At 49.6% G+C, this 121,834-nt stretch overlaps 3 protein-coding genes across 5 annotated transcripts; 2 read left to right on the plus strand and 1 right to left on the minus strand.

Annotated features, from left to right (window-relative positions):
* Positions 1-714: 714 nt before the first annotated feature.
* On the plus strand, positions 715-8,162 carry znf622 (zinc finger protein 622). Of its 3 annotated transcripts, XM_023815676.2 has the most exons (8): positions 768-818; positions 892-935; positions 1,979-2,551; positions 3,312-3,587; positions 5,887-6,049; positions 6,660-6,775; positions 6,928-7,071; positions 7,664-8,162. In XM_023815676.2, the coding sequence occupies exons 3-8, from the start codon at positions 1,981-1,983 to the stop codon at positions 7,795-7,797; spliced, it is 1,404 nt and encodes a 467-aa protein (XP_023671444.2). In that variant the 5' UTR covers positions 768-818; positions 892-935; positions 1,979-1,980; the 3' UTR covers positions 7,798-8,162. The 3 variants fall into 3 exon arrangements, with proteins under 3 accessions (XP_023671442.2, XP_023671444.2, XP_023671443.2); XM_023815674.2 differs by lacking the exon at positions 892-935 and having other exon boundaries at positions 715-818; XM_023815675.2 differs by having other exon boundaries at positions 781-935.
* A 2,469-nt stretch (positions 8,163-10,631) lies between these two features.
* Positions 10,632-22,596, plus strand: marchf11 (membrane-associated ring finger (C3HC4) 11). Its single transcript, XM_072711160.1, has 4 exons — positions 10,632-12,002; positions 17,242-17,397; positions 20,154-20,346; positions 20,885-22,596. Exons 1-4 carry the CDS (start codon positions 11,652-11,654, stop codon positions 21,214-21,216), a joined length of 1,032 nt encoding a protein of 343 aa, XP_072567261.1. The 5' UTR covers positions 10,632-11,651; the 3' UTR covers positions 21,217-22,596.
* A 1,234-nt stretch (positions 22,597-23,830) lies between these two features.
* On the minus strand, positions 23,831-113,474 carry myo10 (myosin X). Its single transcript, XM_023815616.2, has 41 exons — positions 112,987-113,474; positions 95,255-95,353; positions 84,876-85,034; positions 75,056-75,243; positions 66,939-67,073; positions 66,482-66,606; positions 65,931-65,944; positions 65,734-65,818; positions 64,845-64,948; positions 63,753-63,882; positions 63,257-63,375; positions 61,979-62,125; positions 61,648-61,748; positions 60,570-60,636; positions 60,380-60,472; positions 59,300-59,368; positions 58,987-59,069; positions 57,991-58,099; positions 57,183-57,263; positions 46,325-46,449; positions 44,707-44,821; positions 42,991-43,097; positions 41,370-41,585; positions 40,683-40,722; positions 39,721-40,509; positions 38,794-38,914; positions 37,724-37,967; positions 36,672-36,767; positions 35,570-35,663; positions 35,382-35,437; positions 34,793-34,935; positions 33,389-33,580; positions 33,007-33,164; positions 32,627-32,750; positions 31,803-32,100; positions 30,332-30,539; positions 29,173-29,309; positions 28,799-28,919; positions 26,686-27,144; positions 25,407-25,598; positions 23,831-24,921 (listed from the first exon to the last, which is right to left on the minus strand). The coding sequence occupies exons 1-41, from the start codon at positions 113,005-113,007 to the stop codon at positions 24,811-24,813; spliced, it is 6,075 nt and encodes a 2,024-aa protein (XP_023671384.2). The 5' UTR covers positions 113,008-113,474; the 3' UTR covers positions 23,831-24,810.
* Positions 113,475-121,834: the final 8,360 nt, after the last annotated feature.

Genomic DNA, 121,834 nt, shown 5'->3' on the forward strand with positions numbered 1-121,834 from the left:
CCCATGGTATACAAACAGGTCTTGCTACGGACACCTTTTTCAGTGTTAGGACAGGTTGACACTCTAAAAGACATACTGTCTGGCATCTACACATTTCCTGTAGCTTCTGAGTTCATGTATACGTGAGATTGGGGGAACTCCATTCCATTACTAAGGAGCATGAAATGCATTGTTAATTTGCTTTCTAGCGAGCATGGAACTGACCCCATTCAGCACTGTTATAGGCTAACTCACCCGATACAGATAATCATGCCCTTCAGTAGCAGCTCAGTATTAGAGCCAGCAATGTTAACACAGGACCTGAAGAATCTGATTACCTACATTAGATGTGTTTAATTAGGACTGTACCTAAGCTATGCAGGGTAGTAGCTCTCCGGGAGTAGAAAAGAGCGCCTCTTCCGTACATGACTGATATTGTTAAATTTATTTAATGACACAATTTGGCCAGTAGATGGCAGCATTAAACTTCAAACAGTGGATGTTGAACCGATATCGTCTCCAAAAGAGTTCAGAAAATATTTGAGATAGTACCGTAATTTACGGAAAAGGAACTAACGTTGAACAACACAGCGTTGAATATTACGTGCTGATATACCTGCAATTTTAGTCTGTGCAAAAGGCATGGGTTGTTGTGAACCATCCAAGTCGCCAGGGGGCAGTGCAACAAGAGCGACGAAAGTTCAACATGCAACCGGAAGACGGTGTACTGTGGTGGGTAGCGCTGTCACTATAAACTGATCCTGAATCAGTTTGTTATTTACAGTCGTTACACGCATTTGGGGTGTTTATTTTAACATACCACACTTTAAAATTGAAAGGTAAGGGGGCTTTCTAGTGCTTATTTTGCTGGATGTGAGTCGACTTAGAGTGATAATATATTGGTTTTCCTAGTTTAGATAAATTCTAAAAGAAGAGTAGATACTGGGATTATTTCGGTAAGTGTGGCATACTTGATAGTCATTTAGTTTGAACTCGTTTTATATGCATTTCGCTGGCTGCGCCGGTCAGTGTGACATGACAGATGGTTGTCTTGTTAAATCGTTGATTAATTAGTTTTTGAAAGTGGAATATCTGTTTTGGTGTTCTGTGTATTTTTATTTTGAATATTTAGTTAGCGCCCTGTAGCTAATGTGCTAATCAGTAGTGCTGGCTTTATGGTTTGTCACGTGTTGAAATTCTGAAAAAAACGTGAGGCTGAAACATAGATTAAGATGCCTTTAATTAAAAAGGATTTTTACATTACTTCATTGTTGTGTCAAACCACGTCAACTTGTTAGTTAGCTTGATTGAGTGATATTTAACATTTAACTAAGAGTTTAGATACAGTATAAAAATGGCCCGCAATCGTCACCCGCCTAAACACTGTAAGGTATAGCTTTGCTTAAATACACCTACTCCGCAGCAACATGGAGTCCATTTAGGCGTAGGTCGAAACTTAACTTTCGCCGTTAGCCAAGCAAACTTTGTGTGCGTATCAGAACATTTTTACTGTAATTTTTGAAACTAATTACCAGCAGGGTTGCAAAATCTTTGGGAATCAATGGGAATAAACTGGAAATTTGCAAAACTGCAGCTTAGCCTATAACAGGGAATTTAATTGTACTTGGGGGAGGGGGGGGTACATTTTGAACTCGCTGGTAGTCATATCATTGTGTAACCAAATGCTTGTGACTAATTACTTGTATGTAAAAACATCCCAGGATAAGGATCTGCATCAAAATGCACTCCTTATAAGTCATATTCTATGTTGCATTATTCATATGGTTTGCTTTCTTTGCTTTCTTTTGCAGTTCCATGGAGTTCAATATTTCCAAAATTCCCCAGCTTAACTTCCCATGGAAAGTTTCCATGGGAATTTACTAGAAATTCTCTGCCCCTTTGCTACCCTAATTATCAATACTTCACACTGAATGGCTGTGACAAGAGTGGCTTGTATCATAGTGGCTTATACCAGTGTTGCCTGTTTCTCTATCCTCAGACATGTCATCGTACACCTGCATCAGCTGCAGGGTGGCCTTTGCAGATGGTGAGGTGCAGCGGGCACACTACAAGACAGACTGGCACCGCTACAACCTGAAGCGGAAGGTGGCCGACATGCCCCCCGTGACGGCAGAAAACTTCCAGGAGAGGGTGCTGGCACAGCGGGCGGTGGCTGAGGAACAGGCGCAGGGTGGCGATGTGGCCTGTGCCACCTGCGGCAAGAAATTCTCCAGCGAAAATGCCTTCCAGAATCACCTTCAGTCCCGCAAGCACCAGGAGGCGGAGAAACGGGCCCTGGCGGCTGCCCAGAAGAAGGTGGAGATGATGAACGAGAAGAACTTGGAGAAGGGCTTGGAGGCAGAGCTGCTGGACAACAATGCCCGCAACGAGGCCCTCCAGCAGGCCCTGCGGGAGCAGCAGAAGGCTTCGCCGGCCAAGGCTGCCAAAGTCCAGGCCTCGGGGCAGGAGGGCCAGACCAGACAGCGACCAGAGAAGCCGCCCAGGTTGCAGTGGTTTGAGGAGCAGGCCAGGAAGATAAGTGCTGAGGAGGATGGTGCAGCTGCAGAAGAAGGTATGCTCGACGTGTGGAACTGTGGATGGTATTTGGACAGTTTTGAAATTGGCATCAGCATGGTGAGCCTTGGTCAAGAAGACTGATCCCTTTGGTCCGTAAAGAGACCAGCCGAACACCTGCGTACCTGATGATAGAAGTTCTGGTGGGGTGGGGAAACCAGCTAACCTTGGACTTCTGGAGCGATGTTTCTCAGCCCAGTCCTCCGGAGAACCCTCCCCAGACAGTCCACGTTTTTGCTTCCTCCCCGCTTTCAGCCAATCAGGAACACAAGAGTACCAGGAGTTGGGTGGGAGCAAAAATGTGGGGTCCCTGTGCTCTGGGCTGGGAGACACTGCTATAGAGGGTTTTATCCTGTATTTACCCGCCTAAGGGCATTATTATTCTCATGTTTTCTGATTTTTTTCTGCTTCACTGTGCTGTGTTTGTATAAGTGAAGAGCTTTAGGGCAACTATGTTGGGAAGGATGCCTTACAAAGTAAGACTGAGTATCAAATTTCTCTGTTATAATTGTTCGAAGGACTTTCCCCCCACATGCCTTTTCACACTTTTTAAGCTTTAGTTCTGGGTTGTTTCAGGCAACACTTGAACACTTGAAGAAGACTTAATAAATAATTTGTGACGATGGATCCCTGTTTCCAATTGTTTGGATGCCTTTAGCATACCTGCTAGGAGTAGCGTTGTTGGTATTATCTGTTATTAGAATCGGTTATGTTTATTGGTTTAAGGCTGGGACTCAAGGTTTTGTTGATCCCTGCAGAGAACTGGGAGGATATGGATGATGATGATGATGATGACGACGATGACATGGAGTGGGGTGAGGGTGAGGAAGAGGTGACAGACGAGGCCGGGTCGACGGCGTCGGGGGTCTCCTCCGAGCTGCCGCCTGGGGTCATCCCCGCCACGGACTGCCTCTTCTGCGCGCACCACTCGCGCACCCTCCTGAAGAACGTGGATCACATGACCAAAGTGCACAGTTTCTTCATCCCCGATGTGGAGTACCTGGCGGACCTGAGGGGGCTGATTCGGTACCTGGGTGAGTATCGCCTCTCACTCCATCACGATGGCCGCCGCTGTTGCTTGGCTGTTTCGAAGCCCTGCTCACTTTTCCTTCTCTGTATTGACCAGTATGTCTTAAGGACGCGTGATGCAGGGACTTACCAATGAATGTTACTGTTGTTTTGGAGGCAAAGATAAGTTTGTGTCGTCTTTTTCTGCGCGTTGACGTTTTGCTTTCTTGGAATCTTCCATATCTGTATTCTGAGCTGAGTGACTTGCAAATTATGTCAATCCTTCAGCTGTCTATTTCTTCCCTGTAACATGGTATTGCATTTTCGCTTCCCTGTCATTGCCTCGGGGGATGGTAAATATAATAATTATTTTTTTTGGGTGGTGCATATAGTCTGGTCAACGTCTGACCAATTGAAACTCGGTCATCTCCGAATGCACTTTAAGGGATCCTACATCTGCCGGTGGTTCTGGGGGCGCGGCTTTTGAGCGGAGGTGACGGGCAAACACTAAACACGGCATTTATTACCTAAATGTGTGCAGATGGTGACTGGGAAGGATTTCGCTGTGATTTCTGGGAAGGATCCAAGCAGAACCTCAGACATTTTATATAGTATTTGCTGTGTTGTGATTTTCCCTATGGAATAAAGATCTGTCGTTCTATGAATCATTGTTAGGAAATGTTAGTAATATGAAATATGTATGTTCATAAATACATATGTATTCATGGTGGTGTTGAGGGTCCCATCTGGGCATTAAACTACATGGCATGCTGCGCCCCCCCCCCTTAATGCCCTGTGTTCCTACTGCATCATTAATCATATACCCTCTGGGGAGGGTCCCGTCTCCCCCCCCCCCCCCCCCCCCCTGGTTATGACCGGTGTCCCCGTGTGCCTCTAACCTTTGTCGTCCGCATTTAAAATTTTCTCTCTCCCGTGTCTGAAGGAACTTCTAACATTATGTCTGTCACAGATGCATGTAATGGCCAGTCAGTAGAGCGGAACTATTAAAATTAAAACCTTAGGGGCTTCCGTGGAAAAAATGAATCTGAGGAGCATCAAAGATAATGAGATTCTTTACAATTCAAGGGCATTTAAATCCAGCCAGGAAATGCACTGACCTTACAATTAACACTAAAACAGAGCTCTGTCATACCACAGGATGATGAGTCACCCGCTCCGCGCAGGAAGGAAACCTAAAGCTCACGTTATTTATAGGAGAATATGGTTAGAAGATAGCCCTCTTTCGCTGACAGACGCTGGCATTTTATGAATTCGTCAATATCCATTCTGTTTACTTCCATAATGTTCAATAATTTATTTTTATGTTGTCCCTCTTGCCATTGTGGTTTCCCCAGAACGTTTAACAAAGACAATAGGCATTACACTGTCAAGCATAGATCATAAACATATGGGGGGGGGGGAAACCGATTTGCAGGTGTTATTCAATGTTAGAAGTGTGTCCAGAATGGGACTGGCACACCGCTGCGAGGAAACAGCCTTCTGCGGTAGGTCTACGAAGGAGTGGAACCTTCTGGAGGCTCAAGACCAACCGTCTGCCTGCTTGGTTGCAGGCCTTTATAAACTGCTAAAAATAGCATGTAAGACAAAAGCTTTATCTGCGAATGTTTTTGGCGTTTGACGGGTTTGGCCGAGCCGTCCGCGCCGTCAAGCCGTGGTGCTCTGCCAGGCCTGCCTTAGCCAGCTAGCGCCCGCGTCTGGCGGGGATCCGCCTTCTCGCAGCAGATGGCGCCGTTGCGGCTCCTCCGCTGCCGCTGTGATCCCCCTCGGAATGTGGCGGCTTTGGCCTTCTTAAAGTGACGGCGCGTCTTTATTTATGAAGTTGTTCTTGTGACCGTTACAACAACGCCCGTCGCCTAATCTGGGTTGCCGATGAGTGCCATGATATTAATATATGAGGAATTTCTTTGGGTTCCTGAGCACTGCTCCCTCACACCTGCAATGGGTTGGCGCCCCATACTGGGTTATTCCCTGTCTTGCGCCCCTAGCTTCTGGGATAGGCTCCGAACCTCCCCGCAACCCTGGGTAGGACAAGCAGCATGCAAGTGGGTGGATGGATGCAATCTGCTACTTTGAGAGCTGTCCACTGTGAACTGGCAGTGTCACCCCAGTGTCTGTCATTGACTGTTAGGCCTTCTCATTTCAGCGCATTGACTGTTAGGCCTTCTCATTTCAGCGCATTGACTGTTAGGCCTTCTCATTTCAGCGCATTGACTGGACCCTAGAGTTGGATTTCCAGTCGGTGGGGGCATGACAACTAGCTGACTCCTCCCCGCTGCCCCTAAGCCCTTCGATTTGTGTCCACAGGGGAGAAGGTTGGTGTGGGGAATGTCTGCCTGTGGTGCAATGAGAAAGGCCGCTCCTTCTACTCGACGGAAGCCGTGCGCAGTCACATGACCGACAAGAGCCACTGCAAGCTGTACACGGAGGGCGACGCCGCCCTCGAATTCGCCGACTTCTACGACTTCAGGTGGCCTGTCTGCTCCCCCCCCCCATTCTCACCCGCCCTGGCTGTCCAATCGTCATCTTCCTGGGCTAAACTACCATCACAAACTCTCATTACAGAGAGACAATAGGAAGTTCTTGTGCGCATTTTGGAAACGTGACGCATTGGCACCAACGCCCAGATATTTATTTAATTGGGTGCGAATTCTAACACTGCATTTTGCATCCAGGCTGGTGGGGGGTGGGGGGGGGTGTGTTTGCTGGGCTTATGGTGAGACAATAGAGCGTCCTCCCCTCCCTCCCCAGCCGACGTTGGCGAGTGTTTGGATGGAGGGAGCGCTCACCTCCTGCTGACCTGCTCTCACCATCACCATTGGATTTAATCATTAAAGGGGTGCCTGTTATTAATTAGCTTATTTTTATTTGATGGATTACTGTAGCTCAGTGCCTATTGTCTGATGTTACATTCTCAGAGTGTGTCTGTGAGAGAGAGAGAGAGAGATGTGTACACAGTGATGTGGATTTTCAGTTGCTGGTGAAACAGCCCAGCAGGAAAGTGAATGGCGTCTTTGGATAAGTGGGGTAGATGGTTTGTGTCTGTCGTCCTGAACGCACCCGCGGCTGCCGTCTTGCAGGAGCAGCTACCCGAACCACAGTGACGGCGAGGAGGTGGACATGGGGGAGGCGGAGCTGCCGGACGAGAAGAACCTGGAGTACGACGACGAGACCATGGAGCTCACCCTGCCCTCTGGTAGGCTGGGCTGCCCGTGTCAATGCCGCTCCCCCGCCTTCATACTGTGGGGGGTGTCACGCACCTGCTGTCCCACCCCCATTCCTTCGCAGCCACGCCCGTCCCCCCCCCCCCGATCCCCACACACACTGTGACAGCTGCCCCTGTTTCAGGAGCCAAGATTGGCCACCGGTCCCTCATGCGCTACTACAAGCAGCGATTCGGCGCGACCAGGACCGTGGCGGTGGCCCGTGACAGGAATGCTGTGGGCCGGGTCCTGCGGCAGTACCGGGCCCTGGGCTGGGGGGAAGATGCAGGTGAGGCTCCACCCCCCCCCCCCCTCCTCGAGGAAAGACGACCCACTTCTTTATTACCAGATCAGTCAACATTTAACAAAAATAGGATCCGCTGGCAGAGCTTCACGAGCAATAAGCTTTTATTTGATTAGTGCGTTTGTTTCGGAAAGAAGAGCGAAAGCCGCTCTGCGTTTGATTTTACGGTTAGATGCCACTTCTGTAGTTGGGAATCTTCAGAACATACTGCTCTGTCTTGTTTTTCTCCTTAATCTAAAAACCAGCTTCAGTTAAGCGTAACCTGCGATAGTATCGCAGATGAGAAGGTCTTAAGTAGTAAACTTTATCTTGGACACGACAAGATTACAGCCATTGTTCATTTTATTATCAGAGCGGCACGGTACAGAGCAGAGAACCACTGACGCCTGTACTGTGAAGTAAACACGGCAATCGCGCCCAATCGCGCCCGCCCTGGGCGATGCCCGTGGTGCCATTGAGCTGAAAGATGTTTTCCTCAGATCCTAAATGCACCACAAAACACCCCACTAGTGTTTCTGAGACACTGTGGATGGAAAGCACGCCTAAGGAATGTTATCTGGTGTGTCCCGGCCCACAGGCAGAGACGCCACCGCCCGCAGCCGCAAGGACATGCAGTACGTGCAGAGGATGAAGGCCAGGTGGATGCTCCGGACCGGGATGCAAAATAATGCCACCAAACAGACTCACTTCAGAGCCCAAGTCATGTTCTGAAGTCCTGGCAGAGCGCCCCCTGCTGTCCCCGCGGCTGGGTGACTCCAGCTGTGCCCCCGCCCCCCTGCCCCCCTGCTGATTACAGGAGATTATCACCCATGCGTCCTTTCCCAACCGGAGGAGATTATCGGAGTTTCCAGAATCATTCTTCGCGGAGTAAATTACAGAGTGCAGCCAAACCCGAATCTGTGGTGCTTTGAAAGCCTGGGTTGTGGCGCCTGGGTTTTATTGTGTTGGGGAGACGGCTGTGATCATTTATTATAGCCGGTAATTAAATGGACACGTTTTCAGAAAATGCTACCCTGAAAATATAATTATTGCTTAAAATTATAATGAATTACCATAAAGAACAGTGTTTTAATGAGCATCATGTTTCTTGGTTTCCCCCCCCCCCCCTTTCCTCTCCTTTGTGAAAGGTGTCCTGGTTGAATTTATAACCCACCCCCCATGGATCTCTGACTCCCCATTACAGTTGTCATGTGTGGCTTTGGGGTGTCCTGGGATTTGGTCATTGGGTCCCCCTGCTCCTCTCTGTCCCCTCGCCCCTCTGTCCAAGCATCCTCCCTCCTGTCGTCCCTCCCCCTTCGCCACTTGCAAGGAGAATAAGGTCATTTGGCGTGTAGGTGCGGCAGACTCTGCCAGTTCAGCTCATGCCAATTACGCCCCCCCCCCACCACCCCACCAGCACTACTGGTTGTGAATCAGCCTCTTCTGCGTTTATAATGGACTATACTGGAATCACTTTTTGATACATGCTGCTTCTGTGTGGAAACAATGCACTCGTTTTAGCCCCGCACAGAAACTCTGAGGTTAGTAATAGCTGAGTAATGAGGTAAGAATAGGCAGGCTGATGTGACAGTAATATTAAGAGTATTAAAGCCCAGTTGAGGCAGCCTCTGTAATCAGATGAATGAGCTGGAGTTCGGATCCACCCGATCCAGGCTCAGAAGTCGAAAGCCAGGTGGCAGACGTGTCTAACCTTGATCGAAGATTATTCTGAACGTGGATCAACCTGAGCCGCGATACTGGGGTCATTCTATCCATCCGCCGTCGGGGCGGGCATGTCCGTCGGGCGGCGCGTGAAGGGGGCTGGTGATCGGTTGTGCCCTGCAGTCATGGGCCACAGCGACACTCCCCTCAGCTGATCGATTTGTGTTCCAGGTTGGCCCAAGCTCTCTGCCGGCGGGGCAGCAGCACGACGTGGGCAGAGGAAGCGATGCGGACGCTGGGGGCGGGGGGGGAACCTGGCTGATCCAGGAAGGCAAAACGAGACTGGTGCCATCAGATCGCACCGGGGGCAGCCGGACTAACCCTGAGCTAACTGAGTCTGTGGGTCACATGCTAAACTCTTCCGTTCTGATCTCCTTTCTAATACCCGTGATAAAAGGAGGCTTTTGTATCTCAAATGCGCCCAGTATTTTAGTTCCTGAAATACATAGTCTGGATGTATTGATTCATATTGATCATTAGAAGTACCGCTAATGCAGCGACTCGGGCGGGGTATGCTTTCGGCAACCACCTGTTGGACGGCTATATATGCTATACATTTCTCTAAGAATAAATCATTTCGCATTGCCATTTCATAATCCCGTCTAAAAGTGCATTGGATGCTTTAACATTAAGCGTTCTTGCTGTGAAAATAGGCCAGGGACATAGGTCTGTAACGAGGTAGCCTATACATCTCATTAGGTTTAAATATAGTTCTATGGGCATACCTGAAGCGTGATATGTAACAGCATTAGGGGTTAATATTTTTTTTTGCAGACCCGCTGATGGGTATAGTAATGTTCTTGCAATTACACAGTTCCTCGAGTCTGAAGATGCTTCTGCTTATTAGAGGTGCGAACGGCGCGCCGAAGCACCAAAAAAAAGGCGTATTATTAGCGAGTCGGGCTGCCCTGCGTTAATTACCGGGCGCCATCAGAAGCCTCGTTACGCGCATCATTTCATGCCGTCTCAAACGACTGCAAAAGCCAGCGTAATCCCCCCCCGTAATAACACGGGACTGGCCAGGTATCGATTGCTCTTGTAGGTAATGATTGGACGTGAGTTGTAATTTACTTTGTTGCATTAGCGGACATTACTACTGCTGAGCCGTACAGGTAGTGCACTTCCTCTGAATGGGAGCAAGAGGAACCGCCTATCTCATCCAGACGAGCAGCACTTTGTGGCTTATCAAAAGGAGACCTAGTTACCCTAAATACATCAGACGAAGAATGTGACAATATATGCGTTTCCTCTTCCACATGATCAAGGGTAATCAAGTGGAAACTTCAGTAGGGCCACGATATTATATTTAGAAAAACTATAAAATGTGAAGTAATCGCACGTTGTATACTTGAAGAAAATGGTGTGCAGAACAATGGCTTTGTGTTTTAAACCCATTTCATCATGCAGGGCCGTGTAGGATAACCTGAGAGGCACGACCCCGCCCCCTTTTCGGTCTCACCCCTTTATGTCAGGACGACCAATCACAGTTTAACGATCGGTTTAGGGAATTACACCTGCTCCGGGACCACTGTCTCCTGGTTTATGGGGACAGATTGAGCCTCTACGCCTGGTTTTACCGACTGAGATGATGGCGTGCAATGGGAAACAGAAAGGGAAAGCAGTAGGAGCGGCTACGAGGGAGGTCTGGAGTAATAAGGCAGGAACAATATGATGTCATCTGACAGTTGGTAAGTGTTCCATCCTGATTATGGCAGGAAATGGCAGCGTTCCACCGAGGACTTAAGAGGCCCTTGTGGTGCCCAGTGCCTGTGGCTTTTTTCTCTGCGCCCCCCGCCCCCCCCCCCCCCCCTCCCAGCTATGGCTCACTATGAGGAGATGTGGAGTTCTGCTGAGAATTTAATCAAGAAAAAGACCAATCCATCATGTTGGAGGGCAATGATGAAAGGTTTCTCCGCGGACCAGGAATTTTTGTATTAATGCGAACGAAGCAAGACACAATAAAAGAGCAAAAAAAAAAAAAAAGCTTTGTAGCTCTGGGTATTGTTTAATGGAATTAATAAATATTACGCATAATTTAAATCGGCTTTATTAGTTTCTCATGTCAAGATATTGAACGCGTTTTAGTCTTAACAAGTGGACGTTTTGAGATTTATTTAGACTATAATTACACAAAGTTTCGAATGACGATTTTTATACGTCATCTTGTCGTATGAAGTGCAATAAGATGCATCGTTTACAGCGCACCGTCCCCGCTGAGCCAGACTTACCGAAACCACTTATGTGTTAGTAGGTCAGCAGCAAGACCGCCGAAGCACCGCAAGGCGAGCGAGAAGAGGAGCGCCCGGATCGCCGCGCCGCACCGCGCTCGTCCCCTCTCCGCCGGACTCCCGGATGGCCTGTGCGGCATTCACTGACGGCGAGGCCGGCGTGCGATCGTCCCGGCTCGCAAAGCTGTCACCCCCCAGGCTCGCGCCAACGCGCCTCGGCGCATCTCCCCGCGTGACAGCCTCGCGCGCCCGCGCCGCCAAAGTTTATCTTGCGTTTATTAAATTCTCTGTTTCCAAGGAAACGCGACCCAGGTGAGGAGACTCTCGCTCGGAGCGGCGTCGGCTTCCCCTGCTCAGTCCGCCGTCGCTGGCGGTCTGCTCGGATATGAGCCGGTCGAGACCGCTGCCTTCAAACCGCAAAACCGACTACACATGGGAGAGACGCTTTTCCTCCAACTTTGCCAAACTGTAGCGTCATTTGTTATATTTGAGCGCATTTGCTCCATCCGTTTCCACGTCGTCGACTGTTTTGGGAATACATCCATGCCTTCTTTCTAGATCGGGCACGTTGTCTGTTCTTTTTTTGCATTTTCTTTTTATTTATTTATTTTTTTTCTTGCGTTTTATTCATTTAATATGAGCCGAGAGGCTGAGGTGGGTCCGGTTTGCAGGGGCACGGAGGGCGAACCACAGGGAGGCGCTGCAATAATCCACTCCGGCGCAGAGCGCGATCCAAGCGATTTGGAAGGACATCTCGACACGGGGATAAGCCATGGGGATGGGGAGGACGGCGAGCGTGTGGATGTTAACCCTGAGGAAGGACACAGTGGATGCCTCACCGACCCAGATGGCGAAGCATGCTGTCTGCCCAGCGAGGAGCTTTCGGGACAGAGTCCCGACAAGGCTGGGACGTTGCAATCGGACTGCAGCAGCGAAACCTGCATACCGACTCCCAGCTGTCGGATTTGCTTCCAGGGAGCCGAGCAGGTAGCGTAAGGGATCTCAGTTTGTCGCAACTGGCGGCGACACGCGGCAATTCAGGCGGGATGCATGTGTGCGATCGGCATGTTTCAGCACCGGGGTCAGCGCCTAGCAGCCGGGGTGCGAAGATCAGTATTAAACAGTAATAAAATGTAATACCAGCCGCTCATATATTTCGCAGGGCGGTAAGATCTTTACCCAGCCAGCCACCCGCATTTCATTTTCGTTAGAATGTGCGAAACAGTGTAGTTTACATATAAACACCACAGTCATCTGACTTTACAAGGTTTATTACAAGATCTGCCTAGTTTATTCACAGAAATAATGTATAATCGGTACACGGTGTTCTGGCTTTGCTTGTATTATTGTAGGTTGTCTGTATCATACCACGCAATGAAATGACAAAAGTGAATTTAACTTTTTAAACTTTTCCCCTCTGTGTTGCCCACAGCAGTTTTGAGGATTTTGCCTCAGACATACAAAACGCATCCTATTGAATATTTTAAGAGAAGTATGGCTGCGATCAGTATTGCAGTTTTAAGTAACATTTTAATTTGAGCAGTGTACTGTTACACACAAACACAGGGACTCCGTGTGAAATGCGTAACATCGGGTTGTTTATAAGAGGGAAATGGAGTGTTTTTAAATGGCATGTTTGACTTGCACAAAATTAGCAACTGATTGCTGCCACATCATAAAAAAAAGAGTCAGTTTACACGACACCAGATACTTGTTCAGCACAATTTCCAGCCAGACCTTGCCATTTATCTGTCTGTCCATCCATCATCTAACTGCTGATGTAGCTGAGGGTTACGGGGTAGGCCTGGACCACATCCCAAGCCGCACAAGGCTGAGGTACCTCCTGATCAGGATGCCAGTCCGTCGCAGGATACCTCAACCGTTTTTGCACCTGGATATTTGTAGTATATCAAATACTTCAGGTTAATTTGCAAAGGTCCCTTTAACATAGTTCTGCAAGAGCACTTAGTGAATATTTAGTATGAAGAGTAGCATGACAGACAGGCAATACTGAAGCTAATGTCATGTAGTATTAAAAGTTTGACTGTAGAAATCCTCTGGAGGTAATTAGATGTTTCTCCTGTTAGTGTGATAATTGTTCACAGGTCAAGTGTTGGGTCTGAACTTTGGAGAGGAGGAGTGAGCTTCTCTAGGCTAGTCTTGGCCATCTGTTGGGGCAGCAAGTCAGCCTGTGTTGCTGCAGGTTGTACGTTGTGGGTCAAGGCTGCAGGCCTGTTGACGTATGACGCGAATGTAGAGGTGCCTGGGCTTGGGTGAGAGTGGGACGAGGGGGCAGACGGGGACTGCGCTGCAGGGTGACGGGCTTTGTCCGAGGAGAGTGACACCAGCACCAAGTTTTAAGGTGGACCTTAAACAGGAGGGGAGTTTCTCAAACCAAGGACACAAAGATCGTACTTGTTGTCTTGGCAAGACCGGTCTTGCAAACTTGCCTCCCAAGAATGAACTCGGGGCACGATGAATCATGGGATTGGTCACGTTTGGCGAGGATGCAATCGATGTATCCTTGATATTTGGGGTGGAGCAAGAACGACATCCGGGGATTTTTACTGTCCTCTGTACTTCTGTGCTTAGTATTGGAACTGGTCTTTGGCAATGGAAGATGATGTAAAACGGGTTCATGAGAACACAAGTACGGTCAAGTACGCATATTGAGAAACACTCAAGGTCTAGATTAGATACAGAGAGGGGGGGTTGGCGGGGGGGGGGTGCATCGCTTAGGCTGGCTGGCAGATGGTTTCGGAGCAGGATTCCTGCAGATTCAGCCCTCGCCGCCAGCAGATTCTTCACTTATTCTGGGAATTACAAGCAGATCTGCATCCTGCCATCTGACGGCAGGCTATGGATGCGCCTGCATTAATCGGCTCAGGCTCATAATCGGGAACTGGACCTTTTTAACGTCCAATAAGCGGGGAGGAGAGGCGTCTGTGCCGAGGGCACTGGAAGCTGGTGGGGGGGGGGGGGAGTGATGGCGTGTGATGTGTTGGTCTCTGCTGTGCCTGGCTCCAACTCGTGCTGTAATGTTTGCCACTCTGGAGAGCAGAGATCATGCAGAGCTCACTGTCTGTAAGACCTGTGGTTGCATCCTCCGTCCATACAAAATGCCAGATTTCAATAACATACGTAAAAGAGATAATTATCCAGGATGCTCTGCTCTGCTCTGCGCTCCATGTTTTCTTGGATAAGATACAGGTTCACCATGACCCTTTACTGGATAGATGGGTTATAGAATATGGATGGATGGATAGAGGGATGGATGGAGGAATGATTGAACGATGAGACGCAAAGCCAGGTGAAGGAAGCTGAAGGAAGTGTGACAGTTTGTCCCCCATTCAGCTCATGTGATAAATACACTGCAGAGTAACTGGTATATTCCCAGAACACCCCCCCCCCCCCTCTGCACACCTCCAGGCCCTCAGCACTCATTGCTCATTCTGCTTGAAGAGATGTCCCATAAACCCCTGCTGCACGCGGCACGCTCCCTGAATTACCTGATATTTCAGCTCCCGCGAGCAGCCGGCGCACTCTCCGCGGGTTGGCCGCCCTGCGTGGCGAGGAAGGGGATGTAGCTTAGCGCACTGACGGGCAACGCGAACGGGATGCAGATTCGACCCCCCTTCCCCCCCCCTCCCGGGTTTAAATGTCAACCGAACCCATGTGGCTCAGGGGCTGCAGGGGGTGGGGCTTGTTTTAAAAAGAAGACATTTCGCATTTCTGAGTGCTCAACTGGGAGTAATGGATGCTGGGTCATTAACAGGCCTGTTGCTCATCAATTCCAGTTACGCTCTCTCTCTGTTTCCTGCTGCTAATGTCTGGCGGCGTTTTTCTGAGTCCTTGGTGCAATCTGATACACTCCCTCTACATCCTGTGACATTAGGCTGCCAGGTTCGAGCTCCCCGGCTTGACTTGGGTCTGACGTCGACATCCTGAACACACATTCTCTGGAGACGGGTTAAGCGCCGATTTTGGGCCGGAACAGAGACTCTCTGAGAGACACGTGACACAGAGTATGTACGTAACTTGGGCTTAAGGACATCTTGAAGCTGGGACTTTTCACTCTGCTTCTTTTACACTGGGACGTATCTGTTATGCATCTAATTTCCATGCGTCTCCTTTTAACGTAGGAAGTCGCCGCTGTTTTTTCCAGTGGCAGGCGAGGGATTCGCTGTTATTAGTCGACTGTTTGCCTTGTCATTTCCCTCCGAAATAGGCCTGAATTATTAATGCCTGGAAACACTGAAACACCGTGTAAACTCCCCGGAACATCTTAAAGCCGTGCTGCTCTCTGTAAGTCAGCGAGATTAACAGTTTGCTCCATCAGACGAGTTTACTAATGGAACCGGGGGTGTCTGACTGCCCCCACTATTATTTTGCCTTTCACTGGGGGCCTTCTGTGGCTTGCATTTATTCCATTATCCTTCATTCATCACGGGGGGAGTATTTTATGCGGAATGCCACAATACCTGAACCTGCTTCCTAAATTATCGGGTTTTATTCACCTCTCATTTGCCCGGTTTCTGTACTCATCTCCGCGCATTTTAGCTCATATAAACTTATCTGCTGCATCTGCCCATTACTGCCATCTGATTGCAGATAAACATTTGGACGGACAGCCTTTCCTGTTACTGCTGTATTGTTCCCATGCGCCAAATGGCCGGACCATTTTCATGTACAGTTTCTCTAGCATCCCATAAAAATGAAATGTGGGAGGTTTTTAAATTAATTTTGCGTTTGTATATTTATTAGACACAGATTCAATGATGGCTATAAAGTTTTCTGTTATACACTATTTACATTATATATATATATATAATTTTTTTTGTTATATGTGGTGCATTATTGTAGAAAACGGGACAAAAATTTGACTTGGGTATTTCACTTATTGAGGAATGAAATGCAGAATATTCAATCATACAAAGATGCAGCGCTTCTGGATCTGACTGGTATTTTGAACAGAGCAAACCTTTGAGTACCGTGTTTGCGATGATGTATGGTGAGTCACCCCCCCCCCCGCCCCGATGACAAGAAGCTGCTGATTTATTAGCCCCCCAGTCTCATTAGCGGCAGGGCAGGGGGACTGCGGCGAACCCGTGAGGGATCGTGACACGTTGAGGAATGGGGCCACCCGGATACCGCGGGTAATTTGGTAATGCTGGGTGAGCCGCGGCGCATCGCGCGGGCGGAAAGCCTATCCGTCGCTGTCGGAGACGCTGTGCATAAAGCAAAAAAAAAAAAAAAAAAGAACAGATCAGCCTGCCGATGGATTACTGTACGCCCCAGTCTGCTACAGAGAGCTCAGCGTTTGCGGGATTGTTGCTGCTCTGAAGAGTTTATTACAGAAAAAAAAAATGGCGCTTACGAAAAATGTGGCAGGTCTGTTTTGACAGGGAAAAGTGCTGTGCTATATTTATGAACCCTGGGCATAATATTCTCTTCAAGGTCGTGTGACGATCCAGTGGCTTGTCTCTTTAATTTGGCTCCCCCCAGCTCGTTACCTGGAACGAGGGCCTCACCTGGGTCAGCCTCTCAGAATCTGTCAGGCTTGGGGGGAGGCAGCGAGGCTGCTGTATTTCTCTGCGCTTGTCGCATGTTTAAATTGCACCACACCTTATTTCTCGCTCATCCAAACACGCATCTCATACTACTGATCTTGCTGGGTAGTTCCTGCTGGCAGATTGGCATTAGTCACGGTTTTTGACCGCGTCTTTAGTTTTGCTTCAGTTAAGTTTCTTTAATAAACCATTGAGCTTCCTAAGTCAAATGTGCATCCTCCTCTTTTGTTACTGCCTTAAGCCGGGATGTAGCAGTCGATAAAAAATGATACGTGTGTCCTTGGGCCTAAACACTGTTCCTGAGTGTCTTATTAGCGATGACTGTGCAAAGTGGGATATGCATAACGGAAATGAACAGGAAGCTGTCCTTTGTGGCTTTTACTGCACGTTAAAAGCCCCTCTTTTACAGGGAATGATGCTGTTTGGTCCGTATTGCCTCTGCTTTGGCTGGGCGGCTATCTCCTGCTGTTAGGGAGATTATTTGGACTGTAAGCACAGATTTAGAAGATCGCCATCTTCCATAAAGCCGGCGAGGTTCAAGGTGTTAGCGACCGCGTCGGTTTCGGTTCAAACCGAGGGCAGTCATTCGGTGTGGGGGCCGACCTTGTGAGCGGTGGCCTCCTGATCACCGGTGTTGCCCTCCCCCGCCCCAACAGGGGCAGCTGCTGAACCCGTGTCGATGTGACGGGTCCGTCCGCCACACCCACCAGCAGTGCCTCCTGAAATGGATCAGCGAACGCGGCTCCTGGACCTGCGAGCTCTGCTGCTACCGGTTCCATGTCGTCGCCATCAAGATGAAGAAGCCTTGGCAGGTGAGACCACGCCCACTCCAAGGTCATGCCCACTCTCGGATCATGCACACTCTAATGCCACGCCCACTCCCTAGGCACACCCACTAATAGGTCACACCCACTCACAGGCCACACCCTCCATGACCTTAAGCAAGAGTTTTACAGGCAGTCGGATAGATAAACCGGGTTAAAGCTGGCTGAGGGAGTTCATGTGAGTGAGGCTGTACACCTCCCAGTCCATCGCTACCATCCCGCAAAGCGAGACACACTGTCACCCCCAGTTAACATCTTGAAAAGCGTGACGGCAACTCGTGGAACTCTCGGGAAAGAGGGGGAAAAAAACACAGCCGCGTCTCCCTGACGTGCCTTTCAAACTGAGAGGCCGGTCAGACTCTTCCGAGAGGGTCCAGGGGATGCTGGCTGGCATTTAAAGCCGTATCATGATGACGGAGTTAATTGAGTAAGTGGGGGAGAGAGGATTGGAGGATCATCTGACTCACTGTTGCCCTCCAGGAAGACATCAGACTGATACAAACACAGCTATCGCATCTCTGCTATCAGCATCATGCGATTGAAATCAAATGGGCAGTTTGCGCTGCACTTGCTAGCAACACAACTGGAAACATACAGCAGCGGGGCAACCATGGTTCTGTGTCTGTTACGGATTTCCCATGTGTGCTTCCGACAAGAAATGAAAGTGTGACAAAAGAAAGGAGGAAAAGCTTAGGGCTGAAGGAACGGAGAGAAGACCTGCCTCTCGTCAATTAAAAATGATTTTCAGACAGGTACCTTCTCAGACGGCCTCGGTCCCCCCCAGGAAGAGCTGGGCTGTTTTCACCGATGGCCCGCGGCATTTGCTCGTGCCGCCCATTCGTCTTCCTGATCCCACGCTCAGAGACAAAGACGAAGTCTCCCCGGGCTGAGTCATTCTGAAACACACCGAGCTTGGGAAGGGATTCGGATAAATCCGGTGTTTGTGCTCTGTTTCTTGTGGGTGAATAGGGAGGGAGGGGGGGATGGTGGGGGCGGTCGAGCAGTTTGACTGTAGGGATGGTTTCACAGACACGCCAGTGAGACTCTCCTTCACTCGTGATCCAAAGAGGGGTTTATCTCAGCGTGAGAGTTTCAGTCAAAGCTGATATGATCCCTGCGCTTTAATACACAAAGAACTGCTGTCTGTATAGACCCACAGGATTACAGCCAGACGGAAACGAATTACACACTACCCAAATGTTGTCTGAATGTTGCCTGAATGTTTTCCAGCTACCAGCTAGTACTTCTGCATGCCTTTCCTTTGTGTTACTTGTAACTTTCCAGGTTACCTGTGCCTTTCCTCTGTTACCTGTGTTACTGGAACACTTCCTGTGTACTATATTTGTATTTCCTGTGTGTTACCTGTATACTTCCTGTTTGCATTCTTTGTGTTTCCTTTGTATTACCTGTACACTTCCTGTTTGCTGTCTTTGTGTTCCCTCTGTATTACCTGTACACTTCCTGTTTGCTGTCTTTGTGTTCCCTCTGTATTACCTGTACACTTCCTGTTTGCTGTCTTTGTCTTCCCTCTGTATTACCTGTACACTTCCTGTTTGCTGTCTTTGTCTTCCCTCTGTATTACCTGTACACTTCCTGTTTGCTGTCTTTGTCTTCCCTCTGTATTACCTGTACACTTCCTGTTTGCTGTCTTTGTGTTTCCTCTGTATTACCTGTACACTTCCTGTTTGCTGTCTTTGTCTTCCCTCTGTATTACCTGTACACTTCCTGTTTGCTGTCTTTGTCTTCCCTCTGTATTACCTGTACACTTCCTGTTTGCTGTCTTTGTCTTCCCTCTGTATTACCTGTACACTTCCTGTTTGCTGTCTTTGTCTTCCCTCTGTATTACCTGTACACTTCCTGTTTGCTGTCTTTGTGTTCCCTCTGTATTACCTGTACACTTCCTGTTTGCTGTCTTTGTGTTCCCTCTGTATTACCTGTACACTTCCTGTTTGCTGTCTTTGTGTTCCCTCTGTATTACCTGTACACTTCCTGTTTGCTGTCTTTGTCTTCCCTCTGTATTACCTGTACACTTCCTGTTTGCTGTCTTTGTGTTCCCTCTGTATTACCTGTACACTTCCTGTTTGCTGTCTTTGTGTTCCCTCTGTATTACCTGTACACTTCCTGTTGGCTGTCTTTGTGTTCCCTCTGTATTACCTGTACACTTCCTGTTTGCTGTCTTTGTGTTCCCTCTGTATTACCTGTACACTTCCTGTTTGCTGTCTTTGTGTTCCCTCTGTATTACCTGTACACTTCCTGTTTGCTGTCTTTGCTGTTCCCTCTGTATTACCTGTACACTTCCTGTTTGCTGTCTTTGTGTTCCCTCTGTATTACCTGTACACTTCCTGTTGGCTGTCTTTGTGTTCCCTCTGTATTACCTGTACACTTCCTGTTTGCTGTCTTTGTCTTCCCTCTGTATTACCTGTACACTTCCTGTTTGCTGTCTTTGTGTTCCCTCTGTATTACCTGTACACTTCCTGTTTGCTGTCTTTGTCTTCCCTCTGTATTACCTGTACACTTCCTGTTTGCTGTCTTTGTGTTCCCTCTGTATTACCTGTACACTTCCTGTTTGCTGTCTTTGTGTTCCCTCTGTATTACCTGTACACTTCCTGTTTGCTGTCTTTGTGTTCCCTCTGTATTACCTGTACACTTCCTGTTTGCTGTCTTTGTGCTTACTCTGTGTTTCCCATATACTTCTTGTTTTCCGTGCATTTCCGCACTGACCATTACCTCTGCCTTTTCCCCAGTGGCAGGCTATCACCATCACCTTGGTGGAGAAGGTACAGATCATCGCCGTCTTCCTCGGCTCCCTCTTCCTGGTGTCCAGTGTCACCTGGTTGCTGTGGTCAGCCTTCAGCCCCAACGCCGTGTGGCAGCGCCGGGATGTGCTCTTCCAGATCTGCTACGGCATGTACGGATTCATGGACCTCGTTTGCATTGGTGAGCAGCCCATTTGGGGGGACCAATGTGCCCAAAGTTGAGCATGAATGGTCTGGTTACCTCGACACACACCTACTGATGGGAGACCCTGTGGTAGGTGGGGTTATCAGGGACTTTCAATCACTGATTGGTTTAACCCCCTTCCTTTTGCTTTTGATTGGCTACACTGGTAATTGACAGCACACGGTAATCCCACCCATGGTCTCCCATCACAGTTTAAACCCATTTTACTACAAACAGATATTGAGATGGCAGCAAAATGAGACATGATGAATATATGTGAGACATCACTGCAACATTTACATAGTAATTAGTCATTTGGAGGGAGGAAAAAAAACAGCATTTGAAGGAGCTGAGGGGTAAGACTACTCCTGTCTTTTTGGAATTAAGTTTGAGTCCCCTTGTCTGCAGGGATCTCCAACACCCCCCCACCCCCCCGCCTCTGACTGACTTGAGTAGGGAGCTTCATTTGTCAGGAGGCAACATGCTAGATTCTGTATGAAGCGAGTTGAATCATTGCATCACTATCGTACTGCAGGCCTGATTGTCCATGAGGGGGCAGCGGTGCACAAGGTGTTCAAGCGTTGGCGGGCGGTGAACCTTCACTGGGACGTGCAGAACTACGATAAGGAGGCGGACGTGGAGGAGAGCAGCGGCGGTGCCAGCGGCGGCGTGGACCCGGGTTCTGGCAGGACCCTCTGGCTCCCCCTGGCTGCCTTGCAGCCCGGCTCTGCTCTGCACCCCACCCAGCTGGTCGCCCGACCCTCCCGCTGTTCACGCGCCGTCCTGTGGCTCTGCGCGGGACTGGCAGGCCCGCAGGACTCCGAGGCGGACGCCGGCGAGGTGGTCATCCGCGTGACGTCTGTGTAGCCCCATCCGCAGGGACGGGCCGCTTCTTTTTCACTGTGATGGGGGCCCTCCCTTCCCCGGGGCCCCAACCCCTGACCCCTCAGCGTAGAGGAAGTACGATCCAGGCGATGTCCAATCAAAACAATGGGTGCCCAGCAGCGAGGAGAATGGGGTTTTATGGTGATGCTCTTTGGTCTTGAAGGCAAACGTACGGTAAAAGATTTTGTCCGGGTTGAAACCCTTCCCAGCGGTGATTGAATGGGAATTGATGTAAGCAGCAGCTCGACTCGTGCCGGAGTTGGGTGGTCTGTGATTGAGCGGCGTGTCGATGATGTACAGACCCCCCCTCCTGTCTGCCGGTGCAGTAGGTACCAGTATCCTCCCCTGCGGTTTGCCATGGAAACCATTCCAGCCCCATTCAGCCATGGCTAAGTCAGCAGTACCTTTCAGCCCTTATTTATAACCCCCCCCCAGGAGACGGCATGGGGGGGCGTCTCTTTTCTTCCCCTGAAGTTAGGAAATAGCCTGATATGTCTGTTCTGTTCACATACCGGCCATTTAGGTGCCCAAGCTTCAGGGTTGCCGGCTGCAGCGTATAACAGCCCTAATTGGATTCTTTGTGACGGGGGGGGGGGGGCTAATTCTATTCCCTCCGAATCGCTGCTTCCTTGGAAATGAGCGCCACGGGCTACACGCCCACACGCCGACCGGCTCGGGAATCGAGGGGGTGGGTTTTAATAGGTCCTACCCACGAGTCGGCAAGTGGTTAATCATTCATCGAGATTAAACGCGTCATTCGGAGGCCGCAAACGCGGCGGCAGCGGCCAGGATCCCACTCCTCTGTCCGGCGCTGAAAAGGCGCCGCGATTTTAGTGTTAATGAAGCGAGGCCCTTGGGGGCCGGAGGCCAGCGACTCGAGGGGAAACCGGAGACTGACGTCGCCATGGCGCCTGTAACCGGGTGACGTCCTCCGCGTTGCCGGCGTGGCATGTGGTCTCGCCCCCCGAAACCATCGACGGTGGCTCCCCTGCGGCAGGTTCAGGTCCCCGCGACTCTGTGCAGGTACTGCTTACGGGTGATCCTCTAGACAGGAAAAGGCCTGGAAGGGGCAGGTATTGAGCTGAGACCCAATGAAGCTCACTTCTTTTTTCGTAATTCACATTTTCGGCAAAGTCATTTCCGTACAGTTTGAGCTTTGGTGGGGGTTAATTTACACGTCCCTGGGGAGTGTGCCATAATTGATGTCGGTAATTAGTTGAGGTGGGGTGATCGGATTTAACAGAACAGGGACCGGCCAGCCAGATCCCAACATCACTCTGCTCCAGATATGGGATGACAACGGCCATTACAAAGAGTGAGTGACAGCTGGGGGTGACTCGTGCACCGTGTGCGTGCGGCTGGACTTGGGGGGGGGGATGGGGGGGGGGGTGTGAGCAGGGTTTGTATTTTCTGTATGTCTGCCTTTGTCAGAATAAAAAAAGAAAATGAACACCTTCTCTCTGCTGACTTCCGGCGACGGGCTAACGATAAATTTGAAAGTCATGTTTTTTTTCCTTCCCCAAGACAAACACCTGTCCTGCTGATCTGCTGACCTGAATCTCCCTGACAGCTGCATTTCCAATCCCCCCCCCCCCCCCCCCCCATTAAAGTGAAGTGCTTCTGATGCTGGTGTTTCTCATATGGGCGTTTTTGGCAGTCTATTCCTTTGATTCATACGTTTTGTGATGCCATTAATAATAAACGGGGGGGGGGGGGCGAGCAGCATTAGCGTTAGCATAGAGGGCCTGCAGAGGGATTCTGGGAGTATGGGTGTATGGGGGGGGGGGCATTCTGTGGAGAGCAAGGCTGTAAAAGGTTCCCCTCTGAAATTTAAGTGTCAGGCTTTATTCTTCTGGAAAATTCCTCCCCCACGTCTGTGCGTCTTTTGATTCATATTATGAAAGGAGGGGGAAAAAAAACTCATATGTTTGCTGTACATCACTGCTGGAGTGTGAATACAGATTGGGGGGGGGGGGGCGTAGGCTCAGTGCCCGGTCTGACGGCAAATCCGGCGCCACAGGTGGGTCCGCAGACGGGTGCCGGGAGGGCAGATGCAGGTCAAGGGGCGGCAGTGCCCGCATCTGACGGCAAACGGAGTGAAAAAGACTGAGGACAACCGGTAATGTGGAAGCAAGCCATGCGGCGACTTCCACGAAAGCGAAGCCATGACATTTTTTCATAGAGCTGTTTATAATGGCACTAAGAATAGCCTGGGTAAGATGAATGACGTTTCGATAAAAAAAAAGAGCTGTATTAGTATATTAGCGGAGATTTCTTGGTGAAACCCTTGATTTGATGAGTGGTGGGATAGATCAACAACAACAGACCCCTCAGGGAACTGAAACGTATATTAAAACTGTACCTTAAATCACTGTGACCTTGCTGGAGAGGTTGTGTAAGATGCGGATGGATGTATTTTGAGTCAAATGATAAATTGAAGGTGTCTGACTTGGCAGAGAAAAGGGATTCGGTTCTGCAAAGAACAGCGACCTGAATGGGGAGTGATCCTGCTTTAACAAAGAGTCCACATGGTAGCTCGCTCACGCAGCGTGTGTTCGCTAACAAATTGGCCTGTCAAGAAAGGATCGAACACGCCTTGCAGATAAATATATCTTTAATGGCTTGTTAGAGTAACAAGGGCATAACACATCTAATACAAATGGCAAAGAAACAGAAATATACATCTCAGGGCCTCCACCTCTGCAAGCTTTTACATCGACCAAGAGATTTTATTTTTTAAAAAAAGCATTTGAGAGTTCTGCAAAATATTTTTGTTTGTGTGTAATAATCCAGCAAGAGAAGCTTATAATCTCCTGTCCAAAAAATGTACAGCCCTGTGGTTATATAAAACATTGCACATTATCATACTTGAAAACAAGTCCAAGTGTGACTATCTTACAGAAAGGCACGAGTTCGTTTGGTGGTTCGGTTGGGTTTGATTTGGTCCGATTCCGGGTGGGGATGTGAAAGGCCGCCAGCGGCCCTTTGGGACACCCTACTGGCCCGTAGCAGGGGATTGGAGAGGGGCAGCCTTGGCTTAGCATCCTCAGGTCCTGGAGCTGAATAAAGGCAGCTTGGTTCTGCTTCTTAAGTAAGGCACTACTGTAACGTAACAGTGACCTTGGTGCCCTGTTTCTGCTCACCAGCCAAATAAGTCAAGTTTTCCGGTAATACGTTATAATTTTGTGTTTTCACGCAGCAAGGCAGGGATTGGGAGATCGCCTCGTTACACGGCTTTTTTTCTTTCAGAACTACTTCGCTGACCTTAGCTTTCCGCTCCCCGCGTCCACGCTCTGAATACGCCGGCGGCAGCAGCTGAATAAATACTGAAGGCTTTAGCGAAGGCTTTGCCGTGGTCTTCCTCCGCTCGGCGTGGTCTGTAGCCAGCTGGCAGAGCCGGCTTCGGTCAAACCGGACCGGCGGATCGACGGGAGCGTTCGGGGCAGCGGGGTCGGCGAAGGCACCGGAGAAGACTGATGAGGTGGAGCTGCTCTGACTCTGCAGCTCGCCCGTGGCGTCGCCGACGCGTGTCGGTGGGGGGGTCGGCGGTTGTGGGGGGGGGGAGGCGGGCGCCCTTCAGCGGCTGCTGCACTGGCTCCCACGGCTGCTGGCCGAGCGCGAGGTGCTGTAGCGCTTCTTCACGATCATGCTGATGTAGGCCTTCATGAGTTTGGCGATGTCCACCACCTGAAACGGGCGAGAGTGACGTCACAGGCCTCCTGGCCGCCGTTTCTAAAACTGCAGTAAATTCACCTCTGGGTGTCTGCAACTCTCTGCTACGTGGAGAAGGTGCAAAAACCAGGGGCAAAAGCCCACGATGCATGAACAAACCCAACAGCCATTTAATATATTAACGACTGGAGGATGAACGTTAAAGGCTCCGAACAACACAATACAGTTTTATTCTGCTGAGATGCAGCGATTCATTTTTGTCCTCTGTAGAGGACATTATGTTTTCACTCATACCTCTGATTCTATACATGCCTTCCTATTAAGTTCCTTTGTCCCTTAAGTTCCTATTAAGTTCCTATGGCCCTAAGCGTCCACTTAAAGAGGACGCTTAGGGCTTTATCACTTATGGGTGCATGACCTTGCCAACATCTTCCTGTCAAATCAAAATATTTCTCAATATATATATTAAAAAAAACCTTTTGGCTGGGTGGGGCACGTACCAGGCTGGTGTCGAACAGCAACTCCCGGCCCACCACCGTGATCTTGTAGGTGTTGGATTGGGGGGCGCCGAAGGAGAGGACCTGCTCGTAGGGGAAGACCTCCAACGGCCGCGGCTCGCCGCGCTTGTACACGGACACGGCTTCGGCGCTGACGCCCAGCCACAGCTCCTGGGGGAAGGTGGCGTCCCGCGACTGCGGTCGGGGGGGGGGGGCGGGGCGGAGTCATTATGACACCACGCAATCATCGTGCGCCACGCTCCTCCACACGTTTAAATTTAAACACGCTGTCTGGCGGAGGGTTCATCCGGCGGTGATTAAAGTCATGCACTGATGACAGGGCAGAAGGAAGAAAGGGCCCAGCTGTCTGAGACAGGCTACAGATGCGTTTGGCAAAATGTAAAACACGCTTCGGGTGTGATGTTCCCTGAACGAGGGGACGGCGTGTACCGGAATGTTCCTTCTTCAGTGCAGATACTGCACAAGAATTGCTAATCGTCAATCCGGTTTTAACTGGTTCATTAGCAGTTTTGAAGAAAAAAGAAAAATATGCTATTTCTCCAAATTCCAGCAATGCAAAACAAATCTGGTCATTACAATTCTGGGTTAGGTCACATTCAACCTGTCTTGTTGTTTCACTGATTTTATACTTTTTAGGGAAAACAATAGCTAGCTAGCAAACTGCTACAACAAAAGATTCAAGTAAAAGGTCATTTCATATTAACTGCTCTGCTGTCGTGTTGCGATTTCAGCGGCAAACCCGACAGTTCAGCAGCACTGAGCCCGTTTTAACAGAAGGAGCAGACACTACCCCATAAAGGCTTTTTCGTTCCTTGTTCCCCGATCTTACGCAAATGACGAGTCCCTCTAAGTGAAAAGGGGTCTACATTCAAGAGATTCATTCCATTTAAGTGGCATCAATTTGGCAGAGCTCTTCAGCTCATTCAGAATGCAGATTAAGAATTTAGAGCATTTAGAACTTAGAGAATGTAGAATTTTGAACAGAGTTTTGATCCCCAAGGGTGGGGAACCTGATCCATGTGGGTCTGGGTTTTTGGGATGACCTTTCAATCCAGGGGACCCACTGTTATTGGCTGATTGAGAGGCCATCTTAAAAACCTGCACCCACACCGGCCCTCCATGGATCATGTTACAGTAGGGGAGGGGAAGCTAACTGTGATCATTTTCTGGTAAATACAGCTGAATCACATTGAGGAGTTCACAGGTCAAACAGCCGGCACTTCATTTAGAAAGATGAGATGGAATGAGAAGCTCTCCTCACCTCCACGCTGAAGAGGGTGGAGCCGTAGCCGGGCCACTCCCTGACCAGCGCCATGTACTTCACCATGGCCTGCTCCTGTGTCATGGAGCGCAGCCTCTTCCACTTGTCCAGCAGGCTGGTGCGGGCGGCGCCGATCTCCTCCCTCACCCAGGCCTCCAGGACGCTCTCCTCCTCCAACCTCTGCCGGCTGACGGAAGGCCCGCGGAAGCTGCGGCGGAGGGTGCCCTCCAGGAAGCTGGACCGCTTCTTCTCGGCCCGCTCGGCGCCTGTGGGGCCGAAGGCACGGGCCGACTGCTGGATCCGGGCCCGGAGCCGGTCCATGGGGTACAGCTGGCCCATCTCAGGCACCGACGGTTGGGCACTGAAGTCTCCCAGGAGGTACTGGAGGCGCAGGGCGGCCAGGAACTGCAGGGTCTCTTCGGGGGCCGGGTACTGGCCTCGGATCACCGCCTCGTGGGCCTGATGGGGCAGCAACATCCATTAAGCAGGGGGCTAGTTTTCCCCGAGGGCCAAATGATGACTTTACCTAAAGGTAAAATTAGCTTGGGATGGAATTGATCATTCAATTGAATCTGCTAATTGGTGACCAGCGGGCATGTGTCAAAGTGGGGCTGGGGGTGCCTGAGCAGCCGGCCCTTTAGCCCAAACGACTGAAAGTACCCCCCCCTTTTGAGGTTCTGAATGCCCCAGTCTTGATAACTGATGATCTGACAGGCAGGCAAAATGACAGCCAGGGTCAAATTTACCAATTAACCCCTAAGCCACAGGCACCTGTCCCTTGGAAACGGGTGACCTCGGCATTTTGAGATGCCGTAAGAGTTAGCACCCAGAATGCACTGGGGCTAAAACACATTTGCAGTCACTTTAGCTTCAGCCCAGCAAAAAATCAACACACCATTATCAATGCTCTGAAACTACTGCCACGGCAACGGCGCAGGTGAGGGCGGCAGCTCTGTGGGATAATACCTATGGTTTATCACTGCCTCGCTCAGGCTCTCGGTGCGATAAAATTCCCAGCTAATTCCAGAAGTTCACCATCACCCCATCTGAAAACTAATCTGAAGTTTTCAAGATCACTTCAGAGAAATTCCTGTAATCAACACTCTGGCAAGGTGCCGTCTCACCCCACAGGAAGTGTAAGGGGCCCCGTGCAAGGCATGACAGGGATGGTGCGGCGTCGTTAGCACGCCGCGGTGCCCTGGGACCGACCGCATCCGCCAATCAGGGCTGCTATTTATATTCCCCGCGGGGCGCCCGGCAAACCGCGGGACGATGTGTTCTTGGCGAAAAGCACGAGGTCACGGTGTGGCTTCAGAGAGGCAGCGTGACCATCTTCCAGCAGAAGCCGCGGCCGTACGAGGAGCCGCTATTCCGCCGCTTCAAAGCGCCGAGTTTCCATAACCCATCTGCTAACCGTTCCGTGTTTTAGGTCCATTATGGGGTTCCCACTGGGTTAGGGTTGACCTTCATTACTGCTTTGGCGTTTCCTGGAGCTCTCCTAATGAGCTGTGTTACGAGTCGTCCTGAACATGTTTTATGGGGTCGGGGATGGGACTTTGTGCCGGCTGCCGCAATGCTCCAGTGATCATTTATGCTAATCAAGACACTTACACATATTGTGGCCACGCCCATTTTTAGAATATAGAGTAGAATACAATAGAAATCCATCTAACTATCTTACAGAAAGGCATGAGTTCAAAGCAAGCCAGCGTAGAGAGTTCTGGGAGGCGGAGGGTTAAGGGAATTGCATGAGGGCCCAACTACAGAATCAGTGTGCCGGCCTTGGGATTCGAACTGGCGATCTTCTGATCACGGGAAGCCGGGGTTAAGGGAATTGTGTGAGGGCCCAACTACAGAATCAGTGTGCCAGCCTTGGGATTCGAACTGGCGATCTTCTGATCACGGGAAGCCGGGCTTAAGGGAATTGTGTGAGGGCCCAACTACAGAATCAGTCTGCTGCCCATGGGATTCGAACTGGCGACCTTCTGATTACAGGCACTAACCCGCTGAGCAGCACCCCTCAGCTTTTCTGCAGCAGCGCCTTCCTGTAACTCTTGTCAGGTTGCGGCGTCGGGTTTGACAGCACACATGCGCCTGCCCTGAGCATATTCACCTGCTCGAACATGAACGCGAACTCCACGCTGTCCTTCGGCACGCTGTGGGTGTCCAGGAAGCAGTAGAGCTTGAAGTAGAACTTCCAGCCCGTGTTGTGTTCCTCGGGGCTGGCGGAGAGTCTGCAAGGGGCGGAGGGGCTTTGTGAAGAGACACGTGTGCGAACACACACAGGCCCGTGGGAACACACTCATCAACAAATACGAATAAGAAAACTATAGTGTGATTAGTGTAATATATGGTATGGTGTGATCTCACATGGTATAATTTCCAGCTAATTCCTGAAGTAAAAAGAAGATGTAGGTATAATTATAAAAATTGGTGCAGCTGTAAATTGTCCTTGTGTTCTGAGGTGCACAGCCAGTGAAAACTCACTTCTCAAACTTGGCCAGGATGTCAGCTACGACAGAACGGCTCTCGATGGCCTTGTCCACCGTGTCGTTGTGCTCGAACAGGGCGAACATGTTGCGGCTGTCCTCCATGGCCAGCCCACGCATCAGCTTCTCCACCACCTGTAGGGCGGCGCCGTAGAGTCACACGCGTGAACATTGTGGATACATTCAAACGGACGTAAAAAGTGCATCATTGTTCTGTACCCCTTTCAAATTACATAATTGATCATTTTATCCAAAGGAATTTCTGCTTGTTAAGAAGGATGGGCATTTTTACTCTAGGAATTTCGGCTATCAAAGGCAGATTCAGGCGGTCCAGCACTTTACAGGAGCCCTAAAATGAATAAAATTATATGTAAAATTGGGTGGGGGGCCAAAGGTGAATTTCTGGCTACGCCCCACTGCCTCCTAGCTACAATGGCAGACACGCTATGGGATTGTATAAAATGTGGAATCGATTTGAATCCCAGGACAGAATATCGAAATCCCCTCCCTGCGATACCGCTTCATTTCTCCTATATCTATGCGAGTAAAAACAAGCTCCTCGCGCTGCGTCTCCTGTCACCGCGCATGCAGGGGCCCGCCGGCTGCCAGCAGTCACCCCGCCACTAGCAGCGAGACGAACACCGCCGCCTCCGCTCCCGAAACGGATGGCAGAGTTAATCACGCCTGACCGTGTGGCGGTTCACGCGTGAGGCGCCCCGCGAAGCCCTCTCTCCATCTGTCACGCGTGCGGCGAGACCGTTCCGCTGACAATCTGATTAGGGTGCGACGCGCTTGTGTGAGATAGCAGGGAAGTAGCCAGAAGCTGAACAGAACGAGGCTAAAGCGTGATCTTAATCACAGCCGGGCCACAGAATTTCTGTAATGAAATGTTAAAGACTTGGGTACACAGCCTGACCACTCGACCCCGGATTCCTCCCCCTGATGCTCACCCAGAGATGATTCTAGAATTTTTTCAAGGGAGGGGCACATAAGAGGGACAAAAATTCATTCAAAAGGGCCAACCATACCATTAGCCAATAATGTGTTTTGAATTGGCAATTGGCAATAGGTCTGCAGAGAGCCAATCAGAATTTAGCCCCGCCCCTTCATCTCAATTTTTACTTTTTCTTCCACTTCATATAGGCCTCTAGGCTCACCTCTCCTGCAGTGGTGTGCGAGGTGATGGTGATCTTGCATGAGCCCCCGCCATGGCAGTACACCGTGGTGGTCATCTCCTGCCGGCCGATGATGGCGCGGATCTCTTCTTGGGACGGCACAAACTCCCGGCTCCTGGTCTTCTTCAGGGACTCGTGGGCGAAGGAGGCATATTTTTCCATCTCTGTGCCTGGGAAGAGATCTCGGGTCCTGGGCGGGGGGTCGAAAGAAGCAGCGGTCAGATGAGTCTGTAGGCGATAGCCACACCCATGCTTTTTTGGACCCGCCCTTAAATGAAAACCATTTTCATTCACCAGCTGTTTCTGGCTGATCCCATTCATTAAGTAACCCTTGTTCTCGCAGCCTAACTGCTCAGAAGCACCAGAAAAAGGCTGCAATGTTTAGCTGACTAACCTTCTCGCTGGATCCATCAGAAAATTCCTCACCCTTAAGCCAAACGAAAGCAAATGACAGCGAAGACCTCTCACCCGCCTTTAGCGAGACCCCTCCAATCCTGAACAAATAGCTTCTTTTATTGACTGACCCTCCGGCCTCTCAGTTCCCTTTTTTTTCCTCTCTAAAGTAAACAGTTTCAAAGGTTTGGCTTTGAAAAGGGGAACATTTGATGTGAGTTAATCCCAGGGGAGTGGGTCACTAAAGGCTGCAAGGGTGACCCCAGGACTGGGGGGGGGGGGGGGGTCAGAGACCCACAGCACCACCACTTAGCCAACGGGAGGAGTCACGCTCTGTTTATCCAACTGCCATGGCGAGGAGGCAGCTGGGGGGGGGGGGGGGGATGGGGGTGCCGCGCTTCTTATTATCAAGCTGTCAGTACAGAATAGACACGTGAGCCATATGCTGCTGGCAAATCAACACCTCATCTCAGAACACAGCCGTCACCCCCCCCACCCACCCACAAGGGGCCCGGCGGACCGAAAATGGAGGAAAACCAGATGTGCCGGTCGACATTTTAAAAAGCGAATGTTGAAGAAAGATGGGGCAGAGGGGGGCGGGGCTACATCGGGGGGCGGGGCTACACCTGGGGGCGGGGTCTGTTAAAAGCAAGTCCAGCCGCCAAAGGCCCCGGCGGCGCCAATCACACCTGTTCATCAAAGCTGCCGCGCCAGATGCCCGGGAGCTGGACTTGAGACCCAGACGCTGGGAACAAATCGCTCCCCTTCCCGCGTGCAAATGGGTCGGACCTGTGGTCCCGCGTGCGGCCGTGCCCTTGGCCACGCCCACTCGCCTTTGCAGATGTACAGCAAACGGCGCCAGCGCTTCTACGGTCCCTTGGCCACCATATCGGTCACGGCACGGATGGGACCGGAGCCCGACTCTCTGTGTTCCCATTAAGCCATATGGCGAGGGGCTGAGGACAGACCGCGGCCATTTCTGAACACGCCTCGTCCAATCGGACGCCCCCGTTCAGACCGAGGGTGGGGTGTTTCCAGGAGGGTTTCTGAGGGCCCTCACCTCTTCAGGTGGAACTTGAGGTACTTGAGGATGCTGCGGGAAGGCGTGAAGGTGCAGCTCATGCAGGCCAGGATCTGCCAACAGCGCAGGTCACTGACGGAGCCGGGCTGGGGGGGCCGCGTGGTCTGCTTCACCAGCTGGCAGTACAGCTCGTCCCGCAGCGGGCGCAGGTCCTGGCCCGTCTGCAGGACGCCCTGGATGATGGGCACCGGGTCGGCCACGCCCTCCAAGTGCTGCAGCGAGTTGAAGACCTTGAGGGCCTCATCCTGCAGACCCGTGTAGCCCTTGTCCTTTAGCACTGGGGGTGGGGGAATGGGAGGGGGGGTTCAAGATCAGAGAAAATGCCCAGCATGCTGTCAGGTGGGCTTATTTACACAGGAACCCAGTTCGAAACACACACACAAATACGGCCCGTAAGGGGCATCACTGGGGCTGTTTAGGGGGCATCTGCCCTCTACCCCCAAATACATGTAGTATCAAGAGTGTGTTCTCGTTCATTTTCATTTAATCAGACCCCCCTAGTAAAGGCTTACCCCCCCTTCATAAATCTGCAGTGATGCACTAGACCACCATAACAGAAAAAAGACTCAAATTAATTTATACAGTTTTTCCTCGATTAACAGAACTCAGTAACCCAGAATGGCTGCTTCTATACGGTCCCACGAGCAGAACCGTCGGTTCCATTGTGGTTCTGTGGCACCTGCAGTCACATGCTACACTCCTCACACGGCTACATCACACCTCTGGGGATAGTTTATGATTCTGCCCTTAATTTGCCGCTCTGCATAGCCCCACCCCCGAACGGATCGGAGGGCTTCACTCACCACTGAGGTGGATGTCGCCGTAGGGCAGGGGCAGCAGGGGGGAGTGCAGGGGGTGGGGGCTGTAGCGCAGAATGGGGTTCCTCTTATGGATCTGCGCCACCACTTCCGTGTTTAAGCAGTTCTCCTGCGGGGAGAAAAAAAACAGAGAAACACGAGGGTGACTTCAGAGCCGAGGATGAGAATGTTCCCGGGAAAAGGGGGTACAGGTGCATTATGGGATAATCCTTTGGCTGGAAAAATAGCCTCAAACAGAAGCCAGAGCGGTGGGGCTCATGATACACACGGCGCACCAGAGAATTATGGGTAATTCAGACCCATAATTCGCGGTACAGAAGGAGGGTTAGAGCAGCGAGGAATAGGAAGGATGCCCCCCCCCACACCTTGATGTCCTGGATTAGCTGCTGCGTGGGCGTATCGATGGGGGCCTTGGTGTCGATGACGTTCTGGATGGACCCGGCCCACCGCGTGGCCTCGTTCAGCAGCTTGGTGTAGAGCCGGTAGCAGTGTTTGCGACCGTACACGATCACGTTCCAGTAGCCTGGCGGGGGCAGGGAACACGTCACCCTTCTGGCACCCGTCAACCATCCCGAAAAGTCGACTTGACAAGCATTACGAAACAGATCCCTGAAGAGGGCAGAACCTCATAAAAGACCCCATAAAAGAGGTGGGGTCTCGCAGACCCCAAAGAGAGGGGTGGAGCCTTATGGACCCCATGAAGGGTTAGGGTTAGGGTTAGGGTTTGCTGAACGCCCCCTCGCTTACCCGTCTCCTTGAAGACCTTCTCGTCAGGGGGCACCACGGAGCACAGGCTGTTGAGCACCAGCGTGCCCAGCTTGAGGGCGCTGCGCTCCGAGCTCTTGTAGTAGTCCAGGGAGTTGTGGGTGAGCAGGAACCAGCGTTTCTTCAGCTTCAGGGCTGCCTTGCTGCTGTTCTTCATCTCTTTGTGAAGCCATCCTGCGGGTGGGGGGGTGAGGGGGGGGGGGGTCATTGAGGGCAGGGATGACTGGCAGCAGAGCGGCAGATGCCAGGACCCAGAACCGCGGCGTCAGGGTTTCTCCGAAAAACAGAGGAGCACTGCCAATCCGTTACCGTGGATACGGGACAGGAGCTCGCCATCACATCTGATAAATAATTGATGAAATGTCTTTTGGGCAACAAATACAGGGTTTGACGATGTACAGAAACTCAGGCGGTCTCTGCTTTGATGGGAAACCGCCCCAGAGTAGGGCCTATTCTCTGGTTCTATTTTTAAGGTGGGGGCATAAGAGGGGCCGCAATTCATACAATCATTAGCCAATGATAGGTTTTGATTCAGTGAGTGATGGGGAGGGGGCACTCAGGGTGCCAATCCGCTTATTACCCTAACCCTAACCCTAACCCTAAGAGTATCCCCATAACCATAACCCTATCATAAACCCCATAACCCTAACCCTAAGAGTATCCCCATAACCCTAAGAGAAACCCCATAACCCTAAGAGTATCCCCATAACCCTAAGAGTATCCCCATAAACCTAAGAGTATCCCCATAACCCTAAGAGAAACCCCATAACCCTAAGAGTATCCCCATAACCCTAAGAGTATCCCCATAAACCTAAGAGTATCCCCATAACCCTAAGAGTATCCCCATAACCATAACCCTATCATAAACCCCATAACCCTAACCCTAAGAGTATCCCCATAACCCTAAGAGAAACCCCATAACCCTAAGAGTATCCCCATAACCCTAAGAGTATCCCCATAAACCTAAGAGTATCCCCATAACCCTAAGAGAAACCCCATAACCCTAAGAGTATCCCCATAACCCTAAGAGTATCCCCATAAACCTAAGAGTATCCCCATAACCCTAAGAGTATCCCCATAAACCTAAGAGTATCCCCATAACCCTAAGAGAAACCCCATAACCCTAAGAGTATCCCCATAACCCTAAGAGTATCCCCATAAACCTAAGAGTATCCCCATAACCCTAAGAGAAACCCCATAACCCTAAGAGTATCCCCATAAACCTAAGAGTATCCCCATAACCCTAAGAGTATCCCCATAACCCTAAGAGAAACCCCTTAAATGTCCCTGCCGCGCAGGTCCGCCACTTGGTGAAGTTGCTTCAGCATCTCCTTCAGAGTTGTGTACCTTACCTTGGTCCTGGTGTGTGGGGGCGGCGGGTCTCACCTCGGACGATGAACTCCTGGCCCTCGACGCGCGTGTCCCCCTTGGAGCGCTGCAGCAGGGCGATCCAGTGGTGCATCTCCTCGGGGGTGTCGGCGTTGCAGTGCAGCACGCGGTTCGCCGTGATGATCACAAACGAGTTGGGCCTGTTCCCCGGGGCGAGAGGAACACGGAGACTCAGGGTCCCGCACGTGGTGTGGTGGTGCACGTGACGAACTCTCCGGAATATTCCACTGGTGGTAGCCTACAGACTGGAGACCATCTAAAGCAAGATGGATTCCTCTTTTCTGCAGCAGCCACTCTTTTATACTGAGCATGGGGGGGGGGGGGGGGGGCGGGCACCTGGCACCAGGAGGCGGAACCCAGAGGGGCTGCTCTCACATAAGGGGTTTCCTATGTGCAAGAGCAGAGCCTAACCTTTCCTGCACCAAACATTTTTGTCTTCAAAGTGACAGATTACAACGAAGGCATTTAAAAATCCTTGAATAACAAGCTTGACATATTACATACGCGTCTGTGTCAAAATCGAAGCGTTTATGTGGGAGTATTAATGAAGTTTATAAGTGGATTTCATGGCCCGACTCGTTCCTACCTCTCAGGACTGTCGGAGGCGCACACAGAGTCAATCATGCCGACATCCAGGGTCCCCTAGGAACAGAGAAATTAAACTATTTACAGAGGACAGAGGTGCCTTCAAACAAGCACCGGCGGGTTGCCGGTTAAGCGGATGATGTCATGACGATGGCGGGAGTTGCCATGGCAATCGGCCGTCGCACTCACCACGGCGTTCTGGGGGTTGGCCTGCTCATCATGCATCTCGCGGATCTCCTGCTCGGTGGAGCTGTGGACCTGGCTGAGGATGCTGAACCACTGACTGCAGGCCGGCAAGGGGGGGGGAGGGGGGGGAATTGTTAGTGTTCAGAAAAGCTGCGTCTCCAGCCCTGTGTCCCGACGCCCCCGTGGTGATGCAGATTCGGTCCGTGTGCAGCGAAACCCGAAGCAAACATGCTACGTGGGATGGCGGCTGCATCAGCCAGGGGTCTGGAGCTCAGAACGCTGGCGGAAACCCTCGGATGGGTCTGATTAAATGCTACGGTGGGTTTATGGAGCGAAAATAATGACAAAAATACCAGAGCGTCCCCCTCTGTGGTCTGTGAAATGAAAACCGAGAGAAAGAGAAGCAGGGCTCTGAAAAAATACCACGGTAAACACCTGCATTTTACCATGCTTCCTAATACAAGTGTGTGGCTCCAGATCGGATGGTTGTCGGTTCAAATCTCATGGCAGCAGGGTGGTGTCAGCACTGGGCCCTGACAAAGGCTGTAAACCCGGTCTGATCCGGCTCTCTGATCCGTGCGCGTCATGCCATGTCGGACAAAAGCGTCAGCTAAATAAATATGAACGGCATACAAAAGCATCCTGAATGACCCACCTGGACATCTCTGAACAATGGGTCTGCAGTGACCCCCCCCCCCCCTCAAAAAGTCACGCCCCTCCCAGCGACGGCACCCAGGAGCACGCCCGGTTCCCGTGTGCCCCGCCCTCTCAGCCCCTGCTTTCGCGAGGGGGTGTCAAGGCGGACCCCTTAACTGAATTCCCAGTTGGAGCCTGTGCTTCCGGCCACGGGTAAACAGACAGGGAGGTGTCATTTGGGGGGTGGTGGATCCATTGCACCCAGACAGAATCAGAACGCAGCACAGCTTCGGCCCCCCTGGTGACAGACTCGTCCCACACGCTATTACCGCGACTCCGATTTGGTTCGGCTGATCCGCCTCCGTACCGTCAAATTAAAATTTAGAGCATTATATAAACGCTAGAAACAAAAAACAAAAGCTATATTTTTCCTCTCACAGAAATGCAGAGAAGCTCAAATACAACTTGCCTGGCATCCTCAGCCGACTCTGCGATCAGGTGGTACGTGCGTTCTGGCATCACGATATCGATGCCATTCTCCTTCCCCGTGTTGTCCACGATCTCCCTGTAGGGACGGGCACACACACACACGGGCACACACACACACGGGCACACACACACACGGGCACACACACACACAAAGGCATTAGCCCCAGCAGGTCACAAAGCCTCCATCCGGTCAGACTAATCTTACCATATTTTTCCTCTCCCCCCCCCCCCCTTGATTACAGTTTGCTTGCTAATTCCCTCGAAGCCCAGCGTGATTTCTAACAAAAGCCAGCGGAATGCACACACGCTGAGCAAATCCAGCCCATCTCACAGTCGCTCGACACACCCCCCGGCATGAAGGAGCATTCGAAGCCCCCCCCCCACACACCCCTAGCTCCAAACACGGGCCGCCATCGACAGCCCCTCCCTGCACGCGCTCCGTCTTCCTGACGGAAGGAGCGTATCGATCCGGGGTTTGGATGGGCGCAACCCACGATCCTCGGAGTCCGACCAAGCTGATGAAATATTCACACACCTTCGCTTAAAGGACTGTTTCTCTCCAAACGCTACATCTGGTGGTCTGCGATCCGAAATTAAACGCAGGGCCGGGACAGAAAGATCCGGCCTGAGGGACAGGGGCCGGATCTTTGGACTGGTACCGACAGGGTGTGGTCGAGTTTACTGATCCGATTCACGGGGGCAAGAAGTGGTGGTAATAATATGTGCCCTACTTCATCTGACAGAGTGCCAGCTGTCGGGGAGACACCCTCCCTGCTCCCATGGCCCCGTGTCAGGGGCTATAATTCATACAGAGGGGGGCTAAGCCGTTACCTGGGGGCTCTGATTTTAATGAAAATTAAGAACACACTATGTAACCCAATGGGTGACATTTATTTGGGGGTGGGGCTAAAGAACAGTCCTAGAGATGCCCAGGTCATCCATTAGCCAATGGTATGTTCAGAATTGGTGAGTGACAGGGAAGGGGGCCAATCAGCTGTCAGCTGGGGCCTGCACTGCCGCACGGGCCCTTACTTGGCGTCGTGCATGTCCAGCGTGCCCTTCAGCTTCTCCTCGCCGTCGTTCTCGAAGTACATGAGGCGGCTGCGCCGCAGCACGAACCAGCGGCGCTTCCAGTTGCGCCGCGACAGCGTCGACGAGCCGCCGCCCTTCTTGTGCAGCCAGCCCTGCTTCAGGGCCTCCTGCTTGGCGCGGAACCACAGGAAGGTCTCGTCCTTCAGCACGCACCAGCGGCGCTTCCATGTGTTCATCAAGCCGCCTGGGCCGGGGGGCGGGGGGACCGGGGGGCAGGGGAGAAAGGCAACAAAGACTTTTAGAAGGGTAAGCTAAGATATAAAGAAGAACTGAGCCCTGGCCCGCCTCTGAAGAACCTCTGAAGAATCTACATCTAGCCACGTCTAGCTTGAGCAGGGCCATAATTCATACAGAGGGGCCAACCTTATCATTAGCCAATGACATGTTTTGAATCGGTGAGTGACAGGGAAAAGGGCCAGTCAGCTTTCAGTGTCCTTGTGGCCCTGCCTCTGCATGCACCCCTACCTAAAAAGCCCTCAGATTAGAGGATAACAGATCACAGATGGACATAACAGCAGTTAACTGCCCTGTGTGGATCAAATTCCCCAAGCCTGGATGTCCGTTACGTGTAAGTTAATCACTTTGCTCATGGCCGGAATGACACATTTATACCTGAGCTTCAAACCCAAGCCCTTCTGGTGATAATCCGGAGCAGATCCTCCCTGTGCTGACCTGCTGCCAAGCTGCCTCGGCTCGTATATAATTCTGGCCCTTATAACATAATTCTGCAGTGTACCCCAGCCTCTGCAGTGGCTGTAGTGACACCTAGTGGCCGAATCTCTGGATCATGAGCGATTCCTGTCGCTGACGTGCTCTGCAGCTTTGACACGCAGACTCAGAACTTGACTTCAAGCCAACGTGTCATAAAAAAATCTAAGCACATTTCAATAAAAGTGACTGAAAACAAATTGGGCTCTAATATGGGGACGTAGATGGGTAAGTGTGCTCCGCCCCGTTCCTACGGACGCAACAGCACCCCCTGCAGGCAGTAAGGTGGCAACAGCGCTCACCTCTGATGTACAGGAAGCTGTGGAAGTAGGGCATGGTGACGCAGCTGTACACCGAATCACGCCGGTAGGACAGCTCGTCATCCGTGTCAAACCTGTCGAGGTCTTCCTCGCTGTCCTCGTACTGGGGGGGAATAAATAAAATCACTGCATTTTCAGACAACCCTCTGAAAATTTACAGCTTTTCATGCACAAAGCATCTAAAGGCAGATGGAGTGAAAACAGACAACGCTATCCGTATCCTCCTGAGATGTAGGGGGGGGGGGGAATTCATTGTGATTTCTTTTGTTACTTTACATAAATTAATCATAGGGCATGGGAAATGGAGGAAGCACGCGCCCACACATGTGATGTCACCTTAAAGCCCTTGCTGTCCTCTTTAAGGAACAACAGGACTTAAGAGAGCACCTTGCATAGCGTGAGGGACATGAGCAAAGACATTATGTTCTCTATGGAGAAGAAAAACAATTCGCTGGAACTCAGGAAGGTTTTTCTATAGAAGATGGGAGTGCAGTAGGGAGGCATGGTGACCCTGGCAGATTGGGGGGGCTCAGCATTTTACAGGGGTCCTTGAATACATTAAATTATAAGTAAAATTGGGTGGGGCCCCAAGGTGACATTGTGTCAGGGGCCCCGGAATTTCTAAGTATGCACCTATGGTGTACTAGAGCAGTGTTTCTCAATCCGATCCTTAGGGGCCCACAGATGGTCCATGTTTTTGCTCCTACCCTGCTCCCTGCCAGACAGTCCACATTTTTGCTCCCTTTCAATCTCGCTACCAGTCGCAGGGAGGGAAGAAAATGGTGACTATCTGCGGGGTCCCCGAAGACCGGATTTTGGAAACACTGTACTCAAGGAATAACAGTTTAAGTAATGAGTAGGAGGAGCCAAAGCAGGTATGATGAAGGGCAGAAGTGGCCCTAGGCTTACAGAGGACTGGGCTCCCTCTGAGCTGAAGCGGTACGCCCCAGAGCTGTTGTAGGTGTCCAGGGAGCAGCGGTAATCGAGGGACCACTGTCCGCTGCGCGGGTTCGAGAACGCCATGCTGCCACTGGACAGGATGGCGCCCTCATCGTAGTCGTCCCGCTCATAATCAGAGTCCTCGTCGGGCGGGATGAGCTCTTCTGAGTCCTCCCTGTAGGGGGCGGTGTGGCAGGCCTGGGAGCCGGGCGGTGGCAGCTGAGGGGGCACCACTGAGTCGTTGGCATAGGGATCCTCCTCGGAGGAGTCGTCACTGGTGCGGATGCCGCTGGTGCGCTGGCCGTCCGAGTGGCCGTGCTCGCTGGGGTTGGGCGACTCCTTGAAGGGGTCGTCGTCGGCGCCGAAGCCCTCATCCACCTCGTCCTCCTCGTCCTCCTGCTGCCCCCCCTGACGCCGGAGGCCCGGCTTGCTGTCGCCCAGCGAGCTCTCGATGTTGCGCACGCACTCGTCGATCTCGTCGAAGTTGAGCGACTGCAGGAACTCCTGCGCGGCGCGACAGGCCTCGTCCTCCAGCCGCCGCAGCTCCTCGTCGCGCAGCCGCTGCAGCCGCTGCAGCGACGCCTCCGTCAGCGACAGCTCATGCCGCTCTTTGCGCCGCTGCAACTCCTGGATCTCCCGCTCCAGACGCAGGATCTCCTCCACCTGCGACGTGTCCTGGGGCCGGGCCTCCCACTCTGCCTCCTGTGCCCGGGAGGCGCAGCGGGAGGCCAGCTCTGCCACCCGCTGCGCCTCCTCCACCTAGGGGAGGGCATAACACAGCTGTTATTAAAGTGCTAATAACCCAGCAAATTTAGTTACTGCAAAAAAAAAACACTACAGAGACTAAAACAATTCAGAAATGATTAATTACAAACAAGCTTTCCTTGTGATATATCAGGAACAAGTTACTCAAGGTTTGCTTGAATTCTCACCTCTCGAGCGAGTTGCTCGGCCTCCAACCTTTGCTTCTCCCTAGAATTAAAAAAAAATGGGGGGGAGGGGCATTAGAAGGGCCATAACTCTATCATTAGCCAATCATATGTTATGAATGTTTGAGTGATAGGTATGGGGACACTCCGGGGCCAATCAGCTTTGAGATGAGGCCAATGCCCCCTGTGGCCCTGCCCTTATATACACCCTTGGAATTCCTGCCTGTTCAAAAGACGATTTCTGGCTACTGGGCATCTTTGCGATGCCGACTGTCGCAGCCACCGTTTCGAAATCCACAGAGGAAACCTTTCGACGCGGCGGGAGTGGAATATTTAACGGCACTTTAAATTTGAAAAGAACACCCACGGCACCCAAACGATAACCTCTGTGGGATTCTCCCAGAAAAGGACTGGGAATGTTCACCGTTAGCGGTATGGAGCAAAGCCTCCGGAAAGACACCTGATCTTTCAATTATGGAGCGCTGAAAAAAATAGCTCACAGAAATCCCCACTTGTGTATAAAAGGATTTAGTGTACATTAAATGTTAACAAAGACTTTCTGGCCATAAAATTCAATTTCAAGAGTCATACATTATCAGTTATGCTTTAGCTATCTCGAGATAATAATTCAGGAATACTTTACTTATTTAAAGAAGAGCGGACGACGGGGAAGGGGGGGGCGGTCCCTACCTCTCGGCCTCTTCGATCCTGCACCGCCGCTCCTCCTCCTCCCTCCTCTTCCTCTCCTGCAGCTGGCAGTAGGTTCGCCGGGCCAGACGGCCCCTCTGCCGCTTCTGGAAGGTGAGGGCCGCCCAGCGGAGGAGCAGAAACCGCCTCCTCCAATAAAAAGCCCGGTAGTTCTTCTGGATGACCACGATGCAGCGCAGCAGCCGCCGGTACTGCTTCCTGTGGCGGGGTGGCCCATGGCGTCAGGGTGAGGAATGGCGACCGACCGGCGGCGGGCGTTAGCGCTAAGGCTAAAGCTAACTACTGGGCATTTAACTTTCAACCGTGGCTCCAACGCTAACCCCGCGAGAGGGCCCCCAGGGCTGGAGAGACCCCACATTGGTCTAGTGCAGGGTTCAAATCTGGACCTCGATTCCAAATCCAGGCCTTGTTTTCAGTTCTCCCAGGTAGTTAGTTTAATAATTACTGATTCTGATTGGTCAGAGGCTTCACACCTGACTGACAGGTAAAAGAAGGCTGGAACACCAGCAGTGGACCTCGAGGACCGTGATTTGAATAACCCTGTTCTAGCGGGTGTGGCAGGACAGCACCAAGATACCGTAGCATTCAGCGGTGCCTGTGTGCGTAACCATGATGGGAAAAAATGGGCGGGTTCACCCTGGACCTGAATGAACTCTGCCCCTTTGATCATGGCGGGGCAAAGGTCTTATCACAGACAGTGGTGCCTAAAAGTCAAATGGGGAGGAGGACAGGAAGTGACCTACCCCAGGGGCTGGATATTAAAGACAGACATCCAATCAGAATAAAGGTAACAGGCTGATGACATGATGGCAGCGTTAACTGCAAGTTTGGGATGATTTGCCTCATGGATCTTATTTATTTGATGATATTAAGTCGTTGACAGGCTAGAATGAAGTCTGCTATTGATGTGTATGGGTCACAATCCTGATTTATATGATATGCGATACAGGATTATGAAAAAATGATTTATATGTTGATCGTTTATTGTGATGGGATTGGAATTCGGTGAGAATATCGCAGAGGATAGAAGGTGTCAATAAATCACCCACAGAGCCAGGGCTGTGATTACAAGTCCGGCAGTGACTCCCACCCCCCCCTCCCCGTTTCCTCGTCCTCCGCCCTGTCTGGGCCAAAAAGGACCCCAAGCGTCACTGCAGGTTTGCGTCGAGGCTTAGATCGTTCTAAGGGAAACAGAGTGCTTTATGTTTCTCAAATATTTTCAAAGTTCAAAGTGGTTTTATCTCTCTGAATATCTAACAAAATGCCCTCAAGCCAGAGAGTCAATAATGCAAGACGTGGCCTCACTCAAGTCCTCCTTTAAAAAGGGAAAAAAACACTCTTTTATGTAAATATAACCTTTTTTTTTGCCGCAGATTATTCTTGGAATGTAGGCAAACCATCCGCAGCTTCTGCTGGTAATGACAGGTGCAGTGACCTCTCGCGACCTGAGGGGGCACTGTGCGGGCCATTACTCAGAAGGCCCTGAGTGGAAGGTAAATGCAGGCGTTAAAAGGCGATTGGGCCAGATGGCTGGGGAAGGGGCCTGATACCCAGCCTCCCAGCAGGGTAGCAGACCTCTTGGGGGGGGACGGGGAGGACATACCGTGCCACGTAGCCCATGACGTGCGCCTGGATGACCATGGCGGCCCGAAGCACCTCCACCTCCCTCTGCTTCTCCAGCTTGTTTTCCAGCGACTCCCGGAGGAACACCTGCGGGATTGGGGCGCGGCCCAAAGCAGGGGAGGAGTTCAGCTACCAAAGACCAAGCTAGGTGGGTGGGAGGGGGCTGGCAGAGCCGGCCAATGGGGTCGCGGTTCAGTCACACTCACACGAAGGATCTCAGCCTCATCTCACCACCAGCGACCCAAACCTGGAAAGCTTCCGGAAGCTTCTGCCTCTACCGTTCAAACAGTGCTAATAGCCATTAGTATGCTGCGGTTCTCAATCAGCACGTTTTACTGTCAAGGAACCCTGCTGTGTCTCACTGATGGCGTCGCTGATGCAGTCCTTTGCACAGGCTGGGCTAAGCGGATTTGGGCTTCTCTGTAAAGATATGCGGGATTATCTCCTGTATGGGCTTAGCTAAGGATGTAAATGTTAGGGGGGGGGGCATTTGCGGATTTTCCTTCCCGTTTTGAACAGGCAGGGAGATGCCCGCAGGCTTGAATGGGCAAACGAGTGCCCATTATGCCCCTTTAGCTAATGAAAATAACAATGATACCTATTTTATTATGCAGAGATTGTCTTCAATCCTCAGGAATCGATACCCATTTCCCATGCCGAAATGGTTTTTAAGTGTTTAATGGTCTTTGACCGTAAATCCGGAGAAGAGACAAAAAAAACACCGTGAATGTGATATTCATTCTGTGAAGCGCTGGGAGTGTGCCATTGTACTGCCACTCGGGGGGGGTGCTTTTCATCATTGCCCCATAACTTTGGGGAAATTAAGTTTGCCCATAAAATCCTACAGACAAAGCATGCAACATGCGAGCCCGTGGATCCACACTGGTAATGCGGCATAAATCTCATCCTGCGCGACTAGGCGGTGGGGGGCCCTTAGGAGAAAGGGCGGCGATTGATTTAAAACCACGGGGGGGTTTCTGAAGCTGCTGTCACCTCCAGCTGCGGTGCACAGCCACTGTGGGCCTGTTGGGGGGGGGGGGGACATCTGTCAATTTTCATTAGGGGTCACTGAGACGGAAACTCTCTGGAAGAAAAGGCGGATCACAGAGGGACCATAAAGGCGACAGAAGTGAAATGGTGGAGAACAGATCAATGGGAGACAATGGGGGCCACAAGAGAGGAAGCCTATTTGCCAGGCTAACGTCACCCACGACACCGACAGGGCACTGCTGGGGGCTGTGACGGACCGCTGCCGCGGGCTGTGACCCACCAGGGGCTGTGAAGGAGCGCTACCGTGGGCTGTGACCCACCAGGGGCTGTGAAGGACCGCTATCGCGGGCTGTGACCCACCACGGGCAGTGAAGGACCGCTACCGCGGGCTGTGAAGGACCGCTACCGCGGGCTGTGACCCACCGCCGGCTGTGACGGCCCGCTATCGCCTGCCAAATCGCCCCCTAAGCCGTTCACGTTAATTTAGTGCATCGCCGTGATTGTTTACTACGGACAGTTAATAAACCAGCTGCCACACATCATGCGACCGCAGTCAGCTTCCTATCAGGTTATCCTACCTTCTAATCCATTCATTTGAAATATTTTGACATAGTTGTCTTCGAGGCCCTTTTGGAACCCGGATCACGCAAGCCTGCCGGGGAGGGGGCGTGGCTTGGCTGCCGGCTCCCGTTGCCATGGCGCTCACCTTAGTCTTGCCCAGCTGCCACTCTGCGCCGCCGCCATCGTAGGTGTGGAGCAGCGCGGCACACCTCCCTCTGGGCTCCTCCGGCAGGGACATGTGCCTCATTAGCACCCCGTATCTGTTTGGGGAGGGAGGGAGAGGCGAAGCTCTTTGTTAAACTCACAGCAGGAACGGCACATGGTGTCCCCGGGCGGGACTGACGTGTTTAACATGGAGGGACAGAGGCACTAAGTGACCTGATTGGTCCTTGACCACGAATGGGTGCATGTGTAATATCACTAATACACCAAACAGGCTAAACCAAAGCTCCTTCCTATACTAGGGCCCTGTGCCAGTGACCAGAAGGTTGCTGGTTCAGATCCCATGCTTAGCAGAATAGTCACATGTCCATTTCACCCTTGAGCAAAGCCACCCCCCCAAAAAAAATATGCTGGGGTGCCAGATAAATGACTGGCCCTGCGTCAAGACCCCACCTTTCACACATGTGTGTGTTTGTATGTCACAAAGGAGAGCATCATGGGATATGTGAAACGAACATTTGCAGTGTACCTGCCTTTGCGAATTGCAAATAAAGCTTCATTCAAGGTTTAACTTCACCTACCGGTCCTGTAATTGATTTGACCTTCTTCTAGGATGCCCTAAACCCTTATCTGTAGGACATCCCATAATTATGTGCTTACTGTTCCAGATCAGGGAAATGAAATGTGTTTGTTTATTGTCTACTGGGTCAGGTGGGGGTGGACACATTAGGATTCCCAGCGGTCTGACTGCCTTCCTGGGAACGATTTTTTTTCATCCTGTGCCTAATTGCACCAGCAATCTCATCTGCCAACACAGTTTGTCCTGAATAAACATCACAGCTCTGTGTATATTGATCGAGTTCAGCAACTGTGAGGAGGGCTTTATAAAAACTTTACTGAATGGAAAATTACAAATAATATTGCAAACAATCAGGAGCTTTTATGCGGCATCACCAGCATCTGTTGATGTTTGCTCTCTCCACAGTCCTACTGCTTTCTGTAACTACACGCCTGCTCACCATGACCACACTTCCTCCCACTGGGCCATGTTCCTGCTTCATGTGACCATGTTCCTGCTCCATGTGACCACACTACTCCTCCATGTGACCATGTTCCTGCTCCATGTGACCACACTACTCCTCCATGTGACCATGTTCCTGCTCCATGTGACCACACTATTCCTCCATGTGACCATGTTCCTGCTCCATGTGCCCACACTACTCCTCCATGTGACCATGTTCTTGCTCCATGTGACCACACTACTCCTCCATGTGACCATGTTCTTGCTCCATGTGACCACACTACTCCTCCATGTGACCATGTTCCTGCTCCATGTGACCACACTATTCCTCCATGTGACCATGTTCCTGCTCCATGTGCCCACACTACTCCTCCATGTGACCATGTTCTTGCTCCATGTGACCACACTACTCCTCCATGTGACCATGTTCTTGCTTCATGTAACCACACTACTCCTCCATGTGACCATGTTCCTGCTCCATGTGACCACACTACTCCTCCATATAACCATGTTTCTGCTCCATGTGACCACACTACTCCTCCATGTGACCATGTTCCCGCTCCATGTGACCACTGCTCACCTGGCACAGAAATCCTGGAAGGGCCTCCTGACGGGAAAACCAGCCCGGCGGATCCGAACCGTCTCCAGCATGCCGGAGTACCTGAGCTGGTTCAGCACCACCGTCTGGTCAAACTGATCAGGCATCTGGAAACAAGACAGGCTGCAGTTCAGATTAAGCAGGAAGAAAAACCCAGATCCCACTGCTGAAGCTTCTTCTACACGCAAAATTGATTTCTGATACTTTAAGACCACAGAATCTTCTATAAAATAGCTCACTTTCTGCCCACAAATGAAATGATCCTTTATGTGCCATTTGCACAAGTATAGGTACAATGAAATGCTTCTCTTCACCGATGCCTTCTTACTCTCCATGAGACACGTGCAGCTTACTAATCCATCACAGCCCAGGGTCAGCCAGAGTCTATAGCCTCTGAGGTTGGGGGTTGAACGGCTTCACTCAAGGACCCAACAGACATGTGACTAATCTGCCAAGGCTGGGATGCGAACTGGCAACCTTGCGGTCACAGGCAGAGCAGCTTAGCCCCCTGAGCCACTCAGCGCCCCCTGAATGTGTTTGGGCGTCCAGTTCTTAGGCCTCATATTGAGCAAATCTGTCATGTAAGTTCAGGGCCGATGGCTTCATGGCTCTTAAACATGCAAATGAGTGACGCAACAATGTGACGCAACGGGGGCTCTTGTGATGCCACAGGCCCATACAGAGACAGTGCAACCCCGGAGGGGGTGGGGAGGGTCGCGTAATTAAGAGCGGGCCAAGTTTGGCAACCCAAAAGGTCCCTTCGACAGAGACCTTTGGCATGGGGCCAGCTGACGTAAGTATCGCCCGCGGCTCTGAAGGTCCATTCAGTCCACAGGGCCAAAGACACCAAGAGAGCCGAATTCCTCTGCTGCCAAGGCCAACGGTAACGAAGCCCCCCACGGCCGGGGGCACAAAGACAAGGCGCTGGAGCCCCGAAGGTGGCCGTCTCAAAGGAGCTCATTCTTCTGCTTGTTGGGGTGCCCTCAGTCTGTGACCCTGGTGGGCGTCTCTCTAGAAGTAAGACCCCTTCTTTGCCGCTTAATCCCCCAACCCCCCCCCCCCCCACCACCACTTAAAGTCGAGATTTCTGAAGTCCATTCAACGTGAAGAGCGCTTGATGGCCACACTGCAAAGCCCAAGCAGCGGGATAATATTTCCATGTTTGTAATCTGCATAAGGAAGGGAATCCACAAGACTGTGTGGGAGTCGGTCATCCGGTAGGAAATCGGAGGGGCTTTGGCTGTGGGATGAGAAGCCCTTAAGGACAGAGCGTCAAACTGCCCTCTGTTATGACCACCGCATAAGATAAGATGAGATGAACTTTATTAATCCCACAAAGCAAATTTTTGGTGTTATACAGTAGCAGGAGTTATAGACAGGATCATACAGTACACACAACATAAGAGCAGAGTGACATAAATATATACATACAAACAATGTACTGTGTACAAACAACCGAATGGCAGCCATAGTGTAAGACCTGGGATTGTTCTGCATAAAGTAAGGACTGTGTGTGAGACATGCATAACAACACGGCGCGCAACAGTAATAACAACAGCAGGGCGCGCAACAGTAATAACAACAGCAGGGCGCGCAACAGTAATAACAACAGCACAGCGCACGACAGTAATAACAACAGCAGGGCGCGCAACAGTAATAACAACAGCAGGGCGTGCAACAGTAATAACAACAGCAGGGCGTGCAACAGTAATAACAACAGCAGGGCGCGCAACAGTAATAACAACAGCACGGCGCACGACAGTAATAACAACAGCAGGGCGCGCAACAGTAATAACAACAGCAGGGCGCGCAACAGTAATAACAACAGCACAGCGCACGACAGTAATAACAACAGCAGGGCGCGCAACAGTAATAACAACAGCAGGGCGCGCAACAGTAATAACAACAGCAGGGCGCGCAACAGTAATAACAACAGCAGGGCGCGCAACAGTAATAACAACAGCAGGGCGCGCAACAGTAATAACAACAGCAGGGCGTGCAACAGTAATAACAACGACACACGGCGCGCAACAGTAATAACAACAGCACAGCGCACGACAGTAATAACAACAGCACGGCGCGCAACAGTAATAACAACAGCACGGCGCGCAACAGTAATAACAACAGCAGGGCGCGCAACAGTAATAACAACATCACAGCGCGCAACAGTAATAACAACAGCAGGGCGCGCAACAGTAATAACAACAGCAGGGCGTGCAACAGTAATAACAACGACACGGCGCGCAACAGTAATAACAACAGCAGGGCGCGCAACAGTAATAACAACAGCAGGGCGCGCAACAGTAATAACAACAGCAGGGCGCGCAACAGTAATAACAACAGCACAGCGCACGACAGTAATAACAACAGCAGGGCGCGCAACAGTAATAACAACAGCACAGCGCACGACAGTAATAACAACAGCAGGGCGCGCAACAGTAATAACAACAGCAGGGCGCGCAACAGTAATAACAACAGCAGGGCGTGCAACAGTAATAACAACGACACACGGCGCACAACAGTAATAACAACAGCACAGCGCACGACAGTAATAACAACAGCACGGCGCGCAACAGTAATAACAACAGCACGGCGCGCAACAGTAATAACAACAGCAGGGCGTGCAACAGTAATAACAACGCCACACGGCGCGCAACAGTAATAACAACAGCACAGCGCACGACAGTAATAACAACAGCACGGCGCGCAACAGTAATAACAACAGCACGGCGCGCAACAGTAATAACAACAGCAGGGCGCGCAACAGTAATAACAACATCACAGCGCGCAACAGTAATAACAACAGCAGGGCGCGCAACAGTAATAACAACAGCAGGGCGCGCAACAGTAATAACAACAGCAGGGCGCACAACAGTAATAACAACAGCACAGCGCACAACAGTAATAACAACAGCAGGGCGCACAACAGTAATAACAACGACAATAACAATGGGGAAGTAGTTGTAGTAGTAATAATAATAATAATAGTAAAACAATACTGTGCGCGAGTGTCCGCAGAGAGCAGGAAGTGCTGGTGGGTGTGACGAACACGTACGTCAGATGGACCGGTTTGAACGCAGGGTTATTTTTTTTTCCCATTGAAGAGAGAAAGTTAATTACTGATCATTCCATAAAACTTTCAGCTGCCTTAATGATGGTAATCAGCCTATGACACATAAGACAGGCTTTGACTTGTAGTAAACAAGTAACCTTGTGTTGCTAACTAATCATTTCTAGGCAGCTAAGTCAGCGCAGGGAAGGAAAACGCAGGTGGCTGTGACCCAAAACACTCCCACAAAGACACTGAAATGGTAGTTAGTCACCGTGTAGATTAACCTCTAAAGGCACCTCAGGTTATCACTGTAACCAATCAGCAAATCAACACAAGGACCAACAACGTGACGCCACGCAGAAACTTGGCAGCAAAGCGTCATCGATTAGCCAGAGAATCAGTCAGACCTGAGAGTCCAGTCAGCAGCCCTTTCACAAGTAACTAAACAGCACTGAGTAACGGGTTACGAGCGGCAGTGAGGGGCCGGACGCCCCCCAGCTTACCGTGCGGCGGGGGAGCCTGTATCCCTCTGACTCAGCCCACACGCTGGGGGTCCATGAGGAGCCGGGGGAGTCGGGGAGCAGCTAGAGCCAGTCAAAGACACTCTGAGTGAACAATGCCCCCGGTCGGCCTGCTTTATGCAGGCGCCGTTGCCATGGCGTCCGCGTCCCATGCCGCGGCTAATTTGTGTGGCTCGCTCGTGGGCCTGCCGGGGGGGGCGGTGCCGGGGATGGCTGTTATTTTTTAAACACTAGATCAAAAACGTGGTGCAAGGGACAAGCAAGATCTAACGGTATAACCTGCGATTATGAGGCTTTTACTTTAGTCCCCACTTTTGTGTTCCATCTGAAGCCAGATGCTCCCAGGTAAATCTGATTAAAGAGCTCAGAACCAGCTCTGCCAACACACAAGTCATGTTATAGAATTTAGTTCCGCAACTGCTTTGGACATAGAATCGTCCCCAGTCGAAACTCTGAAATAATCCTGTGTGTATTTCCGTTTAACGCAAGCTGACAGACACATCGTTTGATGGCGAGCAGGTCTGGTTAGCTTTAAACTGCCGAGTGAAGCTATGAAAATATGTATGGGAAAGATTCTTTAATCAGAAAGCAGGTTGGCAACACAAAAAACGGCAAGAGTGACCTCCTTCTATTCCACGTATACATGCCACGGCGTTTCAGACCCTGGGCGACTATCGATCGCCATGCCATGGGACGCTGTTGCCATGGGATACTGTTGTCATGCCATCAATGAGGGTTGCCCAGGGTGGTCAGTGCCTCATTTCAACTTATACCGTTGAGTTCAATCCATATAACCTTTGGCCAGTTTAAGCATCATGGCTAAAGCTAGCAAGCACCAATAATCTCAACAGGCAGCACACTCCCGAGTATAAATATTTACAAATTAGTATGCAGCGGCTACAAGAGTCACATGCAAATTGTCCCCCGTGTTTGCATAGCCCTCTGTCACCTCTCGTCACTGTGGCAGCAGTGTCTTTAAAAGCACTAGACATTCGGTCACATGTGGCTCACCACCTGGGACCTTTAAAAGCATTTTGATAAATCTGTCAGCGGGAGGGGACACAAAGAGCGGCGTTAAATACGCCACGGCCTCGGAGGCCTGTAGCTGGTGGCCTTGATTAGTCGAGACTCGAGCCGCAGGCTGCGTTAAAAGCAATGCAGATGAGGTCGCGGGTCCGCCGTGGAGTACGTCGGCGATATGATTTATTCTCAGCTGCACACTTATTCTCAGAGAATGAAACAAGCTCGACCGGAGAGTTTAAAGAGCCCATCATCAGAGCGAGAGCTGATATTCACGCCGAGGATAAATTCACAGAAATAATGAAAAAAACATATATAGCAGGACACGGGGGGAGGAGGTACGATAAATCAAACGGAGATCAAGCAGCAGAAGAGTCCCCGGCTGGGTTTCACAAGAGCGAACACATTCAGAGATTAAAATCAAACTCTCTCGGCTGCGGAGGATGAATACAAGCATGACGTTGGACTACCTGTCAGCTATCTTCGCTCCTCAGGAACACAACTGGTCTAGCCTGTACGCCTCCTTGGAGACGGCAACGAACAAACAAATGCAACATTCGCCAAGACCGAGCGAGAGCTCGCTGTTTGACTTCTGCTTGTCAACGAACGACAGATTACCATTAATTGGGCTACTTCCTATTCGACGGAGACGTGACCTGGTTGACACGCCACGGTCGGATCGAATCCCAGACGGACATGCTGCGCTGGGGCAGCTTCCAGAAAATTCTCTGAGACCTGCATGAGAGGTATCCACTGTCACGGTACGCCAAGCAGAAGATAAGAGGGTCTAATCCGGGCTCCCGCGGGACAGCTGGATGAGCTGTCTTCTTGCGACTCGAGCGGCAGAAATGAATTATTATTCATGAATTTAACCCAAAAATCTAGTCATTTCGGCTACAATTTTCTCTGCTCTGTCACGCACAGGAAGCTCAGCCAATACGACCATGGCCGCTACCCTTCGGCTGTCTCAGAGGTGCTGAGAGACACGGAGGGACACCCAGAGCAGGGCCTGAACATCCTAGAGGCTCCCACCCCCCGCAAGCGAAGAGCATCACCACCCCTCAGTTCAACATAGTTAATTTAAAGTCTTCTTCAGACCATTTAGACCCATCCGGGAGGTCAACTCCCCCCCCCCCCCACCCCAATTAGGAGTCTGTGGGGTATCAATAAAAGCAATGTCCTGAAGGCCAGCTGTCACCCCCGTGAGCCGTATGGCCCGGGGGGGGGGTCGGGGGCCCAATTGTGTGCAGCACGTGCCTGGCCGAGCAGCTAAATAGCCAGCACCTGCAGCTCTGCACCCCCACCCACCCTAGAAGGGCCCCCTCCCCGAACATCACTGATCTGAGACACTGGACAAAGGGGGAAAAGGCTCCTACGTCTGCCGGGGTCACGACCCCCATGTCCCGATTAAAACACCCCCAGCAGACATGGCCCCAGTACAGAGGAGCTCCCTTAAAAGATCATTCCTCATAAAAAAAATCATCATCGCTGTTTCATCTCTGCGATTCGCTGGGGTTTATGGGCTGGAATCCGAAACCGGGGCGATATTCAGGATGATATATATATATATCATGCTTTTATATATATAAAACCGTCTAAAACATCTCACCCCGGGAGATCATGCCAGAACATTATGGCTGGCTGCCCTTTCACTGTGTCATATACCTGCTGTCTGCTACAAAGATTAATATGTACATAAATGGACAGGAGTGATTTATTCCAGACTTTAGGTGAAAACATCATAAAAAAAAACTTTTATATACACTGCTTGATATATCATAGTCTCATTTTTTGTAATTCAGTCCTGCCCTTCAGCCAAGAACAACACGCTGACCAGTCAGGCTTCTAGAGAGCAGACCATAGTCAACCCTACCTCACATCTGAGAGAAAGATGCAACTACTCAGTGATCACGCGCCTATTCCAGTTCCCTAGAAGTTCATTCTGTATTAATTAGATGATGAAATATCTTCCACCGATGGCCTAGAGTTTAATGCAACTCTGGCTTTTACCTCCATGACACACCTTTTCGTTTTGGTTGAACTTCATTATGGAGACTTACTCTCCCTTCTTTATGATTTACAAGATGGGTTCTGTGTCATGGGCTCTTCCATCTCCCCTCTCCAGGGGATGGGATTTTCATACCCTCCCCCCCCCCCAAGATGGCTTCTTTCTCCCCCTACATGGAGATGGGCTCTTCCGCACATTATATTGTGCTGGACATGATCTCCAAATGTCTCCATGAGAATCCAGCCCTGTTTTACTCAACGCCAGGATTTGCTACCACGTAAAGGGGTGCAAGGCCGAGCATTCTGCCCCGCAGCGATGTGTTGCTAGGCAACCGGAGGTCAGGCCGCATCCAAAGGCCACACTATTCCCATTCCGGGCTGAGGGAGCCCACAGCATTTGGGTGTGTGATTTCAGCAGCGTCTCTTAAATTAAGACAGACAGGAGAATTAATTGACCTGCCTTTTGAAATGGGAATTCTCACTGTTTGCTTAACCTATTGACCAGAACACCATCATGAATAACAAAGCAGGGAGAAAATGACACGTGAGCAGAGACAGAACAGAATGCCAGGGTGCATTTATGAGCGACGCATCTTAACGCGTCAAAAGAGGGACGAGACATCTCTATAGCCAGCCGCACTATGAATAACACATAAGCGGCTTATAAAACAAACATTTTGCTCTTTGACTCGGAAGAGCCGGAGCATCGCTCCCGTTCGGTCTCTCAAAAACACAGCAGACTTACTTCATGCTCCAAATAAACGCCCCTGGAACATCCTTCCATCGCTAGGTTTTAGTGCTTCGCCAAAAGAATCAGAGTAACACCTGCCACGTTGTCATTTACCCACAATCCTTTTCAGGAAGGAGCCCTAGAGGCTCTGGGGACTAGCAAAGCATACGGGGGGCTGAGGGTGTTTGATCCGATACAACTGGGCTTTGACCCACACACCCGCCAAGCCACGCTTCTACCTCACTACCACCAGCCCCCATCGTGTGCCACAAATAGTGAGGCAGGTCGGCAAAAATGCAAGGGGTTTAAGATGACTGTGACAGAGGAGACTGACGAGTAGCATCCAGCATGGACATCGTGAATGTGAGCTACGCCTCTCGGCCTGAAAGATGCCCCTGACAGCGTACCCACCACATTCAGCGGCCGATCTAGCTCCAGACTCACCCCCGGGCCGTAAAACCACTGGGCTGGATTATTGAACAGATTCTTGCGCAATTAGTCTTGCTTTTGGATCTGAAAGGGTAGCATTGTATGATACATTATAAGGACTGTATGGTATAAAGGAATCGTTGTATGATTTCTTGTCAGGATGATATGGTTTAAAGGAAGCATTGTCAGCAGCATTGTAAGGACTGCATGGCGTAAAGACTGGGCTCAGGGCTTTTCAAACAGATAGGCCACTTGTGTCGCTATCAAAGTGCGTAGTGACAGTCATTCATGAGCTGGGTGTAACGCTATCATGCCGGTCTGGCTGGCATCTTAACGTGGTTTTAAAACAACAGGACCACAGAGCCCCGGTGACCATTGATGACATAAAACCAAGGCCCATTCCTTGCTAACGAGCATGGGAGCACGCTTTCGCAGTTTGTCAGCGGTAGGGAGAGATGGAAAACAAAAGACACGTCAACCACAGGACCACCCCCCGCTGCCTGTCGCCGAGCCAGGCTACACGTTCCAGCAAGCCCCCTTACACCCCCCCCCCCCCCCCGCCCCCCAGCAGGGCACGACTCCAGGGGGGGACTTGTGCTGAAAGGGGAGCAGTTTGGCTGGAGAAGTAGTGCAGTTTCCAAAAACAACAGGACAAAACGAAACAAGACGAAAGAGCAACAGACCTGGCAGAAAGCAGCTGCCTGGAATCACTTAGGTTTTTATGTGAGACACCAAATAGCCTCCAAACGATACTGTTTTCAGCTCCCATCATGCAAAGCAAGGTCACCAACAGAAAGAGACAAAATAATGTTTAGAAACCATTAAATGATTGTTTAACTCATGGCAAATGTCAATAACAACTTAACAAAGTAACAGCCGATGACCCCAAGATGGAACGAGACACATCACTGTCACGTCTGACATTCCAACACAGAAACTGAACACCTGGACTGGCTACTTATACATTTCTTTCTGGTTTATTCCACTGGAAACACGAGAGTGGGGATCCTACCATTCTGGGGCCGCTTCCAGCGCTGCCTCTGTGACTGCTCTGTGACTGCTGTCTCCAATCTCACACCGCGATCTCGTTTTTCAGGTCTTTCGTGAGACGTGCAGTGGGGCTCTCCAGGCTGACTGGAAATCACGCCCGGCCCCGGGATCTCAGCAGAGGGCGTCAGTGCAGGTGTGGGCGTGTACTGGTTCACGTTCGCGTACGCGCACGTGTGTGTGTGCGTGTGTATGTGTGCACGCGTGTGGCTGATGGAGCTGGCCGAGTTTCAGAGGATTATAGCAAGGGGGGGGGGGGGAATTCCTCGATGACAGCAACCTCAGATATCAACATCAACCCCCGCAAGAAAATTCAGATAAAAAAGGGCTCTGATTAAGGCAAGTGTTTTTTTGGCAGGACAAGAGGTGTAAATGGTATCCCAGGCTCAGCCGACGCTCACGGATGCAACGGTGCATTTTCAAAGGCCCTGAATGACTTCGGCAAAACATCAAGATGTATTAATGAGTGACTTTTTTTGTGGAATATAATTAGCAATTTATTTGAATCATGGGATCCATAATGTACCTCTGCTCTGGATCACAATTATATTTAATGTAAAAATGTATTTTTGTTTCCTTTACCAGACAAATGAGAGTAGAAAAATGCCTGACTGGAACTGAGGGCGATTTGCCACCTTCGAATGAGGAAACGCCTATCCCACAATTTCCCCTCTTTGGTTCGGAAATGGGTCTCACTACCCTCTAAATCAAAACCAAAGACCCCCACGCCCCAGCCCACCTCCCCCCGTGCCTCACACTGCCCCCCCGGTGCCAGGCTCAAATATCACGTTTCCTTGTGACGCCGGATTATGTGTCTGACTCACAAACGCGCTTGTCCCCTTAGGTGCCAGAACACATGTAGGGACAAATCTGAGCATTGCTGTCGCGCGACTCAACTCCTGTCACACAGGAACGTGACGCAGGCTCGACGCGATTCGCCGGCCCGGCGGTGATTGGATACTCTGGTGCCGGAAGGGTGAGCTTTGGGTGAGGCTGCCGGCTGCCGGGCCACTGAACGACTCACAGCCCCTGAAAGATCCAACGACACGAGGAACCGTGCAACACAATGGGGGCGGCTGGGGGAGCAGCTGAACAGATAAACATTAAAATGAGTAGCCCACACCAGAAATAATTACACTCTACCTATCACACTGACAAGCTTAAATAAATGCAATAAATGAAAGCAGCCCAGCAGGGGCATATACAGGGGCGGGGCCATAAGGGGAATGGTCCCAAGCTGAAAGCTGATTGGCCGGCAGAGAGTCCCCTTCCCTGTCACTCACCAATTCAAATCATATCATTGGCTAATGATCAGGTTGGCTTCTCTGTATGAATTATGGCCCCTCTTATGCCCACCACCTTAGAAAAAAATCCCAGAATCACCCCTGCAGCCCAGAGCCCAGGGGAGATTTCCCACAATGGTCCCGCAGGTTTGCCTCCATGTGATAATTCAACTGACGCATTTACCAACGAGAGCCAGAGAGATTCCCACTGCTGGCTCTCTGTACAGCGCTGACTAACAGATTCACCCCCGGAGCGGCGTGTCCAGGCAGGCCGCGTGCGAAGATGACAGCAGCCTGAAGCCGTTTGCGCAATCGAGTGCCAGCTCACGAGCGGAAAGCCTGCGCATCGCTGAAGTATTTGGGGCATGGCCTTTAAGCTGTGTCAGGTTAACGGATGTGGAAACTCAAAACCAAAACCTGGGAAGACAGAATAGCTGGTGACGTTTATTACATAATAAATTGAATTTTCCTGCTAGCTTCCGATTCCTGTTGAGGCCATATCCACAATCGTATCCCCTTTTATTGCTATGGAGAACCAGACTTTCTGTCAGGGAGGAAGAGACCTCCCCTTTATCCGCATAATACGAGAACGGACAGGAAAAGCCATAGGTTATGTGGCCATGGCTGGAATGGGGGCCAGGATCGAGTACGGGTGGGATAAGTGTAAGGGGCGGGGCCAATTGTAAGGGGCGGGGTCAACTGTAAGGGGCGTGTCCATAGAGAGGGGCTTGACTAAAGTGGCACTTCTTACCTTGTGATTGTTTGGCTTGATGCAGCGAACGAAGAAGGGGTTGGACGAGCTGAGAGTGGCCATTAGGGAGTGCAGGGAATTCTGGGTAGAGAGGAGAAATGAGACAGCAAGATGTTACAGATCAGGTAAAAAAGGGAGTACAGGTAGCAGGGTGATAGACAGCCATCTTTAGGGCGGGCTGGTCAGAGCAGAGCACCATGGTAATGGGTCTGCCAGGGATTTCCCGACTCTCGTTACCAGTGTGACTCTGGCCCCTTTTAGCTAATTACCTCGGCAGCCCATTCCCTAGCCCACGTCACCGTTTCATCTGCCATCTCCATTTATCCAGTAGGGGGTGCTGGTGAGCCTTCGTTTAAATGAAGTATTATTATGCAGCATTCTCATGGTCACTTTTCCAGGGCATGTTGCGTTGCCGGGGGCGACTCCCTCCTGCAGGACAGCTGGTCACATTGGCCAACCGGAGGTTAAGTACCTCGTTTAAGGGTACAACAGTTGGGGCCCCCTGGGACCTTGGACCAGCGCATGAAATTGACCCTCAAGCTGGTGTTTGCCTACTCGGCTGCCCTGGCCGTAACCCACGGTGTCGTAAACCGAGAGGTTGGCTCCGTTTTGAGGAGAGGACCGGGAATGAACCCTTCTGGGTCTGGTGCCATTTGGTACCGCTGGTCCAACCCGTTTTGAGGCTCTCAGCATAATTTGATTGACGTAGTTGTCATTTGTAATCCTCCATCCCATTTTGACAGGCAGATCAGATGGGGGAGGAGGGGGCCCTAAGCAGCCACCCGGGCCAAACCTTCCGCCCGCTCACCTTGAACTGGGAGCTGACGGTGGGTCTCCTGTGCTTTGAGCCGCACTTGAGGGTGTCCTGGTTGTTGCGGCTGCAGACATGCTCGAACAGGTCATAGACAAAATCCAACCTGCACAGCGGAGGGGTCAGAAGCACTCAGCAGGATCCGACCAGCGCTGTCAGAGGGGAGACGAGCCCTCTGCGCAGACACACGCAGACACACGCAGACACACGCAGACATGGACTCGCACGTGAATGCCAGACACGGGAGCATGCACACGCTTGCACATTCAGACGGCAGCACAGGAAAGTAAAAGCATGCAGAAGCGTACACACACACAGACACACACACACACACACAGACACACACACACGCACGCGACCAAATGCAATACACAAACCGACATGGACACTCTCATGCAAGAAGAGCTCTTATATCCCGCATTCAAGTAACTGGCACAAATCTAATCAGTAAAAAAATTAGAAATTCATAACAATAAGTAATAACAATATTCAACTAAAAAAATCACACTTAACTAAACTAAAAATTAACATTTGCCCAATACATACGTGAGTATGTGTGCATGGAGTGGCAGGCTTTAGGAGTCACACTGCTGGTCCCCCTAGTGTTTACCTCTCAGATTCTTGTGTTGTGTGATGTAGCACAACAATCATTACTGTGTGCAGGGATCATCAGCCTATCTGTGACAGAATGTTTTGACTGAGTAAAAAACTATGTAGGCTATGGTTTTAAATACCAAGTCCAAGGTAAAAATTGCATTTTAATCAAAATGTCTGTCAGAACCCACAGTGGTGTTGACCCCTGATTATGTGTGTATATAAAAGGATTAAAGTATAAGAAATGTGTTACAATTCAATGCAAGAATGTCATTCATCTCTCCACCAGTGCAGAAGTTGCCGTATGCATGAGATTTTACCGTGCTTTGTAGTTTTGGCGTGTTTATGTGGCTGAATGGCGCACACACTGATCGGCCTGCTCAGCGAGGGCGTACAGACCTGCTCTCTCTCAGCAGATTGAGGATGTCATCTCGGAAGGTGTCCCGATTCTTCTCCAGTGTGCCCCGTACGTCATACACCACCTGTGCACAGAAGAGCCACCAGGGGGCAATGAAGAGCTCCACATCCCCAGACAAGAGGGACAACAAGGTTTCAAACTAAGCATGACGTCGTGTGTGTGCGAGGAGAGGAGCGTGTGAACTCAGCAACTATGCGGAAAGGCTTGATTTAATAAGTAAGAGGTAACAGAACTCCAAATCAAATTAGGCGGGGATGTGGTCTTTAAAAAGAATCAGACCGAACACTTGCATACCTCGCCAGCGTAGTGTTTCACTCCAAAGAAGTGGATCGCCACACGTGGCTTCACATAAAAGGGATTTTTCTGTAACCAAAGACCAACGATACACAGATATTAGTAAAGAGTCCAGGTCCATCACTCAACTCACACCCTCTCGGAACGTCTAAGTCACTGCAAAGTCTCGGCGCAGCTGCCTGTCACTGGCTCCTCCTGTCAGTAACATCTGCACATTCCTGAAAAAAAACAGGTTTAAAGTAACACGAGCTTGTATAACAATGTGATCCCCAACTCCTGCCAGGGCCTGAAATATACGCACCTACTTCTGAAGTGCAGACATTTTTAAACGCCTTGGGGCTGAAAGTGAGAGATCTGCGTATGCTTATACTCAAGACAGGCCAATATCAACAGGCTCTCCTGTTTACTTTATACCGAATCCCCTTAAATGTAGTGCTGACCCCAAAGTCGAGATGGAGACGGATCGTTTCGCTGCCGCTTCAATCCCCGCACAGCTAAGCGGCCTTAAGCGAGCTTAAGCAGCAGGTCCGGACCTTCAGCACAAGCCCACTGCAGTGGGGGCCCCTCGTCGAGCTCCAAGGTGGGAAAGACACGACCCACTCCGTGTGCGGGGCTATAAAACACAGCATGCTGTGGCTCTAAGATACTCTCTGCATCCCTCACCGCACTCACCTCACGCTTTGTGTGAGCTGTTTACGGCCGGCACGGCTGGGGGGGGGGGGAGGGTGGGCAGTCAGCCAGCTTTGAACCCCCCAGAAGTTTTTATTCCCATATTCTCATCGCTGAATTCCACCCCCATCCCCCAGCGCTAACATTTGATATAGTAGCTGCCAGCCGGCTGTTCTGACTGTGTGGTATGTTGTATGCAATCGGCTTCAATCGACTAGCGATTCTATGGCTTTATCTTGTGCTGTGGGGCATGCTGGGAACTCCATCTTCTAAAAATGAATTGAATTGAGCGGAATGGAATAGCGGCTGGCTAACAAGGCTAAGTGAGCCCATGGAGCCAATGGGGCTCTTTCTCATGGGCGTCCAGGTGCACAAGGGCGATGATGTCATGGGGTATGTCACGTGACCCACCGAGTGCTGGATATGCAGCTTCCCCAGCAGAGTGTCATCGGTGGCTTTCGGAAAATGGCTCTCCTCGTTGATCAGAGCGAGGAGCCCCAGTTTCTGTGAAGGACAGGGGCAAGGAGCGACCGTTACCGGGCAAATGAGCGCCAATACGTGGGTGGTGGTGGGGGGGTTGGTGCGATCACAGATGGTTTACCTTCTCAATGAGGTCCAGGCACTCGCCATTGTCCATCCAGTCGATGTCCTCCCAAACCAGGCCCTCCCTTGAAGACCACACACAGTTACCACTGACGGATGAAACCTAAACCACAACAGCGCCCCCTACCTGCAGCATCTAAAAGTGCCTGATACGTCAATCAGTAACACTGAGGAGCGCCAGTGAAGAGATGGCTGGATCTGGTGTATACAGTGCGGAGTGTAGAAAAAGGCCTAATGAACCCGTACAGATGCCTTCACCGTCACCGCTGCCATGTTGACGTGGAGGAGCTGTCAGGTACGAGACAGGCGGAGCTTCGCCGTGGAAAGCGAGACTGACATTCGCGTTATTTAAGTCGTAGTGCTAATGCTGGGCACGTTCGCTGGGCACGTTCGCTAGGGCACGTTCGCCCTTCATTGCGGGGTACACCTCATTCACCACATGACAGATCGGCAGCTCGGGGGTAAAATGGGCTTCCTGCAGGTAGGGAGGCTGGAATAAACCATGTTCTCCACGGGGGGGGGGGGGACTGGCAGTTGCCCATGACACCTCAGGCAGCCGGGATTTAAATGTCATGTCACCCCCCACCCCCAACAGAAAATTTGACAGTGGGAATGACTCCTCCTACCCCCTCACACATTATCGCATAAAAAATGCGATACATCAAGTCCCAGGAGCACACCCCTGCAGCTAGACTAATTTGTTCTGAAAAATGACGTGCCAAGATAACGTAACATTGTTTTCTCTTTTATTTCACCTAATTACAATAAATCCTTCAATTATAATCTGAAGCTGCATTCTTTAAAGAAAAAAAAAAAGGCTCCGGAATGAGATTAACGCAGGGCAGCTTATTTGCATGCGGGGGGTTCCATGTCAGCCTGTCATTCTGAACAGGGGAGTCACTGTAACTAATGAGATAAGAGCGAGTCTCTCCCAGATCCCTCATTTTTAATTTATCCATCTCTCCCTGCCTTCCTGCTTTTTTTCCCTCCAGCTAAGCTGCTATTCACGTACGGAGGACCGTGCAAAGAACGTGGCTCCCCCCCACTCCCCCCCCCCACCCCGCGATTAAGCTCACTTGTTGTATTCCAGTTGTTCCAAGGAGAAAATGTGCTTGTTGAAATATTCCTGAAGCTTCTCATTTGCATAGTTGATGTTGAACTGCTCGAAGCGGTTGACCTGCAGGAAGGGATCCATTATTTTTTGTTCAACAGGAAGAAAAACAATTATGCTTACTTTGCCTATCAGTCAGGATCTGGCATTAATAACCCGGCAAGTGATTTAATTTGCAAAGAGGGATAGAAAATAGAGGCATTCGTATTTAATGAATGGTGTTAATCACTGGTAGTGGGACTCCGATTATCAAGCACAGAAGACTGGTGGAGGAGAAAGCAGGTGGCCATTGTCACCTCGAAGTTCTCGAAGCCGAAGATGTCGAGGATGCCGATGGACTTGAAGTCGTCCTTCCCCTGTATCCGGCTGTTGAGTTTCCGGATGATCCAGGTGAAGCACTGGGAGTACAGAGCCATGGCCATGGAGTCCCTGGAATCCACAGCCTGAGGGGGGGGGACAGTGATTTTGAGCAGTGAATCAGCCACGGACACCCCTGCTGGACCACAGAATCACCTGCTAGGGTTCTTTAAACTAGATCCTGTCAACGGCCTCCTCATTCCTCCCACCATCTAATCTCTACTCCTCCCACATCCCCTAAACACCCCCCCCCCCCCCCCCGACACACACACACACACTCTCCAAAAATCTTTATTATAAAGCCCGACTTTGAATGGCTTGTCTCAGTTCAGTCAGGTTCACCACATCTGCGCCAGAGGCTGGTCTTCCCTTTGCTACGAATAAGCTTTGCTAAGTTTTTCTGTAAACCATCTCAAAATTTGAGCAGTTCCAAATATTCGTCCAATGTGTCTGTAAAGTTTGAAATAGATCCATCAAATACTTTTTGAGTTACTGCACTAAATATGCAAATATCGTTGACTGCAGTGGACCAGTCCCCAAACCATATGCATTCCTGATCCAGGGAATGCAATAATCAGTATCTGTTGAACCATACGTTAAGTAGGCTGCAGTGATACAGTGCATTTGCATGCAGTAACTAGAAACCAGCAGAGGTTGTGGCACACTAGGACCAGTTAGTCACTATTGGTTATCCCCAACAACTGCTTTAATTACATGCTACGTAACATGAAAAGTGTGGTTCCTGATCCTCCTTACATAGAGGGGTATCCAGTTCAGCAAAATTATATATGTTGTTCTGACATCTGACTCCGTGGAATGTGTTTGTGTTGGATTAGAGGTTGGACCTCCTTATTCAGCAACAGACAATTCAATCACCACCACCAGTGCACTTTTGTGATTGAATGGTTTCTGGGAGCAGAGCCGGTGCTCATTCAGTCAGCCATATTTTGTTGTATATTATCAAGATGAAAAGCGGAAAACAAGGTACTTCCACACTACATCGGCATGAACATGGAAAGATTAACTGGAGGATCAGTAGGCCATGCAAACCCCTTCATACATCCTACTGAATAAATTAACTAGTTTCTTATTTGGAGTGCCTAGAAACATTCATATCGGAGATGTTCTCCAGCCCAGAAGAGTCCCTTCCACGTTCCTGTCTATGACCCATCAGCCCTTTCAAATACCCCCTGCTGATTCATCCAACCATCTCTTACCTGCTCCACAGAGAGAGGTGTCGTGATTTCCTCTCCGCGTAAAATCATGGACTTGTGGGTCAGCACCTCGGCCAGCTGCACTGGGTCCAGCCCTAGGAGCTCTGAGGCCCAGCTCAGTGCTGGAGCACAGGGCAGAGGAACAGGGTCAGCATGGGACAGTGTGTCCAGGCTCATATCACAGGCATTGCACACGACGCCCAAGGCTGACATCATCAGCACTGGACAAGGACCTCAAGGCCAAATCATCAACATGGAACCACTCATGCAGGATCACACATTCTGATTTTAATTTGTTTACTGAGGACAACAATACATACATTTTTACAGCATTTTTTTTTTTACTGAATTGCAAGAATTCAATCCAAACCCCCACTACTAAATTTAGCTTGTTTCTTAACTCTGAGAGGAAGAAAAACATCCTGAGTAGGATGATAAGAAAGGCCTGATCTCTGCTGGGAAGTCTCCATCCTGTTTTTGCCCTCCTGGGTGTGCTGACCTGATTTGGAGGTGACCTGAGCCCCGCCCGCGGTGGCAAACTCGATGTCCCCCGTGTGCAACACGCCGGCAAGGAGCCTCAGGATCTCGTGGATGTTCTCTTCGCTGAAGTGCATCACCCGCATGGAGTTCTGCACACAGAGAGCCACAGTCAGGCAGCCAAGAGGCACTTTTGCAAGTCATACAGTAATTTCTTTAGGGGACCGAGTGGTGGATTGTTACGATAATCCCACATCTAGTTCAGTGGGTTAACTTACCCCTATAAACTGGAGATCAGGCATGTAGCTACATGGTAAAATAAAGTAACAGGTCTGAACAACCCCCTCCCCCCCCACCAATTTATTTTTCTTACTGATCACGCACTTAGCCTGGTAAAATGACCAATTTGAACCAGCCTCGAAATGTGCTTCAGGCCCCAAATTGGCGAAATCAACAGAAAGGCAAAATCCGCTGACATGGACGTGTTAGTTCTGTTGCCAGACCACCCTGCAAAATGTATTTCCTGCATACGGCCCAGCTGAAGATCACAAGGAATCCCTGGGAAAAGCGGCATCGATTGAAGACGATCCGATCTTCATACAGTCCCTTACTCCGCATAGGTCTCCTTTCACGAATACCGCGTACAAAGGTGCTTAATGCAGAATATTAAAAGGCAGAGAAAGGGCCTGAAGACGCTAAAGGAGATGAATATGTAAATTGTGGTGGTGCAAATCGTACGGGAAGAGTTAAATGCTCTGGGGGTCCCGGGAGGACCAGGTGCCCACCCTTCCTCAGGCATGCGGACCTTATGCGTGTCAAAAAGATGCACGTAGGCATTATGGGAACAGTAATTATACGCAGCGGCGGTTACAGAAAACAGGTGGGTTTGAGCAGAAGCAGATGGAGCGCGCGACAGGCTAAAGCAACCCGGGCCACTTAAATCCAGGCCTCCTTCTACCCTGTGGTGCTCCGATTTAAGCAGGGGGCGCAGCCGGCCACCTGTGTCACTGGCGCAGAGACTCTGCGCTCCCCTGCCGCAGAGGCGAGGACCCATAAACAGGGAGGAGGAGGTGTGGACGAGGAGGCGGGAAATGGGGGCGGAGTGAGGCCTTACCAGGACCTCCTGAAAGGTGTCCCTGTCGTTGATGGTCTTGTCCGCCACGCAGCCGGACTGTCGCAGGTAATGGTGGCTTTCTGGCTGTGTGAGACCGAAGGCCTCTGCGAAAACACACAGGGCAAGTTGTCACGGGGTACACCTGGGTGCCCTCCCGTGAGAGAAAATGACAAGACCCATCCTCTGTGGTCATATACCACCCCATCCTCAATGTCCTCCTGCGTAATTGTCATTCACATCAAGGTAAATCGTGGGTCATGTCATGGATGCTCATGAAATCCATTCTTTGCATAGGTCTGGCAGATCGTGACAGGTGTTTAAAAGGTCAGGGGTCACTGGGAGGATGTACTTCCCCCAGTATTTAAAAACAGCATCCCTATCAACAGTCAAACAATTTTTTATGACTTCGGGACTTTTATTTTGAAAATTTTTTGCTCCTGTCATGTTGTGAGTCCTTAGCTTGCTGTGACTGGCCGAGGCTCCATGTGTTCTGCAAAACCCACATCCCGACTCAATGACTACACCCCACCCCCTACTCCACAGTTACTCACCGTACATACAGAGCGAACTGCAGAGAACCACACACAGTGAATACAAGAAGATCAGTGTTTAACGGTTATAAACTGAGGACTGAATGCATGAAGAGACCTGAATGTGTTTATCTGAAGTTAAACTAATGTAGCTAATGTTGACTCTGTAGTCAAGCCTACCTGCGCCCCCCCATTTACAGTGGAGCACAGTGGAGTGTGTGAGGTCACATGACTATGGGAAGGGCCACTTACAGTTTAGTTTGTGATAAGGTATTACATGGGGGCACGGTTCCGGACACCCCCAGCAGGATGTGACCCCCCAGGACTGAACCCCTCACACCCACGCCGTCGTCTCTTACCCTTCTGCTCCACGTCGGTGCCCGCCAGCAGGGCATAGAATACATGGTAGTTCCTCTCCCCTGGGTTCTGCCTCACCACCCGGTTCTGTCCAAACACAGCAGTGGTGGGCACCCTACCTCTCACAGGTCAGCCCGCAGTCGGCGAGCCCCCGCAGGAGGGAGCGGATGGCCGGCACACTACAGCCTGCACGTCTTACCTTTTCTAGTAGATCTTCGGCAAGAAGCTTCAGTTAAGGAGATAAGCACCTTCGCCGTGAACCGTTTGATCATGACGCGATTTTAAGTGGTGTCCGTGACATTGCTGCTACTGCCAGGCCATTAGAAGTCGGTTTTGCTCCTTCCCAGAGCAGGTGCCTGTATTTTAGCTCTCGCCCTCTGCAGTATTTAGGGCAAGAAGGCAGTTAATAAATGCCTGCCATTCACTTTCCCTAACCACCCATTTCCAGTGCCTCTAGCCAGGGGTGATTCCGGGATTTGTCCCCCTAATGGTCAAATCCTGGTAAAATATGAGGTGACAAACTCTATCAAACTATCAAGCACCAAGATAAAGTTTGGCAAGGGGGGGGGATATCTGTATGAAAATATGGGACAAATCGCTAAATAGTGTTAATATATGGGGAGGCAAAGGCAATAAAATTAAAAAATTAGGTCTAGAACTGCATCTGTGTCAGACTTCCCAGGTCTGTATTCCTAATGGGACCCTCTACCCCTAACATTGCGAGGGGCTGGGGGGGGGGTTTCAGGATACAGTCCACGATCCTCCCTCCCTGGATGTTCCCCTTCTGGCAGAAGTGCAGCTGAATGAACTTTCCGAAGCGGCTGGAGTTGTTGTTGTAGACGGTCTTGGCGTTCCCGAAGGCCTCCATGATGGGGCTGTGGGAGGAGGGGGAGGGGGAGGAGGGGGGGGGACATGAGCGCGGAGGAGAACAGGAGCGTGACACACGAGGGAAACACTCAATCAGCGAGGAAAACGCCGGATGCGGAGAAGGTTCCACAAGCTGTATGCTAAACAACCTGCAGGCTGACGCCACCATGCAATTTGTATCAATTTATTACACAGTGACTCCTTTCCCAATGGGGGGGTTGGGTTGGAGGTGGCCAGTCACTCCAGGCACTGAGATCAACCCGAACTTCTGGCGAGCTGAAAATGCAAAAGCACGCGTCCCCCTCGTTGCCGTGGGCACCGTCTCCATGGCGACACCCACCTGCTCTCGAGCAGGGCGTGCTCCACGTGCGAGGAGGCCGTCTTAGCCCTGGCCCCCAGCGAGCGCTGGCTCATGGCCGAGAGGTAGCGCAGGATCAGCTTGGTGCTCTCCGTCTTCCCCGCGCCGCTCTCACCGCTGAAAGACACGGGGGGGGGGGGGGGAGTGGGCAGGAGGGTTAGACATGAGACTGACCTCCCCTGCAGACAAGATCGGACAGGGATGCAGGATCATCTCCATGCCAGAATAACCTCCTGCGCTGGGCCAGCTGCTTCAATACCCCACCGTGCACAAGACGGCTCAGAAATCAGGTGCATCATCACCATTGTTAGTAACCATAGGTTGCACTTCAAAAACAACGGTGTCCATTTTTAAAAAGTATGTAAGCGATAGCCCTGTGACACTCCCAGTGACCTAGACTGGTCTACTGAGGAATTTTTGGATAAATTGTGTGGAACACCCTGAACACAGCCCTGAACAAAACCCTGAACGTAGCCCAGACCAAAACACAGCCCTGAACACCACCCTAACCACAGCCCTGAACACCACCCTAACCACAGCCCCACTGCAGAGCATCTCCTCCGCATTCTTCACCCTGCTCAAGGGCAAACCTGCAGCATGTGCTTGGCCACAACACCTTAATAATGATAAATAAGCCAATTATCGGGGCATTTTATTTAACATCAGATCATGCAACATTAACGAGGAGAGTGACAGACAAACAGCAATTACACTCGGAGCGCTCCCAAGTAATGACAATTAAGCCTGGCGCTCGGGAGTGCATAAATTATGCAGTGTCACAGGTAATTAGAAGCGTGCATTAACTGGCAAAGCACAAACTAATCACACTAATAGGTAAGAAATGGGGTAAACGAGAACTCGGCACTCCCTCGGCATGACCGAACACCGTTTATCCAAATTCAGACGACACTAAGGGGCTGGAATAATGCATGAGGAGGGGGAGAGACGTCAGGACGGTATCGACAGAGACAGGGCTACGCCTGAGGATGCTGGCCCTGGGATTTGCTGACCATAGTCGTCCTGGGGTCTCTGCAGGACATAGGCAGCCTTAAACAGGGTCTGATCTGGGAGAGCAGGTAGATATTTTATGTTAGTGCCGTTAGCGATTATAAATAAAGGAAAAAGAAATCACTTAGTTTTGTGTCAGGCTGCTGCGTGTAATTTGTTGGTGTAATTCTTCCCGATAAGTCACATCCAAGTTATTTATACAGAAAGGTCATGTGGAAATGCACACTGCAAAATGGTATTGGGTTACACTTTTAAAGTAAATTACGTGGCCTGTATTGTGTGCTGTGGGACATTACAGCTGGTTTAAATTGGCACAGAATGGTCACAACACAAGTGCCCGCACAAGAGGAAAAAGCGATTCAGCGAGTGGCCACTAGAGGGCAGTATGTCCCGATAAAACCATATCAAAGAAAAGCAGCACATGGAGCTAATTCTGTACAAACATATCAGCTACTTATATTCACAATGCACATCACCGCGCACACATGTTAATGTCGAAAGCTTGTTGACGCTTGGCTATACCAGATTGTGAATGGGTAGTGTAGGGTAGAAAAGTAAAACACGAGTAAGGAATATCTGGAGGCCTTTCTTGAAGAGTAGGGCTACATTTCTCTGCATATACAGAGCAGGCAAGGCCCATTGGCCCCCAAATGGATGTTTACATAAACAGGGCTAGTGCCCCCTCCCCCCCACCGCCGTTGGGGGACTTTGGTACGATCCAGGCTGGGAAATTGACCCAGGGTGCTGTGATAGCTGGAGCAGTGACCCAAAAGTCCTGGGGCCACATGCTGACACAAATATATCAGGGACAAGGACACAGGAAGCCCCCCGAATATTGACGGGTTTTTCGCACACTGGTCATTTCTAATACTGATGCTCGCTCGATACCCAGGCTTGCTACTGACAGACTTAGATCGTTACTTTTGCATCGATATATCAATACAGATTCATGTCTCCCCGTAAAACTGTCAGTAACTCAAGGCGTCCTTCACGCGACCTTCTCAAAAGGTCACAGCCGCTGCCCCCACGGCCGAGCCGCTTTCCTGTATGGTGCCGTGTTGATGCCTCCAGTACGGCAAGCAGCGAGGCGGACCCCCGGCTCAGAGGTCAGGGGGGGCAGCCAATCGGAAAGAAGAAGAGTCCCACAAACTGGCATCTGATTCGCCCTTTACCCGGATCTGTCTATCTTCAAGCTCCCTCCCTGTAACACTACAGCCTAGACGGGCCTGTCAAGGACTCGGACCTCCGGCAGGCTCTTGAAGAAAAATATTTACCCTGACAACAAAGTGGCGGCGCGGGGGGTCGTGGGGCGAGGTGAAGCCCAGCTCTGACTGCCTGCTTTCCGCTGAGTGAGGAGAAGGTCACCTATCCCCTGGCTGCAGTCGCACGTCTGTCTTCAGCTACAATAACCGAGGGTGTCGAGTCGGGCCGTGAAGGTCCGGGACGAATAAACACGTTTATTTCCTGCCGCGGGGACAGTTTATACAACGGCAGGCGGGCGGGACGTTCCAGGGCAGGGCCCGCAACTCGGGCCCGCTTTGGGCTTCAACCCTCCACATGTGTTTCAGGGTGATATTGGGTCAAATTCCAATTCAGAAATAAACTGTCGAAGGCACTTCTGGACGCCTCAGACGGGACGGTGGTGGTGGGGGCGGGGGGGGAGGGTTCAGTTATTAATATGCCTTAAATAAGCAGGCAAATCTGCTGATGGAGGATGGGAGAGGCTGCCAGAAGACACACAAGCCAAGGTTCGCTGCAAAAAGCCAGCTGTTCATAAAAGGCCGGCTCTGACTTTCTGGGATGGCGTCACGCGAGATGTAGAGCTTCGGATGAGCCCCCACCCCGAAAGAAGACCCACTGGAAAACAAACAAATGACAATGGCAGCCCACCTTTGCGTGGAAATAGCAATAATTGTGATACAGGTGGGGGGGGGGGGGGGCATCAGCAGAGCCGTGAGTGGGTTTCAGATCACGTGGGCGGTGGGGGGGGCACACCCTGTCTCGGAAGGCAGGAAGGCCACCAGACAGACTGGCACCCCCCCCCCCCCCCCATCCCTAGTGCTCATTACCACAGGGCAGATCTCCTTCGCTGGTCACAGACCGGGAACGAGACCGACGGTGGGCCGGAAGCAGGGGGCGGGGCTTACAGCAGGAAGGGGGAGGCCGTAACCAAGGGCGACGCCACGCCCCCAGCCGGCGGCTTGGGACCTGAGCAGGTTACCGTCACGACCCTGGTGTACTTCAGCCCTCACACGTGACGAGTGACTTTCACTGGGTGAAACCGGAAACCAGATAGCTGGCCTGGCATAAATACGAGGAAATGAGTGACCACTGCTAATTACTGCAGCGGTCAGTGGGAGAGACCTCCTAAAAACAAAGGCATCCAGAACTATATTCCTGTCCTGAAATCAGTTTATTTTTTTGTCCCTATAAGTACATCTTCATTGCCTGGCCGGCACTTTTGTCCAGTGCGATGTTTAAGTGAAAAAGCACGTTACAAACATACTGCTGTCAAGGAGTCGATTAAGCACAAGTGCAACTAGGCTCAGTTTCCAAAGAATGCTTGGTTACACGCAGCATTGCAGCACCTCACTTTGTTTTCAATTTGACACTAATTTGAAAACAGAAACCTAGTTAATACCCAAGCTAAATGGATTGCTGATATTCATCTGAGGAAAAAGAGGAGTTCAAGGTTACCCGCAGAGCAGATGCTGACATCATCTCTGTGGCAACACAAGCCACTCCCACAACGACCGGCCAGCCAATGGCTGCACCGCTGCTCACAATGGGCCAGTGGCAGGGACTTCTAAGGAGCTATTCAGAGGCACAGTGGCATCAATTGTTATGTTGATCCCCGGTGATATAGACTGTGTCACTGCACAAAGAGGGCAGAGTGTTTTATCTCCTTGATTAAGGCCGTTTCGAAGCATCTTATGCCAGGTTGACGCCTGTCTGGTCGTACTATGGAGCATAGCAGGAAAACACAGTAGGAACCAAATGGAATGGACTGTCAGTCAGTTCTGATCCCACTGGCTCCTTTCTGGTACTGAGAGGTAACATGTCAGATGTCTCCCTGCCATACTGTATTGCGGTGTTTCGGAACTCCGTCCCCTGGGACCCACAGACGGTCCACGTTCCTGCTCCGTCGCAGCCGGACTGAAACGGGCCACGCCGTGAACGAGCATGCGGCTTTGATCCGGTCTCTCGGCGACAAGCTGTCGGACTCTCCGCTCTCCCTCCCCGGCTCCCTCCGCTCTCGGGGCCCCGGCCTATGTCTCATTACCCAGAATCCTCCTCTTCCCTGCCCCCCGCTCTCATTCCCCCCTGGGGCACCCAGCCCCGCTAATGATTAAAGCGTTCAGCTCCCAGGTGTGTGTGGAGACGGGGGGGCAGAGTGCTATAGGTTTACGAGGCACGTTAATGGGGGGGTTGGACAGGGGGGGCAGAAATCTTCCCCCGGAAAACTACACTTTCTAGTCCGATTTGAATTCAGTTCCCATCAAAAGCAAAATAAACTCAAACGAGGCCAAAAGAGACTTTGGCAAGGGACTGTGCAAAACTTAAAAAAATGTAAAAAATCATGGGGGTATTTAAGGAGAGCATGGGAAGAGACTAAAGTACCTGGCCCTTGGGTGGGGGGCGGGGGGGGGGGTAATCGATCAAGGCTGGAGAGAATATCCCTCCCCCCGTTTTCTGCCATTACATCATAAAGTCACCTTTAGCTCCATTAAACACGACACAGCCCTGTTAATCAGCTACAAACAGCCAGCCTTGTGAAAGGACCACAAAAATATCCGACAGGCTTAATCCAGACCACCTTGTAACGGAGGCTGTCTTCCCAGTAGGGAGATATCAGGGAGATATTCTGGAGATATCAGTACCATTACAAGATAGATTACGCAGCGGAATGAAAAGCAAGCCAGAGTGTCAGGGCGGCGTAATCGGGTTATTCCTCCGATATCGCTTTGGCTGCTCGCGCAAGAAATCAATGGCGATTAGCAGCAGTGCGTGACGCGGCAAAATGCACGGTGACGCCCAGCTACACCCTCAACAAAGGTGCTACAGGGACACTAAAAGCAGAGAAACACCTGAGGGAGGCTAAAGCCCCCGTCAATCAATAAACGTCACCCGGTCCAGCTATCGGGGACAACTAATCGTTAGGGCCTGGGGCCGATGTGGGCGGAATTGAGTTTAGACAAAATACTTATTTATTGCATGCAGAGGTTGGGGCCTTGTTGACCTCGGGGGGGGGGGGGGGTGATCGGGGGTATGAGGCACCTCTATTCAGAAACTCTACCCGTCACACCCCCTCATCCCCTCAGGCACGCCACTCTGTAGTAATTACCTCTCTGCTTTACTGCTGAGCCAATCAATTATTTACACCTTTCCACCTCCCTGGCAAAAAAAAAAAACCTGCAAGGGGCAACGAGAGAACGAGCCGTAGACCAAATCCTCGGTGGTCTCTGATCAACAACAGTCACTGGATAGGAACACGCCCGAAAACGCCGACGTTACCAAAAGCAGATGCTTACTGGATGGATTTTAGGTGTGTGACAGCAGCTGTGGTGTAACTGCGAACCATGCTAGCTAACAGCTAACAGCTAACAGCCTCGGGTTGTGGGACGGGGTAGTGGGGGGGGGGGGGGGGGGGCTGTCGTTTATGCGTGCCTGGCACCGAAAGGCGTATTTCCCGAAAACATGCCACACTAGCCTGATGCGTTACGCATGTTTTCGAAGATTCGGTTTCACCAGACGTGTGAAAACATGGATGCAGGTGACGGAACACTGCTCATCAGACCCCCTCCCTCTCCCCCCCCCGTGAGAGTGCCCCATTCGGGAGGCCTGGGCTCATCATAACCCTGCTTAAACACGTCGACGCCACAACAAGCACTTCAGAAATTAGTCGCCTTCCCATCCGCAGTATTCCTTCCATGGTGCGATGACCTGCCCGGGGGCAGACTGGCATCACAGGTAGGCGGGCACTTCTGCCTCGTGCCCGTGCTGCCTGGGAGATGCTCCAGGCCCCCGTGCAGTGAGTAATCCACTGGAGGACAGTGGGAAGTTCACTGAATCGGAGTGCCAGATAAGGCTCTGTTACACAACAGCAGCCGAAGACCAGAGAATCTGTCCATCAGTTTCCTCACTGCTCTTCATCTGAACCTTCCTCATTGCCTTCTTCAGCGTGGACCGAGAGCTAGCAGGACTTCAAAGGCAGGCTGACAGGCATTTTTGGGCCTGCAACTTTTTTAACACACGGACCACATGGATTTTCATTTGCAATTCGAGACAAGTCTGCACGCACATTTACATGTATGTAAGAGTTTTATTACCTTGTAAATAGTCTGTAGGCTTTGCAAGCTACCCCAACGCTTTCGATGTAGCTATTTTTAGGTTCGCAATGCAATAATACAGATTTGCTGTGAGATTTCTTGCGTGAGCGTGAGAGTCTGAAAGCGTGAGCGTCCCGCCTGATGCATGCGAGCTGGCAACCCTGCAGATGCTATTAAGGAAAATGATCGTAGCGTTTACCCTTTGGCTGGCATCCATTGCTTCACCTCTGTTCTCATTTGCAAGACCACACACCATAAAGGACACATCCACATATTAAGGCCTTGCGACTTTCACTTCCTGTCAAAGCCTTAAGGAAGAGAACAGTTTATCCATTAAGGGGAAAAAGATCCATGTCTAATTAAACCGGTGTGGACACAACAAATCCAAACTCAAACGCCCATTAGAGTCCTTGCAACTGGAGAACCAAGGTCAAATATCATTCAGCATAAAATGATGGGGGCGGTCTGTGGCTCATTGGGTTAGGGGTCTGTACCTATAATCAGAAGGTCGGTGGTTTGTATCCCACAGTTGGCACAGTGATTTCACCAGTGAGACCCTGAACAAGCTCAATGGACTCTCTGACTCTGCTTTCAGCTCTAGATCACTTTGGATAAAAGTGTCTACTAAATAAAGAATTCGTAAGCTGTGAGAAATGTCAAGAAACCACCAAGAAATCTCGCCGGCATTCCATCTCAGATTTGCAGCATGTCTTGTCCTAACTGTACCAGTTCATGGCTCTCTCATTAACCACAGCTGCCTTCAGACATAAGTGTCTTCCTGAGACTGATAATGGCTGCTGTGTTAATTAGCCCCTGAAAGACCGAGAAAGTAGTAATTATTGACCGACTGCAACAAAAACAAATCAGACAGCACACTGATCTGTCTCTGGCTGATCTGTCGTGTCAAGAGCCTTTGGGATTAGAGGGGAACACACGTCCCAGATTCTTTGGGCGGGAGACGTTGAGATCAGCATTCCGCTTCAGCCGTGAACGCAAGCTCCATGGCTGAGAGCAGCCTTATCTGCAGCCGGCAGGAAGAGATGCTGGCGCGCGCTCCCCCGGCTACATGCGGATTTCAGCGTTATCGCGGGCCTCAAAAATAACCCCGGACCTTTGATGGCGGGGAAGCCGGCCCGCGACGGGACGACACAACAAGAGACGCGGAGAAACTCGGCGATCCACGTACCAGGGGTGCACCGGAAGGACCCAGGATTATAAATAAATAAATAAAAACAGGCAGAATTCCAGAAGATCTCAGAACATAAACGGAGAGGGGGGAGGCTGTTTATATTCATTTAGACTAAGCAAATAGCTCGCTTTATCTGATCGCAAAAAGGCACAAAAAGCAGCTTTTCTAATAATAAACTAATGTCCGCACTAAAGCGTGATGAGGTAGGATAAAATCCAGCCAAAAGCTAATCACCCAGAGTCAGGGACTCATTCACAGCCCTAGGTAAAGAAGGACGTTATCATCCACCATCTGCCTTTTCTTGCTTCCTGTTTTCCTACCCACCCCAAATCTACATAAAACCTTAAACGAGTAGATCCCAAGACTACTAGAAACAAGAAATAATACCTGTTACTCCAATGTGTATAAAATTACGTTCGAGTTTTACGGAAATTTAGTTTAGTACTTGACTATGGACTTGCCATCGTTTATATAGCTTCTAAATTAACGCATTGGCTTGGTTCTGGCCCCGACTTTGCCTTGAGATTCGCGTCTGCATCATAGTCAGGCTCCACTAACATCACCAGCCTCACCTGATCAGCACGCATTGGCTCTCCGTCCTCTTCCACAGCGTGCAGTAGCACTCGTTGGCCACGGCGAAGATGTGGGGCGCCATCTCGCCAAGGTGATGCCGGCTGTACAGGTCCACGGAGGCCTGGTCGTACAGGTGGGGGATGACCTTGTAGGGGTTCACCGCTGCCAAGATGGACCCGATGTAGGTCTGCAGGAGACACAAACGTGCAGAAGATCTCAGGCCATAAATATGCAGGTCAAATTTTGCACAAACCCTGCAGGATCCCTGGAGCAGTCTCTGGTCTTAAAGGCCTTGCTCAACAGGCAAATGACCACTCTACTAGCTATGGGATTTGAACTGATAACCTGCTGATCATAAGGTCTAAGCCACTGAACCACACACCAAAAGCGTCATGAGTGTGGGTCAGTATCATAAAGTAAATTTATGATTAAACCATGCGATTTTTAAATATGACTAACATGTTCCCAGTTTCTTCAAAGCTAATTCATACTTGTTTTTCAATGGTATGACTGGCATAATGCTGACCTTAGTCACATGACCTGGAAACCACTGAAGCCGCCTGACCAACGATATAGCGCCTTACCTTACCGAGTTTGTCTTGCATTTGATAGCCTCCGTTACATGCCTCATTAGACTTGGAAATTCTGTAAACCCCATTTCTGGAGCAACACAGAAGGAGCCCCTTGTGTCAGAAAAGTTTTATTTATACTTGTTTGTTCAGCATTAAAAAAAATATTCAATATGTTCCACGTTCGCTCTGCAACTTGTGTGCAACAGCAGCTTCACCATTATGGAAAGTGAGACATTCTTTCAGTGGTTTTTATCTGAATGACAAACAGACTTTAAAGGCTGTAGAAAAAGACGGAATGTATTTTCTGCAAAATAACTTTATACATGTCCCTGTGAGAGACTGCCAAGGTCATATTTACAAAGAGGCATCTGGCAATAAACACTGTTTAAAAAAAATGGACAACCCAAATGATAAGAAAAGAGAAATGGAGTGTCTTTAAGTGTCTTTATAGATTCCATAGAGCTAAATAAGTTTCTTTTCTTTGGGTTACAAACTCCTGAGTTCCGTCCTGTGTGGCACTGTGTCTCCCTGATATACGCTACCCTTCTGCAACATTTCCCTGGCAAACATTGGGCCATTAGAGTTCATAACCGTTAGCACTTAAGCAGAAAGGTCTCCACAGAGATAGCAGGGTAAAGCTCTCTGGATTTACGATTTCCTCCTGGGAAAGAAAAATAAATCCATTTATGGTCCTCAAAATAGACCTGGCACTGCAATGTTTGAAACATGTGCTCTTAACATATGTAATACTGGCCTCTGACTCGCGTCTTGGCTCTTATTCCTGTTACCCTCGCTGTTCACGAACGTTTAAACAAGGCCTGTTTTATACTTAGGACAGAAAAAAACACCAAGAATTCCAAGGTAATGAGCAAGTCTGCAAAGGGATCCCTCGCAGGCCAAAGCAAACGAGCCTCGCACTTAATTGGCTGCATCAGCGATCCAGCGCGCTCATGCTCTTCTCTCATCGTTAACGCCATCGTACGACCGCGGCCTATCCCTTCTTTAAGCAAGCCCAGAGCTACCGCTCGCGCCCCGGAACGTTATCACACCTCATGAAACCAAACTTCATGTCAGGATGCCAAGGAAAGCAAACCAACATGCGACTTTTATTTGTGCTGCAAAAAAAAAATGGATAAATGATATATATTCACACTTATTCATGTTTAAAAGGACACTAACTTGCTACACTTACATGCAGTTTATTTAGCTGATGCTTTTTGAGCGATAACAAGGTCAGACAGACTCCAGAGCAATAGAAGGTAGAAAGGTTTATTGTCGTTGCACTTCATACGAGATTAAGGTGCATTTTTCTGACTGGTGCTAATATATAGGGCAATATAAGGATTAAAAATAAAGTACAAAATATAAAATATATGCATAAAACATATTTGGAGTCAGCCACTCAGCCGCCTGTATACGCAGCATCCAAGCAAGCTGATCCGCACATCACGGCCAATGACCCTTTCATGGAATGAAACCTGTGCACTTACCTCTATAATTACATGCTGTGTTTGTGTGATTAGCACCAGTGCGAATTAGACGTGTTGCCTCCACGTGCGTTGCTGGGCTTTAAAAGACATCGGTACTAATGTACTCAGACTACAAGGAGGAGAGAGATGAGACAGTAATGACAGGGTGAAGAAGCCTGCCTGACCCCCCCCGCCCCCCCCCTTTCAGACCACCTGCCAACAGCACAAAGGCCACTTTGATCCGTTACCGATTCAAACCACACACTTAGAGCTGTCGCAGTCTAAGAATGGTAGAACGCAAGACTTCAATCAGGGTTTAATATTATGGGATGGCAGCACTTCAGAAGGCTGGGGACGGTGTGCGGGAATACCTATCGTCTTTGATCTGCTCCTCCGAGGCATTTTAATTGAAGCGACGTCAAGCCTGCCTTTGCCTTTGTGTTTTTGTTTGCGTTTCCGCTTAATTTAATATACAAGCTGTTGTTCGATGAGGAAGAGGCAACAGAGGCCAATGGCTCCTTGAGGCCTTGAGAAACAGCGCCCCCTACAGGACCCCCCCTGAGCTTGGCTGTCATCATATTTGACACTGGAGTCTCAAGGCTGCAACGGCATCGGCAGCGGCAGAAATATGAAGAGCACCTCCATTCTACGGAGCCCACCCCGCTCTGAAAATCACCGCATGGGGCGGAGGTTTGGGGTTGGGGGGAGGGGTTGAGAGCAGCCAGGAAGAAAGGTGGGGGGGGGGCAGGGGACTGAAGAGGGGCCCTCCCTCTGGAGTGGCACCGAAACAGAGGAGCTGAAACCACATTAGCGGGCGCCCCCCCCATCCATAGGACACCCCGGAGCTCCGAACCCAGCGCCAGTGCTGCTGCTCTGTGTCACACAACACACCACAGCCCCCGTCCCCCCCCCCGATCAACCTCTGTTCTACATGGGCTTCGTCTCCCCAAACAAACTGGGTGCCGCGACACTTCTGTTTTGGCTCTTATGGTACCGTGCTGTGGTCTTCCTCACAAAACATCAGACACACACTCGCTCACACACACCAGTGGTCACCGTGGGGGCCTTTTCTCCTTGTGGAGTGTGTTTCCAGTTTTTGTTCGACGACAAACAGATGTAAGACATTATCTACGCGAGGGGGCCCAATTAAAGCTGGCGGGGGTGGGGGGTGGGGGCGGGGTGCAGTGTCAAGGCGCTGATTGATTCATCCCAGGCATTAATGCTTCAGCCACTCACCATAGCACCTGCGCAGAGTGACAAGGAGCCAGGGGGCTTTAAAAGATAGAATTCACACACCCACATTCAAAGAAAACTCAAGAACGGCTCTTCGTTGTGGCCGTCACTTGGTGGGCAGCTGGGGTTTGTGTGTAGGGGACTATGTTGAAATCAGATTTCATAATAGTACTTAATCCCTGACAGGTCTGAGACTGTCGTTTATAAATCCCTTTTTGGCTACCTGAGGTACCTGAGGGTCCTGTTGATTCAAGGTGGGGGTTAGGGCTGGACTAAAACCAAATATTTGCTCTTTGTTTGACCTGCTTAGCTGACATTGGTATATGAAGGCATTTGAATGGCAGTTGAAAAAACATTTACATACCAAATGATACCACAAGCTGGTTTTGGCAAAACGTAGTAAAATATATTGGATGTGAGAACAAAAAAAAACAAAGCGCACAACCAGTAAATATAATAAGCGAAAACACCACGTAAGCTACGTTTAATGGTCAATATTTGCGACAAATTTGGAAAATCATTCCTAACCCTTCTCAAAGACGACCCTACAGAAGGAATACCAACACAAACGAAAGACCACATTTGCTTAACGGACTAGGGAGGGTTCAAGCATCCGCATCCTGTTTACAGAGGCTCTCGGTGAGCAAATAAGTGTTGGTTGCCATACTACTTAGCCCATAATTATCATCATTACAAAATTACAAAATTACCATTTGCTCATCACTTATCGGCCAATTTCCCCACATCAATAGGAGCAAGGGTAGGTGAAGACATCCAAACATGCTCCTGCTTTCTGAGAAGCGGAAAAAACAACAAACAAACAATTATGGGCATTTTAAGCCAACGTTCCTCCCTTCACAACAAGTCTTAACTCCTCTTGAACAGGAGGTCTTCCACTATGTCGGGGATCCTCCGACATTCCATCAAATCCTGTCTCAGAGCTACAGCCAAGGTTAACGCATGTGGAAGACAAGACCAAAAGCCTGTACATTCTACCTGTGGAGTGTATGGAATTTTCACATGAACAACCTCTGCCTGCCTTGCCAAAAGTCCCTTTCATTTGGCACAAGCCCTCCGTCTCAACTCAGCAGGGTCTCTGCCCAAGGCATCCGTTCCAAGTTACGTCACCTAGCCTCTCCCGGGCCTTTTGTGTCCCTTGACATTGATATTCAGTTCCTCGCCTTGTGACAGCTCATTGAAAGTAACCCAACTGCTCTACCAAACACAGCCCACATTCCAGAGGGCACCGGAGATACCTCCGTACCAACGAGGTTCCTCAAGAGTGTGAGGGTTACCGTTCAAAAAAATAATGCCCTCCTATCTGACTCGGTTCAAATGCTAAGACCCAAGAGAACATTCCAGCTCTTCCTGCCTTGGCGTGACCTGCCAGCAATGACAACAGGAGGATCTGGTCAAGATCCTTTGGGAACCCATACTGAGCAGCGTTGCTTCTCAGATCCTCTAGGCTACCCAGGGTCCTGCTGGTCCTCTGGCCAAACACGGACACCCGATACCTCGAAAAGTATCCCCCGGGCAAGAAGCTTCAGCAACAAGCCTTCTTCCTTTGACCGGCCATCAAAATACCACATCTGAATCCAATCAGGCATCTGGATTTCAGCCATCCCGAGAGCTTCTTATCCAAATACAGGTCACGGATGTCAGCCGGCAGCTGTGATTTGGCACCCAACAGGAATGCATGGGGGTCCCTCTACGTCTGCGCAAGAGGTCAGACAGGTGAGGTGGCGGCTTCCACTTGATTCATCCCGTCCAGAAGTTTGAGATCGACTTTAAATGCACGACCGCTGTAATGGCAGCCCTCCTGCTGCTTTCAGGATGCTGATACGGACGCATTTAAAAATGTGCAGAGAGGAAGTTCAGCTTTTCTCAGGTACCCCTTTATTGCCTCCTGGCTTTCTGTAATGGGAAACCCATATGTGACTTGTAAAAACATACAAAATGGCTACCTTAACGGTATAGTATGAAAGTAACAGCAGATATCCAATCCTGACTCAGCTACTGAGGGGATCCGCGCTCAGCCTCATTAAGAGATCTGCGGCCCAGCTCGCTTCCCCACTGCGCCGGTCTGGCGGAGGAGCTACACGTGACTTGAGGGACTCCGCCACCCCAGTTGCATTCTGTTCCACGTTAATGTCCGTGATCCTCGACATCTGGCTGGAGACTCGGGGGACGAGAAGCTTTGCGGTTTTCAAGCGCTCGGCTCCTGACACGAGGGAGGCAGTACCCAGCCCGACCAGAGGGGGAGCTCCTGAGCAAACAGTGAGAATGCGACGGCGACAGTTGCGCCAGGAGACAGACTGGTGCTGTCTGCCCATCGCGGGCGGCACACGGGCGTGACCAGCCGGCAGCTGCACCTCCAGCTGTTTCGGGCCGAGCCTCAGGGGTTTAGGGGCCAGACGATACAGCTTCGGCACCATGTGACAACTGCCTGATGCCACTTAAGCCGGCACCATGCCCTCCGTACAGGAAGGAGGTGCAAAGGGTGGGGTGGGAAGCAGACATGCCTTGTCAGGATCTCAGGTCCAATTACACTCGCACTCCAGTCCGAAATGTCACAGCATAATGCCACCAGACGCCCGGCTTGGACCTGTGGAACCGTCGGAGATCTGTGAGCAGCAGGGTTCTCTCTCTGCTCCCCGTCGTACAGGCACAATAAAGTCTGCGGAACAAGGAAAAATGTAAATTATAGAGGCCCCCTGCTTCCTGAATGCGCTCCAGCGTATCCCCGGCGCACAGAGAGGAGACCAGCAAGAAGCTACGCGTGCTTCGGAGTCGGGAAGCGGCCGCGCCGGTGGAACGGAGCTGCGGACACAGATGGTTCCAATCAAGGCGCTGATGCTGCGAGAGCAAGAGGCTGCATTCTCAATTTAACTCTGGGGGGGGGGGGGGGGTCACAATGTTCCCGGGCTTACACCGGGCTGCACGGCACTCACACTCATGCACACACGCACTGGAAAGTTCTGCATAGTGTAGGGCTCCACAGCCTACTGGGATGTACATACTGGGGGGAAAGTGACGGACGTTGGTCTTCAGGTCCCACCAAGCTTTCATCACGTGATCTTTCTTCATGATGTGATGTTTAACATGAAAGGCCTCGGACACAAAAGCCGCGTTACTCATATTTACTCCACTTATTATAGAGTGGAGTCTTTACCGATACAGTTAAACCTACTAAAATTTACCACATTCTCCACAATAAGAGAGACGCGTGTATGTGTGTGTGTGTGTGTGTGTGAATGAGAGAGGGAGATCCTTAGTGAACAGAGATGGAACGAACCGCAGCCAGAATCAGACCACAAACGCTGCTGCCAGTTGCTTATAAAAAACAAACAGGAATGTGCCACTTCAACAAAAGGACCAAAAAACCTTGAAGTAAATACCTTAAAGAAATCATGCCATCAGCCAGAAAAGCACAGCTGAAAACCCAACGCAGCTATAATACACATGTTATGGAATGCAACATCTAGCAAACATTAGCGCCGAGGATATGCCTTGTCGAGAAATGGACACTGGCACAGTCTTTGAAACCCGGCATCAGAAAACATTTAGGAGAAGCCTTTGGAGCAGTGAGCACCTTTTCTCGATGACTGGGAAGCCCTCCAAAGAGTTTCTGCTTCTACAAAAGGAACGTTTTATGGCCCAGCATGTCGCCTGTAAAGCAACCTGCAAACAAAGGAGCTATTCTGTCCAGGACTGTGGCGGTAACACGCTCAGCAACTTTGGAGCAGACCCCATCCCTCCATTATAATCGTGTTTGACGGCCTCCATATGGCAATAATCACCTAATCAATTTGTCATGCCGGCCGCTACCATTTTTTTTTTGGGGGGAGGGGTCACCAAGTAAACACAGGTGGAATAAGTCATCAAGATATGTATACAAAAACAAAAACTTTTTTTTTCCCCTGCTTGATTCAGCAGGAGAAAAGGGAACAAAAATGATCTATGAGGGAGTGTTTAAATTGTAAGAGCTCTTCACTTTAGCGTGCCAGGTATAAGCTACAAAGTGTTATTGTGTTTTTTGTAGAAATCCATCCAATCCAGTAGGAGCATGCGACAGGAAGGCAGACTGCGGGGATACGCAGACTTTTCTCAGTTCCTGGACGGCAGAGAGAGCAGCGGCGCATTTTAATGAGCCTTGTGCCGGTGAAAACAGTTGTGGCCAGATTGGTGGATTTCAGGCAGGGACAAGCTGGCCGTTCACGTCACAGTGACACCCGGCGCCTCCTCCCGTTCGCGATCTGGGCCGGAAGTCAGGACAATGGGTCTCCGACACCGCCGTCACACACGTTAATGCCGGTTCTGGTTGCACTGTCCAGTCTGCTCCTCTGAAGTCAAAGGAGAACTAGTGAGGAACCAATGAGAACCCAACAGTGACACCCCTTAGCGGGTGGCGTAGAAATTACACGTCGTTCACTGCCACCACCACCCCCTAGCCCCCCCGACCAATGGCTCTCCCCCAGGCCGAAGGCTGCCTCCGTTTGTTCATCTGCCTCCAAGCTGCAGATCCAGAGCTTCCCCAAAGAGGCAACCTTGTCCTCTGCACTCGAGGTGAGGGTGTGTGTGTGTGTGTGTGTGTGTGTGTGGGGGGGGGGGTTCTATTGCCTTTGGCTTTAAAACAACAGGCACATTGAAGAGAAGCACACATCGCCGACTCAGATTAATAAAAGAACTTGTGCAAAAATAGAATGCACTAAAAATCGAGCTTCCTTATTCACTTTGGCTGTTTTTTTTTTACCCTGCCCCCCCCCCCTTTCATCACCAGGCCAACTGCACAGTAGGCCACCTCCTTCAACACTTCAAGTTGAGAAGCGGGGGACAGTCAGGGGAAACAGAGGGGGGTCAACCACATATGTATCACGGCAGAGCAGGCTTGGGCCACAGAACAGGCTCAGAACACACAGAGCAGGCTCAGAACACACAGAGCAGGCTCAGAACACACAGGGCAGGCTCAGAACACACAGAGCAGGCTCAGAAAACACAGAGCAGGCTCAGAAAACACAGAGCAGGCTCAGAACACACAGAGCAGGCTCAGCCCTACATACCTGCTTCAGTAACAGAGCGAGGAACCGCAGTACGAACACATTAACCTGGCCGATGTCCTACAGCCTCAAATATCTAACAGGAGAAGCCTTGCGACTTCTCAGAATTCCCAGTTAAGGATGCCGTCTGTCGTGTACATTCCCCAGGTCTGGAAACGTCTAATCCAATCGCACTGATTGATGAATGGTGATCGCATTACTCAATGTGATGGTTGTTTAATGAAAAAAAGCTTGCGGAACAGGTCAGTTGTTATAATCCATTTGAATGTAAACCTTGATTTAGAGATGTTTGGAGTCGATTTATGGGGAAAGCATAACATAAATTAAAGACAAAAAACTAGCCAGTTAAACATGACATTGCAGTGTTAAAGATCAGTGCAAAACATCCCTGAGCTCAGTTATTCAGACAGTAGTTCTATCTGCAAGCCTAGGCCTCACCAAACGGCTTATCACCATGGCATCTAAAAGCTTTCTTTTGCATTCACAATTGTATTGGTCTGTAAATCTCCTGCTTCATACATACATGTCCCAGCCGCAAGGAAAAGCCAGTCGGAACTTGCATGATAATCTTTGTCCTTTTTAAATGTATCCCACCTCAAAAATGAAATGAGGACTTACTTGGTGCTTGAAGGTAAACGCATGAAAGAAATGCAAATTAAAAACTTTTGTATGGAGTCAGAATAGTGCCGTATATACTTGTATGTGTATTATGCAGGACATCAGTGGTTTTATGATTGGCTAGAAAATGAATTAATTTGATTGGTGGCTATGCGAGCAAATATTTATCTGCAAAGCGCTAGGCAAGTTAGTGCCAAAATTATTTATGTGCGCAAGTGTGAATTTGCACTCGCAGGTTGGTATTTGCAAGAGGACTTGGATTTGCAATACAGGTTTTGTACTTGAAAACCATTCTATCTTTGTAAAAAATGTTTTTCACGTTCATTCACAAATCTTCATATACAAGTACAGATCATATGACGCGTATTTCTGTTCAGTATTTTGCGAATGAAAATTGTGTTCAGTGCGAGCAAATTTCATTTTACGGGTGCAAATTGGAAAGTACACATACAAGTATATATGGCACTATTCTGACTCCATACTTCTGATACTAAAACATCACTAGAACAGACCTCTTTATCATCAGATTCCCTGGTGGAATTTTCTGTAGGAGTTCAAGAGGTTGCCGTGTTCTGCGCTTAGCATGAAATACGGAAACCGGCACGGCACAAGTACTGAGGAAATAAGCCACCGTCTCTCAGGATTCTGGAGGCATCTGTCGTCACCAGACCACTTTGACACGATCTCAACTCTCGCAGCTCTTTGACATGTTTTGGTCTTGGCCTTATCTCTCAACGGGCCTGGGGTTTCGTCACGTGCGCCGCGATCCCATGAACTGTCGACAACACCAGTCAGGAGACACCCAGGACCCCAGCTCTGGTCATGCGTGACGCCTCATGAGGAATGCCTTTGACAGGTGACATGACTCACGTAGATCTTGTCCTGCTGGTAGCGGAGGTACAGGTTGTGCATGATGGCGCCGTCATGGAGGTCTCCCAGTCCTGCCATGTCCTCAACCCCATTGATGCTGCTGGGATGCATGGCGTGCACCTTCTGCCTGGTCAGGGTACTCTGCTTGTAGGTGTACACCTGGTGTGGAGAAGAGTGAGCCATGAGTACAATGCGGGCACATTCCAGTAAACACGCTCCACAGATCGTTCTGGAAACCTCCCAGCTGATTTACCACGATGAACTCAGTTTGACGGCCTTTGAGATGGTACCCAGAACTTTAAGCCAAAATATTATAATAAGCAGCATCATGAAGATGGTTTTAAAATGGTCTCCAAACAAAATGATTTATAAAAGGATAGTAACGGGAGTCAGACTGAAATGTGAGCCAGTAAAACGATGTTAAACAAGTTAAAAATATTCTCTCCAGGGAGAAGAAGTTTAGACTCCTTGGTTTTAGCTGCAGCAGGACAGGAATGGTTGTGCAAAAGGGTAAACAGTTTTCTCTGGCCCGGAATACCTGGACGATGGGGCCTGGGTGTGAGGCCCCCATTAGAACGTTTAACTGGGAAACTGGGTGAAGGCAGGATGCTGTAAACACAGTATAATGGTCTGTCAGGGGTTTAAATGACTCTCCTGGGGGAGACTGGAAGACCTGTCTGCCGTTTGTGAGAAGTTATGAGAAGCGAATGTCATTTGCAGAAAAAGGCAGACATGAAGACATGAGGGAAGGCGCCGGGAATGCTGTACGATATGTGGGAAACCCTGAGAAATCTCTTTAAAATGGTAGGATGTCAATCCAATTTTAACAGTGACGACTGTCATAAGCTTTTTTTTTTTTGCCTCTAACTGAAAGGCTTTGTTTTGATTTTTTGGATTAATTCACCATCTCGAGTGAGGACTGTTTTGTCCGAATGCTGCCCGTCTGTCACGCTTTGACCTTCTTGTTTCAAAATAAGCCAAATCGGCACGCTGACGGAGCTTAAAGTGATTTCCCTCCCCTGCTCGTGTCGGCCCACCGCAGGCTGGTAATCAGTTTGGGCTGATCTGACTCAGGCTGGAACACAAGGTCAGCTGACGCTGCAGTTAAAGTCATCAGCTCCTGGGGCAAATTATTTTCAGCTGAAAAGCCCTTAATATGCTGTGTTATTCTGAATACAGCGCAAAACACAAAGAACACATCCCTCCGTGTGCTTATCCTGTATAGGGTGACAGTGAACCTGAAACCTATTGTAGGAAGGCATAGGACTTTCTGGACAGGATGGAAGTCCAGGGTAAACACACACACACACACACACGCACACACACACATTGTGGGCAATCCAGAGACATCAGGAAAATTCCTGGAAAAATTTGAATTGGCCACTTATATCCCATTTTCCCTTAAAAACCTTTCGAAAGCACAAGGCTGTACCAACTGGGGAGGTACTGTAGAGTGGGCGGAGAACCCAGCCATCTGAGCGTAGATCACCACCGTAGGACTGTTAGTGTCGCTCCAGAACAGCTGTGGACGCCAGAATGAGCTGGTCCATCACATCCGAGCAGCTATATTTGACTGTAAGAGCAAGAGGCGGAGGAGACGCGGCGAATTCTGGTGCTGCGGGGCCGTCCGGTAGGAGATCCGCCACTCAGCACAGAACCGGCACGGAAAGTTACAGTCGCGGTGGCATGAAAGATGAATTATATGCCAGGCCCCCCCCCCCCAAAAAAAAAAAAAAAAACACACACACAAGCCCGCCTGGAGGGGAAAAACAAGGAGAATGCGGTGTGTGTATGTGGTTGGAACGAGGCCGTGACTCAGCCCAAGGCCTCCTCCGTCGGAATGCAGCCTGATGGGAGATGGATGATCTCGTGGATCGTCTCCACACCCCAACCCCGCCCCTATCCTCTGGCAACGACTCAGAGGCCTTATGCAGCCTGCTGACATCGAAGGGGCCCTCGGTGCGAGCCACAACAAAGGAACACTACCAGTGATCTACAGCGTGACGTGAACCACCGTCCCGGCGGACCGATACCGGTGGGTCAGAGTGTGGCCCACGTCAGTCTGACCGCAGTGAGCACTCAAGCTAAGCTAACGCCTCCCATCCTGATATCTGCCGGACCTCGAACAGCCTCTCTATCTGATTACCGAGGCCACGATGCCTGCCCCTTGCGTTCTGCCCATCTGTGTCACTCCATCATAACATTACATCAGAGCACTTTTTTGAACACGATTTTGTTTTATTCATCCAGCAGACTTTTATCAAGAGCGACGTAGATGTTTGATAAAGCAAGGTCAAACAGTCCCCGGTGAATTCACTCTGCCGACCCTGGGATTTGAACCGGTGACCTTCCGATGACAGACACAGCCTCCAAACTCGCCGAGCTGCACACGCACAGGGACATAATCTGTCCTTCGTCTACTGCTCAACCTTCAATTCCATCCCTGAGGTGTGATTTTCCAATCCACCATTACCCCGCATGCAATCGCAAATGAGCCCCAGCGTTCCATCCTCAGGTAGAACATCTGAAAGATCCAGTCCCTAATTACACAGATGCTGCCCTAGAGGGTTGGTGGTAGAGTCAAGTGTTGGGACAGAAAGTGATTCTTAGCTGAGGCGATTCAGTTGAGGTCAATTGATCAGCCGCCTCTGTCTTCACACAGGACACTATGGGGGAAATCGCAGCTACATCATGACGATACGTTGCCCCCTTGGCTAGGGAGCTGATAAAATGGCCTGGAACCCTGGAAAAAAACCCACCATGACTGGAGATTTTTATACGCAGCCATAAAAACCAGCCATAAAACCGAATGAGTCAAATCGTTGTTTTGATCTTCAGAAGGTTGAATTCACAATGAAAACGTCTCACGTTGCCACAAAACCCAAGAAAACCATGAATTTTTGTTCAAGGTCAAAGAAACAACCCCTCCAAAAAAACCCCCCGCATAATTACAAAAAAAAATTTTTTTAAAATGATCCTTTACGATTGTTTTCCTAGGCTGACAATTACACTAGTTTTCTTCTTCAGGAGCAGAAGATGTTCGGAAACCAAGAACAGGGACGATGGATCCTGCAAGGAGCCGCAAAGTGCCACGTGGCCTCGGCAAGAGAGAGAGAGAGAGAGAGAGAAAGAGAGAGAGAGCGGAATGCGGGGACAGAAACGTCACACGTAGCGAAATGCAGCCACGATCGGGCTGTTTGAAACGTCTGATGAGGGGGTCCTTTGTTAAAAAGTATTCCTTATGAATGCAATGGGGGGTGTTTCATAATCTCAATCGGCAAGAAACCCCCCCCCCCCCCCCCACAATAGATCGGCAGACGCAAGGATCCTTGGGACGCTTCCAGGGCAGGGCCGGCTCTGTGACGTATGTCGCTGGCCTGCGTCGTCCCTCAGAGACCCCCTTTGTCGTGGGGGGTCTCATTCCCAACATTCCTGCAGAACAACAAGGCTGGGACCATCTCTCCAGGGACCCCGGACATGCTCCTGCCGTCCCCGGCGATGTCCCATGGGGGCGATGACCCAGGCACGACACGCCAACCACACTCTGTTTATAGGCAACAGGCCCCCCAACACCCCGGAGACACTTTCGCTGGATATCAACGCACAGTGGGCTCCAGGGCCCTACACTCTCACACCCCCACCTACCTGATCTTTCACAAAACCACTTTTAGTCGGCACCATTGCTCAGACTGGACAGGGATCTGACTGAACAGGCCCCCCTTTGCAGTGGCCCGGACAAACGTAGCCGTGCATCCCGGCGAATAATGCTTAGCACACAAGCATGGTGGTGGGATGACACATCCATCCCTCCCCCACTTTCACTTTCGCAAAACAGAAAACATACGGGACAAGAAGAGCTCCTCTCGGAGACCCGCGGCCTTTGAGAACTAATCTGCGAATCATACTTCACACAACAAGCCAAGCCTGACCCTCAGGCAGAAACGTCTATCCGCTTCACTGAAGCTCAGCTTCAACCAAACTATTGTACTCTTCCTCTCAAAAGGCCGTTTTCCAATCCAGTCCTCTGGGACTCACAGACAATCCACGTTTTTGCTCCTACTGAGAGCTGGCGGGGAGCAAAAATGTGGACTGTCTGCGGGTCCCCGAGGACCAGCTTGGGAGACATTGGCATAAATAATTCCTACTTTAATATCACACCGAGATTTCATTACATATTAAAAAATAAAGGGAAGACTATACAAGTAAAACAGGCACCAAATACAGCCAAAACAAACAAAAACGATCAGTACAGGGTTTGTTGTGTACTCATACAGTAAGTCAATGCATTTTTCATAATACATTTCTGAATATAATCCAGTAATAACATGCGGACTCTTTAGTGGAACTAAATCCAGTACTACACAGAAACAGAACCAGCGGTCCCTGCTCCCATTCTTCGGGTACAATGCTATCTCCCCCAGGAAACCCTGACCGGCCGGACCTCTGTTGGAGGGCTTGTTTGGGTGCACATTTGGTACAGAAAGCTCAAGTGTTCTGTATTTAAAATTTCTCTCTGTGGCAGATGCTTACGGTTTTATATGGTTACTGAACTGACTTGCGGTGGTTTGGCCAAAGACACGCTGCTCTCGAGGTCGGTACACGTCGCCCATATGAATACAACACGGCAGCCAAGCGACGCTTGCGCTTCCAAAACTGGAGGCAAACCGTGGCCTAGGGTACGACAAAAATACAAACTGAAAAAATAAACACAACACAAACGACTTGTTGGATATTCAATCTCCGCGTGACCCACTTTGGGGTTGTGACTTCATTCTTCTGGACCCCCTGGTATGAAAAGGCATACTCTGACTGGGCCAATGAAAACAGAATAAGAGCCCGGCCAATCACAACGCAGCAGGAGGACCATTGACTTTTCGCGTGACAATCAGTCGGGCGATAGGAAAACTGGCATTTGGACGGTTTGGACGGTCTGAACGGGTCAATGCATCTTGCTGGGACAGAGCCTTTGAACTGAGTTCTTTATGAAATAAATGATCGTTTGGGAGCTCAGACCATTGCTGTGTGCCATAAATAGACACTTTATGAGCACTGTGAAAGGGTTCTATAAGTGACCAATTTGAGGGAACTATTGAGTCAGGGATCTTCACTCCTTTCAGCTATGTCTCCCACCCTCTGTTGACGTTTGAATCCACTATTAGGGCTGCCTAAAACCTACAGACTTGGCTCTTAATGCCCTGTGCCCTGTGTTCCAGAAGCCATCGTTTCAAAAGCTTTCAAAAGCTCGGCAGCTGCCCGGTCTACACCCTCAAGGTACATTTCAGTAGGATGGATCAAAGTCGATCTGTCGTCGCGTGAAGAATGGCGTTTTATAACTCGACACCGAGCAGCTTACGGGGACAAAACGGCGGCGCCTCTTCCGCTCGTTCAGACCCGGCGTGGCACAGCAGAACTCCGAAGGCACCTGGGGCAAGAGAGAACCCAACGGCAGCCCTGTTCTAGATACTCGAAAGCCTTTCGCCTCGGTCGCTCGCGTTAGAGCCCTTTGAGGTGGCACGGCTGAACAGCAGCGTCTAATTAGGCAAAAACCGGCTTCTGCCTTAAATTTCAGACACTGGAGAGAAGATGCAAGAGAGGACGGCGTAGCTGGGGTTAGCGGGAGCAAATAGAGTGAAATGAAAGATAAGGGGGCTTCCATAAGGGGCGGAGTCAACAGCCCAGTTTTAAAGGGGAGCTTTTGCAGATCCAGGATGGAATTAAACTTCAAACACAGAAGGCCTTACCAAAGCTGTGGTCTTTAACAAGGAAACTGCTGTCTGTGCCCACAAGCTTCAGTCAACCCGCTGGCTGTGGTTCCACTTTAAATACTGGTTGCTTCGCATCTCAGAAGAGGATTCACCACTGCGACTTGATTACATACTTCACAAGCGAGGAAAGCTAAGCTCGCAAACAGTTTGAGAACAAGGACAGGAGCGATAAGCCCGGACAATCCGGCGCTAAATGCTAAACATTATGAGATAACTACAGGTTAGAGCGATAGCATCTTGGTTTTCATTTACCCGGAAACCACCCATAACAACTGATTAATTACTTAAAAACTTAAATTGCCTAAATGTGGCTCAAACGTGGCTTTGAATACTGACACATCCATAAGAACAAGGTCCTTCAACGTACTGAAACAGCATTTCTGACTCTGGAAAATCATTTACCTAATTTATATTTAAGTTATATAATTTTTTGTACACATATATATGTATTGAGAATTAATGTGGTCTTGGTTTTGTCTGAATTCTGGAAAAAAAAAACATTTAGCTATTTTTTTTCTTCTTTTTATGACTGACGTTCTTTGAAGGGACTTAACTGAAGGCCCGGCTACCGTTTTGCCAGAAAGTTCCACCACGCCAGCTCCTCTCCTCTGCTGGTCTCTGAAGTGGGTTACCCTAACGAGTTTCCTGATTACCAAAATGATATCCGCTGAGATGCGACAGATATACAGACGAGACATAAACGCAGAGACTGGCTGGACCGGGGATTCCAGCCCCAGAACAGACGCTGGCAGAGAATCTTCCTGTGAATGCCACACTTATGAGGGCGAGAGACAAGAAGGGATCGACGCTGCGAAGGCCATAATTACAAGGCTGGGCGGTTTAGGGGCGGCCTTGGGAGTGGCCTCCCCCCCCCCCCTCCACCACGTAGATGGCTCCAGTAAAAGAAAAAAAATAGAGAAAAGCTTGAAGCGAATCCTGAATCACATTTTAATTCTGGAAAGTTTTAAAGCCATTTAACTGTTTACTAGCTTTCCACACGACTCCCCCCCCCCCCCCACCCCAGAGAGCTTCCTCCACTTCTGGAGCAGTTTCAGTGACACTGACCCAAATAGCGCCCCCCCCCCAGTGACACCGAAATCATCATCATCAAAAACGTCTGCCCAAAGAGCAGCTGTGCATTCCTGAATTACCTGTGGTCTTTCCTGGCTTTGTCCCAGATGCCTATTCTGTTTAATATCTATTCAGACGTCGTGGTCCCTCTGTTAGGGGTCTGAAATTGGATCGGGTTGGGGGGGGGGGGGGGGGTTAAAAGACCCATCAATCCCTCTGGTCCTCCGACACGCTAGCCAAATGGCGAAGGACAGTCTCCGGCCCCCCAGCGAATACAAGCATCCTGAAAGATGCACACACACCCTGTACGGAGACCGGACTCGTGCGACGGGAACACAAAGCCTCACGGCATCCCGCTGCCAGGTATTGCGCTCCTCACCTTACAGACCTCCCCCCCCCCCCCATGTCCCTCCATGCCTCCATCTCCCCTTACACTTATGCCTGGCCCCCACACTCATCTGATTTCAGGTCCTGAAAAGACAGCAATGGCCCGTACCCCATTTCCACTGGGGACAATGACCTGCTGGTCACAGCGAAGCAACAGAATCAGGAGGTGGGGGCAGCCACCGGGTCCAGGGGGGAGGCAGAGCTCATGGACCCCCCCCACTTGCAGGCCGACTACCCCCTGCCGGATGCAGGAGGTGCGGGGCGGCTGCCGGATCTGGGGGGGGGAGGCAGAGCTCACAGACACCCACGCACGCTGGCCATCTACCCGTCGCCGGGCTCAGAAGGGATTTTCCCAAAAGGCCAGCAGACGGAGGCTAATGCCTCAGCCGGGGCGAGAGGGACAGACAGGTTAATCCTGCGGCCGCAGGCACGGCCAAGCTCCACGTCGCCGCCCTTCTGGTATGGGTCACCACCAGCCCCTAAGCACACACACCACATGAGGATTATCCCACCGAAACCCGACAGATGCATTCAGGGGCGCGGGAGCGGAAGCAGGATTTGAATCCCCAACCCTAGAGATCAGTGCCCCCCCCCCCCACTGAGCAGAGAGATTACGTATAGGTGTTAACACCCTTCCAATGAAGATGCATCTCTGGGTCTGTACGTTAGCCAGTCGAACCCGGAAACCGCCCCGTTCAGCCCAAACATACGGTGAGCAGCTTCTCGTCTGCCTCACAAGCCACACGTTTGATTTAGCTACAGAAATGCAAAAAAGCCACAAGAAAGTGACTCGCATTTTCTCCCTCCGCCGTTTTCATGAAATATTTGTTATTGCCCCCAAAGGAAATTTCACAACTCTTTCTCATCCCACCCCCCTGATTCGTCCTCACGTGTCCGCCAATCATGCGGAAGGACGTCAACCTCAAGGCTGCAGATGGTTATGATGATAACAATTTATATTTCTGTTGCTATTTATGACTGTAAACAAACGTTCGCTTGCATGAAAACGCTCCTGCATTCGTTCAGAGGTCCACAAAAGTCCTTAAAGGTTCTACCTTTTTTTGTATGGCAAATTTTTTATCATTCCTTTAAGAAGACGGCACCCGGGGACCTATTCATGCATATACTTTCAGCAGCTTACAGTGGCTGAGTCTTCAGTGCCTTTATGGGAGCCGCTCTCAGCTTGACATGAACAGGCCGTTTACGTCCAGAGAAGCAATAAATCCACAAATCCATCGTTAAAATGTAAGGTCAAAACACACGGTTTATTGACATGAGCAGTTCAGTGATCTGACGGCTCAAGCTGTCCTCTTTCCTGCCCCTTTTGTCCACCACAGGGGGACAGAAGTATCTAGTGATAAGTCAGAGACATAACCTTCGCCCAGCAACAGTAACCATAGTGACCATGTCAGCCGCATTGCACGAGCCAGGACCCAGTTCCCTACATCAGACTTTGTAAAAAAAAAAAAAAAAAAAAAAACTGTAATATGTAATTTAAAAATGTGTAATTTAAGTGAATCCAGAAGACACACATCTTGGATTTTATTAAACGTTTTTTAATGCATGGAGTCTGCTTACAGTTCCAGAATGCTGCAGTAAAAATCACAGTGTGCTTGTCGCAGAGAACCTAATTGCCTTCAGACCTGGCCAGACATAGATTTAAAACCAGATGCCAGACTCTGTATACTTTATCCAGTCCAAATGCCAACTTCCAATGGTCACAGCCTGTGTGGTCAGCAAAAAGTGCTATAGACGTATAAACAGTCTGTGTGACATTAAAAACTCACCCCCGCTTGCTAGGTGCTGCAACACGCTAAAATGTCTAACCCCATGCTTATGGTTTTGCCCCAGAAAGATGTATATAGCTAATATTGGAGCTGTGGTCACCAACAACCAGACAATCGCACGGTCACCCAATCCCCCCCGTGTAGAAGGAGGGTTTGGGTTCCTTCTTCGTCAGTGTCAACCGGAGGTGGCTCCCCTGAAGACTCTGGGCTTGAGTCCCCCAAAGGACACTGGGTTTGGGTCCAGGTGTGGCAGCGGTTCGAAAGCCCTTGCAGGAGGACCAGAGGTGGTGGTCTAGAGTCCCCTACCGAGAATCCTGCATTTCTGAATGGTATTTTATTATTATTTGTTTGTTTGTTTGTTTGTCATTTTATTCTGTTATTTAAAACTGATTGTTTTTTTTCTTTTAAATCTGTGCTTATTGTTATGCTAATTTTAATTAGGTTATTTTAAAGTGTTTAGCACTTTGTAACCTCTGTGGTTAAAATAGTGTTCAATAAATAAAGATTGACTGATTGATTGATTGACTGATTGATTGATTGATTGAAGGTCAGCCAAATTTCATTATGGCCCGATGCGCTCATCCACCATTTGTGTTGGGGACGCACTACATAATGGCTTTGTGTTCAGGTAGAATTTGGCCTCCAAGGAAAAATAATCAGGGATCCCTGTGTTAGACCACGAGGTAGAGAAGAAATGTAACGATACAGCATATATTTACGTCCTCTGCTCATGTGCTCTTCCCGCCGTAAACGGAAATGCGGAATGCGGCAGCCCGACCAGAGGCGACACAACCCATGACAGCTGCTGAGGAAGCTTTCTGCAGACACACTGGTGACTTCCAAAATGTCAGATTAATCGGCCCCATCCGCGCCCACTGGCAAGCAGACGCTGCTGCAGATCATTCTGAGATGTTCCCTCACACAGCAGCGATGGACCCAACTGTCCGTATAAACGTATGCTACTGGAAAGTTCTGGAAATACTAGCGGGACCAGATTCATATATGCCGTCACTGCACAGTGTATTCAGTAGGTGCTATAGTATATAGACTGTGTGTGTGCTCTACTGTTGGGCTTATATACACATATTAAATCATCTGTTAAATCTAACACTGACAGAGTAACACTGACAGAGTAACACTGACAGAGCTTAAAATCCCCACAAATCTCTATGACTGACGACACCGAAGCTGCTTTGAACGTTTTCATCAGAGATAAGAGAAGTTGATTGTACTGATGGTAGTAAATATGACAATTGTTTAGCCAGATTTTCTTCGATAGCATCTCTGATTCCCATTGGGCGTTTGCTGGAATAAACCATATGCTATTGGCAGGGTGGGGGGGGGGGGTTAATGAACAAGCTAGCCTTACCTGGCCGTAGTCAGTAGTAAACACAGCCACGCCCCCAGAGCAGGATGACACTGTGCTGGGCAGGAACTGCCCATCTTCACGCAGCCAAACACGAGCCCCCTGTTGGGAAAGGAAATCGCAACGTCAGAAGGATGCTGTGGTCTTTGGGCCTGTCCCATCCTTAGCCTTCCGCTGGTTATGGCTAAAAGACAAAATCTGAGTAGAAAAACAGCAAACTGTAATTTGAGCGAAGGTTGTTAACCTATAAAGCGCAGCCGGCGGCAGCTCTCACGGATACATGCCCATTTTTAGGGAAAGTGGTTTATGATCCCTGATTTAAGGCCGGCATTTGTGTTCACGGACCACTGGGACGGCGCTTCTGCTGAGTTCTCACGTGTCACACTTATCTGATATCTGAATGTAGGTTTACGCCGGCAACTGCGGATAAAGGGATATTCATGGCGGGGCGACCGTACGCGATCTTATGTGCCAACTGAACCGTTTTCAGGTAACCCTGATGGGGGTTGGGATCTCACACGGGGACCGTTATTATTTACGGTTGAATCCCACAAGGCATGGGGCGAAGGGGGTTACCGTCACGCGGTAGCGGTGAACAGGAATGATGAGTAGGGGGGTTCTGCATGTTCAGCCATGCCCCCCCCCCCCCTCCCCGCGAATATCAATCTTTGCAGCATCACAGAAAGGCCTTCCGTTAGGTGCCCCCCAGAGGTGCCGGTTTTCAGTGTGAGCGAAAAACCAGCCCCCCTCCCCAGAGACGACCCCCCCCCCCAGAGAAGAACGCAGAACTCAAACCCCTTAAAGACAAAACCACATGTGCTCCAGCCAGCCAAGACCACAGATCGGCGACCCCTAACAGCTGAGCCGTGGATCAGGCCGATTTGACTGGGCGAGCGGATGGAAGTGAGGGGGGGAGAGAAAGATGACAGGGAAGAGGTTCTCCTTAAAGGAGGCCCTTGATATCAGCCTCACACTCAGGGGGCTCTACGTTGTACAGAAGGCCATGAAAAATGTACCATTTGAAGAAGATGGATATTGGTCCAGAAGAGATAAATTCCAGCCAGAGAGGAAGTTCATGAAGGTGACAGACACTTCCAGAACCTCACTATCTATTCACATCCTCTGAAAACACCCAGAGCTAAGTTCCACAGGGAGGAAGGACCTTTTCACTCTTCGCTCTCTCGCAAAGCAGGACATGTTTATTTCAGAAGTAACTGAAGATGCTTAACATTCTCTCCCTAACCACACAGGGATCATTCATTCGTCCGTCTGTCCTCATCTCCTCATGGGGGTGCTGGACACCTAGACAAGCGTGACGAAGGTCTGGCGGCCGGGGACTTTGCTGTCCCAAGCAGGATGACGCCGTCACCACCCGAAGATCCCCAAGGCCGAATCCATGATGTCACACGTAAGAGGTGAGACAGCTTCACGTTCAACATGCCGAGCTGCTGCCAGGAGTTAAGGCCTGAATCTGTCCACGGAACAACTATGCCAGTGTCAATCACAGGAGCTAATTTCCAGTCGGATGTATGGATGAATGATTGATAAATACTGAAGGACGCTGCAGTCGTCACAGCAGCAAATAACTGTAACTAGATCATGAGAGTCACAATACAATTAGATTCATGTAACCAGCTTCGCCGAGATGAATCCAACGACACGGTTTGAGTTCTCCTGCACACACAGTTGGCTTTGTTTAGCCGGATGGAAACTAGTTAACATTAATCTCGGGGTTTAAACAATTCCCTCTAACTCCGACAAATGATCTTTCCAGAAACATCCATAAATCCACCCTGTTAGGGGGGACCTAATTGGCTGGCTACTCAGCCGTCCTCCGTCACGTGCATTGTGTTCCGGTAAAGACCCGCCTCCCATCAGGACCGATTATCCAATGAGAGAACACTCACAGCCCTCGGGGCTTCCTGCCAGCTAGAAGCCGGGCCCAGCGAGCGATAAAAGGGCTGCAGCACAGGGGAAATGCTACAATTATTTTTTAAGGTGGGTGGCATAAGAGGAGCTATAACCAATGTGGCCAACCAATGACATGTTGTGACTCAGTGATTGACAGAGGAGGGGGCCAAGCTGGAGCCCAATGCTCCTTTGGTCCCGCCCCTTGGGCAGCAGGAGATCGAGTCTGAGGATGTTACTCAGAGAGAAAACGTGATGATGTGGGGATGAATCGGCTGGGTCGCTCCTGCGGAGGAGGCCCCCTGTCTCGCTCTGACAGCTGTTTGTTCAGAAGCGTGCACCGTTAAATGACAGCCTTTGTGCCCCGCCATTAAAGGGCATTAGTGGCTCTTTTCTCCACAGCGGTCGTGTGTCGGGCCCCCCGGCCCACTCCACCCCCATCTGATTCGGAAAGCGACCCTCCGCCCGCCGTGCCCCTAATCCTCAGCCCCCCCTCCTCCCCCCCAGGGAGTGGGCAGATCTGAGCGTGACTCCAGCACCTGCAAGCTCTTGCTGTTCAGCTGCCAGCCACAGAGCCAGCTGCTGCGATGCCTGCATGCCTCGGCCCTAATGCGACTCAGTAGTGGATTAGGACTTTGTGGAAGGTTATTAGTTCAAATCCCATTTTTTTCACCACTGGGCCCCTGACCAAGGCCGGGAACCACAATTGCTTAAAGACCTGGCTGCACCCTGCTTTCCCAAAAATGTACGTCTCTTTGTATAATAGCAGGAACTTCAAAAATTACAAGCACATTTGGACCTGATCCATCACAGGTGGGGCATTCTCCCCAAGGACAGGGCCAAGAAAACCCCCCCATCTCACCCAGTTCCTCACAACCAGCCTCCTAACGTTTGGCTTCCCTGGGGGAGTTGCATACCCCCTCTTGGTCCACCATGCATGGGGCACAGCACCCGCACCCTTACGGTACACAAACCACCAGCTGCCCTCCGCTGTAAATCCTCACTTCCTGCCCCCAACAAGGGAGTCTGTGTCCTCCAGTGGCCCCTGTGTGCAGCTGGCTCACTGCGCTCGCTCACGGGGAACAAACTGCTCACTGAAGGGGCGAACAGCATTCACACTGGAGTGTGACCGCCGCATGCCGAAAGGGGGAGTCCGTAACTCTCCGTTTTGGCCTCTCCTGTGGTGCAATTGGCCAGCGGGCGCTACGTTTATGGCAGGACCTATGCTGGGCTTGTGAGTTTGAGTCTCACCTGGAGCAACGTACCTAACATGCTATTACCAGAGCACAACAGGGCTGGCATTGTGCTAACAACATGAAGGTTGTGGGTTCAAATCCCAAAGAGCAAGCATACATTGTAACCCTTCCTTCCATTTTAAAATCATCAGAGGAGTGAATGATTTTAGCTGAGGGGGGGGGGAGAGGATTGAGCTCCACAGCAGAGCAAGATGCCAGCGAACTGGAGTCAATCAGTGGCTCTTTACCAGACCGTCCTTCCTGTTTATTAGTGTCCCTTCCAACAGACATCCTGCCTTTCACAAAGCGTCAATAAATGTCGGTCTTTCGCGCCTTCGAAAAAGTGCCCCACAAAACACAACTTTCCATGTCCCTTTGGTCCAAAAAATACAACCTCAACGCTCAAAAATATTGAAAGGAAAAAAATATGCTAAATTCTGTTTTTCTGCAGCGTAAACATGACGTGAGTCAGGCTACTGAGGGTTCTGGACCGTTTCTGGAAAGATTCCAGGGGCCCGGAAAAATCTGGTGCATAATTAGATTGGTTTGGCTTTGGCGACCAGTATGATATACTTTCACAGGGAACCACAGTCTCCACCAGCCCTCTTTCCACCGGGTCAGAACCCATCTACTTTCCATGTTCCTGAGGAACATCTAAGCTGAACGGATTTACCTCGGCCGTGCACTTTCAGCACCCACAGTGCGCCGGAAGACTATGTGGTCACTGCAAATGGCAGCCTGTCGATATCACAGACTCACCAAGAAAATAATATTATCACTCCAGTGCCGTCCCCCCCACTCCACACACTGTAAAAGCAAAATAACACGGGCCCCCCATGTATCAGAGAGTCCAAACAGAAATCCATTAGCGGCTGCACCTCTGCTGTTTAGACACAGATGTCCAGCAGTGTTCGGGTAGATTAAGCTGTTTAATCATTGACTTTTGTGGGAGAAGGACCAACAGTCCGTCCCCCCCCCTTGCCCCCCGCACCAACCAATCCCGTAATCCGTTTGGATCCAGAGGGAGATGTACATTAGGAAAACTAAACACGCATTTCCAATTAGGCCTTTCCGGCTTCAGGATAAGAGGGCTTTTACACACAGGTTGCAGCCGGTAGCATGCGGGACGCTAACGGATCTTAGCGCTTGCCTCCTTCTTCACGTTTGCCCTCTTTTGCGCTGATCCGTCAGGAGGCTGTCTCTGCTCGTCGTGCGAGAACCCTAATGAATCTGGTTTTGAGAGGGAAATTACAAGCCTGCGAGTCCCCGAAGGCCTACTTTATGCGCGTCCAAGCCCGGAACCACAGCTGCGCAGAGACGCTTCATTCTGAAAATATTCCTCCGCAGAAATAAAAAAAATAAAACAACCAGGAGGGGAAAAAGAAGAAAAACCAAATGTGGGGAAAAGAGAATGTCTATGAAAGAGAAATCGGAGCCAATTAATGCGCGGTGCAGCCCCGTTTGGGACAACATCCGGAAGCCTGCAGCTGACCGCGATCCGGTACCGTCCCTCGATTAGAAACAGGCTTTTGCCCAACAGAGGCAAACGATGCTCCCGCTTGGGCGGAACCGAGACGGTTCCGGTGAACCAGCCCTTCGTTCACAGCCGGACAAAAGCAGGCAGGCTAACGGCAGCCATGTGAGCCGCACCGGGCTGAACGTTCATTTTTATTACGCCTTTTTTGCTTTCTTCTAACCAACAGCATTTCCTGTGGCCCCCTTAACACGGAGAGATACTCGGGCCCACGGCACTAAAAAGTACCAATAAAGTACCAATAAAGTAGGCCTCTAGCCGGCCTGCCTCGAAACATTCCTGCGGTGCTGAGAGTGAGGATGATCTACAGAAGAAGCCAGAGCAGAGACACGTATATCCAGACACAGACCCTCAGTACCGCTGATATGCTAGACCACTCAAAAAGCTTGTTTATAACACACATACTATCAGGCTTATTCTAAGCCCAACCGAGAGCCTAAGTTTGCTCTTAGCACTACTTGAACGGAGTCTGGAGTATGTCACCTGTTTAAACTATAGGTGGACATTGTCATTTTTAAACGGTTGCAGTCATGGATTGTAAATTAATGATGTACCGTTACAGACTGAAACAGGCGGCCTGCATTTTCACCTTTTTCCTTTGCTTTTTCTGATTTGAATATAGAGAATATAGGGCTGACTAAAACCCAGACCCGTACGCACATAGATGCACATGATATACAAAATAAAATTCATAGGCTTAACTTATACGGTTGATTTATAGCGCTGTCCAGTTCAGAAAACCACACTATCAACTCATTCAGCATAAAGCTAACGCTTTCTTATAGCTGTAAAGGTAACATTACAGTCTCCTATCGACCAGTGAGAAGGTAAACTGCAGTTTAACTTTGCAGTGTGAGGCGGAGGACTAGTTCCAGTGACTGCAACATTTAATGCCGACAATCCAGTGGACAGAAGCGCTTCAGTGACCCGTGGTGACAGCCTAGAGTCTGACTCAGACTGAGGGAGGGCTCGCTTGTCTGAAAATAAACCTTCTTAACTCCAAAAAGGAGCTGAGGGGACAAGATCCATAACTTCGTCATGTTACCGAGTGATTAAACTGTGGGGAGGATAGCGATGAATCTAATTGGTTAAGGTTGGTGTGAGGCCGTCTCTCATTGGGCAGCATAGCAGTGTTTGAGGTGGCATTTATATGGTAGGGTATCCGTACGCCACAATTTACAGTTATAAACAGACACAAATAACAGTAAAACTTCAAGCGCTGTCCTCCACAAACTCACAAGTCTATTGCCACATAAGGTCTCTGGCGGGATTAAGCAAAGCTACATGTGTTTCGGCTGCGGGAGGAAAAACTGTAAAAATGAGCAGGGAACATGCAAACTGCACATAAACACGGTGCAGACCCCAGACCCACAAAGCACCAGGCGCCCCCCCCTCCCCCCCAGCTTTTCTCTAATTAGATACAAACGCGAATGAAAAGCTCACGACGGCAAGGTCTCCCGTAATTCGTAACTTGGCAGGCGCCTGTGACTCTGCAATAAACTCATAAACAGAAAAGCTATATGCTAATTGCCTGTAATAATTTAATATGCCTTTTATACAGGCCCAGGGACTGTGTAAGAGCACGTGTACCTGTGACACACTGGTACCAGCGGGGGGGCGTCGCTGGGGCAGTAGTGAGAGACGCTCCCAGACGTCATCAAACGAGACTAAGAGCGGAAGCTAAGCTGGGCTATCTGAAAGCGGCGTCAAACAGAACTGGGAGCGTGGCGCTTTTGGGCGACCGTAATGGGGCTCCACAAAAGGGCAATCAGAAACCACAGACCCTGGGGGGGGGGGGGGGGTCTTTCATGGTGACCTAAGTGGCCAGGCCCCAAGGACCGTGTCCGTCTCCAAAACACCAAAGGCTTGTCTGCGGCTTGGCCTCGCTCAGAAAACAGACCCCACACTGTGTGGAGTCATGGAATGGGGGGGCAGGGGGCATGCAGACAAAGGGGGCAGGAATGCCTCGGAGCAGTCGGATCAGTGTGACGAGGGGCAAAACCAGAGCCACGGGGTAAAAATGAGCCCATTGTTGGGCCACGTGAACCAGCAGCAAATGCAGACTCAGCCAAGATTTTGGGAAAACATGGCATGTAAATCACACAAACACACAGATATATCATACATGTACAATGTGCAAAATCCACCAGAGTCCTCAGGGACTCCAGTCAAAATCAATAAGGTTTATTTCACACAGGCAGAGCAAATAAGTTTTGTGGATTGTATGTTCTGTGCGTACTGACAGCCATGGAGAAAATAACAACTGAATCACTGTCCGCTTGTGACATTCTCTGCAACACGCCTATTTCTTATATAAGGTGCACGCGAACAGGTAAAGGTTATTGAAATATACACCAACAGAGGAGAGAAACACATAAGGAGAGAAGTCAAGAGCAATTTGCCTCAGTCCATTACCAGGTCACAGCAATGGATTCTCCAGCAGGGGGGCTAATAGAAAGCGTGTTATAATGGCCCCCCAACCCAGACCAATCCAATTAGCTTCTGAATACTCAGGGGCCCTAAGAATCGTCCTAATGTCCCCCCCTTCACAGCACGCCTGCTTTTCAGGTTGCTTATGCCTCGTTTCCACCAACACTGTCAGAGCTGGTGCCGGGCTTTTTCCCAGTCTGGAACTGGTTCCGTGCATTTTCACTGCAAAAAAAATGACCCTGGGCCAGAAAAAATGGCTCCAGCACAGCACCACAGAAAAGAATTCGGCACCGTAACTTCAACGAAACTGGGACGGGCTATAGTGTCCAAATCATCCATATACCCGGAGAATTCAATCCATAACCGATTACTCTAATATCGTCGAGGCCTGCAGTGAAATAGCTAGCCAGCTTATTAGCGGAATAACGTTACAAGTTATCTTAAGTTTTCTTATGCTGTGAAAAATGAAAGATCGATCTGCTGGCCAGATTTATTAATAAAGTATGAATATGTCGAAGGTCAAATAAATAAAATTTTGGTGTGTGAGTGGCGAAGAGATCATGAGGCGTACGGCAAAGTTTTTAGCAGACACTTTTACTGCGCGATCCTTAAAAGGACGGCGGGAAAACAGCGAGTGAGAATAAACTTAGATACAGGGAGGGGAGCCTTTACGTTGACGAGGGGGGATGCAGGCGATAGAAACAGAGTCATACCCTGAAAAGCCTTGAGGGCTGGTTTTTTTGTTTTTGGCTTGGCAGCTGATAAAGATGAAACAGATCAAGAATCCAACTGGAATCCAAAAAAATCTGAATTCATATGAACCTTTACTTTACTCTCATTTCTGCTTGCGTTCATTTTTGAAACTGGTGGAAACACGGACAGGTTCTCACAAGGGCACCAAGCGAGAACCAGGCCAAACAAAGTATTAGAAATCACTGGCAAATTCAGACAGGGCCCGACCCCACATCAACTATCTCCATCAACCAGAGCTAAAACCCAAGATAATCTGACTGATTCCCTTCCCCAGTAAATACCAAAGTGAAACTCATGCTCTCATACGGAAGTGATTCATACCCCACGTCCAACGGTAAACACTAGACTGCAGAATGGATTGGCTTCATAGGAAACTGGAGACGAAGGTCTACAGGCTGGCAGGAGGTCTGAACTCTACATTTCCCCTCTCGTTCATCATTCCTGTCACCATATAATTGGAACCAACCCAAAACCGAAGACGATCCGGGAAAGACTTGTGGCAGGTGTGAGCAGGTGACCTGAAGTCGAGATCGGCATCGAAAGTGTGAAGAAACATGGCCGCCAATATAATCACATTCCATCTCTCGCAGAAGTTGAAGGACAGATCCAAAGGCGACTGAATAAGGACAACAAATCACGAGATAGCACTTTAAACATTTAACCTCTCGTTATTAATCCGGGTCTGACAGGTGCAGGAAGATAAGGCCTCCATTACCTTTCGAATGGCTCCGCCCCCTCCGTTTTGGAAAAAAAAAACACACACACACACAATCACTCTAGCAAGTTTTGACCGACTTTGATTCTGTAACCCAGATATACTTAGATCCTGCATCATGCACCCCAAGCGTGCCTGAAAAAGTCCCCCTTTTATTTTGGAGTGGTGTGTCATAGTAACACGCTATGATTAACTCTTTAAGGTCACGCCCATCAGTTAGGGGACGCCAGGGGCCCCTTTTTAAGGGCATCTGCGGCTGGTTAACTACGGAGCCCAGCGGGGGCCAGGCTGGCCGTGGCGTGGGCGCTCGCAGACCACGGAGCACTGAATCACGGGACGACCTTTGAAAAGACGACCACAGCTGAATTCTGGGCCAGATTCTGATTGGCAGCTGTCCAAATCGCACCCCTACCAACCACAGAAACACACACGTGGCGCGGAGGGGGGGGGGGGGGGCGGAGTCTACTGGATATAAACAAGTTCCCCTTTTCCAGGCATAAGCTACTAACCTTTTCTAGAGAAGATAATCTTCTCGATCTCACACTGATGCTGTATCACTTTATTGCTGCCCTCGTTAAGGGGAGAGTCAGCCTTAACACAAGCGGCGATAACCACCTGTCAGCCGGCGGGGGGAGGAACAGCTTTCAGTCCCTCGGGGCCAACAGAAAAGCTCAATGACAGGAGATACACCCCCCCCCCCCCAGGCCAGCTGTGAACAAACCCACCCTGTTTATTTTTTAATCAGCGTATCACTCTGAGCTGTGCCCATGGGCCGTTGGTAACGTGTGGCGGGGGACCCCGGGAGATGCCCGGGTGCCCGTCTGACCGGTACCATTCGCCCGTAAGCCCGGTTGCTGTCCGCCGGGACATTCCTGGAGTCCTCGATGTTATGACCCTCGACAGCTGCAGGGTGTGTATGCTGAGCAACTTTTACTACTATGGGTGGGAATCTGTTGTGGGAACCGCGCTTGGGCCAAACTGTAGCAACAGGACGAGGGAATGACGAACTCTTCCTCCTAAATCCGACTGGAAAACAACAAAAAAAAAAAAACTCAGGCCTTTAACGGCACGGGCTCTGCACCCCCCATATTTAACTCCCCTCATGCACATCTGTAAAATGAGTTTCGGGGTGGGGGGGGGGAGAAAAACAGATGGGAAATGATTTAAAAACTGTAATCAGTGTTTTCACTGTTGAACAAAAATGTGGACCATTGATGAGCATCCTAAGGCGGGTCTGGACTGCGCTGGCTGCAGGGACACGGCTAGCCGGGCTGGCTCACGCTGGTATAGGAGTCCAGGTGTAATTTCCACCTTGGTGAGAGATTGTGTTTCATGGCCGGCAGAAAGCCAGGCGAGTAGCACCTGCCCGCTATTGACGCCATCTTACCCCTAAACCCCACCACCTCTCTGTGTGCTGACCTTTAATTAACACTGCGGACATGCCCAAGGGTATTTCCCCCGCCCTCGTCCGTGAGCTGTCATGGACCGTCACCTGACCCCATCCCGGGCGAGCCCAGCTCTCAGGCTGGCCTGCTCCACCTCTCTGGACCTCCAGCGTGTGTCCGGAGTGTTCGGTTTTGGAGCAGGAAAGCCTGATATTTATACAGGATCAGCCACCCCTGGGAGAACCAATCAAGAGCTGATCCTCAGAACACATGTTCACTCAAAGTCGTCTCGACCAATCAGAGGGCAGCAGACGTGTCAGCCAATGGGTCATTTGACAATATGTGTATCTTTCCTACATCAAACCGTGGCCCAGGCTGAAAAATATATGGTAATTTAGACTTTAGTTGGAGTCATTAGACAGGGGAACAGCTTGAAAAACAGCCCACCTTTGTTAAAAGGATGTAATCTGGGTAATTTTGTTTTGTTTAATTTTTAACCACACAGGCACTAAGCAGACAGACGTTACAGATGTTTGTTTCAAACGAGGACAAAAAGGTAAAGCCGCTTCACTGGTGATGACCTTCATGGTCCCGTACGGCTAAAATCCACCATTCCTGGCTCCTTTCTCCTCAGAAAGAAGCTGTAAAACAAATCTTAAATAAACGTGAAAGTTCTCCAAGCAGCAAATGCTCGGGTGCAGTTTGTATATGAATTCAGTCTGTAAACACTGCAGGAAAATCGCTTCCAGGACGGGATAATCGTACGGCTTTTATCGGAGGTCGACATTTGAAGGGGTCAGGCGGCTGACAGAAAATCGGAGTGCCCTATTTGGTGAGGGGTGGCAGAGGCCACCTTGGGTGAACGCCGGGGGACTGAGCACAAAGCACAACGGCCCACATGCAGGATAAACAACAAGAAGTGCTCGTTTTCCATTGCTGGTCATTTCGGGGTGGCTGATTTTTTGGAAGCGTGAAACGGCGTCACAGATAACGTGGAGAGCCATCGGCTTTCCGATCCGAGACCATCCATCCATCCATGCATATATCTTGTAACTTCCTATCCTGGGAGGGGGGGGTCGTTCATCTAATAGTCTCTGAAACCACACACTGCAGGCTACACTGTGACACGGAAATGCATGTGGAGAGAGGAAGGAAGGCGCAGATGGAGATAGATGTACCCAAGCCTGAGCTGGGAAAGAGCTTCATAATCACCAGTAAGGAGTAAAATAAGGTCTGCAGGGTGCTGATCCGGAGAAGGTAGCGGACTGGCTGTGGGCTCTAAGCTCACGTCCACTTAGATCAGAACCTGTTTCAGCTGGCAAGGACACCGGGTGTCTCTTGGGTAACGGCGACATCGTGAGACGACGATTCACGTGCGCCGACGTGCAGAGCCCTGAGGGAGAACCGGTTTGGCCAAGTAATTATACCAGGCTGAGGCGGTGAGGGGGGCGTGACTGCTGAAGACAACTCAAACTGACCACAAGCCCCACCTTCACTGATGTCATACCACAGATAACCCCGCCCACCACCATATAACTGAAACCACACCCATTCATTTGCATACTGCGCACTCATCATAAGTGCTCAGCAACTGCGGCAGTTCGGGGAACTACCGGGAACTAGGTGGGGGCAAAAACACGGGCTGTCTGTGAGCCCCCGGGGACCGGATTGGGAAACACTGCTGTAAGTTGCAATATCAGAGCCCAAAGTAAAGATCAGCTTGCAAGAATGTTACTGCAACCAGCATGAGACAAACTAAGTTAGAAGTTTCAAGAAGATCCTGCTCTGGGAAACATCAGTGGCAGAGTTTTCATTTCCAGGCCTGCATTTTACCTGGGTGGGGGGGCGGGGGAGGATGGTGCCGTCTGCTAACACCACCTGACCTACTTTTCAGAAACGTCTCCATGAAACGTTGGCCATGTGCTGTCCAGCTGTGTAGGGGGTCAGCCAAGGCTAAGGGGGGGGGGGCAGGGGTTTCCATGGGCAAGAGCTTACAGAGCCACACCAAATGTAAACAAGCACTTCCTACCTTCCCGGACTCACCCCCCGACTAACCAGTGCCCCCCCCCTCACCATAAACAATGCACCAGGGGAGTGGTTGAGCGTGAGCTCTGAGGGGTAGGAGAAGCTGGGCGCTGTCCCAGTAGCAACACACCTCCATGGGGCGTGTTTGACGAGGCCTGTTTACAAGTACGAGCTTGTGAAAGCTACAACGCAAACATGAAAACGTTAAGAAGAGTCGTCCTACTCTCCTGGGGTGTAAGAACTTCACACGTTAAAAAGGGCATTAATTACAGTCTGACATCGTGTTTAACGAGAGGGAGACAATAAATCTCTCCCTTCCCTTTTTGTCACGACTTCATTTTAACTGTCGAAAAAATTTCCTCTTCTAGAGCCAGTAAAGAGAATTTCTGGTTATAGGCAAAACGACATCATCTAAAATTAAAAGTCAAAAAGAAAATGGATTAGATTTCTTTCATATTGATTTGTTAAACTCTGCGTCCCGAAACTGGCAAATTCCAAAAACATTTTGGAAAATAGTCTTGATTTTAAGCTAAATGGTGACGTAGGATGTTGCTTAGAATGAACAGGGGCCTCGTGATATTAATTTCACAACAATTATCAAGCGCCAGACATCGTCGGGTAAAGTCTGCTTGAAAGCAAGACGTCATCGCACCATAAAAGTCTGCACGCGCTGGGACACAAGCGCACCGTGGGACCCGACGATCGCGGCCCGGCCTTCCCGCACACCCTCTCCGGAACATTCTCTCGACATCATTTCAGACAACGATGGGAAAGAATCGACTCTTTGGACGCGACCCAGTTGAGTTTCGGCCACTGGGCTACAGCCCCGGCCACCGCCTATCTGTAAATCGGTCAGATTGAGCCATTGCATCATGCTGCGCTGACCTAAATCTTAAAAAACTGCCGTCTAATTTGTCAATAATATGATGTAGGGGCTTGCATCATTCACGGGTTTCATCCTGCAGTCCAAAGACATTCAGTTCAGCCTGTGTCCCTGAATTACCCATAGTGGCTGACAATGCACAACCGCAAGCAGGCATTGCATGCTGGGAGTCCCAGCCGCTAACAGGCTCCCGGCACAGTGACCTTGTACCAGATCAGTAGCTATGGAAGATGGATGGGTGTAGAGACACACAATACTCTGAAGTATTCGCCTGTTTAGAAACTAATACTCTAGATCCCTAGACCCAAGAAAATTTTGAATTACTGTCTCGATTGTGGCTTATTATCAGATTTTAGTCGAGGCATCGCGCTACATTAAACAAAGACGGGAGAATGAAAACGTAGCTTTTTCAGAGCAACCGAGCTCGTCGGCGACGTTACTGCAGTGCATTTCAAGACCGGCATTCTCACCCCAGTCCATCAGAGACACATCTGGGGAGCTTACATGGCAGGAACAGACATCCAAGCCAGTGATGCATCAGTTTAACAAAGTTACACCAAACTAAAACAGGCAGCATCAATTTTTCCCTAAAAGAGGGTTTATCCAAAATACAAGTTATTTTTATAAACAGAAGGTTAAGCAGCCTGTGGCAGAAGGATGAACCGGAATGTTCCCTGGAACCTTGGGTGTTTCTCTATCTCTACTTGTGTCTCGCATATCTGTTTTATGTCATATTCCATCGCCGAAGATCAGTTCCAATACTAAGAACAGAAGTACAGAGGACAGTAAATGCCCAGTTATCCTCGCCGAACAAGACCAATCCCATGATTCACTGCAGCCCAAGTTCATTCTTGGGAGGCAAGTTTGCAAGACCGGTCGTGCCAAAACCACAAGTGCGATCTTTCTGTTCTTGGTATTGAGAAACACAGCCCATGGTGTCCAAACCCAGCAAGATGTGACACAGAAACCGTTACAGAACTCCTCAGGAGCACCCAGCTACCTCAAGTCCTCCTGGGGGGGGGGATTCTTAATGAGCGCAGATCAAACAGACTCCTAATGGACACATATTAGATACCCCCTCTCACGACGGCCGTTGAAATGACTGCAGTGCTTTTAGTGGAGGGTAAACAGGCCATCTCGACGTGACAGGACCATCACGGAGCTGGGTGGCTATTGGCGCAGATGGGCACTGGTGGGCACCCAGTTCAACCCCCTGGGGTTTGAAACAGCAGATGTGTGCATATGTACATGGATTTTTTTTTTTGTGAAGGTGGGCTACTGTTGGCAAAGTGTTGACACCATCCTCTCTGCAGGATCTCACTTTCACCTCTAATCTGCCAGAAGCCACCCCAGGTAACAAGAGAGGGCAGAAGCGCCAAGGCGATTCCTTATAAACAGCACGACGCATCCACACCCCCATGTTTACTTTAGACTATGGGGGTCCAAGGGAGTGAGGGGGGGGGGGGGGTTGGTGGAGATGCCAAACATAACTGGACTGTGACTATGACAGCCACACAAGGTCTCAGTTAAGCACCCACACTCTGACCTCATCACTACGCAAACACCCGGCCTTGTCTCCATATCAATCCACGGCCATTCATAAAACAGACAGGGGTACGGCTAAAAATACTACTGAACACCTATGGCTGATCCCTGCCGAACAGGAAGTGGGGCCATTTTTAGCTACAGGACGAAGGAAACGCATCTGGAGAAAGTCTTTAAAGCACTGATTGTGCGTGTCTGGATCACTCTCAAAGGCGAGGGAAATTTCCTGAGCTTCTTGCCTCATGTGCTCATAAAAGATACGGCTGGGGGAGAGAAGCCCAGAGACCCCCCCAGTAATCAGAGCAGACCCACGCAGATCCACATGCTTTGGTCCATGCCTGTTCTTCTGCTTGGGATACAGATCACCATACAAACCACAAGCTGGGCTTTAATGCTGCTCAAACAGCTGAAATATTAAGGGAGCCTTTTAAATCTAATACCCTGCTGGCTAAGGACCTAAAAACCACGAGGCATAGAAGCCTGTTTATGTAAACCTATTGGCTATGCAACCAAATGACCATTATAGTACATGAAATACAAATCAAATTCTGCCAGAAAAAAACACTGTTATGCAAAGCTCCTGTAAAAGGTGTTATGTGTCATAGCCTACAGTGGCAAAGGGAGGATCACAGCAGCTCAGGACCAGGATGGAGTACTGGGAATTTATGTTGAACCCTAGAAAAGGCAACTTTTTTAATGGGACTTCATCAGCTTACTACACTTTAAAAAGAGATCCCTTTCCGCAAATGCAACACGATAGCAGCTCAACTAGCTGCGCAGTGTAAACAAATACAGTTAAAACAGCAGTGACAAAACGAAGAGTAAACTGATCCATCCGAAGACGCCGTCTCCAGTGTACACGGACACTTTTAGCGGTATCGGGCTTCAGAAGCATCTTTCGCTTCCTTAGGGGAAAATCTCCGGCTCTCTGAGGTGGTCTTATTCTCTCGACAAAGGAGGTCACCCTAAAGAACTGAAACTTTCGCACAGAGAGGTCAACTGTGCGGCATATTCGATTTGCAGGAAACATGCTTACTGAGAGAGTGCTCCACCAATGAACACGACCTCATCAGCGTGACCTAATGCCTCAGGATCATTAAGCCACCGCAAATAGCCGGGACTGATTTCACGCAGATCCGTATTTATGCAGTGAGGTACACATCGCCGTTCTCTCACAGAATCCACATCCCCCCTGTCTTTGCCAATGAACCAGCGATGATCAGCAATCACCATTAAAAAAAAAACTTGTTTCTGCAGGTTCCCGCTGCAGAGGAATTCTGGGAAGGAGCAGAAAGAAAGTGTTCAAAGTCCTCAGTCGCTGTCTCACTGGAGCCAGGGGCAGGAACACCGCTATTAAAACCCAGGCTTCACAATGGCTTCCATGGCACCTGGGCTTGCCGTGCCTTGCCGGCGTTCCGGTCCGGGCAGGACGCGGCCCTCGGCCATGCCCGGCCCCCACGGGCTGCTGTGGAATTTCACAAACCTCGTAAGACCCTTCATCAGTGAGACGGCAGCGCCCAGAGGGGGCAACACCGAGCCCCCTCAACACTTTCCTACAGTAATGAGACTCCATATGACAAACTGCCTTCCCAAGCTCTGAATGCCATCTGAATTTTTACGAGCTCAGGCTAAACGCTGCGGAGATGCTGCATGGGCGGTATATGCCCACCAGCAAAGTGCAAACTCAGTCCTTGCGGTCGCAGGACCGTTTATTGTAATTAGCTGCAGCAGGTACTTACTTCCTAATAGGAGGGAACACAAAGTCCACCTTCAGGAGCCAATGGCAAACCTGCACGGTGATTTAAATGAACACAGGCCCTAACAAACAGGAACTCGTTCGACCCACAGAGTCAATAGCGGGCAGCCAATTAAATGACATATCAGTGATATGGGCCTGTACTACTGTACATAAATCTATGCACCCAGATGAAATGCTCGTCTCTGGTCTTATCTAGAGCATCAGAAAGAATCACAATGTTTCAAAACAGCATTTCCCCCTCTTTATTTAAGTGCTTATGGTAGAATTTAACCTAACAGCTGTTAACTTGTTTGGTATCAATGCAGAAGACAGTAAACATAACTTGCAGCTCGACTTAACATGGACGTTTATTTTTATATTCAGCTACCGTATAATATACACCCCTATCTGCCCTTGCAGCAGTTCGTTTCCTCATCAAGTGGCCTTTTCCTTAAAGACTGGCTCTTTGTTTGCAGGGAGCTCAGCAGACATCACGGAGCGGGTCTGATATTTGAGACTATTGTGCAGGCCCTGCACTTTTGGCTGAAAGACCTATCGGCTATTTATTCTAACAGTTTGCGTACCGGAGAGGCATTCTGCGTCTTACACGTCCCCCCTGCAGTCGTTTTCAGCGATTTCACAAATTAAATCATGTTTTTTTGTTACACTCCGCCGGGAAATAGATAAACCTGGTATCACAGCGCACCGATTCCGCAACGATACCGTCCGGGAAAAGGTGCGATCTTGTGTCTATACACCGATGTCGCACGTCGCCACCTCGCCCGACGTCACTGACGTCTGCGTCTGATGCACTCTTTACAAAGTCATCAGGATATTGTTCACTTAGTGTAATTAAAGTTTTCCGGTCGTGACCTTCACAGAATCGCCTCTGCATGCTCTTTTCTGCATGTTTGTAAATAAACTTCTTTAACGCATTTCAAGATCTTGCTGCAGTCACGTGCATAACGCAAAGACGCATATTTTTATTTTAACTGTTGGATGTTTATGAAAGCCGAACTACAAAACAAGCATGCACTAATTAATGTTTAACTGGGCATTGGCACTGCACATTGCATCCAGTTATGCTTAGTCCTGGTGTACGATTTCCATTTTTTTTTTGTACAAAAGTAGTTTGGAGCATGTTTCTTTAGTTTCTATTAATAGCTTTACCTCTTGGCTGCGACATGAAAAGAGAGGGAGGGAGAGAAAAAAAACTTAACCTAAAGGAAATACCAAAAACCACAGTTACTCTGGGCAGGCTTCCAAAAGAGCTTGCCTCTCTGTCGGGCTTCAGATGGAAACTCACAGCTAATCTTCCTACTATGGAACAGGTTTTTCTCTCCGCTTTCCCAACTGTTGAACATTAAAACCCTCATCACAAATAAAGATCGGAGCCGATGAGGAGTTCAGTGAAAATTAAATGCAATGAAAATCAAAACGGAGGGAAATCTCTTCTTAACGCTGCTTCATTTAACCCAGTTAGAAATGATACCGGTCAAATTGACGCCGCACCTGAATATCACAATGAATTCATTAAGGTTAGAAACCTTGTTTTAACTTTATTATCAAGTCGACTTAACTTACCACAGTAAAGAAATTATCCATCCTCCTTATTTATTTAATCCAGTAAGGTTACAGTATGCAAAACATCCAGCAGAAACATGTGTTAATGTTGTGCGGCACTAAGACATCAGGGATAAATACGTATTTTTGTCCATTTAAAACATTCCCGTTTCCATTTCTTCTTAGATGGGATCGAAAAAATAACGCTAATCCAGAGATCTGCCTTTGTTTTTAGACCTCAGAAATACCATGCGCCCTTATATTCATTTAGACAGAAGATGCAGCCTTTCGGAAATTCAAAATAAAATCCCGAGGATCGACAAAAGTTTGCAGAAGTATAAAGAGCGACGGGCTGCCCTTTCCTCTCATGTTAAAACGCTCAGGCATACATGTAAGACTATAACTAAAGTTGTCCAACAGTGTATACTTAAATTTCGACTCGGAATGTATTTCCGAAGCTCCTCCCCGAAGCGCTTTGAATGTTAAAGCGAAGCATGGGAGCGTCTCGCTGCTCCGCCTGCTGTCCCGAGCAAAAGCGCAGCGAAACCCGGCAGTCCCCTCTTCAAAACGGGAAACTACCTGGCATATACTCAGCATCAATTGACAGACCGCAGCTGCTTTATTTTTAACATCGTTTCTCAACATTTGATGTCCCATCGCAGGGTGCTGGTGCCCAGCGGGGGATATCTAATGTATGGAACAAAGTCGTCAATGGAGAGAACATCCAACACATCACTTTCTGACTTGCAAAATCGAAAGACTGTGACTAACCGTGACTGGTTTAGAAGAAAATACCTGAGATTGAATATGATGCAATTGGCTTTAACTACCAAGTGCCAGTTTATGACCTTTGGACTATATGTGGTGAAAAAAGGGTTGGGATTTTAAAAAGATCAGGCTGGGTTCGTGTGACAAGTTAGACAAAGTGACAAACGGCCCGTTTGTGTTTAATTATGTGAGTAACAATTATTCAACTAATTGTACCTTTTTTTTTTTTGTTAAAAATATATTCCCCGACTTAATGATACAGTTAGGAGTTTTTCGACTAGCAATGGATAAGTTGGCAGGAGGAAAAAAAAAACAAGTTTTTCAGCCTGAAAATCTGTTTGAACCGCCTGACAACTGTTTGTTGCTCTGGGTTCGCTGAAAGTACAAGACAGTCACATGTACACTAATCACATGCAAAATATGTCTGGTAATCATACTTTGGTCATAGATGTAAGCATCCTGTCGATATTATAGTTGCTGGGGTCACCTAGGCGGTGTTAGCACTGTTTGCCCCCGGAGCTGAAGTGAAGAGCCTAGACACTAATTAAAGACGTTCCACCTGAGTAGGTTTTATGGTTTTGATCCTAGACATTTCGTCCAGGTTCGTTATTTACAGTACCTGCCCCATTGTCTCCAACCCCAGTAATCACTGTCTCCGTGTTTTACCTTTATTTAGATGTCAGGTGCTCTTTAAAATAATGACTTTTACAAGACTGTCAGGACAATGACGTTCTTGGGCCGCCAGAATGGATGGATGTAAACATACCAGGGCCAACAATGTCAGCCGCGGAGTCTGTATCACACACTTAGACGCGTTAATAGCCCGTAAACTGAATCACTAGCACAGCGGGCATGCAGCTGTACTGGCTGTGCCTTATAGGACATCGGGAGGAATCTGCTTTCGTTAATTGACTTCCTGAAAATCTGCTGGGAATACAAAATCGATGCTGTTCAAGACCAAACTCTAAGGCTCGAAGTCTGCGCCCTTGGAGAGCAGTTAATGGCTTTACTGAGTATGGCAGAGCAGCGAGAGTAAGGATGAGTAATGATTGTGGTGAGAAAACATGTATATTGTTTCTAAACATTAATACGCATGGTATAGTGCGGCAGGGCAAGTAATGCTGCATCCATCCGTTTCCCATATCGCTTGTCCAGTGTAGCGTTACAGTGAGCCAGTGACCCGTCCCAGGAAACAAGGGGCACAAAGTGGAGTCTCTGGTCAGGATCTCTGGCCATCAGGGTAACTTATATTGCAGATCACACTTATTCTTACTGTTCCTTTTCTGTAATGGTCCTTACTTTTACCTCTTGTCCAGCCTTTGTTATAATTCATGAATCCTCAATCTTCAGAGCTGTACTTTTTTGTTTCCTGGGTTTTCGGTGAGACTCGTTTACATTCATGCTCCTTGCACGACTTTCACAGATGTGCGATCGCAGTCCTCGCCCTGTGCTGCGAGGCACGTTACCTGGTGAATGTTGCCCTGCTGACCTTAAACCTACATGCTGATACCCAACCGCCCCCCGCCCCCACCCCCCCAAGACCAAACATCTCAGCAAAAATGGCCTTGAAGCCGCTCAGTGGGGAATGCATAGTTTAGCGTGGGACAGAGAGGGAAACTGTCATCCCCATGCATCCTGTATCACGAAGACAGCGTTGTGTGTCGCTTCTTGGGTTATGAAGGGAAACTGACCTTAAGAAAATAAAAGGGTGTTAATTAACACTATGGAAAGCAGACCCACATGATTTTCGGTGACTGCTTTTCATTACCTATTACATCAATATGAATGATCTGCATCAAATATGGCTATAAACAGCATTAGCAAAGACTTCAGGGACTTAACATCTTAGACTGAGCAACCGCATGATAACCGCAATGCTTAAAAAGTATATTATATGCCTTAAAATGGGTGTCTGTTGTTTTATTCCACTGCTTTTTACCGAATGTCAAGTATCACGGGCAAATTTTTCAGTAGCAGTAGGGATAAACTGATGATAACGTCCTGGAACATTGGGTCAGTATTGCTGTTGAAAATAAATCCCTGAAAAATAGAGCAGCTTTTCATACTGTAAGATTATATTCAATGTATAATGGAATTAAAAAAAAAAAAAACTCCTGGATAATTCAGTCATTTTGTTCCGGCGCCCCCTACAGGTCGCCAAACCCCGAGTCAGTCCTCAAAGCCCAGCTTACTGCTATTAAATGATTATGAGACAAAGCGCCTTTGACATTTACATGCTGTTGTTAAACTGATGAGGTGAGGGCCGGATCCAACCAGTCTCTGCTCTGGTCTTCGTCCATAAAACACACAGACAAATGTTCATCTAGCAGGTAGTTCCATTTCTTGTTTTCATTTAAAAAAGTTTTGCTGGCTCTGAAGGGGCCTGGCTGTCTGAGGCTATTAACACCGACGGCTATAGGGTTGCCGTGAGGGGTGCTGACCTTGGCCTGTGTGTGTGCAGCCTGCAAGAGAAAACTATGAACGGCTCTGCTCACACCTTCCTTTCCCCCCCCTATTCTCCAGAGACGTTGGTATGATCCTGTGTCCGTCAACTGGAACGGCATTCAAGTTTGCGTATACCTCAGCGGACCCTACCACTCCCGCAGTGAGAGGGAAGCAAAAATTTCCCTCATGTCTATGGGCTTTAGCCTAAGGCGGGGGGGGGGGGGGGGGGGGGGGGAGGGAGCGGGGGCACGTTTCCCTTCGCCGCTCACTGCGACGCCCTCTGGAAACATTTCCTTCGCTTACTGCTTCAAACAGAAAAACTGAGGAAAAGGATCTGGTTGCCCTAAATTTAGAGCTGCAGGAGAATCACACATGTTTTGCCAAGAATACATCCCTTTGTTTATTGGCCAAAACTCCACTGAAGATTCTGGATTATAAGATATCAATAGAGCTATTTATAGAACCATTTTAAATGAAATGAGTGTCAATACTATTATTTGCATTTGTGAATAATTCGACTCTGTACATTTATAGGAACCTGTATCACTAAGGCATGGTCATCCTTTGATGTTCTTGAGAAGCTGATAACCCTCAGATTATCTGAGTGCTCTTGCTGGACATTGAGTTAAGGCTTCTTTGTTTTTTGGCAATGTGAGTCATTCCAATTGAATGGATTGGCTGACTAATTAATCGACTCGTCTGGTCTGGACACCCAAGCTGAGGCAGGTATGGCAGTGAAGAGGTAGCAGTGTCGTGCTGGAATCAGCCACAAGTCCACATAGCTGATGCCAGATGCCAGATGATGGAGGCCGGCAGGCTGGTGGTTTTTTTGGCTCTGAAGCGGCACGCCGAACCGAGCGGTGATACGGGAGGAAATAAACATACGCGATGCACAAAGCAGAGATGAAAAGGAGAGTAGCAGTGATACCAATCTTTAATTGTCCTTTTCCATGACCCCGTGACCTTTACCAGTAATGAGGCCCTTGTTGACAGAAATGAAAGCAAATTCATTATTTTGATTAGACGAAAGTCTGATGGGGAGTTTAACAAATGTCACTGGTTTATCCACTGGGAGAATGCAAGAGCTTAAAAAACTTCCATATTAATATGACCCCAGATGGTGCTTAGCAACCAATATATGGTGCGGTCTTTGCAGCTCGATGATTAAGGCTCAGTCAGAGGCGCTCAGCATCCAAAGCCAATCTAGGTGCATCATTAAGCGGGACCCAGGCTGATATGCCGCTTATGAGGGGCATGTGAAAGAGGAATGGCCTGCTTCTACAGTAGGAATCGAGTTGAGTTGGCTTGTGGGAGTGTGTGTGTGTGTGTGTGTGTGTGGGGGGGGGGGGGGGGGGGTGACATCTGAAGGGAATGGATCCTTATCGTAATAATCAAACCAAAAACAGACACAGCCAAGTCTGCAGCAGTTACGCAAGTTAATAAGAATTTCCAGCCTTACACAAGGCATCCGATACACGGCTTCTGATGCATGTGGCTCCATTCTGATGGAAATCCCTCACATATTCCCAGAACTTCTCATCGGTCTCTAAAACATGTGGGAACATAATTATAATTACTATAGAAACATTAAGGGAAATGAGCAGCAAATGATACACTTTTAACCTGCACTCAGACTCCAAGTTTCGCTCTCGCCTTTCGTGTGTGTGTGTCTCAAAGAAGAGCATGATGGGATATGTGAAAAACATTCCAGTGTACCTGTACTCATGCTTCACTGTGAAAAGCATTCCAGTGTACCTGTACTCATGCTTCACTGTGAAAAACATTCCAGTGTACCTGTACTCATGCTTCACTGTGAAAAACATTCCAGTGTACCTGTACTCATGCTTCACTGTGAAAAACATTCCAGTGTACCTGTACTCATGCTTCACTGCCAAACAAAGCATGATTTCAATTTAATAAAGGTTCCTGGGTTTCAGTTTTATGAGAGACCCTACTGTAGAGCTGAGCCCAAAACACTCAAGCAGAAGGGCACCTGGGTGACATTCAGCTGTATACGGAGAATAGGAAGCGCTTGTTTTGACAGCGGCAAGCCTGGATGTTATGCTCAGCAGAGAACTAGATTTGGATCCTTGAGGAATATGGCGTGTTGGAAGATGTTCTGATGACCCTGGAATGGCTGTTTGGAGAAGCTCTGGTTTTGCTGGGATGGGTCTTGCTATCAGAAACGCATTCCTCCTGGAATACACAATGTAAGTACCCAGAACAGACGCTGGGTCACTGGGTTAGAGGCTTTTGATTCAGCCTGATGTGCGGGTACATTAAACGGGGGAGTAATTAAGTCACAGCCATTTCCTGTTGAGAAAATGCGGAATGTCAGGCATGCGCACGGAATGGCGCAATTCCTCATTCTGCTGGGGGTACAGCTTCGGGGGAATGCAGCCAACGCATCGCAGGATGGAGAAATCGTTCCGACAATCTGACAGCCCACAAAAATGGCCCTCAAAAACGGCCTTCAAAAGTCATGTGACTAATTCGAAACATTCACCTCCCCCGCACACTGCGCCCCCCCGAGAGTCTGTGGGTAGCCAGTTGGAGCATTCCTCCCCGCCAAACCACATCACTGACAGTACAACCAATGCAGGGGACAAATCAACCCATATGAGAGGACGTCATATGGACAGGCTAATGCATGCCTGTGTTCGATTCTGCTGGAATGTTTACCTTTACCATCCATCCATCCATCTTCTGTAACCACTTGTCCTATTCAGGGTCGCGGGGGTCTGGCTCCCATGGACACAAGGCACGGGACAACCCAGGATGGGGCACCAACCAATTCACTCACACATGCAATTTGGTAACTCCAATTAGCCTCAGCATGTTCTTGTACTGCGGGAAGGGGGGGGGACCAGAGTACCTACAGGAAACCCCATGACAACACGGGGAGCCACCGTGCCACCCCTGTATGCCTTTGCAATTACGCTAAAATAGGAAAGTGTGAATAGAATGAAGCTCTTTAATTAATACACAGAAAATAAGTATGACATCATCTTCAGGAAGAAGACACTTGATGCTTGACTTCTAATTGAACAGATAGCCCAGTCTTTTGAGATTGTGCAGGAAATCGACGCCTCACACCTCAGTGATTTCAAGGTTTATTATTATTATTATTATTATTATTATTATTATTATTCTGGGGGGAAACTCAAAAATCTTTTCGACAAACAGGATATCTCGCGAGAAACTGAATAAAACTATTTTCGGAGGTACCCGCTTAGTTTAATACGGTACAAACGCATAACAGTAGCACGGGTTACTCTAGGAAAATTCCACGGCGTGTATCAAGCGCCATCTAGAGGACATATTGAATCGCTGCTACAGTCTACGAGCGTTTCAAGTGCGTGTAATTCATTTAGTTTAGTTTTGCAGTGGGTATTATCTGATGTCTGACAGACAAACCATTACAGATCAAAACAGACATAACATTTAACCTTTGTATCAAATCTATAAATGCTAATATTTAGGAGGGTTATCTACAAAAGAAATGATTTTGCTATTCTATGAAATGAGCACAAGTACTGACTGTCCAATGCGAAGATTAATAATTACTGCAGGTAGTTTTTATATTTAGTTTACATCAGAATATTGGTTATACTATTGTAAACCTACACAAGGAGATGTTTGCTGTTCGATTTGAAGGAAGCGATTACCATGTTTAATCAATCACGCTAAATCGAATACGACGCCCTTTCACAGGTAAGTAGCTGTAGAACATGTCACGTTACATTTTACTAAGGCGGCCCTGTTTGACAACATAAGGGTAATGGAAAATGACTCCCGAATTCCCTGGACCATGATCTCAGGACCAGATGGGCCCAAGTGGGAGGCGCAGGGGAGAAGAAAGAATGGTGTTTTATTTATAAATAGCTTGGGTGATGTAGCTGCGATGTAGCCAATCACAATTTGGAATTACCCTGTTATAAGATAGCACAACAAAGAGATGGAGCTGTGTGTGTGTGTGTGTGTGTGTGTGTGTGAGTGAGGTCCAGGTTTACCTTACCTTCTCCCAAATGTCCCCACAATGTGATGAATACCCGTGTTTTTTTTACGTTAATGGGACCAATTTCCCATATGGGAAAATTTATTTAAAAAATCAGTGACTGTAATGAAAAAACTAAAAATGCATGAACTCTTGTATTTTGTTTGGTCACTTATGGTTATGGTTGGGGCTGTGTAGGGGTTAAGGTTGTCATAGTTAGCATTGGCATTTTCCCTTAGAAATGAATGAGATAATGAAAAAGATATGATTACAGGACTGTGTGTGTATGTGTGTGTATAATTATTATAATCACCTGAGACAATCAATATAGCAACATCACAGTGCGATACATGTTAGCGTGAGAGTGACAGCAGTGACAGCTGTGCTCAGAATACAGATCTGTGCTGAGGATCCGTCCTTTGCTCAGTAACCTCAGAGAGAATAAATATGTGCATTTTCAGAAAACACTTAAAGGCAGACTATTTTTGAATCACAAACTAGAGCGGTTGGAGTATTCCTGCAATACACGGCGTATGTGAGAACGCTCAGTGCTCCTTTTACTTTCAGCAATTAACGGTACGTGGAAACGGCGACAGCGAAGCAGGAGCGGAGCAAACTCACGCTGCACGGTGGAAGTGTTCGGAGGGGTGCGATCGGAAAGTAGAGCATCTGTGATCTTGCTTTCGCGAGCTCTCTTTTGAGAGTGAATGGAGGGTGCGGTGGGTGGATGAGCATAACAAAGTCCTGAAAAGAGGACAGTGGCTAACGCGAGCGGTTAGCGGAAATGGCACGGTGCCGCAAAGGGCATGGCAGGGTTGTCAACTTCGGTCAGTTAGCTGGCCCGAGATTTTGAATGCGAGACAAGCCTGCGCACTCATTCACATGTAGGCCTATGTAACAGTTTTATTACTTTGTAAATAAGTAGTAGGGTTTGCAAACTACCCCAACGCTTTAGATGTAGCTAATTTTAGATTTATAATGGTATAATGTAGATTTACCGTACGATTCCTTGCGTGAGTGTGAGAGTCTGAAAGAGTGAGCGTCACGCCAGATGCGTGAGAGCTGGCAGCCCCGGGATCATACTCTTCAGAGCTGCAGGAGGGGTGACACGCGTTCTTTAAAAGCATGGCGTGACCTTATGTTGTGCTTTCAGTTTCCCCTGGAGCTTGTCACTTGAGACGTGGTGGAGAAGCGAGTCAGCTTCAGAAGATACGGTTGATGGTTTGCTCCGTGTTGACCACGCTCTGTCTTCACGGTTATTGTACTCTGTCATATTTTTTCCCCACACGTGGTTCTGCAGTCAGTTCTGAAGTGGTATGTCTTGTAGAAGCTGTTTGATCTACTGAACATGTAGATGGGTGACATAAAACTGCCATGGAAGGAAACTGTAGGTGTCTTTTGTCGTTCTCCCCCCTTGCTGTACAAGACTTAAACAAACCCTTGTTCTTAGGTGTGTAGTAGTCTACAGTATTTCCTTATTCACTTTCTACTGGAATGGAGTGGCAGTCTGTATCCATGAGCGTAGTGTAATCTAAAATATGGGCTTTTTGAATGTGTTAATTACTGTTGTTCTGGCAACATCTTTTTGAGAAAATTTACTTTGGGCCAACATACTCTATAGGCATGTGAAACAGGCTTGGTGAGGTACATTTGAAGATT

The sequence above is a fragment of the Paramormyrops kingsleyae genome, chromosome 4 (assembly GCF_048594095.1).
Source record: "Paramormyrops kingsleyae isolate MSU_618 chromosome 4, PKINGS_0.4, whole genome shotgun sequence".
NCBI classification, from domain to species: Eukaryota; Metazoa; Chordata; class Actinopteri; order Osteoglossiformes; family Mormyridae; genus Paramormyrops; species Paramormyrops kingsleyae.

Excerpts from the sequence above, each read along its gene's own strand:
- znf622 (XM_023815674.2), top strand. The coding sequence starts at position 1,981 with ATGTCATCGTACACCTGCATCAGCTGCAGGGTGGCCTTTGCAGATGGT. Across the intron at positions 6,776-6,927 it reads GGAGCTCACCCTGCCCTCTG|GAGCCAAGATTGGCCACCGG; the intron begins GTAGGCTGGGCT and ends CCCCTGTTTCAG. Across the intron at positions 7,072-7,663 it reads GGGCTGGGGGGAAGATGCAG|GCAGAGACGCCACCGCCCGC; the intron begins GTGAGGCTCCAC and ends CCCGGCCCACAG.
- marchf11 (XM_072711160.1), top strand. The coding sequence starts at position 11,652 with ATGAGCCGAGAGGCTGAGGTGGGTCCGGTTTGCAGGGGCACGGAGGGC. Across the intron at positions 12,003-17,241 it reads GCTTCCAGGGAGCCGAGCAG|GGGCAGCTGCTGAACCCGTG; the intron begins GTAGCGTAAGGG and ends CCGCCCCAACAG. Across the intron at positions 17,398-20,153 it reads AGATGAAGAAGCCTTGGCAG|TGGCAGGCTATCACCATCAC; the intron begins GTGAGACCACGC and ends CCTTTTCCCCAG.
- myo10 (XM_023815616.2), bottom strand. The coding sequence starts at position 113,007 with ATGGATAATTTCTTTACTGTG. Across the intron at positions 63,883-64,844 it reads ACACCTTTCAGGAGGTCCTG|AACTCCATGCGGGTGATGCA; the intron begins GTAAGGCCTCAC and ends CTCTGTGTGCAG. Across the intron at positions 63,376-63,752 it reads TCAGGTCACCTCCAAATCAG|CACTGAGCTGGGCCTCAGAG; the intron begins GTCAGCACACCC and ends CCTGTGCTCCAG.